This window comes from Lotus japonicus, chromosome 4 (assembly GCF_012489685.1).
Source record: "Lotus japonicus ecotype B-129 chromosome 4, LjGifu_v1.2".
Classification (NCBI taxonomy): Eukaryota; Viridiplantae; Streptophyta; class Magnoliopsida; order Fabales; family Fabaceae; genus Lotus; species Lotus japonicus.
This window is the reverse complement of record NC_080044.1, coordinates 49,730,401-49,861,139: the sequence shown is the minus strand read 5'-3', so window position 1 is coordinate 49,861,139 and position 130,739 is coordinate 49,730,401. Positions and strand designations below refer to the sequence as shown.

The 130,739-nt window shown below is 40.5% G+C and overlaps 1 protein-coding gene, 1 long non-coding RNA gene and 1 other non-coding gene across 3 annotated transcripts; all 3 read right to left on the bottom strand.

The window, feature by feature from the left end:
- Positions 1–52,789: 52,789 nt before the first annotated feature.
- Positions 52,790–65,835, bottom strand: LOC130711989 (uncharacterized). The gene is made up of 2 exons (XR_009010844.1): positions 65,285–65,835; positions 52,790–53,080 (listed from the first exon to the last, which is right to left on the bottom strand). It is a non-coding gene; the product is annotated as an uncharacterized LOC130711989 (long non-coding RNA).
- Positions 65,836–82,958: 17,123 nt separating this feature from the next.
- On the bottom strand, positions 82,959–83,065 carry LOC130716349 (small nucleolar RNA R71). Its single transcript, XR_009011966.1, has one exon. It is a non-coding gene; the product is annotated as a small nucleolar RNA R71 (small nucleolar RNA).
- A 31,719-nt stretch (positions 83,066–114,784) lies between these two features.
- On the bottom strand, positions 114,785–117,215 carry LOC130714013 (40S ribosomal protein S13). The gene is made up of 5 exons (XM_057563865.1): positions 117,065–117,215; positions 116,898–116,970; positions 116,675–116,813; positions 116,387–116,573; positions 114,785–115,052 (listed from the first exon to the last, which is right to left on the bottom strand). Exons 1-5 carry the CDS (start codon positions 117,085–117,087, stop codon positions 115,019–115,021), a joined length of 456 nt encoding a protein of 151 aa, XP_057419848.1. The 5' UTR covers positions 117,088–117,215; the 3' UTR covers positions 114,785–115,018.
- Between the last annotated feature and the right edge of the window lie 13,524 nt (positions 117,216–130,739).

Genomic DNA, 130,739 nt, shown 5'->3' with positions numbered 1-130,739 from the left:
GACTCAGAATCAGAAGGAGATCCTAACTCAGACGATGAAAATGAGGTATTCGCTTCTTTCTCTACCTCTGAACTGAAACATGCATTGTCTGATATCATGGATAATATAACTCCTTATTGTCTAAGCATAAGAAGCTGAAAAAGAACTTATCTGCTGTTTCCAAAACTCCTTCTGAACAATGAGAAAATTATTTCTGATTTGAAAAATGATAATCATGCTTTGATCAATTCTAACTCTGTGCTTAAGAACCAGATTGCTAAGTTAGAAGAAATTGTTGCCTGTGATGCCTCTGATTGTAGAAATGAATCTAAGTATGAAAAGTCTTTTCAAAGATTCCTAGCTAAAAGCGTAGATAGAAGCTTAATGCTTCAATGATCTATGGCGTAAGCAGAAATGGAATGCATGGCATTGGCTATTCTAAACCAAGTAGAAATGAGCCCTCTGTGTCTAAAGCCAAATCCTTGTATGAATGCTTTGTTCCCTCTGGTACCATATTGCCTGATCCTGTACCTGCTAAGTTGCTAAAAACCCTCTTAAAAAGGGATCCTTCTCTATGACTAATATCATGCAAATATTCCTTTAAAATATCATGTTGAGACACCCAAGGTGATCAAACCTCTGGGTAACTAACAAGAGAGACCCAGAAAGTGGGTACCTAAGGACAAATTATCTATGTTGCAGATATCCTTGTAGCTCCACTGAAACACCAATCATGGTATCTGACAGTGGATGCTCGCGTCACATGACGGGAGAAAGCGTATGTTCCGAGAGCTGAAACTTAAGCCTAGAGGCGAAGTTGGCTTTGGAGGAAATGAAAAGGGTAAAATTGTTGGTACTGGTACTATTTGTGTAGATAGTAGTCCATGCATTGATAATGTGTTATTGGTAGACGGCTTAACACATAACTTATTGTCTATAAGTCAATTAGCTGACAAGGGTTATGATGTTATATTCAATCAAAGTCCTGCCGGGCTGTAAGTCAGATCGATGGCTCTGTTCTGTTTAACAGCAAGAGGAAGAACAACATCTATAAGATCAGATTATCTGAGTTGGAGGCTCAGAATGTGAAGTGCCTTCTGTCTGTTAATGAAGAGCAGTGGGTATGGCATAGACGGTTAGGGCATGCCAGTATGAGAAAGATTTCTCAGCTGAGCAAGCTAAACCTTGTCAGGGGCTTACCCAATCTGAAGTTCGCTTCAGACGCTCTTTGTGAAGCATGTCAGAAAGGCAAATTCACAAAAGTCCCTTTCAAGGCAAAGAATGTTGTCTCAACCTCAAGGCCGTTGGAACTTCTGCATATCGACCTTTTTGGACCAGTGAAAACTGAGTCTATAGGTGGCAAGGATATGGGATGGTTATCGTGGATGACTATAGCCGCTGGACATAGGTAAAGTTTCTAACCCGCAAGGATGAGTCTCATGCTGTTTCTCTACCTTCATTGCTCAAGTGCAAAACGAGAAGGCTTGTAGGATTGTGCGTGTCAGAAGTGACCATGGTGGAGAGTTTGAGAATGACAAGTTTGAGAGTCTGTTTGATTCCTATGGAATTGCACATGATTTCTCTTGTCCCAGAACTCCTCAACAAAATGGTGTTGTTGAGAGGAAGAACAGAACTCTTCAGGAGATGGCTAGAACCATGCTCCAAGAAACTGGCATGGCTAAGCACTTTTGGGCAGAGGCAGTAAATACAGCATGTTACATTCAGAACAGAATCTCTGTGAGACCAATTCTGAATAAGACTCCTTATGAATTGTGGAAGAACATAAAACCCAACATTTCTTATTTTCATCCTTTTGGCTGTGTTTGTTATGTTCTCAATACTAAGGATAGATTGCATAAATTTGATGCTAAGTCTTCTAAGTGTCTATTACTCGGTTACTCTGAGAGATCTAAAGGTTTTAGATTTTATAATACTGATGCTAAGACTATTGAAGAATCTATTCATGTTAGATTTGACGATAAGCTTGACTCTGACCAGTCAAAGCTAGTTGAAAAGTTTGCAGATTTAAGCATTAATGTTTCTGACAAAGGCAAAGCTCCAGAGGAAGATGAGCCAGAGGAAGATGAACCAGAGGAAGAAGCTGGTCCCTCTAACTCACAAACTCTGAAGAAGAGCAGAATCACTGCAGCTCACCCTAAGGAATTGATTCTGGGCAACAAAGACGAACCAGTCAGAACCAGATCTGCCTTCAGACCCTCTGAAGAGACCTTGCTCAGTCTGAAAGGATTGGTGTCCTTAATTGAACCCAAGTCCATAGATGAAGCTCTTCAGGACAAGGATTGAATTCTGGCCATGGAAGAAGAACTGAATCAATTTTCCAAGAACGATGTTTGGAGCTTAGTGAAGAAGCCTGAGAGTGTCCATGTTATTGGAACGAAATGGGTATTCAGAAACAAGCTGAATGAGAAAGGAGATGTAGTCAGAAACAAGGCAAGGCTAGTTGCTCAAGGCTACAGCCAGCAGGAAGGAATAGACTACACTGAAACATTTGCTCCAGTAGCAAGACTGGAGGCAATCAGACTGTTGATCTCTTTCTCAGTAAATCACAACATAGTTCTACATCAGATGGACGTAAAGAGTGCCTTCCTAAATGGTTATATCTCAGAGGAAGTCTATGTTCATCAACCCCCAGGTTTTGAAGATGAGAAGAAACCAGACCATGTGTTCAAATTGAAGAAATCACTCTACGGTCTGAAGCAAGCTCCCAGAGCATGGTATGAGAGACTTAGCTCATTCCTTCTGGAGAATGAGTTTGTAAGGGGTAAAGTAGATACAACTCTTTTTTGCAAGACTTATAAAGATGATATCTTAATTGTGCAAATTTATGTTGATGATATTATATTTGGTTCTGCTAATCAATCTCTATGCAAAGAATTTTCTGAGATGATGCAGGCTGAATTTGAGATGAGTATGATGGGAGAATTAAAGTACTTTCTGGGAATACAAGTTGATCAAACACCAGAAGGAACATATATCCATCAGAGCAAGTACACTAAAGAACTTCTGAAGAAGTTCAATATGCTGGAATCTACAGAGGCCAAGACTCCAATGCATCCTACATGCATTCTGGAGAAAGAAGATAAAAGTGGTAAAGTATGTCAGAAGCTCTATCGTGGCATGATAGGTTCACTTCTATACTTAACTGCATCTAGGCCAGACATATTATTTAGTGTTCACTTATGTGCTCGTTTCCAATCAGATCCAAGGGAAACCCACTTAACTGCTGTTAAGAGGATCCTAAGGTATCTGAAAGGCACCACTAACCTTGGCTTGATGTATAAGAAAACATCAGAGTATAAGCTTTCAGGTTACTGTGATGCTGATTATGCTGGAGATAGAACAGAGAGAAAAAGTACTTCTGGAAATTGTCAATTTCTGGGAAGCAATCTAGTCTCATGGGCAAGCAAGAGGCAATCAACCATTGCACTATCAACTGCAGAGGCAGAATATATCTCAGCAGCAATATGCAGCACTCAGATGCTCTGGATGAAACATCAGCTGGAGGATTATCAGATCCTTGAGAGCAATATCCCAATCTATTGTGATAACACTGCTGCAATCTCATTGAGTAAGAATCCTATCTTGCATTCAAGGGCAAAGAACATTGAGGTAAAGTATCACTTTATTAGAGATTATGTACAGAAGGGCGTACTTCTTCTGAAGTTTGTTGATACTGACCATCAATGGGCAGATATCTTTACAAAGCCCTTAGCAGAGGATAGATTTAATTTTATTCTGAAAAATCTAAACATGGACTTTTGTCCAGAGTGAAGATGGATCAGAACCTCTGACTACGATACTTCTTGATCAGAAGATGTCTAGTCCAGAAGGTAACTCAATCAGAGTGTGTGTACCCACTGGTACTGACTCTGAAGCTGAGACAATAACACGTGTGTCAGTTTTTCTGATGCATAGTTCCTTGTGCCCGTGTGACAGTCTGTTATGATTGCGTGTAGATATGCTTCTCTTCTGTGTGTGATTGTGTATTTTACTGTTACTATCTATCTTTAATTTTCAACCGTTGATCTTAAAGTGCTTTTTGAATCAACAACGGTTATTTGATAAAACCCACTATACACACACGATCTCGTTCACTTCCGGTTTTTACTCTCGCTCTCTCTGCTTTTTCAAAAACCGCTTTTCTCGATTTCTCTCTCGATCTCTCTTCATCTTCCAACCTTCATCTTCTACCTCAAACCTTCAACCGCTTCAAAAATGGTGAGACAAACCAGAAGATCTACTGCAGATGCACCTCAGTTCCCTCACATGGTAGTTGGCCTAGCAACGGGTCAAAGGGGCCCTGAGAATCCGACACCAGATCAAGGTCAAGCTCAAGAGCAGATTCTTCCAATTGCAGAACGGGGCTGTGCCGTTCACTGCGTATATCCTCCTGAGGAACTCCAAGTCCTGGCAGAATGGAGATTCAACCTCGACAACCTGGCTACAAATGGGTATGACCTTCGTCCTGAAGTCCAAGCTCAAGGTTGGGGAAATTACTTCAACAGACTTCGAGGACCGGTGTATGATAGACTGGTAAAGGAATTCTGGAAGCACGCCGACTGCGATGATACTCAGGTGGTATCTCACATTCTTGGAAGAAAGATCATCATCACGGAGAAGTCCTTCGTGAACTTGCTGGGTGCAGACACTGCTTATGGGTATCGTTTCCAACTCACGGAATCGAAGCTGAAACCCAGCACCAAGGACACAATCAACCAGGCCCTGTACACCACTTTCAAACCGGGCAAGACGAGTTACAAGGTGATGGACCTTCACCCCAAACTCAGAATCTGGCACAAGATCCTGCTCCACTGCATAAACCAGAGACCGAAGGGCAGTTCTCCAGACTACATCAACTTCAACCAGAAGGTGATGTTGTTCTTCATCCAAGACCAGAAGAAGATCTGCCTTCCCTACTTCCTGTTCTCCTACTTGAAGGAATGCATCCGGAAGTCTCGCACCACTGCCTCCATCAAGTCAGCAATCAAATATATCCCCTTTGGGAGACTGCTCTCAGACTTTCTCATTGAAAGCAACCTGGTGCAAGATCTGGTCAATGCTGGATGTGTAGAGGATCTGAGCACAATTGTCAGTGATGTCTTCACTGCAAATTCTCTGAAGAAGATGGGTTTGGTCCAGAAGAAGATTGCTCCTGCTCGTGAAGACACATCTTCTGAGATCAGAAGCAGAAGGATGCCTCTCACTGACTACCCTCTGTGGACACAGGCAGACAATCCTGACGCCATCAGGTGCTATGTTGAAGACCTAAGGGCTCAAGGATTCGAAATTGATCTTGATGATTTCGTCAGCAGACTACCGCCTGCTCCAGAGTTTCCTTCTCCTCCCAAGAAGAAAGCTCAGAGGAAGATGGTTCTGGACGAATCCTCTGAGGAATCAGATGTCCCTCTGATCAAACCGAAGAAGAGAAAGCCTGATGATGGTGATGATAGTGACAATGAGGATGGTCCTCCTAAGAAGAAGAAGAAGAAGCAGGTCAGAATCGTGGTGAAGCCTACTCGGGTGGAACCAGCTGCTGAAGTGGTCAGAAGGACTGAACCTCCTGCCAGAGTGACTAGATCATCAGCACATTCAAGTAAGCCTGCACTTGCTTCTGATGATGATTTGAATTTATTTGATGCACTCCCTATTTCTGCCATGCTCAAACACTCCTCAAATCCCCTCACTCCTATTCCTGAATCCCAACCAGCCGCACAAACCACCTCTCCACCACATTCCCCAAGATCTTCTTTCTTTCAACCTTCCCCTACTGAAGCACCTCTCTGGAATTTGCTTCAGAACCAACCCTCTAGGTCAGAAGAACCAACCTCTCTCCTTACCATCCCGTACGACCCATTATCTTCTGAACCCATCATCCATGAACAACCAGAGCCCAACCAAACAGAACCACAACCCAGAACGTCTGATCACTCTGTTCCCAGAGCATCAGCACGTCCTGCTGCCAGAACCACGGATACAGATTCTTCCACAGCCTTTACACCTGTATCCTTCCCAACCAATGTTGCTGATTCTTCTCTGTAACGCCCCGATTTCTCGAGTGTTACACAGTAACTAATTAACCAATTTTCATAAAGATTTTTCGTCGATTCACTTATTAATCTTGAATTAATGATAAAAGTTCAATTTTACAAAATTCTCGAAATTTAACCATTTCAAACTTGCGGAAATAAACATCAACCTAAACCTCAAACTTTATTAATCATTGAAAAGAGTATGAAATAAATATCCGGAAGAAAACTTCAAAGTAAATTACATCAAGTTAAACTATCTCAACTAAAATAAAGTAATGGTTCAATACTTCCAAAACTCGGTACTCTCAACCCAAAAGAAAAATGGATGTCTCACAACCCAACCATATCCTTGGCCCCTTCCTCTTTATCTTCTTCCTCTTCATCAGAAGTGTAGTCGTCATCTGTAGTGGCTCGTCACGTAGCATCAACTCCCAAGAATGAGTCGTCGCCATTATCTTCACGACCATCTACCCCCCCCCCAAATAAACACATAGCAAACAAGCAGGGTCAGGTCCAACAAAAAGAATGATAATGACAAAATCAACAACAACATATATAATATAAGTACATTATATGTCTTTTATGGGAAAGAGTCAGTTACTAACGGAATCTCACTTCACACAACCCACCAAAACTTCCATGGCCATCTTCGTGCTTCCGCAGAGGCACGGTAATCACGGTGACCGCAGTCAACCAAACACGTGGAGCCGCAATGATCCACAAAAATCACGGTGACCGCAGTCAACCAAACACGTGGAGCCGCAATGATCCACAAAAATCACGGGTGACCGCAGTCGACCCAAAATCTCCCTCGCGTGCAAGCCCATCGTTCTCATGGACCATAGTCTACCCGACCTATGTCCGTAAATTAATTAATTTCACTTGCAAGCGAGTCACAACAATATTAGTTCTTTTTCTCTTTGTTCTTAAGGCTCTAAGTCAGTCACCCTAAGTCTTTAGCTTAACCGCACACATTAAATAGCACCATTCACGATAACAAGGGAATTACAGCTAGGTGAGCGACCCTTGTTACCAATAATCACAACTCATGCACCTTGAATCGTAGAAAGATCATCAAGTGATGTATCTTAAGACTTGTGCATCAAACGGTAGAAAAGAATTTACCGAACCCCCTAAAGTAGGGTTCGGCCGAACCTAAAGGAAGCCCTTAGGGTTTTCAAAAACATTTCTTTTCCTTCCCTTTGATCACATGTGTCCAAGTACAGCCCAAACAACACATTAGTCATACAAGATTTCAGCTTTCATCATCACACAAACATCAAGTTATGGCAAGTACTTCACTTAGCAAATTTTGCAAGCATGCATACAAATTTTCATGGCATCAAGACCTCAACAAGGATTTAAATCCACAATTTCATGCATCATAATTTACCATAAATTGTCCCAACGAGAACTCATACGATATGAACATGAAAACGGAAGAAAAAGTGGTCCAATACCCCTAAATTGGGTTCGGCCAAGCCAAGTTTTAGACCTTAGGGTTTTGCAAATTTTTTTCTTTCTTCCTTTTCATATTCACAAGCATAATATAGTCCCCAAACACCATCATATTCTCCCAGAAATTCCAGAACTCAAGTTTTCACATTGATCATGTTAGGAACACACATTCCATGAACCAAAATTAGCAAGTAAGCATGTGATCGTGTCATAGAAACATTGGACAGTAGAAACATGTCAAACAAGGCTTTGGAAGCATGAATTTCACTGCATAAAACGCAGAAACAAAAACACTCAGCCCTGACCTCATGAAATCGCATAGCAAGAATCACAATTTTTCAAGAAAGCTCATGTTATGACCTTATCCTACCCAAAAGATCCTAAGACCAGCCCTTACCTTGGGTTTTGGTTGGAAAAAGAGGAGAATAATGAAGGTTGAAATAGCTTTCCTTGCTGTCCAAGTCTCCCTCTCTCCCAAACAGCTCTCTCTCTCGCGCACGGTCCTCTCTCTCTCGCGCACGGTCCGACGGTGGTGGCAAGGCTAGGAGCGGCGGCGGTTCAAGGGTGCAAAGGAAGGCTCTCTCACTCTTTTCTCTCCTGAGTTTTTCACGTAAGAGGTATCCAACTTCTGTTTTCAGAACAGAATGAGAAAAGAATTCTTTTCCCCCCCCTCCAAACCCTAAGCAGCTCGCGCCCCACCCTCCATCACTTGGGCTAGGGTTTTGTTTTTCCACAAGCCCGTCCCAAGTCCAACCTTAACCCACCAGTATAATTACCTAATCAGACCTGAAACTTACTAAAACCTAAGCCCTCAAAGGTAAATTCATAATTAAATACGGACTTAGGAGAAAAACAATGCAATAATTCTGCTGGCACTGTACAGCCGGAACTGCGTTCACTAAAACGGGGATATCTGGAGCTACAGATATCGGATCGACGCGAAACCACTTGGAGAATTTTCTAGACTTGAAGGGCTACAACTCTCATAAAGGAAGTTTTCCCAAATGAAGTCGTTAAGACCCTCTAAAAATTCGCACAAGTTGACAGTTCTAATCTGCCAGTTATCAAACATTAGCTAAAACTTCAATTTTATTCAAACTTCCATAAAATTGTTCCAAATTGAACTTAGGGCCTTACATTCTCCCTCCAATAACTCTGAATCCATTAGAAAATTCATGGAGGTCAGAAAAGAAAAGGTGTCTACCTTAGAGGAATACTACCTCACTTGTCCAAGCCCTAGGAGATATCCTGGCCCTAGACCTGAACGTCTAGTTGACCCAGATGAACCTATCTTGGCCAATCCTTTACAAGAGGCAGACCCTTTGGCTCCACAAGCTCACCCTGCCCCTGACCAACAAGAGCCTATTCAACCAGAACCTGAACCCGAACAATCAGTGTCTAACCAATCCTCGGTTAGATCACCCCATCCTCTGGTTGAAACTTCAGAACCTCACCTTGGAACCTCTGAACCCAATACTCAAATGATTAACATTGGTTCTCCACAAGGTGCCTCTGAAGCTCATAGCAGCAACCACCCAGCCTCTCCTGAAACCAACCTCTCCATAATTCCCTATACTCACCTCCAACCCACATCTCTCTCTGAGTGCATCAATATTTTCTATCATGAAGCCTCTTTGAGGCTCCGCAATGTGCACGGTCAGACTGACCTCAGTGAGAATGCTGAACGTGTGGCTGATGAGTGGAACAATCTGGGCACTTGGCTGGTGGCTCAAGTTCCAATTATGATGCAGCTCCTGCATACAGAGGGAAGTCAGAGGATTGAGGCTGCCAAGCAAAGGTTTGCTCGAAGGGTGGCTCTTCATGAACAAGAACAGAGAAATAAGCTTCTTGAAGCTATTGAAGAAGCCAAGAGAAAGAAGGCTCAAGCAGAAGAAGCTGCACGTCTAGCAGCAGCTCAAGCTGAACAAGCCAGACTAGAGGCAGAGCGACTTGAAGCTGAGGCTGAAGCTCTTAGATGCCAAGCACTTGCACCAGTTGTGTTTACTCCTGCTGCTTCTGCTTCCATTCCAGATCCTCAAGCTGCTCAGAATGTTCCTTCCAGTTCTACTCAGACAAGCTCATCCAGACTCGACATCATGGAACAGCGTCTTGACATTCATGAATCCATGCTGATTGAGATGAAGCACATGATGATGGAACTTCTGCGACGTACTGACAAACCTTAGTTTTAGGATCTCTTCGTTTTTCTTTGTCTTTAACATTGTTTTATTTTTGTTAAACTCTGTTTCCTTTTATTTATTTATTCTACTTTATTCGTTTGTGATTCTATATGCATATCTATATATATTTGTGTCACATATGTTTGCAAAAATCCTTTTATTCATAATATTTTTCCGTTTACATCATAATTTCTTTATGTTTACATCATACATTCTTTCCCTAAAATCTAGAATGGAGGATCCCTCCTCATTCTTCTGCACTCCTGGCGCTGCTCTGACCTATCCTTCTCCAGACGCTCCAGTACATGCTGGATGTTGCTGAGCCTGTCCTTTAGCTCATCCCTCTCCAGAATCTCTTCTGAAGTCCTGAGCTTCTCTTCCAAACCTTCTTTTTCTTCCAGCAGCTTGAGTTCAAGCCGGCTAAGTTCTTGCACCTCCTCCACGAAGGCAAGAAATTCCTTCAGGTCTCTCTCCAACTCTTGACGCAGGTCCTCTTCCAGCAGTGTCCGTGTTAGCTTCGAGATGGTCGCTGTACCCTCTGGATGCCTGATGTTCAGGAACAAGTCCTCCTCAAAGGCCTTCTTCCTCAGCTCTTCTAGTGCTACGTTGTATGATGCCATTTTTTTTCTTACTGAAGATTGTTCGAGGTGTGAAGCTTACCTTTCTCTCCAACGCTTTATATAGGCTTCACTTTCTCTCTGAAAGTTAATGCTTCTACGGTTTCTCGAGGTTAAGTTCTTGGTAACTGACCCTTCTCTTTACTCACTTGACCGGTGGTAAACGTTCTTCTCTTGCATTAACTCTTCTATTTATTTCGCCTAACTCTGATTCTTGCATCGTTTTCATTTCCTTTAAACTTAGACCTTCTCTAAGGGGGAGTACCTTGTACTTCAAGCTAAGTTTTTCACACCCCGAGCTTTTTGCTTATGACAAAAAGGGGGAGTAAACCCAGTTTTTGATGTGTAAGATGTGTTAGTGTGATTTATTTTTCTTTTGGAGATTTTAAGAGTTCCACCTTCATGACCATAGATGTGTCACTGGGCAAATACAAGGAATACATTTCACTTCTTCTGAAGTGATTATAAGTTGACTCTGATACCCAAGACTCTGATACCTTGTCCATGACTCTGATTACTTATGCGCTCTGATTACTCGATTTTCATCTATGTCATAAGTTTTTTCACTCTGAACTCTTATATTATTTAGCTCAGAATCTAGACTTTACTAACGTTTTCATCAAGTATTAGATTCAGGGGGAGCTAAGCTCAGAATCAAGCAGTGACTTGAATTCATAATGAGCAAGATAAACTATTCACATCAGGATAAGTCTTATTCTATATCTCTAAACTCTGAGTGAATTCAGTTTAATGTTTAAGAATTGTTCATCAAAAATCTTAGTTTTGTCATCATCAAAAAGGGGGAGATTGTAAGATCAAGTTTTGATCTAGTAGTACAACTCTATGTTTTGATGATTACAAGTTAACCTTTTGATATGAACAATTGTGGTACTCTAACGTGTTTTTCTGAGTGTGCTATTTACAGGCTCTGACCTCAACTCAATCTCACACAAATCAGAAGCACTGTGTATAAAGAGTGACCCAAGCAACGCTTTCGCATTCACCATGTTCAGTATGAACAGTGGAAAAGCTTCAGAAGTTCTGATGTCATACAAACTCTGATGAGGACTCAGTCACTAGAAGCTCTGAAGATCCAGAAGTTCTGATAACCAAGAAACACTGAAGGTTCAGATGTTCTGATGGTGTAGAAGACTCTGAAGATCCAGAAGCTGAATAGTGGAAACTCTGAAGTCCAGAAGCAAGAAACTCTGAAGGCCATGTTCTTCCCTCTGAGTTCAGAATCAGAAGATACAATGGTCAGAGGATCTGTGCTTTCCCTCTGACTCTGATCAACCGGCTTCACAAGTTCCAATACGAAGCATTCCCCTGATCAGAAGTCTCCTAGGTTTGAAGGTCGCGTCGCTATCCAAGTACAAAAGCAACTGTACCTTCCTGACGACCTACCTAACGTTCTCAGCCACAGCAGAAGCTGGATTTTCCAGAACTGCCCTCCAACGGTAGCATTTCCCATGCATCGCTCAACCCTAATCCTTGGAGTATATAAAGAGGTTGAAGACTGAAAGAAACGGCTAGAAGAAGAAGCATTCATATACGCAAGACATATTCGAAAATCTTCTAAGTTTTCTTTCATCTGAAATTCATTGAGTTTACTATTAGCTTTTTAGAAGCAAATCTCTTGTAAACAATTCTTTGATAAACAGTTTGTTTAGTTCCTTTAGGAGATCAAGGTTGATCGGATCCTAGAGAAGACTAAGAGAGTGAATCTTAGTGTGAGCTAAGTCAGTGTAATTGTTAGTCACTTGTAGGTTTCAAGTGCAGTTGTAACTCTTACCTGATTAGTGGATTGCCTTCATTCTAAGAAGGAAGAAATCACCTTAACGGGTGGACTGGAGTAGCTTGAGTGATTTATCAAGTGAACCAGGATAAAATCCTTGTGTGCTTTTCTATCTCTTATCTTTAGCACTTAAGTTCTCAAAAGATTTGTCAAAATCTTTAAGGTGGAAGTTTTATACTGAAAACGTTATTCAAACCCCCCCCCCCCTTTCTACCGTTTTTCATACCTTCAGTTAAAACCTGGGGGTCATGTGGGCCGACCAATATTCATACACGCTCCATTTATAAATGATCAGTTGAAAGATCAAAGGTTGTAAATCTCTAGAGATTACCTAATCTCGTGGAGATAAGGTAATCTCGTAACTTAATCTCGCAAGAGATTACCTCATGCAAAAATAATATTTTTAAAGCCATAATATGGATGAAGTCACTCTAATGGTATTAAAAATTTTCTGAATTATCCAACAATGATAATTAAAACCATGCACCAAACATCCAAATCTAAGATACGCAAGACATAACAAATTAAAAAATATCAATACAAAGTATGATAAATTTAAAACAAGAACAAATACGTCACTAGTCATCATCTCCAAATTTAAAATCCTTCAACACCATCGAATTTGGTCCTTGACCCTAATCTTGGAGGGTCCATGTCTATCACATCTGAGAAAGAACTTGATGGTGATGGTGATGGTGATGATGAGATAGACATAGTGAAGGACCAAATTCTCAGGGTCTTCTATAACTAATTCAACGACATCCTTAGTAACATCATTCTCACCATCAATCTCATTCTCCTCTACACCTAGCTCTTTAGTTATCAATTAATCATCATATTTGTGGGTCAAAAGTTTGTAACACCCTCATACTAATCATTTTTTGACATTCTAGACCAAGTAATAATCTTGTAATCTCGTGGTAATCTCGAGATATTACAAGAGATTAAGAGATATATCTAGGGATCACGTGAGATTTGAAAAAACAGTTACTACCCCATGTTGATCTCGTTTTTGGTGCGTGCTATCGTAATCTCATAAGTGATTAAGAGATATCTCTAAAGATTGACAACAATGCACACACACACACACGGATATAGACACACACAGAAAATAACACACGCGGATATAGACACACACACACATATGCATGTATACATACTTCTTACTTCAGTATACTTCAACTGAGTTGTACGATGAGCATAATGTAAGTTCAAGATTTGATCTAGGAGTACAACTCTATGTTTTGATGATTACAAGTTAACTATTAAGTATGAACAATTATGGTACTCTAACGTTGTTTTCTGAGTTTTCAAATGACAAGCCAAGACTCTGGACCTATCTCACAAAAATCAGAAGCACAATGCTCAAAGAGTAACCTCTGCAACGCTTTCGCACGTACTATGTTCAATCTGAACAGTAGATCAAGCTTCAGAAGATCTGAAGATTACAAAGCTCTGATATGGATTCAACTCACTAGAAGTTTTGAAGGATCAGACGCTCTGAAGGATCAGAAACTCTGAAGCATCAGAAGCTGAGTAGTGAAGACTCTGAAGTCAAAGAGTAAGCTGGCTCTGAAGACCAAGTACTTCTCCTCTGAGTCCAGAAGCTGAAGGTACAAAGGTCAGAGGATCCAAACTTCCCTCTGACTTTGATCATCAAGCTTCACAAGTTCCAAGATGAAGCATCCTCTGATCAGAAGTCAACAAGGTTGAAGGTCATGTCGCTATCCAAAGTACAAAAGCATTGTACCATTCCTGACGACCTTACCTAACTGATTCAGCCATAGCAGAACTTGGAAATTCCAGATCTGCCCTCCAACGGTAGCATCTCCATGCAACGTTCAAACCCTAATCCTTGGAGTATATAAAGAGGCTGAAGATTGAAAGATGCCGCCTAAGAAACTTACTCACGCGCAAGAAATATTTCAAATCTTCTTAGCAATCTTTCTTCAAATAGAACTAAGTGTGTTTACTATCAGCTTTTGTAGAAGCACTTATTTGTAAACCCAATACTTTCAAACAGTTGTTTGTTTTACCTTTAGGAGATCAAGGTTGATCGGATCCTAGAGAAGACTAAGAGAGTGAATCTTAGTGTTAGCTAAGTCAGTGTATTGTTAGTCACTTTGCAGGTAGCAAGTGCAGTTGTAACAAAACTCTGATTAGTGGATTGCCTTCATTCTAAGAAGGAAGAAATTACCTTAACGGGTGGACTAGATTAGCTTGAGGGTTTTATCAAGTGAACCAGGATAAAATCATTTGTGTGTTTTCCTTATCTCTTATCTCTGCACTCTTATCTTTGGTGTTCGAAGAGATTTATTTAAATCTTGAGTGGGTTGAGTTTTTAGTTGTAAAACGCTATTCAAACCCCCCTTTCTATCGTTTTTCATACCTTCAATTGGTATCAGAGCGTAAGTTCTTATTACCACACCTAACAGTGTTCAATGATACGGGCCGGTGTGAAAAACTAAAATGGCTGCCACCATTGAAACGCAAAAAGATGTCTACAATGCAAAGCCTCCTATGTTTGATGGGCAAAGATTTGAATACTGGAAAGACAGGATTGAAAGCTTCTTTCTGGGCTTAGATGCAGATCTCTGGGATATTATAGTGGATGGCTACGAGCGTCCAGTTGATGTTGATGGCAAGAAGATCTCAAGATCAGAGATGTCTGCAGAACAAAAGAAGCTTTACTCACTGCATCATAAAGCTAGAACTATTCTTATAAGTGCTATCTCTTACGAAGAATATCAAAAGATCACAGATCGTGAGTATGCTAAGGGTATCTTTGATTCATTAAAGATGACCCATGAAGGAAACAAGAAGGTGAAGGAATCAAAGGCGTTGGCCTTAATCAGAAAGTATGAATCCTTCCAAATGGAATCCAGTGAGTCAATTGAGGACATGTTCTCCAGATTTCAGCTACTCATTGCTGGAATCAGAATTCTGAGAGGCCTTCCTGAAAGCTGGATGCCTCTGATAACTTCTTTGGAGCTCACAAGAGATGTTGATCAGATGATTCTGGAAGAACTCATAAGCATACTGAAGTGTCTGAACTGAAGCGTTCTGAACATCAGGATCAGAAGAAGAAGTCTATAGCCTTGAAATCCAAATCTGAAAAGGCTAAAGCTCTCCAAGCAGAAGAAGAAGAATCTGAAGGAGCCTCTGAAGATTCTGATGAGGATGAGCTGACTCTGATCTCCAGAAGGCTTAACCGCATCTGGAAGCATAGGCAGAGCAAGTACAAAGGCTCTGGAAAGCATAAAGGAAAGAATGAATCTTCTTTTGGTCAGAAGAAGTCTTCATCAAAGGAAGTCACATGCTTTGAATGCAAAGAATCAGGGCACTACAAGAGTGATTGTCCTAAGCTGAAAAGGGACAAGAAGCCTAAGAAGCATTTCAAAGCTAAGAAAGGCCTCATGGTGACTTTTGATGAATCAGAGTCAGAGGATGTTGACTCTGATGGAGAAGTTGTAGAATGACTCATGGCTATTGTCAAGAACAAAGAAGCAGAGTCAATAGAAGCAACTAATTCTGAACCAGCATCAGAGGAAGATCCAGACTCTGACGATGAAAATGAGGTATTCGCTTCCTTCTCAACCTCTGAACTTAAATGTGCTTTGTCTGATATCATGGATAAATATAATTCTCTCTTGACTAAGCATAAAAGGTTGAAAAAGGAATTTACTGCTGTTTCTAAAACTTCTACTGAACATGAGAAAATTATTTCTGAACTGAAAGAAAATAATCATGCTTTAGTTAACTCTAACTCTGTGCTTAAAAACCAAATTGTCAAGTTAGAAGAAGTTGTTGCATGTGATGCCTCTAATATAAAGAATGAATCTAAATATGAAAAATCCTTTCAAAGATTCCTAGCTAAAAGCGTAGATAGAAGCTTGATGGCTTCAATGATCTATGGCGTTAGCAGAAATGGGATGAGTGGCATTGGCTATTCTGGACCAAGTAGAAATGAGCCTCCTATGCCTAAGGCCAAACCTCTGCATGAACAGTTTGTACCCTCTGGTACCATTTTGCCTGCTAAAATTGCTAAACCCTCTCGTAAAAAGGGAACTCCTTCTGTGCTTAAATATCATGCTCAAATTCCTTTACATTATCATGTTGAGAAACCCAAGGTCATCAGAACCTCTGGGGTAACTAACAAGAAAGGACCCAGAAAATGGGTACCTAAGGACAAGATTATCTATGTTGCAGATATCCTTGATCGCTCCACTGAAACACCAATCATGGTATCTGGTCAGTGGATGCTCGCGCCACATGACGGGAGAAAGGCGTATGTTCCAAGAGCTAAAACTTAAGCCTGGAGGCGAAGTTGGCTTTGGAGGAAATGAGAAGGGTAAAATTGTTGGTTCTGGTACTATTGGTATTGATAATAGTCCATGCATTGATAATGTTCTGCTAGTAGATGGATTAAATCACAACTTATTGTCTATAAGTCAATTCGCTGACAAGGGTTATGATATTATCTTCAATCAAAAGTCCTGCAGGGCTGTAAGTCAGATCGATGGCTCTGTTCTGTTTAACAGCAAGAGGAGGAACAACACTTATAAGATCATATTATCTGAGTTGGAAACTCAAAAAGTAAAGTGTCTTCTTTCTGTTAATGAGGAGCAATGGGTATGGCATAGACGGTTAGGGCATGCCAGTATGAGAAAGATTTCTCAGCTGTGTAAGCTTGACCTTGTCAGGGGCTTACCCACTCTGAAGTTCTCTTCAGATGCTCTTTGTGAAGCATGTCAGAAAGGCAAATTTACCAAACTCTAGAGACAACATTCTTTACCTTGAAAGGGACTTTTGTGAATTTGCCTTTCTGACATGCTTCACAACGAGCATCAAAAGAGAACTTCAGAGTGGGTAAGCCCCTGACAAGGTTGAGCTTACTCAGCTGAGAAATCTTTCTCATACTGGCATGCCCTAACCGTCTATGCCATACCCATTGCTCCTCATTAACAGAAAAAAGGAACTTCACGTTCTGAGATTCCAACTCAGATAATCTGATCTTATAAATGTTGTTCTTCCTCTTGTTGTTAAACAGAACAGAGCCATCGATCTGACTTAAAGCCCTGCAAGACTTTTGATTGAAAATAACATCATAACTCTTGTCAGCTAATTGACTTATAGACAATAAGTTGTGAGTTAAACCGTCTACCAATAAAACATTATCAATGCATGGACTACTATCAACACAAATAGTACCAGTACCAACAATTTTACCCTTCTCATTGCCACCAAAGCCAACTTCGCCTCCAGGCTTAAGTTTTAGCTCTTGGAACATACGCCTTTCTCCCGTCATGTGACGCGAGCATCCACTGTCCAGATACCATGATTGGTGTTTCAGTGGAGCGATCAAGGATATCTGCAACATAGATAATCTTATCCTTAGGTACCCACTTTCTAGGTCCTCTCTTGTTAGTTACCTCAGAGGTTCTGATCACCTTGCGTTTCTCAACATGATAGTGTAACAGAATTTTGGCATGATATTTAGACATGGAGAAAGTTCCCTTTTTGAGAGGGGGGTTAGCAACTTTAACAGGTAATGGTTCAGGCAATATAGTACCAGAGGGTACAAAACATTCATACAAGGATTTAGCCTTAGGCATAGGAGACTCATTTCTATTGGGTCTAGAATAGCCAATGTCATGCATTCCATTTCTGCTTACGCCATAGATCATCGAAGCCATTAAGCTTCTGTCTACGCTTTTAGCCAGGAATCTTTGAAAGGATTTTTCATATTTAGATTCATTCTTACTATCAGAGGCATCACAAGCAACTACTTCTTCTAGCTTAGTAATTTGGTTCTTAAGCACAGAGTTGGAATTCACTAAAGCATGATTATTATTTTTCAATTCAGAAATAATTTTCTCATATTCAGAGGTTGAGAAAGAAGCGAATACCTCATTTTCATCGTCTGAGTTAGGATCTTCTTTTGATGCTGAGTCAGAGTTAGTTGCATCTTTTTACTCTGCTTCTTTGTCTTTGACAATAGCCATGAGTCCTTGAACTTCACTATCAGAGTCAACATCCTCTGACTCTGATTCATCAAAAGTCACCATCAGACTTTTCTTTGTTTTGAAGTGCTTCTTTGGCTTCTTATCCTTTTTCAGCTTTGGACAGTCACTCTTGTAGTGCCCTGATTCTTTGCACTCGAACCATGTGACTTCCTTGACTGAGGACTTCTTCTGGCCTGATGAGGATTCAAACTTTCCTTTGGCCTTTCCAGAGCCTCTGTACTTGCTCTGCTTGTGCTTCCAGATGCGGTTGAGCCTTTTGGAGATCAGAGTCAGCTCATCTTCATCAGAATCTTCTGATGCTTCTTCAGATTCTTCTGCTTCAGCTTGGAGAGCTTTTGACTTCTCAGATTTAGACTTCTCAGATTTGGATTTCAAAGCTATAGACTTCTTCCTCAGATCCTGCATCTCTGAGCGCTTCAGTTCATGACATTTCAGTATGCTGATGAGTTCTTCTAAACTTATACGCTCAACATCTCTTGTAAGCTCTATTGAAGTCACTAAAGGCATCCAGCTTTCAGGAAGACTTCTGATAACCCTTATGACATGATCTTTTGTAGTGTAGCTTATGTTGAGAGGTCTTATTCCAGCTACAAGCAACTGAAATCTGGAAAACATATCCTCAATGGACTCGTTAGGTTCCATGATGAAGGATTCTTACTTCTGGATCAAGGACAGCGCCTTTGATTCTTTCACTTTCTTGTTTCCTTCATGGGACATTTTCAAGGATTGAAAGATACCCTTGGCAAACTCACGATCTGTAATCTTCTGGTACTCTACATAGGAAATAGCACTAAGAAGAATAGCTCTAGCTTTGTGGTGCTGTGAGTAAAGCTTCTTTTGCTCGGCAGTCATCTCTGATCTGGAGATCTTCTTGCCATCAGCATCAACTGGACGCTCATAGCCATCCACAATGATATCCCAGAGATCTGCGTCGAAGCCCAGAAAGAAACTTTCAATTCTGTCTTTCCAATATTCGAACCTTTGACCATCGAACATGGGAGGCTTTGCATTGTAACCATCTTTTTGCATTTCACTGGTGGTAGCCATTTGTTTTTCACACCGGCCCGGATCACTGAACACTGTTAGGTGTGGTAATCAGAACTTGCGCTCTAATACCAATTGAAGGTATGAAAAACGATAGAAAGGGGGGGTTTGAATAGCGTTTTCAGAATAAAAAACCTCCCACTTAAGATTTTAACAAATCTTTCGAGACACAAGTAAGGTGCTTAAGATAAGAGATGAGAAAAGCACACAAGGATTTTATCCTGGTTCACTTGATGAATCACTCAAGCTAGTCCAGTCCACCCGTGAAGGTGATTTCTTCCTTCTTAGAATGAAGGCACTTCACTAATCAGAGATTTGTTACAACTGCACTTGAAACCTACAAGTGACTAACAATACACTAACTTAGCTCACACTAAGATTCACTCTCTTAGTCTTCTCTAGGATCCGATCAACCTTGATCTCCTAAAGGTAAACTAAACAACTGTTTAAAGAATATTGTTTACAAAGAATTTGCTTCTGAAAAGCTTGTAGTAAACACAATGAATTCGATGAAGAAAGATTGCTTAGAAGATTTGAATATTGCTTGCGCGTGTAAGTTTCTTCCCAACCGCATCTTTCAGTCTTCAGCCTTTATATATACTCCAAGGATTAGGGTTTTAACATTGCATGGGAATGCTACCGTTGGAGGGCAGATCTGGGATTTCCAGCTTCTGTTGTGGCTGAGAATGTTAGGTTAGGTCGTCAGGATAGTACACTTGCTTTTGTACTTTGGATAGTGACGTGACCTTTAACCTAGTTAACTTCTGATCAGAGGAATGCTTCGTGTTGGAACTTGTGAAGCTTGTTGATCAGAGTCAGAGTGAAGCATGGATCCTCCAACCGTTGTACCTTCTGATTCTGAACTCAGAGGAGAAGTACTTGGTCTTCAGAGCCAGTTTGCTTCTGGACTTCAGAGTCTCCACTTTTTTGCTACTGGATCTTCAGAGTCTTCTAAACCATCAGAGCTTCTGAACCTTCAGAGTGTCTGGGTTATCAGAACATCTGGATCTTCAGAACTTCAAGTGGGTTGAGTCCACATCAGAGCTTGATTAACTTCAGATCTTCTGAAGCTTTTCTACTGTTCAGTTTGAACATAGATATTGCGAAAGCGTTGCTAGGGTCACTCTTTAAGCAAAGTGCTTCTGATTTGTGTGAGATTATATTAAGGTCAGAGCCTGTTAATAGCACACTCAGAAAACACGTTAGAGTACCATAATTGTTCATACTAAAATGTTAACTTGTAATCATCAAAACATAGAGTTGTACTACATGATAAAAACTTGATCTTACATGGGAGGCTTGGAGACAATTTCTTGGTGGAGAGGAAGGCAAGGCCCTTGAGGGCCGGTGTCAGGGCCATGGAGGAGGTGACAGCTTCTCCGGATGTCCATGGCTCCGTTCTATTTTGGGTTTTACTTTTCTCTTTACCTGTTTTTGTGTTTTGACTCTCTTTTAGTATTTGAGATGATAGAACTTGATTTGTTTCTTATTCAATATACTTTTATGCAATTATAAGTATGAATTTTCATTATTTGGTGTTTCTCTCTATGTTTAATGCTTCAATTGGTTAATTGGTGATTTAAAGAGTTTATATTAATTCATAAATAGATTGATAAATTGATATGAGTTAATGTAGGCTTAGTTCATAGAAAGGGGAAAAATTCCTATGTCTTAGGTTATTAATTCTCTTTGCGCGTTCATGTATCTTTTACCAATTTGATGCTTTTTAGGATTTGCATGGCAATTGAGAAGTTTGTGTGAATTTAGTTAATGAGAGAAACCACCTTTGTATCAGTCATCTTAAGAAAGGCATGTCTTAGGTAGGGTTGAGGTTTCCTAGGTGACAATAGGATACATTAACTCTTAGGTATGAATATCATGAGTTGGAAAAGAGGTCTAAACCGAGTGACAAGTCGGGATACTCACCTCTCTAGGATAGGATTATCTAGTAGGAACTATTAGGATTTCTTGAGTGACAGTCAGAGATTCTATCCCTAGGACATGAACTTCTTGGGTTAGGAACAGAGCTTGGGAATGTCTTATCGAGTAGGTATGTGCTATAATGCTACTTTTTTTATCACTAGGGCTTAAGAGATTAAGGCTAGGTTCTTAATGGGTAGATTCGCTGAGCTAAGAAATTAGTGGGTGAATAGCTCTTATCGGCATCTTAAATGTTAATTTCATCTTATAAGAGTATATTGGTTGAGAATAAGTTGTAAATCAAATGAACTCATTTTCCAAATACATTTTCTTCTTTGTTTGCCTCCGTGAAACTTCTTTTATCGCTTTAATTACTATTTTTCTTTATTTAAATAAACTCATATTTCGCTTTCTAAACCACTCATCCAACATCTAGCTAGTGAGATTAATACGTAGCAACACAATCCCTGTGGAGACGACAAAACCCGATACGATTGAGTCCACTACACCAGAAAAAGGCTTTTACAGCGCCCTTATTACAACGGTTCACGTGGCAGCCGCTGTAAAAATAAAAACACGAAGCGGTTTAGTGGCTTTAATAGCGGTTTAATAAGGAACCGCTGTAAAGGCATTGCCTATTAACAGCGGTTTTCTCAGCAGGCGCTGTAAACACAAAAACACGGAGCGGTAATATGCTTTTATAGCGTTTTATATACTGAACCGCTGTAAAAAGTAGGTTCCACTATTTACAGCGTTTATCAAACTAACCGCTGTAAATATTAACGTAAATAATAAAAATCCTGAATTAATTCAGGTTCCGTATGGGAATCGAACCCAGGTTCCCTTAAAAAAAGTAAGAGTCTTCTTTTTATGATAATTTTCTACAATTTTTGGTATTAATATTAGTTTTAGTTGATTTCTTTAATAAGGGGTTCAAAAAATGTTCCCAGTGAGATTCGAACCCGGGGTACCACACAAAATAAAACAAGTCTTTTCCACTGGGCTGTAATACGCTTTTAGTCAGTTTATTCGATTTTTAAGTATAAGTATTGTTTTCCTTATTGATTTTGTAAAATTACATCTGTAACTGCAAACCCCTATTTTTTACCAGTTACACACTTTCACAACCTCTGCTACCTCTCACGACTCTCGACCTCGGCTACTTCTCTCAAAGCTTGCGTTACCTCCTGCCTCCGTCGTCCTTGCCGCCATCGCCTCCGTCCCTTCCGCCGCCGTCGGCGCCTCCGCCTCCGTCCCTGCCGCGCCGGTGCCGCTCTTGTTTTGGGTCGCTTCGTGCACGGTTGGTTGCCCTGTTCTCATTAACAACGTTCTATTGTTCCTCTCCTCAAGCAATTTTCCCCTTCCTCATAAGGTAATACTTTGATCTGATGCTATGATGTTCTTCATTTTTGTAACTGCAGCCTAGGGTCTGAGTTGGTTTTGCTGCTGTTAAATTTCCTGAACAGGCTTTGTGATAGCTAATATTTCAGATTGGATGACAAAGAAGTTGGGATTATAACATATGGTTTTCTAGATTAATTTGGTAAACACTATTCTTTCTTTGGTCGGTCATCTTTCCACTACTATGATTGAGTGCTATACCATGAATCAATATTCACTCGCCAATGGAGTGGGTGCATAGTTTGGGAAACGAAAAAAAGAGTTTAAAACTAAAACCAATGTGTTAATCCCAGTTTTTGTGATTTTTTAAGGGAAGCAACAAAAGGGTGTGCTTTTCAAGCTGTATTTGTTCATTGTATATGCTTACAGAGTGAGGCCTTTGTTGTAATTATGTGGAGGATGAGCTGCCAAAAAAAAAAAATTCCTGAAATTTTCTCCATAGTTTATGCTATTAATCTTTTGTTTGTTCTATTCACACTGTGTTTGGTTATGAATATCAATTAGGTAGCTTCAATTTTGGCTTTACAGCCAAGAGTATCAGTTCAAATATCAATTAGGTAGCTTCAATTTTGCCCTCTAATCATTCACTGAAATCTTCTATGTGGGGGGCATTTTTTTTTTTGAAAAGAGAAACATATCATAGATTAAAATAAAGGTCAAGGGAACAAAAACTCTCCCTTGTGAGTTTTAGATAGTTCATAACAGAAACAGAAAACAGAAAGCAAGATAATACATAAAACAAGTACATAAAGCAAAGCTTCAAGAAACTAGAAGTAGCTAGGCAAGAGACAAAAGACTAGGACAATGAAAAGCAATCAGCAGTGAACATGATTTTCTTAAGATTAGCGTCCAATAACCTTAGCAATCTTAGACAGAGGAAGCTTTGCATATCAAAGCTCACTTGGCATCAGTCAAGTAGGATAAGTCTACAACTCATAGCATCATAACTCCATTGAAAAACCGAGGCAGCTAGACAAGGATTAGATATAACATCAAAATCATCCTCTCATAACAGAACAGAACTTGCCTTGGACCATAAAGAGATCAACACATTGGCCATCATCATTTATAAGGAGAAAATATCAAAATTAGACCTGCTGCAAAATGAGATTAATTCCGAATGTCTCACTCTCACCAAAATCCATATAATCGCCTCAACGAATTTGGATCATGTTTGCTAGTTGCTTGTTGGTTTAGAGGGGGAAAAGGGTCTGGAATAGGGGCTGTACTTTTTTTTAGGTGAGCCAAATATATATAAGTATAGGTAGCACAAGAAGTGCCAATAAAATGTGTTGTACAGACCCAAAGGCCAAGTGAAAAAACAAGGTAACAGAACAGTAGGGAACGAGAGTAAAAAATCAAAAGGATGGAGGAAAACAAGCTCACATATAGACCAACAGCAAGCTCATGGGGGAAAGTTACACTAGCATAGGGGTAAATGGAAAAACCACGGACCGGATGGAGGAGGGAGTAGTTTATGCAGTAAAAAATTTCATTTCAGATGGAAGTGACAACCACATCCAGCATTAATATTGTTTCATGCTTTCGTCTAACTTTTTTTGATGCCTTATCTTTCATGCTTTCGTCTAACTTTTTTTGTTAATTGTTGTTCATAATTAGTTTGGTAGATTGGGATAATATGGATCGAAAATGGATGTTTGCGAACCGTTTGTCGAATGAGTACGAGGGTGGTATTGATGCTTTTTCAGTCTGAAGGTTCATCGGTCAACTTCTGGTATGAGTGTACCCAAAGCAAAGCAAAATTATATTCCGTGGGATATCATTGAGGTATAATATTAACTCGTTATTACCGTTTAGTACGTTTATATACAGTGGTATTGATGCTAAGTGCTAACAATTTGGAGAAATTTTATAGTATTTAGGATTGAATGCTACCTGTCCTAATTTGTCATAAGTTTGTAGTGCTTTTGTTGTAACAACAAGACATTGTTTGCAGAACTGTCGCACTAATCTGTAAGTACTGGTAATCTTTGTGATATAGTAGCTGCTAAGTATCCTTTGCCTCGTGATATAGTTGACAACCTATAACTTGTAGCTATGTTAATGTAAAATAGAGTAGCATCTGTTTATAAACTTGTCTATTTATTTACATGAAGTTTTCTATATAGAACAAAGATATCTGAGTTTGCAACATTCATTTAGTGTTTATTCTTTGGCTTTTGTAGTGCCTTCGTCAGACTAATAGTGTTGATTGCAGATATTATGTGATGAAGTTCATGAAAGATATCATCACTCACCAACAACTTGTGATCCCAACGAAAGTAAGAAACTTTGATATGCGTTCGCATTGGATCTTAAAAGCTCTAATTGTAACTTAACTCTATTTTTATACTGTTTTGTAGTATTTTGAAGATTGTCAGTTCGTTTCCTACAATGAAGAGCAATTGCGTGAAGTTAAAGATGAGTGGGCCGCTTATGTTTTTTACAATTGTTTTTAGTATTTAATCTATTGGATAATTATCTATGAGATGGTGGTAGATGAAGTTAAGGACGTGGTTGAGATACTATGCACTTTAGAAATTGCTTCGAATTTATGAAGCTTTTGATATTTAGATATATTGGCTTTGATATGCTGAAGTTCAGAAAATGTTTATTTTATGGCTGAGTTGATATCCTGTGTTTAGAAAATGTTGATCTTTTTTGTTTGGAAGACTCAAATGGGGAGAGGGTCCTTATGATTTGGAGACTCAAGGCACATTTCTATTGCAGAAACTCATATATGGGAGTTTTTTTTTTTGCTATCATGGAATTACTGTCCATATGCTTGCTATAAGAACAGAGGTTCTGTTTACATGAGATGTTATTGTGCTTATATGCTATACCTTGTTTTAGCTTATGTTACTGTGCTATACCTTGTTTTAGTTTGGTGATGTGTATTGATTTTGCAATCTTTCATAACTTTTGAAATGTGTACCCTTTCGGTTAAATTATGATCAATATATCTTCTTTTCAAAAAAAAAAACGAAATGTTGATTTTTTGGCTGAACAGGAGCGGTAATTAATTCAACCAAAAAAAAAAGACAAATTACAGCGGTTCCACCACGGAACCGCTGTAATATATTGCCAATTACAGCGGTCACGGGATGAAACCGCTGTAAAAGAAGACTCAAGTACAGCGGTTATTCTAGAGAACAGCTGTTGTAGGTCTGTATTTACAGCGGTTTTATTAAATCAACCGCTGTAAATAATGGACCTTTTACAGCGGTTTGAACCGCTGTTAAGGCTTTTACAGCGGCGAGATCTACAGCGGTTCTAGACTGCTGAAAACCGCTGTAAAAGGTCATTTTTAACCGTTGTAAAAGGCCATTTTTTGTGTAGATCTTGAAAGGGATTTGATAGTAGTTAGTGGAGGAAAACCTCTTCATTAAATATCCTTTCATCAATACTTTCTCGCATTCTCTCATCTCTACTCTACCCAAACCTTCTACCTTCAACAATGGCAAATTCTGAAAGAGCTGACTCCGGTGAACGATCTGATTCCGTCGACAGAAGAGTCTTTCCCAGAATGGTTGTGGGTCTTCCAACAGGGCAAGTGGGTCCTGCTCTGCGTCCCAGATCGAATGAGAATGCTCAAGCACAAGTCCAAGATACGGAGGATGTTGTTCCCCTTTCTCAAAGAAGATGTGCAGTTACCTGCGTCTTCCCTCCAGAAGATCTCCAAGTTCTTGTTGAATGGAGATTCGACCTCGACAATATTGCTGACAATGGAGTTGATCTTCGTCCTGAAGCTCAAGCTCAAGGCTGGGAAGGGTACTTCCAAAGACTCCACGGTCCCGTTTATGACAAACTTGTGAAGGAATTCTGGAAGCACGCTGATTGCAATGAGCATCAAGTAGTGTCATTTGTTCTGGGGAAGAGGATCATTATTACTAAGAAGTCATTTGCAAAACTTCTGGGTGCAGAAACAAGCAAAGGCTACATATTCCAGTTGCAGGAATCGAAAGTGAAACTTAAGACCAAAGAGGCAGTCAACATGGCTCTCTACTCTACATGGAAGCCAGGGAAAAATGACTGCAAGACCAAGGATCTTCATCCTCAACTGAGAATCTGGCACAAGATTCTGCTAAACTGCATAAATCAAAGGCCAAAGGGAAGCTCTCCAGACTACATCAACTTTACCCAGAAGGTGTTACTCTTCTTCATCAAGGAGCACCGTAAAGTCTGTCTGCCCTACTTTCTCTTCTCCTATCTGAAGGAGTGCATCAAGAAGTCAAGAACCACTGCTTCACCCAAGTCAAATACTTACCATTTGGCAGATTGCTTTCTGACTTCTTCATTGAGAGCAAACTGATAAAGGATCTGCGACAATTAGGATGCACTGAAGACTTGACAACAATTACTGGGGATGTCTTCACTCCTACTTCCATGAAGAGAATGGGCCTGATAGAGACAAAGGCTGAGGTCAAAGCTGCTGATGCAAGACCAAGAAGACGAACTCATTTGAAGGACTACCCCCTCTGGTCCAAGGCTGATGACCCAGAGGCAATCAGAATCTACCTTGATGATTTGAGACGGCAAGGCTTTGAAATTGATGTGGATGAATTCTTCAGGACTCTCCCAGATCCTCCTGATTTTGAATCTCCCAGGAAGAGGAAGAGCAAGAGAAAGCAAGTTGAAGCCTTTGAGGATAATGATCCCTCTGATGGTGATGCCCATGATGATGATGAACCACCGCCTCAGAAGAAGGCCAAGAAGGTCAGGATTGTGACTCAAGTCACTCATCTGCAACCAACTCAGGAGCCTGCTAGACCTGCACCCTCTACCAGAGTCACAAGATCTGCAGCTAGAGCTTCAAGTAAGTTTGTTGTTCTTTCAGATGATGATTTTAATTTGCTTGATGCAATTCATGATCAAACCAATCCTGAACCCACACCAATCAATCAATCAATCTCTCCTCCTTCACCCCCTAGGGCCTCATTCTTCCAACCTTCCATTGAGGAAGAACCCCTCTGGAAAATGCTCCAAGCCAACAAACCCTCTGCTTCCACCTCACCTATTATCCTTCCATACAATCCAGAAACCTCTGAACCACAAGTCATTGAAACACAAGCCTCTGATAAAACCACCTCTGAACCACATACACACACTCACTCTGAACGTGAAATTCTCTCTCCTGGTCCCTCTGTTTCTTTTCCAACCAATGTTCCTTTCTCTTCTCCCTCGAATGAATCTGAAGCCAATCGCAAATTCTTTCAGATTGCAAGAACTATGATTTCTGACATTCCTGCACATTTCAAAACTGTTCCTAGTCCAAACCGCTACCCTGAACCAAGGCCAGAACCTCTGGTTGCTCCGGATTTCCCACTCCAAGCAGTACCTCTGGCCTCAATGCCTCCTCCACCTCCTCCTTTTCAAACCACTTTTCCAGAAAATGCTGAATCAGTCTCAAACCATTCCTCAGACAAATCACCAAACCCTAAGACTGAAACCTCTCATTCAAACCCTGAGACCAACATATATGCACATCAGACTCTGCAGGTTGGCTCTCCCTCTGCGGTAGATCAACGGCGGGCGAGTGAATGCTACAACAACTGCCTGAGTTTGTATGGGAAGAAAGGAGCTAGAGATGGGCATAGATGTCACGAGATTGAGATCTTGGGAGGCGATCAAGGTCAGCAGGGTGTAAGGCCCTAAGTTCAATTTGGAACAATTTTATGGAAGTTTGAATAAAATTGAAGTTTTAGCTAATGTTTGATGACTGGCAGATTAGGACTGTCAACTTGTGTGAATTTTTAGAGGGTCTTACCGACTTCATTCGGGAAAACTTCCTTCATGAGAGTTGTAGCCCTTTAAGTTAAGAAAATTCTCGATGTGGTTTCGTGTAAATCCGATATCTGTAGCTCCAGATATCCCTGTTTTAATGAGCAAAGGTCTGGCTGTACAGTACCTACGAAATTTTATTAAAAGTTGGGTTGTGTTTTGGGCTTAAACCTTTTTAACTTGGGCTAAGTGGTGGATTAAACTCATAATCAGAAGGTTCTTAGGCTGAATGGAGCATTATGGGCCAAGGAAGGCTGATCCAAGGAAAGAAGCAAGGGTTTTGAAAACCCTAAGGCTTGGTGAGCCGCCGGCTGCCCATGGAAAAGGAAGGGGGCTGCAGCTGGTTTTTCCTCTGAATTATGAGCTTTAATGAGCCATTAATACTCTGTTCTTGGGCTGTATCAGATCTGAAACCAGAACCCTAGCCCACACAAGCCCTGGCCGCCACCCATGGGTAAGGATTAGAGTGAAATCCTTAATTTCTTACATGCAAAACAGCACCAGAAAATATTTCACGTAAACACCAACCAAACAAGCAAACCAGCACCCTTCCCCTTGCTCCTAAGAGGCCTCCACTCGTCACCCTTGCACCACCAGCAACCACCGCCCACCAAGGAGGAGGAGGAGACACGAGAAAGAGAGAAAAACCGCAAGGAAGGAGAGGAAACGCGTGAAGGAGAGGAAGCACGTGGAGGAAGGAGAATTTTGGACAGCAGAGGAAGCTCTTTCTATTCTTCACTTCTCTCCATCAAAATCCTACTTCTTTTCATCTAAATTCATTCAAAACCCAAGGTAAGGGCTGGTTCTAGGAATGGGTAGGTTCTTTAGGGAATATGCCATGAATTGCCATGAGAAACAACTTGAGTTTTGGACTGTTTTTGCATGATTTCCTGTACATGCTTGCTTGCTGGAATTTTTCTCTTGAAAAGCCATGAATATGATCCTCAAACGTTGTTTATGATCTGAATCTATGATTTTATGCGAGTTGCCATGGTATTTGTTAAGTTTTGTGCTATTTTGCACTTGTTATAACATGATACTTGCTAAATGTTTGGTTCTGAAATTTTGAGTGGATATTTGGGTTGTTGGGGCTGTACCAAGATTGCCATGATCAAAGGGGAAGGAAGGAAAATTATTTTTGAAAACCATAGAGCCATGGGAGTTTCGCTGCCAGTTTCCTGTACTGGACAGCGGACTTCAGAGCCCCTTTTTACCTGTTTATGTTCATCAAATGAAAAAGCGATTAAAATGAAAGTTGTAGATTTTCGAAATATCTTTCCAGACATATAAAAATCATAATTTTTGGTTTAGTAATGTGATCTGGGGGTCGTGTTTAGTAACTGTCACACCTGCTGTTTTTCCTGTTCCGGACAGTTAGCTTTAAGTCCTAATATCACCTAATTCTGGGACTCAAATGAACAAGTGTGTAACTAGAGAGTTGTAGATATTTAAAATAGCTTTCTAGAAAGGTATCATACGTGATTTTTGGTTGAAAGATGCATTCTGTGGCTCTATTTTTGTGAAAGTTGTTTCTTCTGTCAATATGTTGAAGTTGCGATGATATATTATGCATGAGTGAATGTTCTTGCGTTCCTTTACGTGGATTATATTTATTTTCTCAGTTAATGGTTCAAGGGTCGCTCACCTAGCCGTAATTCCCTTGTAACCCGTGAATGTTGTGTTGTGAAGGTTGTTGTATAAAGAGTATGATAAGACTCTAGGATTGACTTTAGAGACTTAACAAAGAGAAAAGTGTAATAAACTCGCTTGCAAGTAAATGTGAATAATTTGGACATAGGTCAGGTAGACTATGGTCCATGAGAACGATGGACTTGCACGCGAGGGAGATTTGTGGATCAGTGGATCCTCGTGATTTGGTTGACTGCGGTCACCGTGAGATTTTTGTGAAGTATTGCAGCTTCACGTGTTGTACATCTGCGGATGTATGTGATTGGCCAAGGAGTTTTGGTGGGTTGTGTGATGTGAGATTCCGTTAGTAACTGACTCTTTCCCATAAAAGACATATAATGTACTTATATTATGTTGTTGTTGATTTTGTCATTATCATTCTTTTTGTTGGACCTGACCCTGCTTGTTTGCTATGTGTTTATTTGGGGGGGGGGGGTAGATGGTCGTGAAGATAATGGCGACGACTCATTCTTAGGAGTTGATGCTACGTGACGAGCTACTACCGGATGACGACTACACTTCTGATGAAGAGGAAGAAGATAAAGAGGAAGGGGCCAAGGATATGGTTGGGTTGTGAGACATCCATTTTTCTTTTGGGTTGAGAGTACCGAGTTTTGGAAGTATTGAACCATTACGTTATTTTAGTTGAGATAGTTTAACTTGATGTAATTTACTTTGAAGTTTTCTTCTGGATATTTATTTCATACTCTTTTCAATGATTAATAAAGTTTGAGGTTTACGTTGATGATTATTTCCGCAAGTTTGAAATGGTTAAGTTTCGAGAATTTTGTAAAATTGAACTTTTATCATTAATTCAAGATTAATAAGTGAATCGACGAAAACTCTTTACGAAAATTAGTTAATTAGTTACTGTGTAACACTCGAGAAATCGGGGCGTTACTTTGTGGTATCAGAGCTCCGGTTGAGAAACCAGAGCACTAAGGGTTTTGGGCTTACGAGTTTCCGAACTTGTTGATGTTTTTGTTTTTGATAAAGATGTTTTCAAAGCTTCGCGGTGAGATTGGGTAGACTTGTGTGCTAAGATGTTTGCTTGACTGTGAGATTGTCTGAAATTAGTATCGTTGCCGTGATACTTGAGTCTTTAATGGTGTTATTTGATTCTGGTGCTACACACTCATTCATTGCTGAGGAGTGTGTGAAAAAGTTAGGATTGCTAACTGCTGATTTACCATTCGATTTGGTGGTGTCGACCCCTGCCGCCGATCGATTAGTTACACGCACGGCATGCTTACAATGTCCGTTGGTTTATGAGGATCGGAAGTTCTTTGCGAACCTCGTCGGTTTAGGGCTCAAAGAGCTGGATGTGATCTTGGGAAAGGATTGGTTAGCGCAATATCACGTGCTCTTAGATTGTGCTAACAAGGCGGTAGTATTCCCAGATCCCGGCGTTACGGATTACTTAAACTCGTACAACTTGGGAAAGGGTTCACCGGCGTATGTGAACTCTATTGTTGCCGAAGCGAAACATGATGGTGATGTGCGCAATATCTTGGTGGTACAGGAGTATGTCGATGTGTTCCCAGAAGATGTACCCGGCTTACCACCAGTCAGAGAGACGGAGTTCTCTATTGACATTGTGCCCGGTACTGGACCAATATCAATGGCACCTTATCGTATGGCCCCAGCGGAGTTGGCAGAATTGGCAAAGCAGTTGGATGATCTATCCTCAAAGGGATTCATTCGACCTAGCGTATCGCCATGGGGTGCACCTGTGCTATTGGTAAAGAAGAAGGATGGGAAGTCCAGATTGTGTGTGGATTACCGGCAGCTGAATAAGGTGACAGTGAAGAACCGTTATCCGATGCCTCAGATAGACGACTTAATGGATCAACTTAGAGGAGCGGTGATTTTCTCGAAGATAGATCTTAAGTCAGGATACCATCAGGTCCGAGTTAAGGAATCTGACATTCAGAAAACCGTATTCAGGACTCGATACGGGCATTACGAATATCTTGTGATGCCGTTTGGAGTTACTAATGCACCTGCAATGTTCATGGACTACATGAATAGAGTGTTCAGACCATTCCTGGACAAGTTCGTGGTATGACATCCTAATCTACTCGAAGAGTAGAGAGGAACATGAGGAGCATCTGCGCCAGGTGTTGGGCGTGTTGCGAGGGAAACAGCTGTATGCGAACGGCTCAAAGTGTGAGTTTTGGATGGATGAGGTGAAATTTTCTGAGCATGTCATATCAAATCAGGGTGTGGCAGTGGATCCTAGCAAGATCGAGACGATTCTGTCATGGGAGCAACCAAAGACAGCAAGCGACATCAGAAGCTTTCTTGGGCTTGCTGGCTACTATAGACGATTCGTCAAAGATTACGCAAAGTTGACTTCGCCGTTGACCCCGTTGACAAAGAAGAATCAACCGTTTGCGTGGACGGAGAAGTGTGAGACTAGTTTCCAGAAGTTGAAGAAGCGGCTGACCACCGCACCCATACTAGCTTTACCTAAGGAAGGAGAACCTTATGACGTGTATCGTGATGCGTCGCACAATGGTTTGGGGTGTGTAATGATGCAAGATAAGAAAGCAATTGCCTATGCTTCAAGGCAGTTGAAGACTCATGAGAAGAACTACCCCACACATGACTTGGAGTTGGCTGCCATAGTTTATGCTCTCAAGATTTGGAGACACTACCTCTATGGTAGTACGTTCACGATCTACAGCGATCATAAGAGCTTAAAGTACTTATTTGATCAGAAGGATCTGAACATGAGGTAGCGGAGGTGGATGGAATTCCTGCAGGACTATGAGTTCACTCTACAGTACCATCCGGGGAAAAGCAATGTCGTAGCCGACGCTCTCAGCCGGAAGGCTATACATGTGTCCTCAATGATGGTCAAGGAGTTAGAACTGTTGGAGGCTTTCCGAGATCTGAGCTTGGACGTTAAGCTCGCACCAGGAAAACTGAGTTTCGGAATGGTGACGGTGTCAAGTGGACTCTTGGAAGAGATCAAGTCTAGACAAGAGACTGATGAAGGGATAGCTGAGTGGCGAAACCGTGTGACTCAGGGAAAGGCACCAGAGTTCTCTATTGGAAATGACAATATTTTGCGATGCAAGGGACGGATATGTGTGCCTAACGATGCAGAAATGAGAAGATTGATCCTGGATGAAGGGCACAAGAGTAGGTTGAGTATCCATCCCGGAATGAACAAGATGTATCAGGACTTGAAACTTCACTTCTGGTGGCCTGGGATGAAGAAGCAGGTTGCTGAGTATGTTTCTACTTGCTTGACATGTCAGAAAGCGAAGGTAGAGCATCAGAAGCCCGCAGGGAAGCTGCAACCACTAGATGTCCAGAGTGGAAGTGGGACAGTCTTTCTATGGACTTCGTGACGACTTTACCTTTAACTCGGAGAAAATTCGATGCAATTTGGGTTGTTGTTGATCGTTTGACAAAGACCGCTCATTTTATCCCGATCAACCTGAAGTACAAGGTGGAGAAATTGGCGGAGATTTATGTGGCTGAGATTGTGCGTCTGCATGGTGTGCCGACCAGCATCGTGTCAGACAGAGATCCGAGGTTTACCTCTCACTTTTGGGGAGCCTTGCAGCAGGCCCTCGGAACTAAGTTGAGATTGAGCTCTGCCTATCATCCGCAAACCGATGGGCAGACAAAGAGGACAATCCAGTCGCTGGAAGATTTGCTACGGGCCTGTGTGTTGGATCACAAGGGCAGTTGGGATGAGATGCTGCCATTGATCGAATTCACTTACAACAATAGTTTCCATGCGAGCATCGGCATGGCACCTTACGAAGCTTTGTACGGTCGGAGGTGTCGTACGCCCTTATGCTGGCATCAAGATGGAGAAAATTTGGTGATTGGCCCGGGATTGGTGCAACAGACCACCGAGGAAGTCAGGAGAATTCAGGAAAAGATGAGAACCGCGCAGAGTCGCCAAAAGAGTTACGCCGACAACCGACGAAAGGAGTTGGAATTTCAGGCCGGAGACCATGTCTTCTTGCGGGTTATCCCGATGACAGGAGTCGGTAGGACAATCAAGTCCAAGAAGCTTACTCCGAAGTTTATTGGGCCGTACCAGATCACGGAGCGAGTTAGACCGGTGGCGTACAGGATCGCCCTACCACCGTTACTATCCAACATCCATGACGTTCTTCATGTGTCGCAGTTGCGGAAGTACATGGCAGATGATTCGCATGTGATTACGCCAGACGATATACAGCTGAGAGATGATCTGACAATGGAGGTGCCACCCATCAAGATCGTCGACCCAAGCATAAAGCGCTTAAGAAACAAGGGGGTACCTTTAGTGAAGGTCGTGTGGAACCAAGAAACCGGTGATGCGACCTGGGAGTTAGAGGATAAGATGCGGGAGTCACATCCCGATTTATTTGTAAACCCTTAAGTTTCGAGGGCGAAACTATTTTAAGGGGGGTGGTATTGTAAGGCCCTAAGTTCAATTTGGAACAATTTTATGGAAGTTTGAATAAAATTGAAGTTTTAGCTAATGTTTGATGACTGGCAGATTAGGACTGTCAACTTGTGTTAATTTCTAGAGGGTCTTAACGACTTCATTCGGGAAAACTTCCTTCATGAGAGTTGTAGCCCTTTAAGTTAAGAAAATTCTTGATGTGGTTTCGTGTAAATCCGATATCTGTAGCTCCAGATATCCCTGTTTTAATGAGCAAAGGTCTGGCTGTACAGTACCTACGAAATTTTATTAAAAGTTGGGTTGTGTTTTGGGCTTAAACCTTTTTAACTTGGGCTAAGTGGTGGATTAAACTCATAATCAGAAGGTTCTTAGGCTGAATGGAGCATTATGGGCCAAGGAAGGCTGATCCAAGGAAAGAAGCAAGGGTTTTGAAAACCCTAAGGCTTGGTGAGCCGCCGGCTGCCCATGGAAAAGGAAGGGGGCTGCAGCTGGTTTTTCCTCTAAATTATGAGCTTTAATGAGCCATTAATACTCTGTTCTTGGGCTGTATCAGATCTGAAACCAGAACCCTAGTCCACACAAGCCCTGGCCGCCACCCATGGGTAAGGATTAGAGTGAAATCCTTATTTTCTTACATGCAAAACAGCACCAGAAAATATTTCACGTAAACACCAACCAAACAAGCAAACCAGCACCCTTCCCCTTGCTCCTAAGAGGCCTCCACTCGTCACCCTTGCACCACCAGCAACCACCGCCCACCAAGGAGGAGGAGGAGACACGAGAAAGAGAGAAAAACCGCAAGGAAGGAGAGGAAACGCGTGAAGGAGAGGAAGCACGTGGAGGAAGGAGAATTTTGGACAGCAGAGGAAGCTCTTTCTATTCTTCACTTCTCTCCATCAAAATCCTACTTCTTTTCATCTAAATTCATTCAAAACCCAAGGTAAGGGCTGGTTCTAGGAATGGGTAGGTTCTTTAGGGAATATGCCATGAATTGCCATGAGAAACAACTTGAGTTTTGGACTGTTTTTGCATGATTTCCTGTACATGCTTGCTTGCTGGAATTTTTCTCTTGAAAAGCCATGAATATGATCCTCAAACGTTGTTTATGATCTGAATCTATGATTTTATGCGAGTTGCCATGGTATTTGTTAAGTTTTGTGCTATTTTGCACTTGTTATAACATAATCCTTGCTAAATGTTTGGTTCTGAAATTTTGAGTGGATATTTGGGTTGTTGGGGCTGTACCAAGATTGCCATGATCAAAGGGGAAGGAAGGAAAATTATTTTTGAAAACCATAGAGCCATGGGAGTTTCGCTGCCAGTTTCCTGTACTGGACAGCGGACTTCAGAGCCCCTTTTTACCTGTTTATGTTCATCAAATGAAAAAGCGATTAAAATGAAAGTTGTAGATTTTCGAAATATCTTTCCAGACATATAAAAATCATAATTTTTGGTTTAGTAATGTGATCTGGGGGTCGTGTTTAGTAACTGTCACACCTGCTGTTTTTCCTGTTCCGGACAGTTAGCTTTAAGTCCTAATATCACCTGATTCTGGGACTCAAATGAACAAGTGTGTAACTAGAGAGTTGTAGATATTTAAAATAGCTTTCTAGAAAGGTATCATACGTGATTTTTGGTTGAAAGATGCATTCTGTGGCTCTATTTTTGTGAAAGTTGTTTCTGCTGTCAATATGTTGAAGTTGCGATGATATATTATGCATGAGTGAATGTTCTTGCGTTCCTTTACGTGGATTATATTTATTTTCTCAGTTAATGGTTCAAGGGTCGCTCACCTAGCCGTAATTCCCTTGTAACCCATGAATGTTGTGTTGTGAAGGTTGTTGTATAAAGAGTATGATAAGACTCTAGGATTGACTTTAGAGACTTAACAAAGAGAAAAGTGTAATAAACTCGCTTGCAAGTAAATGTGAATAATTTGGACATAGGTCAGGTAGACTATGGTCCATGAGAACGATGGACTTGCACGCGAGGGAGATTTGTGGATCAGTGGATCCTCGTGATTTGGTTGATTGCGGTCACCGTGAGATTTTTGTGAAGTATTGCAGCTTCACGTATTGTACATCTGCGGATGTATGTGATTGGCCAAGGAGTTTTGGTGGGTTGTGTGATGTGAGATTCCGTTAGTAACTGACTCTTTCCCATAAAAGACATATAATGTACTTATATTATGTTGTTGTTGATTTTGTCATTATCATTCTTTTTGTTGGACCTAACCCTGCTTGTTTGCTATGTGTTTATTTGGGGGGGGGGTAGATGGTCGTGAAGATAATGGCGACGACTCATTCTTGGGAGTTGATGCTACGTGACGAGCCACTACCGGATGACGACTACACTTCTGATGAAGAGGAAGAAGATAAAGAGGAAGGGGCCAAGGATATGGTTGGGTTGTGAGACATCCATTTTTCTTTTGGGTTGAGAGTACCGAGTTTTGGATGTATTGATCCATTACTTTATTTTAGTTGAGATAGTTTAACTTGATGTAATTTACTTTGAAGTTTTCTTCTGGATATTTATTTCATACTCTTTTCAATGATTAATAAAGTTTGAGGTTTACGTTGATGATTATTTCCGCAAGTTTGAAATGGTTAAGTTTCGAGAATTTTGTAAAATTGAACTTTTATCATTAATTCAAGATTAATAAGTGAATCGACGAAAACTCTTTACGAAAATTGGTTAATTAGTTACTGTGTAACACTCGAGAAATCGGGGCGTTACACAGGGCATACAGGGCTAGGGTCATAGAGGCGCGAGAAGACAGGGACGATGGATTAGTGAAAGGTATGGGGGGAGGGGCTGAGAAGTGACTGGAATCAGAAAATGCCATATGGTAGGACATGGAAAGATGGGCAATTCACTGATGTCAGGCGAAGGAGCGTTGGGAAAACGTAATTGCGGACTTGGAAATGTACAAATTTAGTAGGGGAGTACTGGCGATTGAGCCCAGGCTCACAGTTAGTTAGGAAAGGCGCCTGGAGAAGTTGGTGGAGGACAATTTTGCCCTCTTCAATTGGAGTCACAAGGACGCAGCATTCTGGGGGTTGCCCAGGTTCAGAAAGCCAACTCTTTGGGGCATGCGACAGGAGTTGTTTTATTTTCCTGTATTATGTTTTTCTTTTTCACGTCTATTTGTTTTGAACCTTGTTTCTTTATCTTTTCTCGTGTTATACTATTATCATATTCATTATGTGTTGCATAATACTTGTTTATCATAAAATTTATTTCATGCATACTCATTAACCACCAACCAAACTCTTTTTTATTAATAAGAAATTGCATACAAGCATTGCTACATTAAAAGGGAGGATTTTTCCTCATTTCTCTACACTGCCTACGCATCGTTACTTTCTCAAGCTCCAGACGATGCTGTCTATACTCTAAGAGGACTAAGCTCTGGCGCAGCTCCTGCCTCTGAGGACCCGCCACCACTGTCTCCAAAGCCGCCTCTATTGCTCTGATTTCCTCATACAGCTCCAGCTCCTTCTGAAAGCAGACTTGCATTTCCTCCACAAATCTGAGGAAGCTCCTAAGGATGTTGTCCATTTCTGGACTTAGGCTCATGCCTATCAGCTGGTTTGTAAGGGTATAAACATTCGGTTCCTCTGGATGGCGTACGTTGATGAAGAGATCTTCATCAAAGGCTTTCCTTCTCAACTGCTCGATACTTGCAATGAAGGATGCCATTGTATTTTTAAGCTTAAGAGAATATGAGATGTGAAGACTGATATGGTTTAATAGCTATTTATAAGCTCAGTTCAGTCTCCAGAAGTTAATGTTGAAGTAGTTTCTCGAGGATTATTTATTGGTAACAGAAGTTTACCTTAACTCCTTGGCCGGTGGTAAACGTTCAACCTCTTCATTTAAATTTCTGCATATGCATTAATTAAATTCGTTTTCATTAAATTTTTTTTTATTTCTCCATCTTTTTAAACTTAGACCTTCTCTACGGGGGAGTACCTTGTACTTCAAGCTAAGTTTTTCACACCCCATGCTTTTGCTTATGACAAAAACGGGGAGTATAACCCAGTTTTTGATGTGTAAGCTGTGTTAGTGTGATTTCTTTTTCTTTTGGAGAATTTAAGAGTTCCACCTTTATGACCATAGATATGTCACTGGGAAAATACAAGGAATACATTTTCACTTCCTCTGAAGTGATCCTAGTTGACTCTGATACCTTTACTCTGCTCTTGATACTTATGCGCTTTGTTTATCTCACTTTGTCTATGTCATAAATTATCACTCTGAACTCTTATGATTTAGCTCAGAATCTAGATATTACTAATATTTTCATTAAGTCTTAGATTCAGGGGGAGCTAAGCTCATAATCAAGCTGTGACTTGGATTCAGAATGAGCAACATAAACCATTCACCTCAGGTTAAGGTTTTCTCTATTCTCTAAACTCTGAGTGAATTCAGTTTATTGTTTAAGAATTGTTCATCAAAATACTTGGTTTTGTCATCATCAAAAAGGGGGAGATTGTAAGATCAAGTTTTGATCTAGTAGTACAACTCTATGTTTTGATGATTACAAGTTAACTATTAAGTATGAACAATTATGGTACTCTAACGTTGTTTTTTGAGTGTTCAAATGACAGGCCAAGACTCTGGACCTATCTCACAAAAATTAGAAGCACAATGCTCAAAGAGTAACCTCTGCAACGCTTTCGCACGTACTATGTTCAATCTGAACAGTAGATCAAGCTTCAGAAGATCTGAAGATTACAAAGCTCTGATATGGATTCAGCTCACTAGAAGTTCTGAAGAATCAGACGCTCTGAAGAATCAGACGCTCTGAAGGATCAGACGCTCTGAAGGATCAGACGCTCTGAAGGATAAGAAGCTCTGAAGCATCAGAAGCTGAGTAGTGAAGATTCTGAAGTCCAAGAGTAAGCTGGCTCTGAAGACCAAGTACTTCTCCTCTGAGTCCAGAAGCAGAAGGTACAAAGGTCAGAGGATCCAAGCTTCCCTCTGACTCTGATCATCAAGCTTCACAAGTTCCAAGATGAAGCATCCTCTGATCAGAAGTCAACAAGGTTAAAGGTCATGTCGCTATCCAAAGTACAAAAGCATTGTACCATTCCTGACGACCTTACCTAACTGATTCAGCCATAGCAGAACTTGGAAATTCCAGATCTGCCCTCCAACGGTAGCATCTCCATGCAACGTTCAAACCCTAATCCTTGGAGTATATAAAGAGGCTGAAGATTGAAAGATGCCGCCTAAGAAACTTACTCACGCGCAAGAAATATTTCAAATCTTCTTAGCAATCTTTCTTCAAATAGAACTAAGTGTGTTTACTATCAGCTTTTGTAGAAGCACTTATTTGTAAACCCAATACTTTCAAACAGTTGTTTGTTTTACCTTTAGGAGATCAAGGTTGATCTGATCCTAGAGAAGACTAAGAGAGTGAATCTTAGTGTTAGCTAAGTCAGTGTATTGTTAGTCACTTTGCAGGTAGCAAGTGCAGTTGTAACAAAACTCTGATTAGTGGATTGCCTTCATTCTAAGAAGGAAGAAATCACCTTAACGGGTGGACTGGATTAGCTTGAGGGTTTTATCAAATGAACCAGGATAAAATCATTTGTGTGCTTTCCTTATCTCTTATCTCTGCACTCTTATCTTTGGTGTTCGAAGAGATTTATTTAAATCTTAAGTGGGTTGAGTTTTTAGTTGTAAAACGCTATTCAAACCCCCCTTTCTATCGGTTTTCATGCCTTCACATAAAAGGATATTGTCTAAGCTTCCAATTAGAAAACCATAACAACAAACAAAGACTGTCACAAGAAGCACATAACTCTATTCTGGTCAGGGAAAATGTCGAAGAAGTTAAAGACATTATGAAATTGAAACAATAATCATACATTTGTTGACAAACCCCTAACAATAAGGCAACGCGTTATATAAGTAAACTCAGCAAGTTTCTCAATCATACTATGAACTTGGACCTTCAACTTACTGGTTGGAGTAAGAATAAGGACCCTCATGCACTTGCTTTCGACTGAACAACAATACGACAAACTGCTATTGCAAATATAGATTTCTTGAACCGATAATTAAAACAAAAATAAATAAATAATTATTTAAATAATTTGATATAATTATCCTAAAATAAATATTTAATGAATATAATAGTAGAGCTGAAATTTAAATAATAAAATCAGTTAAATTTCAATGATAATTAAACTACTCAACATAAAAACGAAATATACAAAATAAAGAATATATTAGAATCCATGAAGAAAAAATAAGATAAAAAAATGCATATATATAAATAAAATTTGAATATATAATAAATGAAAATGAAAATAAATATTTAAATAATTTGATATAATCATAAAATTTTCACAATGAATAATTTTTATCAAGGTGATTGCATCTTATAAGTAATAAGTTAGAATAAAAAATAAAGAATAGATCTTGAATTAAAATTAAATTAATATTCTTTTCTTCCACATTATATAACAAATATTGATAGAGCTTTCAGTAATAAGGAAAAAGATTACAAATAATAACTAGTGATTTTTTATGAGGGAATACATTTGAACATTTAAAAATTCAAGTTTAATTAATATAAACTCAATAAGATGGATAATTGTCATTCCACGAAACTCATTCATTCAAAGTGAATTGACTTTTACGTCATAAATTGACGGATATAGTGGATGCCTATTTCGATTGATTGTATCATCATGAACCAATGATTTAATTTGTCATCCCTACTATGCATGTGTTTATTCTCATGCTAAAAAAATACAATAAGTATAAAAATGTTAAAGGTAAAATGAAATTTAATATAACCAGCAATTTTCACTTAATCATGTAATTAAAGATAATTATTACATCTATAACATGTCATTCTCAACCCCAAATTTATTATGGTGATAATGCTAGAATTGGTACATTGTTTTTATCTATTGTACTTTAACAACCGGGCGGGCACGGACACCAGTGCCATTTCCTACATTCGCAGCAAGGAATCTGAATTCCTGGACCAGTAGAACCTTTCCAATCTCCTATCACCTGTGTCATACTCACCTCTTGTGTGTTTTCTTTGACATCAACATTAGTAGTCTCTTGGGGTCGTTCTATGCCTTGTGCAGTTACCACTAGATCAGCGCACAGAAGAGCAAAAAGAAATACCACCAACTTCAAAGAAGACATTATATCTTGATTAGTTTTGTAGATAAAAATAAAAAATCTCAACTTTCATCTACAAAATGAATACACACCTATTTATATGCACATAGAGAGTTCTATGCATTTCCAAATGTTTAGAACACGTGGTACGAAGCGATTGGTTCAATAAAATAAGATTTTAATATTAAATCATATTTTTTATTATATATTAATTATTGTATTATGAATGCAACATTTTTTAATAAAAAGGTAAAGTTTCAATGTATAATAATATTATAGTAATATAATACATATACATAATTAGGTAAAATTGACTTGACTTTTGTATATATAATAAAATTGATTTTAACAAATATTACATATGAAACTAATACCTTATTATTTTGTAAAATAATAAAATTGACTTTTGAATATACAATAAAATTGACTTAACAAACTTATACATAAATATTGTAAAGAAAGTTTCAATGTATAATAATATTATAGTAATATAATACATATACATAATTAGGTAAAATTGACTTGACTTTTGTATATATAATAAAATTGATTTTAACAAATATTACAAATGAAACTAATAACTTATTATTTTGTAAAATAATAAAATTGGACTGGGTGAGACCTCTGAGGCCCTCGCCCAGGGACGCTCGCCGCTGACGACGCACAAGCCGGGGAACTTGGCCTCCTCCGAGAGGCCCAACCGACCCACTAAGGACAGTTAGACACACCATTCCCAACCCCGAGCCTATAAATAGGGTCGGTTATCAATTGTAAGGGACTCTTTGCTCATTTGATAAATAACAAACTTGAAATTCAGTTACAGTATCTCTCTAAGCGGTTACACGCTCTCTCTGTAGATTCTCTCGTTGCAATCCTCTCACTCTAGGTACTATACCTTCTTTCTATGTTCTTGGCTGGAACATTTGGCACCGTCTGTGGGGAACGGTAGATTTCGATTCCCAGACTACGTGGATTGCTATTTTAATTGAGAGAAGTTCGAAATTCCGTGCAATTTCCTCTGATTTTTGTGTTTTTTTTTTGTTGAATTTCTGGTTCGCGGTTGAAGTTCGATGGAAACTCGTCGTCGTCGACGCAGTGGCGCCCACCGTGGGGCAGAGGCGCAGTCCACCACCGCGTCGCGTGAGGGGAAGGTTGCACCGTGAGGAGGTTCGTCGCGAGCAACCTGAGCAACCGACTCCTCCTCCGCCTCCTCCACCTTCTTCTTCGATGCCTCCATTACCTTCTCCACCGTCCTCACCTTCGCAATTGTAAGACCCAAGTTTTTAAGCTTAGAATAAGTGGAAGAGATTTCCATTTACGATTAGGCTTGACGTATCGTGAAGGAAAAACCTGAACAAGAGTTTATCGAATGGAATAAACATATGAAGGAGAAAGTTCAGGAAAAGTCTAAGGATTGTATCAAAATCGATAAAAGGTATAGCACGATCGATATACGCTTAAACCTAGGGCAGAAACCCTAGTAAATAGCTAGTTTTCACTTAAAGTCACGATGGAAATTAATTCCAAAAATCTTCAGAGAAATGTTAGAACTTCTCTTATTCCTCATATGACAACCGTTTCGAGGCGAAACCCTAGAATCTACGAACGTCCGATTCCAATCATCGGAAGTTTGCCGAAACTGAAACCCTGGTATTTCAAAACCCTAAAATCAACCGACGATGAAGACTTTTTCTGTTCGGAGCTTCAAATAAAGATTTCATCCGCGATTGCCCACTCTAATCGACGTTCCAAACCTTTCTTCAGAAGGAAGTTTTCTATTCCGACATTCGATGCAAAAAGTAACTTATCGGGTAAAATAGTTTTTACACCGACTTTGCATTAGCCACCTAAAATACAAGGAAACCTCTGTTGAGTTTTGGTATTATGTCGCCAAAACCTATCTTAGAATTCATGGAGAATGAAGCCGGAAAAATCAGATTCGCGAAACTTTCATTTTCCCGCGTTTTGTCAACCTCTATAAATAGCATTAAAAACAAGCCTCGAAAACCAAAAATCATACCGATATTTCTTTGAAAAATTAGAAGATTCAGCGGGAAGAATATCGTGTCTAAAATACGTTGGATTCAATAGGAAGAATCGGAAATCACTCTCATATTTTTATCTTAACTCTATGAGCTAAATCCTCCGATATCTAAACAAATCTGTACCGGTTTACAAAATATCTATTCATCCTTATCCGATCTTTTATATATATCTACTCACTTCTTGGTTAATGGATCATTTTAATTTGCTCAAAGTGATCATAATTTATATTTTACTATTTCATAAAGTTCCTCATAATTTTTAGTATAGTTATATATCCATTATATATTTTTCTCTTAACTTTGTGAGCTAAATTCTTCAGTGTCTAAATTAATTTATACCAGTTTACAAATATCTTTTCAAAATATCAATCCAACCTTATCACTCCACGTCCCTCCAGCTTTGCCCCACCACATGTTGATATATTTTCCAAGCCCCTGAACACCATCAGACAAGGCAATGTACAAAGCCACAAACATATATATAAGGAAACTCAATTCCTTTCCTTTTCACGCACAAGCATCTGATCTTTCTTTCTTGTTTTCTTTTTTTTTCTTTCTTTCTTTTTCTTCTTCTTGCTGCAGCAACAACACGCACACCATGCCTTCTAATTCTTCTCATCACCAATTTCTTCTTCATTTTTCCTTGTTGCAACAAACGACCCACGCACCATAGTCATTCATCACCATGCCAATTTTCTCATCACCCTTCAAGCACCAAACCCGCGAGCACAAAGGGAGAGAGGGAGAAGAAGTTTTTTCGCCATTTCTTGCTTGATCGTTGATCCAACAGTTGCTACTTCAAGGTTTCGAGGTATAGTCGCTAATCCTTACCTCTGATCGCTTTTTCCATAGCTTTTCTCTAGACTTTTCTGAGCTCATAGTTTTGAGGTTTTTGCAAAACTATCCTGAATATTTCATTTTTGATTCTAAACATCTTCCTTACATGCCCAAGAGCACTTCTGTCGGATTAGTTTTTCCGTTATGTCGCCGGATTTCCGCCGGAATCAATTTCTGCTTAAAATGACCATTTTTAAGCAAAGTCTCAACCTTTGGGCTGAAAACTATCGCCTTAGCTTAGTGCTAGTAGGATTAGTTGTCTTAAACGTCGTTGGTGACGTCCCCATCCAATTTGCATTTTGAGATTTCAGTTTTGAAATTCTGAGCTAAAAATATTGACCAAAATACCCCTGCGACAGTTTTTGATCCGATAATTTTTCTGAGTTCAGAATACCCTTAGTTACGGCTTATGAAAGCATAGGAACCAAGTTTGATCGAAGAAAAATCGAGCCCCATAATTGCACAAAGTGGCCGAGCCCTATTAGGGGGGAGGAGGAAAATTTCCTTTTCCGAAAACTTGTCTTTCGCGCTAGTTTATCGTACCTTAGGGTATAGATTACTTCGAGTAACCTTAGTAAGTATCGATAGCTTAGTTTCCGATAGATTCTGATAGTATTCTGTGATTTTATTGTAAAGGTGCTTTTGAGGATTTCCCCGAGGACCAACACTTTGAGAGCGAGGAAGCACTAGTTGATCATTCTGGAGAACTTTCAGGTGAGGGCTTCTCACTGAATCTCTAGTTAATGCCTAGGGTCGATGTTTCGACATTGTTTACTGTTTATGCACTGGATTGTGTGTGATTGGAAAATGTTTTCTGAGGCTTCGGCTGACAATGTAGATGATTCATCTACTGAATGTTTTTGAGATTGACTTACATGCTATGTGCTAAGTGGGTAATCTAGGATGTGTGGTGCATGCTTTATATGCTAAGTGCTAAGTGTTTATGATGAGATTCTTCGATATATGACATGTTGTTGATTGTGATGATTTAAATATGCTCTGCACTGGAATCTGAGATTCTGAATGGTGAGAATAGCGGGCAGGTCATGCCGATTTTATTTTGAGAGTTTTGAGAAAGTTTGATAGGACGAACGAGGTTCGGGCCTTAATTTTGTTTAGTGGATCGAGACATCCTCTGGAAGCGACTTGGGATTGGGAGATCCTGAAAATGTATAAGACTTGCGATAAGACAAAATGGAATCTATTTTATAAAGAAAACTCATAAGACCTTAAATAACCTCTAAATCTTTAAGTAATGGTATAAATCTCGAAAGGAGGCTTTCGATGCAAATCATAGTTTTGGAAAAACGAGGAGTGTCGTCGGATCCAAGTGTTGAGTTTGTCGTGGTTGTGCTGTTGGAGCAGCGTTTGTTGTCGTGCTGTTGGAGCAGCGTTTGTTGTTGTGCTGTTGGAGCAGCGTTTGTTTGTTGTGCTGTTGGAGCAGCGTTTGTTGTTGTGCTGTTGGAGCAGCTATGTGTTGTTGTGAAGTGTGTCTTTTGTCGCAGAATCGACTTTACCTTAGGGTAAGCTTTTAGAGACATTAATTTAGCTAGAACACGTGGCGACGTGTCGAGTGAGATCGGAGACGTTGATTGACTAATCATCTTGCATTCATGCAACATTAATGAGGTATTAACACAGGACGTACTCTGGACCTCGTCGGTTTCCAAAATGGTCATAAGACCCGGAATGCCGTGGAAGAGCGTTTGTAGACGTCTCTTGTAGCAGACCGAAATGGCAGACCTACGGGTTTACTGCTGATCTGGCTACCTTTGTGTGGTGTAAGAGGCACGCGGGCCGAAATGGTTCCACCGTGGCTGGTGTTAGGGCTGATCCGTTTGATGTCCATCCCTTTCCGGAATGCATGTGGTTAACTGGGTTAACCTGCATATCATTTCATGCAACATGCATACTGACTTAGTGATGAGTGTGTTTGATACTTGTTAATTCTATTTGAGGCATGTTAACTGTGATTTATCGTCGTTTATATTCATCATGAGATATGCAACCCTAGGATGTTATCCCTAGCTAAAAGCCTAAGTGGCTATCCTATTATCTGTATCTATCCTTGTTATTATTTACATAATTCTTTGGAGTTGACCCTCGCGTCTTCTGTGTGTGCTTTGGCGAACAAACGCCCTTTGTCAGATGTCTTTGGCGGACTAGTTCACGACGGTTCACCCTTCGGGGGAAACTAGAGTTGGGATGCTGGAACAGGAGCGCATCGCGATAGCGAGCGGAGGACGGAGGATGTACCTAGACTTAGTCGTTCTGGATTCAGATTCGGACGACGATCACGCTAGCATGTAGGATTGAGTGTTAGTGTGAGCTCCTCGAGATGGGATTAGTGTAGGAGTAGAGTCTTAGCTCTGAACATCATTTGTTTCATTCGGGACAGGGTAGTTTCCCACCTATAGCTTTTTGTGTGGTTTCGTTACGGGAATCACAGAGAGTTGGTTGGACTTAGGAAGTCTTGTTTCAGGCCGATGGGCCAGCTTATTCTCATTTTGAGGGATAGTGTTGCGGACACTTAACCTTTTCTTTTGGTTTGTACTTTTGCCTACGGGCGCTACTCTTCTATTACCCGTCACTGGAGGTTCACAAGTGACGAGGTTGCTACTTACAGCGGGGGCTGTTTATATATTGTATATTAGTTTTATTACTTTTCGCACTTGGGTTTTATTTATTTCAGTCTTGTCTTAGTTATAATCGAAAAAAAAAATATATTCACGTTTTTCCGCATTAAGTTTACTTTTGGTTACTAAAGTGACGCCACCGAAATCGGGGTGTTACAGCAATAAGGATCTCCGGCACGCTCGCCAGAGGTCTCAGGAGGTGGATCACCGTTGCCTCAAGCTCCGATCACTCACAAAGATTGGAGACGTTTAATCCGCAACGTTGACAACATACGGCAACAGAATGATTACTTGCAGGAGAAGTTAGATTACTATCGCCTTGAGCAACAGGACGAAGGAGAACGGGAGGCAGAGGCTGTAGCGGAGTTTGAGCCTTTCTCGGCGGCGGTAAGGGAGGTAGCCATACCTGACAACATGAAGAATCTTGTTCTTGAGACGTATAGTGGAAAGACTGATCCGAAGGATCATCTGCTTTATTTCAACACAAAGATGGTGATAAGTGTAGCTTCTGATGCGGTGAAGTGCAGGATGTTCCCGTCAACGTTCAAAGGCACGGCGATGGCTTGGTTCACGACTTTGCCTCGTGGATCCATTACGAACTTTCGTGATTTCTCGTCGAAGTTCCTTGTTCAGTTCTCCGTGTAAGACCTGGATTTTCAGAACAAGTTAAGTTTCCGACTCACACGTAGAATCAGTGTAAGCGTGACAGGAGTTTGACATTTGAGAAAGATTAATGAAGAAGAAAGCTCAGGAATTGCTTGAGGAATGTTGCGTAGTTGTTTTCGGAGTTAGTGCGAGTCGTCTGCACACCTGCCTTATGGCGAGCGTGTCCAGAATAGGCTATTTCGCTCTTAAAGCAACGTTTTGAGTGAGATTTCGAACTCTCGGAAAATTTAAAGATTCTCTTTATTTTTCCATCGACCAGCGTTTCATTTCGGAACTCTGGACTGTACGCACGATAGGTTTCACTTTCCGGAAGCTCGACGACTCTAATTTCTTTGCTTCGAAACCCTAGTTTTGAGCAAAGGATGAAGACTTTTTCTATTCGGGACTTCTAACGAAGATTCCGTCCGCGTTGCCAGACTTGTTTCGACATTTCCAATCTTTCTTCTGTTGGAAGTTTTGTCGTCTGAGCATCACAGCAAAAAGTAGTTTTTCGGGACAGACTAACTTACACCGCTTTTGGCGTTTTGGATATCGTTTTTCCCAAATCTTAGATAATTGTTTTGAGTTCTGGAATTCCGACGCCAGAATGTCTCTTAGAATTCCTCGGTGATCGTGCTGCAAAAATCAGAATCGCGAAATTTTCATTTTCCCGCGATTTCGCCTGCCTATAAATAGCTCAAAAAGCAAAAATTCCTTCATTTTCTTCCTATTGTGGCCGAATTTCGTGGAGAGCAAGGGGGGAGGAGATTTTCGCGAAACCTTGACCAATCTTCGTGCAGTTCGTCCCTACTTCTAGGTATCGAGGTAACTAACACGATTCCTACCTCTGATTGTTGTTTCTGTTGCGTTTCTGAAGTCGTTTCTATGCTCACAATTTTGAGCTTTTTCTAAAATTGTCCGTTTTCTTCGATTTCTTGCTTGGGTTATGTTCTCTAGGTTCCCATGAGCCTAAAACCTCTGTCAGTAAACTGTGATTGTGATCCATTTGACAGGGATCTGAAAAACTGTTTCAAAACCCTTTTTGCTCACATTTCGAAACTTTATTGTCGAAAAGACTTAATCTGACTTCGTGCCTTTAGGATTTGTTGTCACGGATGTCATGAGGATCGTTGCTGTCAAATTTGTTTTCAGAACTGATAACTTTGAAGTTTTGAGCCTTTATTTTGGACCAAAATGCCCCTGGATAGTCATATTTCGACCCGATTGTCCGAAAATTGTTCCGACAGTTTCTTTGCCTTAGTTTTATCCTAAAACTACCTTGTGAATTGATTTGATCAAAGAAAAAGAGCCGAAGCCCTTTTTCCTTTGAGGCCGTGGACTATTTCCTTTAGGGGGGAGTTTTTCGGTTTCGAAAACTTGTCTTTTCGTACCTGATTGTCCTATTCTGAAGCTTTAATGCTTTGTCTATCGTTTATGTATTGTTTTGCGATCGAACTAATCGATTTTGTTTGGATTCTGCTTTGTTTTTCTCCGAGGTTCAGTTGAGGGAACTTTGGAAGACTCAGAGCAATTGTTTGAGGAGAACTTTGTTTGCGAAGCTGGAACAGCTCGAGGTTAGGGCAACTTACATATATATTAGCTATGATTGCATGATAGGCATCGATAAATTCAACTTATGCTTTGCTATGATATTGATTATGATGATGGTTTATTGTTATGAATGTTTTCATAACTTATGATGTGATGTTGTGTTGAATTGAGCGTTTTGACGCGACTTCGGAGTGGAGATTCATTGATCTGGTGATCTTTGATATTTTGGGTTGGATGAGCAACCCTAGGCAAGTCCAAATGAGGGGTTTGAGACCTAGCCTGGTTGGTATTTGTTGGTTTACTTAGACTTTCCCCGGGAAACTTCTTTTGGGTGGTTGGTTTTCGGAAAACGTAGAAGGATTAGAATTTCGAAAACTAAAGACTTGGGAAACCTAGATTTTGAGAAATAAACTCATAACCTGACTAATCTGAATTGAAATCATTTTTATTAACGTTTAAGTATAGGAAAACTGAAGGGGAAAATATTTACGAAAGACGGGGAAAAGTCGACCTTTGTTGTGAGTTATTGGAATTGGGGAAAGCCACTAAGGTGAGCTATGGTGATGATTGAAAGTCACCGAGTACTTTACGTACTCTTGTTGATGGGGTTGTGTTGTATTGACCGACACTAATCCCTTGGGTTCTCTTGTTGTTGGAGCGGTGTTGTATTGACCGACACTTAGCGCTCTTGTTGTTTGGGCTGTGTTGTATTGACCGACACTAGACCCTTGTGTATTCTTGTTGGTGGAGCTGTGTTGTATTGACCGACACTTACTCCGAGTTGTGTTGTATTGACCGACACTAACTCATGGGTTTGTTGAGATTGGGTTGTGAGCTAAACACTTTCGTGGTAAGGGCGATTCGTTGTTTGGCTAACCACGTTGCATTCAATCGGGTGAATAACGGGAATGGTTCACCTGTGCATATCATGGTGAATAACGGGAATGGTTCACCTTGCATAAATGATGAATAACGGGAATGGTTCATCATATGGTGAATAACGGGAATGGTTCACCAAGGATGAATAACGGGAATGGTTCATCCAGGATGGATTTCATCCAGGATGGATAACGGGAATGGTCCATCCATAGTGAAGAACGGGAATGCTTCACTTGTGGCGAACGGGAACGCGTCACAAATCCGGATTCATATTGTGCATTTCACGCATACATTCATGCTGACTGAGACTGTGTGATGTTTGTTTATTGAAGCAATGTTAGAGCCATAACATGCTAGGATTACTTATATGCTTATATAACAACTTATATGTATACCCTGTCACATGTTGAGTGTATATGTACTTATTGCTGTGAGTTGACCCTAGCGCCTTGGCTTTGTTTGTATGTTTGTGTTTGGGCGGTCGGCCTGCTGCCAGATGTCGATGGCCGACTGGTTCTCGGTGGTCTCTCCCTCGGGGGGGGGGGGGATCAGATATGAGCTGCAGGATCGGGATGCCCCACCGCTTGGGTGATCGATGTTGCTGGTCACCGGGCGACGTATCGGGGAAGGGTCATGGAGGACCGGACTGACGAGCGTGGATGTCTGACGAAAGGAGTTCTATGGCGCATGGAGTTGAGCTTCAACTTGCCGACTTCAGATCGTTGTGGGTTTGGCACAGGGAGGTTAGGTTTGGGCAGGCGTCATGCTTTGAGTAGAGCTCTGATTCATTTTGCTTTTGGGATCGGGTAGGTTTCCGACGCATGACTTTTCGTGTGGTTCTCTTACTGAGGGATCACAGTGAGTCAGTTGGACCATAGGGGTCTTTGCTTAGGCCATATTGAGGCCGACTTTCTCCTAGTGGTTTGTAATTATAATTTTCTCACTTACACTTCTGGGTCTGTATATATTTGCCTACGGGCACACTGCTTTGGAGTCACTGCGAGTGCGCGTGACATGGAGTGCAGCTGAGGCTGTACATGTATATATGTTGTATATCGGTTAGTTTAGTAGTTGGGTTTTGTCTTTACTTCCTTATCGTTTTGATTTAAAGGAAAGAAAACGAAAAAAATTATTACCTGTTTTCCGCGTAAAGTTTATTTTTGGTTACTAAAGTGACACCTGGAATTCGGGGTGTTACATTGTGGTATCAGAGCTTAGTCGAGTCTTTTGGGAGCCTTTGGGGAATAGGTCTTCTGTGCTAGGTTGTGTGACTCTGCAAAGAGTGAAAATTGATTGTCTGCAGAGCGATTTTCGCTCTAATTGTTTGCGTTACTACTTAATCGGATTGAGTGGTTTGTCTAGTGCTACCGTATGGCAAGTACTAATCGGACGTTTGATGAGATATAGGATGGTGGACCTTAACCGGATGGCGGGGGCAATAGCTACACTGATCGAGGCAATGATGAACCAGGCTGCGGAAGACGCTTATATGCGCGCTGAAGAGGCTGCACGTGAGCATCACCAACGATTGATGGCGACGGCGATGTATCAACAAAGAGGAATGAACCGAACAGGAGTTGGGGGACCAATAAGGTCAGGATCTCAAGGCTACAACAGAAGGGAGAGCTACCATCAGTGGGGACCGTATCAGCGTTTCAAGGGAAGAGATCTTATCTCAAGAGTCTACAAACCAACGACTGCTGATACTGGAGGGGAGCCAGTTGGTGACAAAGGTGTGACATGTACTCGTTGTGGAAAGTTTGGGCATTTTGCTAACAAGTGCTCAGTGACTGGATGGAGATGCTTCAAGTGTAACCGAGAGGGGCATCTAGCTGTGAACTGCAAGACACCCCAGGAGGAAACGTCTGATAGTAAGATGAAAGGGAATGATGCTACCGAAGGGACAGGAAACAAGACTTCGGGAAGAGCAGTGACGTGTTACAGGTGCAGGGAAGTAGGGCACTATGCTAGTAAGTGCAAGATCAAGGGAAAACTATGCTTTAATTGCAACCAACCGGGACATTTCTCCAGAGATTGTAAGGCACTCAAGGGCGAATCATCAAGGAATGTTGGGAAAGGGAAACAACTTGCTACAGAGGAAAGGATTCATATCAAGGAAGGAGCAAGAGTTGAGGAGTCGAACGAGGAAGAACGTGGGAACGATGGTAATATTTTAACTGTTCTCGTATTCTAGAATAACTTACTCTTTTATATTCAAGCGAGTGTGACGTGCCTAACTTGTATTTACTACTTAGACTATGATCCTATGATTATTATCCCTAGTAGGACCTTATTTGAAGTTGCTCGTGATTTAACTATAGAGGTTACACGAGATCTAGAATAGCAAGCGGAGCTAGGGAGTTGTTTTACCGAGGCGTCGATAAGGAAGCTAGGATCTCAGGGGAATTCCTTATGGGTACGATACGTAGGATTTTAGGGCGTTTAGTTTTGAAGCGGATTCGATGGAGGATCTTTCGGCAAAAGGATTCATTCGACCAAGTGTATCACCGTGGGGAGCGCCAATGTTGTAACGCCCCGATTTCTCGAGTGTTACACAGTAACTAATTAACCAATTTTCGTAAAGAGTTTTCGTCGATTCACTTATTAATCTTCAATTAATGACAAACCTTTCATTTTACAAAAACTCTTGAAACATAACCTTTCCAAAAAACACGCGGAAGTAACCAACTTCGTAAAACTTTTTAAATAACCAACTGTAAAGAGTACGAAACAAAGGCCTGAATGAAAATAAAGATTACATCAAAACTTGTTCATTCGAATTTAAGCAATAAAATTGTTCGATACCAACACTTCGGAAACTCTCAACCCCAACAGAAAACAAAAGACTCTCAACCCAAACCCTATTCCTTAGCCTCTTCCTCTTCCTCTAAAGTGTAGTCGTCCTCCAGTATTGGCACGTCACGTAGCATCAACTCCCAAGAATGAGTCATCGCCATTATCTTCACGACCATCTACCCCCCCCCCAAACAAACACATAGCAAACAAGCAGGGTCAGGTCCAACAAAAGAATGATAATGACAAAATCAACAACAACATATATAATATAAGTACATTATATGTCTTTTATGGGAAAGAGTCAGTTACTAACGGAATCTCACTTCACACAACCCACCAAAACTTCCATGGCCATAATCACGATCATCCGCAGATGAACAAATCTCGGAGGGGACTCACCGTACAACCCTCAATCATGTGGGGGGACTCACCGTCCGCCAGACTCACCGTCCGTCCACAGAATCACAAGGCGACCGCAGTCAGCCAATCACGTGGGGACTCACCGTACAACCCACAAAACACCCTCGCGTGCAAGGTACCATCGTTCTCATGGTCCATAGTCCTCACCAGACCTATGTCCAATTATTCACATTTACTTGCAAGCGAGTTTATTACACTTTTCTCTTTGTTAAGTCTCTAAAATCAATCCTAGAGTCTTATCATACTCTTTATACAACAACCTTCACAACACAACATTCACGGGTTACAAGGGAATTACGGCTAGGTGAGCGACCCTTGAACCATTAACTCAGAAAATAAATATAATCCACGTAAAGGAACGCAAGAATGTAACACCCCGATTTCCAGGTGTCACTTTAGTAACCAAAAATAATCTTTACGCGGAAAACAGGTAATTTTTTTTTTCCCTTTCCTCTGTAGCAAGTTGTTTTCCTTTCCCAACATTCCCTGATGATTCGCCCCTGAGTGCCTTGCAATCTTGGGAGAAATGTCCCGGTTGGTTGCAATTGAAGCATAGACTTTCTTTGGTCTTGCAGTTCACAGCTAGATGCCCCTCTCGGTTACACTTGAAGCATCTCCGTCCAATCACTGAGCATTTGTTAGCAAAATGCCCAAACTTTCTGCAACGAGTACATGTCACTCCTTTGTCACCAACTGGCTTCCCCCCCAGTATCAGCAGTCGTCGGTTTGTACTCTCTTGAGATAAGATTTCTTCCCTCGGAACGCTGATATGGTCCCCACTTATGGTAACTCTTCCTTCCGTTGTAGCCTTGGGAACCTGACCTCATTGGTCCCCCAGCTCCAATTCGGTTCATTCCTCTTTATTGATACATTGCTGTCGCCATCAGTCGTTGATGATGCTCACGTGTAGCCTCCGCCATCCGGTTAAGATCCACCATCCTATATCCCATCGAACGTCCGATTAGTACTAACCATACGGTAGCACTAGACAAACCACTCAATCCGATTGAGTAGTAACGCAAGCAATTAGAGCAAAAATCGCTCTGCAGACAATCAATTTTCACTCTTTGCAGAGTCACACAACCTAGCACAGAAGACCTATTCCCCAAAGACTCCCAAAAGACTCGACTAAGCTCTGATACCACAATGTAACACCCCGATTTCCAGGTGTCACTTTAGTAACCAAAAATAATCTTTACGCGGAAAACAGGTAATTTTTTTTTTCCGTTTTCTTTCCTTTAAATCAAAACGATAAGGAAGTAAAGACAAAACCCAACTACTAAACTAACCAACATACATCAAATATAAACATGTACAGCCTCAGCTGCACTCCCACGTCACGCGCACTCGCAGTGACTCCAAAGCAGTGTGCCCGTAGGCAAATAGTTACAGATCCAGATGTGTGAGTGAGAAAATCATAATTACAAACCACTAGGAGGAAGTCGGCCTCAAAATGGCCTAAGCAAAGACCCCTATGGTCCGACTGACTCACTGTGATCCCTCAGTAAGAGAACCACACAAAAGCCATGCGTCGGGAACCTACCCTGTCCCAAAATATGAATGACGAATCAGAGCTATTACAGTAACAACTAACTCAAAAGGCTCTAACCACCCATAACCCACACTACTATCATCGACCCTCCCTCGAACAGTCATGAAGTCCGGGTCCTCGTCGAAAGCTTCAGTAATAGTCGTTCCGCTCCGGGTCTTTCCCGCACAACGAATCATCACGAACCGGCTGACGGACGCCTGGCAGCAGGCCGACCGCCCAAGCACAAACATACAAACAAAGCCAAGGCGCTAGGGTCAACTTACAGAATACAATAGATATACAATCAACATGCGATAAAAGGGGTATATATATATATGTTGTATATATACATATAAGTTATGCACTGCTTACCCTAAGGTTTATACATAGCATGTTATCAAATCTCTTACACAATTCAGCCATAATAAGATGCATTGTGTGCCAGTGCAGAATATGCTGACACAAATCCGAATAACGTCACTCTGCTTGGCGACGGGACAGAACAACAACGTCACTCTGCTTGGCGACGGAACAAATCAACAACGTCACTCTGCTTGGCGACGGAACAAATCAACGACGTCACTCTGCTTGGCGACGGGACAAACCAACGGTATTGCCACTTATAGGCTGGGCACCTCGAGACGGTCGTAACACTGGCCTCGTGTTTAACCATTTCTGCTCGGGCGTCGCTTATCACCTTTGGCTATAGTCAAGACGGTACAAACTCTACATGGTTTGACCATTTCTGCTTGCTATGCCGAACATCAACAGGCACGATGCAACTCTACATGGATGATCGTTACCTCCTGTTGTGCCAGATATAGTCAGGACCGATTCAACTCTGCATGGCTGATCGTTACTTCCTGTTATACCGAAGTACTCTGCTTGGCACTTCATCGCGTATATGCACGTGTGCAATATGATTATCAAAACCAGAGTCAGTGTCGGTCAATACAACACGACTTGGAGTTAGTGTCGGTCAATACAACACAACTCCCACCACAAAACCCACAAACAAAACCCAGAGTCTGTGCCGGTCAATACAACACGACTCGAACAACACTACCAGGAATACTAGAGTACTCGGTGACTTTCAATCATCACCATAGCTCACCTCAGTGGCTTTCCCCAATTCCAAACTCTCCAAACCCACAACATAAGTCGACTTTTCCCCGCCTTTCGTAAATATTTTCCCCTTCAGTTCTCCTATGCTTAAACGTTAATAAAAATTGTTTCAATTCGATTTAGCCAAGTTATGAGTTTATTTCTCAAAGTCTAAGTTTCCCAAGTCTTTATTTTTCGAAAGCTCTATCATTCTAAGTTTCCAAAAATCAACCACCCAAAATACACTTCCCGGGGAAAGTCTAGGAATTCCAACGAATCCCAACAAATGGCTAAGTCTCAAACCCCATATTTGGACTTGCCTAGGGTTGTTCATCCAACCCGAGATATCAAAGATCACCAGATCAATGAACCTCCACTCCGAAGTTGCGTCGAAACGCTCAATTCAACACATCATCAATATCATAAGTTATGAAAAACAATCATAACAATAAATCATCATCATAAACAACATCAGATAAAGCATAAGTCGAATTTATCGACGCCTATCATGCAATCATAGCTAATATATATATAAGTTGCCCTAACCTCGAGCTGATCCAGCTTCGCAAATCAAATCTCCTTCACAGGAATGCCTTGAAACTTCCAAAGTTCCTTCAACTTGATACCTAGAAGTAGGGACGAACTGCACGGAGATTGGTCAAGTTTTCGCGAAAATCTCTCCTCCCCCAAGCTCCCCCAAACTCGCGGCCTTGTGTGGTGTTTTTGGAGATATTTTTGCTTTTTCGCCTATTTATAGGCGGGTGAAATCGCGGGAAAATGAAAATTTCGCGATTCCGATTTTTGCAGCACGATCACCGTGGAATTCTAAGAGAGATTCTAGCGTCAGAATTCCAGAACTCAAAACAAATATCTAGGATTTGGGAAATACGATATCGAAAAACTCAAAAGCGGTGTCGGTTAATCTGCCCCGAAAAACTACTTTTTGCTGTGATGCTCAGACGACAAAACTTCCAACAGAAGAAAGATTGGAAATGTCGAAACAAGTCTGACAACGCGGACGGAATCTTTGTTAGAAGTCCCGAATAGAAAAAGTCTTCATCCATTGCTCGAAAATAGGGTTTCGAAGCAAAGAAATTAGCGTCGGCGGACATCCGAAAAGTGAAACCTATCGTGCGTACAGTCCAGAGTTCCGAAATGAAACGCTGGTCGATGGAAAAATAAAAAGAATCTTTAAATTTTCCGAGAGTTCGAAATCTCACTCAAAACGTTGCTTTAAGAGCGAAATAGCCTATTCTGGACACGCTTGCCATAAGGCAGGTGTGCAGACGACTCGCACTAACTCCGAAAACAGCTACGCAACATTCCTCAAGCAATTCCTGAACTTTCTTCTTCATTAATCTTTCTCAAATGTCAAACTCCTGTCACGCTTACACTATTTCTACGTGTGAGTCGGAAACTTAACTTGTTCTGAAAATCCAGGTCTTACAATACTCCCCTCCAAAAAGAAAGTTTCGTCCTCGAAACTCAGAGCTCTGCAAAAAGTTCGGAATACAGTTCCTTGATCTTATCTTCCAATTCCCATGTAGTAGTGCCTGTGTCATTGTTCCTCAAAATCTTTACTTAAGCAATCTGCCTTCCCCTTAACTGTTTCACTCTTCTATCCCCACTGCTAACTATCGGCGTCTCAAAAGACAAAACATCATTCAACCTCATGTCGTCTGACTCGATTACTTGCGTCGGACCTCTGCTTGAAATGATACCGGTTGGCATTCCGTGCAGTCGCACAACCTTAGCCACTTACTTCTTTACTTTCGGTCGTCCGGAATTCTTCTTAAACTCAGTGCCTCTCTGTCATCTCAAAGTAGATACTCAACTTGTCCTCGTGATCTTCATCTACAGTCCATCACTTGTTCGTTCGATAACTCTTAGACGAAACATTGCGTTGGAATCTAATAGTCCATTAACGTCACATCCAACTTCGTAACTATCATCACTCGCACAATGAAATCAATCTCCTACTTAGTCACCATTCGAATTAAAAATCGACTTATGTCCTTATTTCTTGTCCTTCACTAATCTTATCCCCTTCAACATCACGTTACCAACAACTTATAAGATAATCCTCTTCTTAATATCTAACAATCCATTATTATCGTCTTCTTCCTTAGAACTTCCCTCACTCAAACCTATTTACACTTACTGAAATCCCTAACACTTCGCATAAATCGAGACTTATCCTCTAGTAGATTACATCATAACTATACCTCAAGGGACTTAACTAGCCATCTTATCATCCGATCCTTCAACATTCTGAGATTTAACTCTATCGTAACCGCTAACACCACTAAATCTCGTATGTGTACATGAATCTCAGCTCACTAGGTCAACCTTAGCCCTAGGATTCTCATTCAACCTTAGTAAAATTCACTTGTTAACCGTAATATGCATCATCAAAATCCATAACAAAGTTTCATCCACTCTTAAGCTCTAAGAAACTTGTCCAAACATAACAACTTCAAGTATTCATCTTAACACCAACACCCTCCTTTTGGGACTCAACCACCATCTCGTCAATCAACTTCTTAATCTCCCAATCAAATTCTGACAAACTTTGAGTCCTTCACACCTTAGACAGACATTCATAGATTTAAAACCTAAACCTTCTCCAAGTTTGGTCCTCTAATGTCCTTTAATCCTTCAATACTTCTTAAATGAATATCCGTTTCTTAAAAACTATAACTCCTTCACTTACCCAAACGACCTGACCAGTGTCGTCATGCTTTCACATCCACAACTTATTATGCTAACATCATTCAAATCATATCACATGGCTCATTATGTCTGCAACCTCATGATCAACATCAATCGATCACCAACTTATAACCAACCTTATGACCCTACACAACCCAAGATTCATTTACTTCAAGATCACTCTTATATTATACCTCAATGGTCTTAACCCGAAACCCACCTTCAGGTCTTCAATCTTCTAAGATTCAACTCCTATTGTCACACCTACAACCATAAGATCTCCTATTCGTACGCGATTCTCGGCTCTCAAGATTCAATCTTAACCCTAAGATTTCAATCCAACTTAGTATATCTCACTTAGTAATCTCAGCATATTTCTTTGGAATCCATATCAACAACCTCAAGTATTCAACTTATGCTAAAACTTTCTTTCTCCAACTTAATCATTAATTCAACACTTTTCAAGCGAAAATTCATCTCTTAAGACTATAATGTCTCCACATATTAATCCAACGCTTAGCAAAACTTATTCCTCGAACTCGACTATAACAATCTAGTTCAGAGTTAATTCTTCTCAATCTCGCTACCATCAAGGTATCATCTAAAACATGATTAAATCCAACTTATTTAGTCTCTAACAACTCCCCTCAGCAATCACATAACCTATGACTTCATAACTTCCGAGAAACTACTTAATACTTTTCCGGCATTAAACCTCTTGACTTAGTCTACCTCTACTTGGAGTAATCACACGAACTAACCAATCAATGTCTATACGACACTCATCGACTTCCACAACTTAATCTTTTACAATCAAATGCTTAACACGAACTTTCCTCCCAAATCCGACTAATCCTCATTCAATTCAAATTCATCTTACCCGTCCTTCTATCAAAGTCCATAACCAGTTGTGATTCCGAATATCACCCCCTCAATAGTAGGTTGATCAGGCCTAATACATCGAAGGTGGAAATTTAGAAAAACCCACTGGAACAGTCAATGAGTTCCTATCCTCCAGTAGTCACAAATATCCTGATATCAAGTTCCTAACGATTCTGCTACGGAACCACACACCCTCAATCCATGTAAAAGATTAATCCTTCCTCGTCAATTGAGTCAAAGGTCCAACAATCTTGGCAAATCCCTCAATGAAGCGTCTATAATATCCAGCTAAATCCACAGAACTTCTGATCTCTGTCACCATCTTCGGTTGCTCCCAAGCCAAAACAGTCTCCACTTTCGCCGGATCCACAGCTATGCCCTCCTTCGAGATAGCATGGCCTAAGAAATTGACTTCCTCCAGCCAGAATTCACACTTGGAAGGGTTCTCATACAGCTTTTTCTCTCTCAACAATTGTAAAACTTGGCGCAAATGTCCTTCATGTTTATTCGCGTCCTTCGAATAGACCAATATGTCCTCAATAAACACCACCACACGCCGATCTAAGAACTCCTGAAAGATGCGGTTCATGTAATCCATGAAAACAGCAGGTACATTCGTCACTCCAAACGGCATCACTAGGTACTCGTAGTGTCCTTAACGTGTCCTGAAAGCAGTCTTCGGTATATCCTCAATCTTCACTCTGATCCGACGATAGCCTGACCTCAAATCTATCTTGGAAAATACGGTAGCCCCTCGTAGTTGGTCCATCAAATCATCTATCCTCGGCAACGGGTATCTGTTCTTGATCGTCGCCTTGTTCAATTGTCGATAATCCACCCACGATCTCGACCTTCCGTCCTTCTTCTTGACTAACAACACTGGCGCTCCCCACGGTGAAACACTCGGTCGAATGAATCCCTTTTGCCGAAAGATCCTCTAACGACTCCGCTTCAAAACTAAACGCCCTAAAATCCTACGATTCGTACCCATAAGGAATTTCCCTGAGATCCTAGCTTCCTTATCAACGCCTCGGTAAAACAACTCCCTAGCTCCGCGTGCTATTCTAGATCTCGTGTAACCTCTATAGTTAAATCACGAGCAACTTCGAATAAGGTCCTACTAGGGATAATAATCATAGGATCATAGTCTAAGTAGTAAATACAAGTTAGGCGCGTCACACTCGCTTGAATATAAAAGAGTAAGTTATTCTAGAATACGAGAACAGTTAAAATATTACCATCGTTCCCACGTTCTTCCTCGTTCGACTCCTCAACTCTTGCTCCTCCCTTGATATGAATCCTTTCCTCTGTAGCAAGTTGTTTTCCTTTCCCAACATTCCCTGATGATTCGCCCCTGAGTGCCTTGCAATCTTGGGAGAAATGTCCCGGTTGGTTGCAATTGAAGCATAGACTTTCTTTGGTCTTGCAGTTCACAGCTAGATGCCCCTCTCGGTTACACTTGAAGCATCTCCGTCCAATCACTGAGCATTTGTTAGCAAAATGCCCAAACTTTCTGCAACGAGTACATGTCACTCCTTTGTCACCAACTGGCTTCCCCCCCAGTATCAGCAGTCGTCGGTTTGTACTCTCTTGAGATAAGATTTCTTCCCTCGGAACGCTGATATGGTCCCCACTTATGGTAACTCTTCCTTCCGTTGTAGCCTTGGGAACCTGACCTCATTGGTCCCCCAGCTCCAATTCGGTTCATTCCTCTTTATTGATACATTGCTGTCGCCATCAGTCGTTGATGATGCTCACGTGTAGCCTCCGCCATCCGGTTAAGATCCACCATCCTATATCCCATCGAACGTCCGATTAGTACTAACCATACGGTAGCACTAGACAAACCACTCAATCCGATTGAGTAGTAACGCAAGCAATTAGAGCGAAAATCGCTCTGCAGACAATCAATTTTCACTCTTTGCAGAGTCACACAACCTAGCACAGAAGACCTATTCCCCAAAGACTCCCAAAAGACTCGACTAAGCTCTGATACCACAATGTAACACCCCGATTTCCAGGTGTCACTTTAGTAACCAAAAATAATCTTTACGCGGAAAACAGGTAATTTTTTTTTTCCGTTTTCTTTCCTTTAAATCAAAACGATAAGGAAGTAAAGACAAAACCCAACTACTAAACTAACCAACATACATCAAATATAAACATGTACAGCCTCAGCTGCACTCCCACGTCACGCGCACTCGCAGTGACTCCAAAGCAGTGTGCCCGTAGGCAAATAGTTACAGATCCAGATGTGTGAGTGAGAAAATCATAATTACAAACCACTAGGAGGAAGTCGGCCTCAAAATGGCCTAAGCAAAGACCCCTATGGTCCGACTGACTCACTGTGATCCCTCAGTAAGAGAACCACACAAAAGCCATGCGTCGGGAACCTACCCTGTCCCAAAATATGAATGACGAATCAGAGCTATTACAGTAACAACTAACTCAAAAGGCTCTAACCACCCATAACCCACACTACTATCATCGACCCTCCCTCGAACAGTCATGAAGTCCGGGTCCTCGTCGAAAGCTTCAGTAATAGTCGTTCCGCTCCGGGTCTTTCCCGCACAACGAATCATCACGAACCGGCTGACGGACGCCTGGCAGCAGGCCGACCGCCCAAGCACAAACATACAAACAAAGCCAAGGCGCTAGGGTCAACTTACAGAATACAATAGATATACAATCAACATGCGATAAAAGGGGTATATATATATATGTTGTATATATACATATAAGTTATGCACTGCTTACCCTAAGGTTTATACATAGCATGTTATCAAATCTCTTACACAATTCAGCCATAATAAGATGCATTGTGTGCCAGTGCAGAATATGCTGACACAAATCCGAATAACGTCACTCTGCTTGGCGACGGGACAGAACAACAACGTCACTCTGCTTGGCGACGGAACAAATCAACAACGTCACTCTGCTTGGCGACGGAACAAATCAACGACGTCACTCTGCTTGGCGACGGGACAAACCAACGGTATTGCCACTTATAGGCTGGGCACCTCGAGACGGTCGTAACACTGGCCTCGTGTTTAACCATTTCTGCTCGGGCGTCGCTTATCACCTTTGGCTATAGTCAAGACGGTACAAACTCTACATGGTTTGACCATTTCTGCTTGCTATGCCGAACATCAACAGGCACGATGCAACTCTACATGGATGATCGTTACCTCCTGTTGTGCCAGATATAGTCAGGACCGATTCAACTCTGCATGGCTGATCGTTACTTCCTGTTATACCGAAGTACTCTGCTTGGCACTTCATCGCGTATATGCACGTGTGCAATATGATTATCAAAACCAGAGTCAGTGTCGGTCAATACAACACGACTTGGAGTTAGTGTCGGTCAATACAACACAACTCCCACCACAAAACCCACAAACAAAACCCAGAGTCTGTGCCGGTCAATACAACACGACTCGAACAACACTACCAGGAATACTAGAGTACTCGGTGACTTTCAATCATCACCATAGCTCACCTCAGTGGCTTTCCCCAATTCCAAACTCTCCAAACCCACAACATAAGTCGACTTTTCCCCGCCTTTCGTAAATATTTTCCCCTTCAGTTCTCCTATGCTTAAACGTTAATAAAAATTGTTTCAATTCGATTTAGCCAAGTTATGAGTTTATTTCTCAAAGTCTAAGTTTCCCAAGTCTTTATTTTTCGAAAGCTCTATCATTCTAAGTTTCCAAAAATCAACCACCCAAAATACACTTCCCGGGGAAAGTCTAGGAATTCCAACGAATCCCAACAAATGGCTAAGTCTCAAACCCCATATTTGGACTTGCCTAGGGTTGTTCATCCAACCCGAGATATCAAAGATCACCAGATCAATGAACCTCCACTCCGAAGTTGCGTCGAAACGCTCAATTCAACACATCATCAATATCATAAGTTATGAAAAACAATCATAACAATAAATCATCATCATAAACAACATCAGATAAAGCATAAGTCGAATTTATCGACGCCTATCATGCAATCATAGCTAATATATATATAAGTTGCCCTAACCTCGAGCTGATCCAGCTTCGCAAATCAAATCTCCTTCACAGGAATGCCTTGAAACTTCCAAAGTTCCTTCAACTTGATACCTAGAAGTAGGGACGAACTGCACGGAGATTGGTCAAGTTTTCGCGAAAATCTCTCCTCCCCCAAGCTCCCCCAAACTCGCGGCCTTGTGTGGTGTTTTTGGAGATATTTTTGCTTTTTCGCCTATTTATAGGCGGGTGAAATCGCGGGAAAATGAAAATTTCGCGATTCCGATTTTTGCAGCACGATCACCGTGGAATTCTAAGAGAGATTCTAGCGTCAGAATTCCAGAACTCAAAACAAATATCTAGGATTTGGGAAATACGATATCGAAAAACTCAAAAGCGGTGTCGGTTAATCTGCCCCGAAAAACTACTTTTTGCTGTGATGCTCAGACGACAAAACTTCCAACAGAAGAAAGATTGGAAATGTCGAAACAAGTCTGACAACGCGGACGGAATCTTTGTTAGAAGTCCCGAATAGAAAAAGTCTTCATCCATTGCTCGAAAATAGGGTTTCGAAGCAAAGAAATTAGCGTCGGCGGACATCCGAAAAGTGAAACCTATCGTGCGTACAGTCCAGAGTTCCGAAATGAAACGCTGGTCGATGGAAAAATAAAAAGAATCTTTAAATTTTCCGAGAGTTCGAAATCTCACTCAAAACGTTGCTTTAAGAGCGAAATAGCCTATTCTGGACACGCTTGCCATAAGGCAGGTGTGCAGACGACTCGCACTAACTCCGAAAACAGCTACGCAACATTCCTCAAGCAATTCCTGAACTTTCTTCTTCATTAATCTTTCTCAAATGTCAAACTCCTGTCACGCTTACACTATTTCTACGTGTGAGTCGGAAACTTAACTTGTTCTGAAAATCCAGGTCTTACAAAGAACATTCACTCATGCATAATATATCATCGCAACTTCAACATATTGACAGCAGAAACAACTTTCACAAAAATAGAGCCACAGAATGCATCTTTCAACCAAAAATCACGTATGATACCTTTCTAGAAAGCTATTTTAAATATCTACAACTCTCTAGTTACACACTTGTTCATTTGAGTCCCAGAATTAGGTGATATTAGGCCTTAAAGCTAACTGTCCGGAACAGGAAGACAGCAGGTGTGACAGTTACTAAACACGACCCCCAGATCACATTACTAAACCAAAAATTATGATTTTTATATGTCTGGAAAGATATTTCGAAAATCTACAACTTTCATTTTAATCACTTTTTCATTTGATGACCATAAACAGGTAAAAAGGGGCTCTGAAGTCCGCTGTCCAGTACAGGAAACTGGCAGCGAAACTCCCATGGCTCTATGGTTTTCAAAAATAATTTTCCTTCCTTCCCCTTTGATCATGGCAATCTTGGTACAGCCCCAACAACCCAAATATCTACTCAAAATTTCAGAACCAAACATTTAGCAAGGATCATGTTATAACAAGTGTAAAATAGCACAAAACTTAACAAATACCATGGCAACTCGCATAAAATCATAGATTCAGATCATAAACAACGTTTGAGGATCATATTCATGGCTTTTCAAGAGAAAAATTCCAGCAAGCAAGCATGTACAGGAAATCATGCAAAAACAGTCCAAAACTCAAGTTGTTTCTCAAGGCAATTCATGGCATATTCCCTAAAGAACCTACCCATTCCTAGAACCAGCCCTTACCTTGGGTTCTTGGTCTGAAAAAGAGAAAAGATGTAGGTTCAGAACTCAGTTGCTTGCTGTCCACGTCCCTCTTCTCCTCCTCCACGCGAATCCTCTCCCTCTCGCAAGGCTCTCTCACTCGCGCGGCGTCACGGGTTGCGGTGGTGGTTTGGTCGGCGGCGGCTAAGGGTTCAAGGGGTGGTTCTCTCACTCTTTTCTCTTCTGTTTTCTTTACGTAAGGAGTGCAAGGGTTTCTGTTTCAGAACTGAAAGGAAAAGAAATTTTTCCCCCCTTCAGAACCCTAATACAACCGCGGGCTCCCCCTCATCATGGGTTTGGGTTTCTTTTCTTTTCTCTTGAGCCCGCTCCAAGTCAAACCCTTGACCCAATAACTTAATCAGACCTGAATCTAATTAAAAACTTAAGCCCTCTTAAGTAATTTCATAATCCAATTCGGAATTAGAAGGAAACAAACTAATTTACTCGCTGGTACTGTACAGCCTTAACGACAGTCACTAAAACGCAAATATCTTAAGCTACAGAGGTCGGATTGACGCGAAATCACTTGGAGAATTTTCCAGACTTAAAGGGCTACAACTCTCATGAAGGAAGTTTTCCCAAATGAAGTCGTTAAGACCCTCTAAAAATTCGCACAAGTTGACAGTTCTAATCTGCCAGTTATCAAACATTAGCTAAAACCTCAATTTTATTCAAACTTTCATAAAATTGTTCCAAATTGAACTTAGGGCCTTACAAATGTTGTTAGTCAAGAAGAAGGACGGAAGGTCGAGATCGTGGGTGGATTATCGACAATTGAACAAGGCGACGATCAAGAACAGATACCCGTTGTCGAGGATAGATGATTTGATGGACCAACTACGAGGGGCTACCGTATTTTCCAAGATAGATTTGAGGTCAGGCTATCGTCGGATCAGAGTGAAGATTGAGGATATACCGAAGACTGCTTTCAGGACACGTTAAGGACACTACGAGTACCTAGTGATGCCGTTTGGAGTGACAAATGCACCTGCTGTTTTCATGGATTACATGAACCGCATCTTTCATGAGTTCTTAGATCGGTTTGTGGTGGTGTTTATTGATGACATATTGATCTATTCGAAGGACGCAAAGGAACATGAAGGACATTTGCGACAAGTTTTACAAGTATTGAGAGAGAAGAAGCTGTATGCGAACCCTTCCAAGTGTGAATTCTGGCTGGAGGAAGTCAATTTCTTAGGCCATGCTATCTCGAAGGAAGGCATAGCTGTGGATCCGGCGAAAGTGGAGACTGTTTTGGCTTGGGAGCAACCGAAGATGGTGACAGAGATCAGAAGTTTTGTGGATTTAGCTGGATATTATAGACGCTTCATTGAGGGATTTGCCAAGATTGTTGGACCTTTGGCTCAACTGACGAGGAAAGATTAACCTTTTACATGGATTGAGGGTGTGTGGTTCCGTAGCAGAATCGTTAGGAACTTGATATCAGGATATTTGTGGTTACTGGATGTTAGGAACTCATTGTCTGTTCCAGTGGGTTTTTCTAAATTTCCACCTTCGATGTATTAGGCCTGATCAACCTAATATTGAGGGGGTGATATTCGGAATCACAGCTGGTTATGGACTTTGATAGAAGGACGGGTAAGATGAATTTGAATTGATTGAGGATTAGTCGGATTTGGGAGGAAAGTTCGTGTTAAGCATTTGATTGTAAAAGATTAAGATTTGAATCTGTGGAAGTCGATGAGTGTCGTATAGACATTGATTGGTTAGTTCGTGTGATTACTCCAAGTAGAGGTAGACCAAGTCAAGAGATTTAGTGCTGGAAAAGTATTAAGTAGTTTCTCGGAAGTTATGAAGTCATAGGTTATGTGATTGCTGAGGGGAGTTGTTAGAGACTAAATAAGTTGGATTTAATCAGGTTTTAGATGATAGCTTGATGGTAGCGAGATTGAGAAGAATTAGCTCTGAACTAGATTGTTATAGTCGAGTTCGAGGAATAAGTTTTGCTAAGCGTTTGATTAATATGTGGAGACATTATAGTCTTAAGAGATGAATTTTCGCTTGAAAAGTGTTGAATTAATGATTAAGTTGGAGAAAGAAAGTTTTAGCATAAGTTGAATACTTGAGGTTGTTGATATGGATTCCAAAGAAATATGCTGAGATTACTAAGTGAGATATACTAAGTTGGATTGAAATCTTAGGGTTAAGATTGAATCTTGAGAGCCGAGAATCACGTACGAGTAGGAGATCTTATGGTTGTAGGTGTGACAATAGGAGTTGAATCTTAGAAGATTGAAGACCTGAAGGTGAGTTTCGGGTTAAGACCATTGAGGTGTAGTATAAGAGAGATCTTGAAGTAAAGGAATTCTGGGTTGTGTGGAGTGTTAAGGTCGGTGATCGATTGATGTTGATTATGAGATTGCGGACATAATGACCATGTGATAAGATTTGAATGATGTTAGCATAATAGGTTATGATTATGGATAGCAGGACCAAGTGGTGAGTGTGGAAGCATGACGACACTTATCAGGTCGTTTGGGTAAGTGAAGGAGTTATAGTTTTTAAGAAACGGATATTCATTTAAGAAGTATTGAAGGATTAAAGGTCATTAGAGGACCAAACTTGGTGAAGGTTTAGGTTTTAAATCTATGAATGGTTGTCTAAGGTGTGTAAGACTCGAAGTTTGTAAGAATTTGATTGAGAGATTAAGAAGTTGATTGATGAGATGGTGATTGAGTCACAAAAAGGAAGGTGTTAGTATTAAGATGAATACCTGAGGTTGTCATATTTTGACAAGTTTCTTAGAGCCTAAGAGTGAATGAAACTTTGTTATGGATTTTGATGGTGCATATTACGGGTAACAAGTGAATTTTACTAAAGTTGAATGAGAATCCTAGGGCTAAGGTTGACCTAGTGAGCTGAGATTCCTGTACACATAAGAGATTTGGTGGTGTTAGCGGTTACGATAACAGTTAAATCTCAGAATGTTGAAGGATCGGATGATGAAATGGCTAGTTAAGTCCCTTGAGGTATAGTTATGATTTAATCTCCTAGAGGATAAGTCTCGATTTGCGCGAAGTGTTAGGGATTTCAGTAAATGTAAATAGGTTTGAGTGAGGGAAGTTTTGAGGAAGAAGACGGTAATAATGGATTGTTGGATATTAAGAGGAGGATTATCTTATAAGTTGTTGATAAATTGATGTTGAAGGGGATAAGATTAGTGAAGGACAAGAAATAAGGACATAAGTTGAGTTTTAATTCGAATAGTGACTAAGTAGAAGTTTGATTTCTTGGTGTGTGTAAAGATAGTTACGAAGTTGGAGGAGTTTTAATGGACTAGCGGTTTCCACGGGGGAGGATTCGTCTAGGAGTTATCGAACGAACAAGTGGGGTTTTGGACTGTAGATGAAGATCACGAGGACGAGTTGAGTATTTACCTTAAGATGACAGAGAGGCACCGAGTTTAAGAAGAATTCCGGATGACCGAAAGTAAAGAAGTAAGTGGCTAAGGTTGTGCGACTGCACGGAGTGCCAACCGGTATCATTTCAAGCAGAGGTCCGACGCAAGTAATCGAGTCTGACGACATGAGGTTGAATGATGTTTTGTCTTTTGAGACGCCGACAGTTAGCAGTGGGGATAGAAGAGTGAAACAGTTAAGGGGAAAGCAGATTGCTTAAGTAAAGATTATGAGGAACAATGACACAGGCACTACTACATGAGAATTGGAAGATAAGATCGAGGAACTGTATTCCGGACTTTTCGCAGAACTCTGAGTTTCGAGGACGAAACTTTCTTTTTGGAGGGGAGTATTGTAAGACCTGGATTTTCAGAACAAGTTAAGTTTCCGACTCACACGTAGAATCAGTGTAAGCGTGACAGGAGTTTGACATTTGAGAAAGATTAATGAAGAAGAAAGCTCAGGAATTGCTTGAGGAATGTTGCGTAGTTGTTTTCGGAGTTAGTGCGAGTCGTCTGCACACCTGCCTTATGGCGAGCGTGTCCAGAATAGGCTATTTCGCTCTTAAAGCAACGTTTTGAGTGAGATTTAGAACTCTCGGAATATTTAAAGATTCTCTTTATTTTTCCATCGACCAGCGTTTCATTTCGGAACTCTGGACTGTACGCACGATAGGTTTCACTTTCCGGAAGCTCGACGACTCTAATTTCTTTGCTTCGAAACCCTAGTTTTGAGCGAAGGATGAAGACTTTTTCTATTCGGGACTTCTAACGAAGATTCCGTCCGCATTGCCAGACTTGTTTCGACATTTCCAATCTTTCTTCTGTTGGAAGTTTTGTCGTCTGAGCATCACAGCAAAAAGTAGTTTTTCGGGACAGACTAACTTACACCGCTTTTGGCGTTTTGGATATCGTTTTTCCCAAATCTTAGATAATTGTTTTGAGTTCTGGAATTCCGACGCCAGAATCTCTCTTAGAATTCCTCGGTGATCGTGCTGCAAAAATCAGAATCGCGAAATTTTCATTTTCCCGCGATTTCGCCTGCCTATAAATAGCTCAAAAAGCAAAAATTCCTTCATTTTCTTCCTATTGTGGCCGAATTTCGTGGAGAGCAAGGGGGGAGGAGATTTTCGCGAAACCTTGACCAATCTTCGTGCAGTTCGTCCCTACTTCTAGGTATCGAGGTAACTAACACGATTCCTACCTCTGATTGTTGTTTCTGTTGCGTTTCTGAAGTCGTTTCTGTGCTCACAATTTTGAGCTTTTTCTAAAATTGTCCGTTTTCTTCGATTTCTTGCTTGGGTTATGTTCTCTAGGTTCCCATGAGCCTAAAACCTCTGTCAGTAAACTGTGATTGTGATCCATTTGACAGGGATCTGAAAAACTGTTTCAAAACCCTTTTTGCTCACATTTCGAAACTTTATTGTCGAAAAGACTTAATCTGACTTCGTGCCTTTAGGATTTGTTGTCACGGATGTCATGAGGATCGTTGCTGTCAAATTTTTTTTCAGAATTGATAACTTTGAAGTTTTGAGCCTTTATTTTGGACCAAAATGCCCCTGGATAGTCATATTTCGACCCGATTGTCCGAAAATTGTTCCGACAGTTTCTTTGCCTTAGTTTTATCCTAAAACTACCTTGTGAATTGATTTGATCAAAGAAAATGAGCCGAAGCCCTTTTTCCTTTGAGGCCGTGGACTATTTCCTTTAGGGGGGAGTTTTTCGGTTTCGAAAACTTGTCTTTTCGTACCTTATTGTCCTATTCTGAAGCTTTAATGCTTTGTCTATCGTTTATGTATTGTTTTGCGATCGAACTAATCGATTTTGTTTGGATTCTGCTTTGTTTTTCTCCGAGGTTCAGTTGAGGGAACTTTGGAAGACTCAGAGCAATTGTTTGAGGAGAACTTTGTTTGCGAAGCTGGAACAGCTCGAGGTTAGGGCAACTTACATATATATTAGCTATGATTGCATGATAGGCATCGATAAATTCGACTTATGCTTTGCTATGATATTGATTATGATGATGGTTTATTGTTATGAATGTTTTCATAACTTATGATGTGATGTTGTGTTGAATTGAGCGTTTTGACGCGACTTCGGAGTGGAGATTCATTGATCTGGTGATCTTTGATATTTTGGGTTGGATGAGCAACCCTAGGCAAGTCCAAATGAGGGGTTTGAGACCTAGCCTGGTTGGTATTTGTTGGTTTACTTAGACTTTCCCCGGGAAACTTCTTTTGGGTGGTTGGTTTTCGGAAAACGTAGAAGGATTAGAATTTCGAAAACTAAAGACTTGGGAAACCTAGATTTTGAGAAATAAACTCATAACCTGACTAATCTGAATTGAAATCATTTTTATTAACGTTTAAGTATAGGAAAACTGAAGGGGAAAATATTTACGAAAGACGGGGAAAAGTCGACCTTTGTTGTGAGTTATTGGAATTGGGGAAAGCCACTAAGGTGAGCTATGGTGATGATTGAAAGTCACCGAGTACTTTACGTACTCTTGTTGATGGGGTTGTGTTGTATTGACCGACACTAATCCCTTGGGTTCTCTTGTTGTTGGAGCGGTGTTGTATTGACCGACACTTAGCGCTCTTGTTGTTTGGGCTGTGTTGTATTGACCGACACTAGACCCTTGTGTATTCTTGTTGGTGGAGCTGTGTTGTATTGACCGACACTTACTCCGAGTTGTGTTGTATTGACCGACACTAACTCATGGGTTGGTTGAGATTGGGTTGTGAGCTAAACACTTTCGTGGTAAGGGCGATTCGTTGTTTGGCTAACCACGTTGCATTCAATCGGGTGAATAACGGGAATGGTTCACCTGTGCATATCATGGTGAATAACGGGAATGGTTCACCTTGCATAAATGATGAATAACGGGAATGGTTCATCATATGGTGAATAACGGGAATGGTTCACCAAGGATGAATAACGGGAATGGTTCATCCAGGATGGATTTCATCCAGGATGGATAACGGGAATGGTCCATCCATAGTGAAGAACGGGAATGCTTCACTTGTGGCGAACGGGAACGCGTCACAAATCCGGATTCATATTGTGCATTTCACGCATACATTCATGCTGACTGAGACTGTGTGCTGTTTGTTTATTGAAGCAATGTTAGAGCCATAACATGCTAGGATTACTTATATGCTTATATAACAACTTATATGTATACCCTGTCACATGTTGAGTGTATATGTACTTATTGCTGTGAGTTGACCCTAGCGCCTTGGCTTTGTTTGTATGTTTGTGTTTGGGCGGTCGGCCTGCTGCCAGATGTCGATGGCCGACTGGTTCTCGGTGGTCTCTCCCTCGGGGGGGGGGGATCAGATATGAGCTGCAGGATCGGGATGCCCCACCGCTTGGGTGATCGATGTTGCTGGTCACCGGGCGACGTATCGGGGAAGGGTCATGGAGGACCGGACTGACGAGCGTGGACGTCTGACGAAAGGAGTTCTATGGCGCATGGAGTTGAGCTTCAACTTGCCGGCTTCAGATCGTTGTGGGTTTGGCACTGGGAGGTTAGGTTTGGGCAGGCGTCATGCTTTGTGTAGAGCTCTGATTCATTTTGCTTTTGGGATCGGGTAGGTTTCCGACGCATGACTTTTCGTGTGGTTCTCTTACTGAGGGATCACAGTGAGTCAGTTGGACCATAGGGGTCTTTGCTTAGGCCATATTGAGGCCGACTTTCTCCTAGTGGTTTGTAATTATAATTTTCTCACTTACACTTCTGGGTCTGTATATATTTGCCTACGGGCACACTGCTTTGGAGTCACTGCGAGTGCGCGTGACATGGAGTGCAGCTGAGGCTGTACATGTATATATGTTGTATATCGGTTAGTTTAGTAGTTGGGTTTTGTCTTTACTTCCTTATCGTTTTGATTTAAAGGAAAGAAAACGAAAAAAATTATTACCTGTTTTCCGCGTAAAGTTTATTTTTGGTTACTAAAGTGACACCTGGAATTAGGGGTGTTACACTCCGCAAGCAAGATCAAGCAGGTTACGATTGACGATCTGTACAACGTTCGCCAGTCAGAAGGTGAAACCCTGAAGCAGTATGTGAGGCGGTACAGCGCGGCATCTGTTAAGAACGAGGAGTCGGAACCGCAAGCCTATCCGCGCGCATTCAACAATGGCCTACAACCGGGGAAGCTGAACAGCAAGTTAAGCCGGAAGCCAGCTCGTTCGATGGCGGAAGTTCATGCTCGGGCGAACACATACATCATGGACGAGGAAGACGACGCATTCAAAAGGAGGCGTGCAAAGGCAGAGAAAGATGGCAGTCAAAAGGACATATCGTCGGCAAACAGGCAAGGTCGGGAGAAGGGAGAAAGCAGCAAGCGAAGGGATAAGAAAACAAAGCCATTGGAGAAGCTTGCGAAGAAGAAACTCTATCCAAATAAGGAAAGTTTTGAACGTCGGCGCCCGTGGCATCAAGCCGACTCTCGCCAGCGAGAGGGGTCAATCAAAAGTCTAAACGCACATTTGACAGAACTACTCCGGGAAGTAAAGGCAACGCACGCCGTCGAAGGAGGCGAGAAAGAAGTTAACCCGCCGCGGGTGGCAGTAGACAAAACCAAGTGGTGCGAGTATCATCGCTCGGCGGGCCATGACACCGGAGACTACTTTACGTTGGAAAATGAGATTGAGAGGCTGATCAGGGTGGGACGCTCACAATTGAATGACCGCGGCGATCGCTGGCAGGGCGACCACCAACAGGGGAATCACTACAAGGGAAACAGCCAGCAAGATTATCGCAGGCGGGATGGCCGTCGCTAGACACCAACAGCGGACAAGAAGAAGACATTGGCGACAAGGAAGAAAGGAGTTGAAGAAACCTTCAACAAGGATCTCGAATCGCCGGTTGAGACGATCAATACAATTGCAGGGGTCTTCGGCAGAGGCGGAGACACGCCAGCAGCGGGACGCATGCATGTGAGGGCGGTGAGTTCAGTACACGAGTTTTCAACTCCATTTGCTTTTCAGCACCCTGACATAGTGATATCGTCGGCAGACTTTGAAGGGGTTAAGACACATAAGGACGATCCCGTGGTGGTAATGGTGAGGATCAATAGTTTCAATGTGCGAAGAGTGCTCTTAGACCAGGGTAGCTCTGCGGATATCAATCTAGGGCGACGCATTTGACCAATTGGGGTTCACAGATAAAGACCTGATGTCATACTCCGGAACTTTGGTAGGCTTTTCGGGGGAACGGGTCTTGGTGCGCGGCTACTTGGATTTGGACACAATTTTTGGTATTGATGAGAACGCAAAGCTCTTGCGGGTCAGGTATTTGGTTTTGCAGGTAGTGGCATCGTACAATGTCATCATTGGTCGGAACACGTTGAATCGCCTCTCCGTAGTGATATCAACAGCTCACCTGGCGGTGAAGTACCCGCTGATCTGCAGCAATGTAGAAAAGATCGCGGTAGATCAACGGCGGGCGAGTGAATGCTACAACAACTGCCTGAGTTTGTATGGGAAGAAAGGAGCTAGAGATGGGCCTAGATGTCACGAGATTGAGATCTTGGGAGGCGATCAAGGTCAGCAGGGCATACAGGGCTAGGGTCAAAGAGGAGCGAGAAGACAGGGACGGTGGATTAGTGAAAGGTATTGGGGGGGCTGAGAAGTAACTGGAATCAGAAAAGGCCATATGGTAGGACATGGAAAGATGGGCAATTCACTGATGTCAGGCGAAGGAGCGTTGGGCAAACGTAATTGCGGACTTGGAAATGTACAAATTTAGTAGGGGAGTACTGGCGATTGAGCCCAGGCTCACAGTTAGTTAGGAAAGGCGCCTGGAGAAGTTGGTGGAGGACAATTTTGCCCTCTTCAATTGGAGTCACAAGGACGCAGCATTCTGGGGGTTGCCCAGGTTCAGAAAGCCAACTCTTTGGGGCATTCGACAGGAAAGAAGTGGAGAAAAGGAGGCAGTGCTACAAGGAGCGGTTCAGTTAAAGCTACAGCGAGGCAGCGGCGAGCAAAGCGAATGGGAAAAAGTTGAGCAACCCCGGGGCGAGCCGAAGAAAGAAGAGGAACGGAGCCGAGCGCGTCGCCGCATGAACAAAGGAAAAGGAAAGGTGGAGTGTTGGAAACCAGTGGGGGGTGCGAATTTTAAACCTTCAAGGGCGGCCCGGTATGCCAAGCGAGGAAACAAGTTAGGAACAAGCTCATTCTCCCATAGGGCAGCCGGGCGGGAAAACCGGCCTCACAGGGGTGAAGAGTGGGCGGCGAGCACGTCGGGTTTGAAAGATGAGGTTCTTGGCATGGTGCTCTAGTCGGAAGGGATCACTACAGGGAAGGCGGAGCAGGAGAGGAGCAGGAGCGATGGCATGGCGGGAAGGAACAGAATAAAGTACAAAAATAAAGATGTACTCTTTTTCTCCATCGCGGGAGTTTTTTAATGAGGCATCCCTCAAAAAAATGTAAAAATCTCTTTTTAAGATCAAATACAGGCAAAAGGATATTCTCAGCAATACTCATAACTCGCAACTGAATTGTAACGGTCGCTCGGTGGGAAAAATTCCCTGAAGGTGGCGATACCAACATGACCTTGATGTCTGGGGATCGCTCCGGAAAGTCCGGCGCGACCGTTGCCACACGTTGGCGACGTGTGTGGATAAGCTCCTTATCCCAAAAAGCCTCCCCGAAATATGGGCAAGCATCTCTAACTAGGCTAAGCCTCGGGAAACCCACATGGCCATTGCGACCCCAGCCACCGTAAGTCCTCGCCAGGAAAAACTGGCAAGGCCACACCTGATCTTACGGGAAAAGCGTGTGAACAAAGCCTCAGTTCAAAACTGAGCAGAAGTCCTAGTTAAACCCGGCACACACTCAAAGTCGTCAAACGTAATTCAGACTTAAATCGAAAAACAAACGCAAAACATGGCAAAACGATAAGCAGAAGAAGACAGAAAGAGTCGCAACGAATTTTCATTAACAGCTAGCCTCGCCAGGCAGTCATAAATACAAAAAAGTGGTAAGGGAAAATAAATACAAGTAGTCAACCTGAATTAATATCTTCTTTTTCTCTTTCATTGTCAGCAGCCAAGAAGTACTCCGCGTTAAAACCTGGGGGATCATTTGGGCCGACCAATATTCATACACGCTCCATTTATAAATGATCAGTTGAACGATCCAAGGTTGTAAATCTCTAGAGATTACCTAATCTCGTGGAGATGAGGTAATCTTGTCTTGCAAAAATAATATTTTTTAAGCCATAATATGGATGAAGTCACTCTAATGGTATTAAAAATTATCTGAATTATCCAACAATGATAATTAAAACCATGCACCAAACATCCAAATCTAAGATACGCAAGACATAACAAATTAAAAAATATCAATACAAAGTATGATAAATTTAAAACAAGAACAAATACGTCACTAGTCATCATCTCCAAATTTAAAATCCTTCAACACCATCGAATTTGGTCCTTGACCCTAATCTTGGGGGGTCCATGTCTATCACATCTGAGAAAGAACTTGATGGTGATGGTGATGGTGATGATGAGGTAGACATAGTGAAGGACCAAATTCTCTGGGTCTTCTATAACTTATTCAACGACATCCTTAGTAACATCATTCTCACCATCATTCTCATTCTCCTCTACACCTAACTCTTTAGTTATCAATTCATCATCATATTTGTGGGTCAAAAGTTTGAAATACCCTCATACTAATCATTTTTTGACATTCTAGACCAAGTAATAATCTTGTAATCTCGTGGTAATCTCGAGATATTACAAGAGATTAAGAGATATATCTAGGGATCACGTGAGATTTGAAAAAATAGTTACTACCCCATGCTACCTCCGGGCTCTAAATTACTCCCGTGATTAGGTCGCTTTTTACACTTTTTCCTTCACGTCTCCCCTTGACTTTCCCACTGCTAACAACTTTTCCTTTTGTTTTTCAGGGAATATGAAGTTCTCCATGTGAGACCCAAAGTTTTAAGTTTGGAATAAATCGAATAAAATTCCTTTTCACGATTAATTTGATGTAACGTGAAGGAAAACCTGAACAAGTGTTTGTTGAATGGAATAAATTTGTGAAGGAGAAAGTTCAGGAAAAAGCGAAGGAATGTATCAAAGTCGATAAAAGTTATAGCACGATTAGTATTCGCTTAAACCTAGGTCAAAAACGCTAGAAAATAGCTAATTTATATTTTAAGACACGATGGAAACTAATTCCAAAAATATTCAGAGAAATGTTAGAACTTCTCTTATTCGCCTATAAACAAGCGTTTCGATACGAAACCCTGGAATGTACGAACGTCAAATTCCAATACTCGGAAGTTTGCCGAAACCGAAACCGAAAATCTGATAGTTCAGAAACCCTAAAATCAACGGACGATGAAGACTTTTTCTATTCGGAGCTTCAAACGAAGATTCCACACGCGTACGCCTATTTCTCTCGATATTTCTAATCTTTCTTCAGAACGAAGTTTTCTAATCCGACATCAACTGCAAAAAGTAGTTTTTCAGGTAAAATCGATTTACACCGACTTTTGATCGTTTGATTTAATTTCAAGAAACCTGTTTTGAGTTCTGGAATTCTGTCGCCAGAACCTATCTTAGAATTCTCCGAGGAATACGCAGGAAAAATCGGATTCGCGAAATTTTCATTTTTCCAAATTTTCCAAAACCTATAAATAGCAAGAAAATGAAAAAAAAATCAAAAACCCCACCATTGCCATTGGAGAGGCCGCGAGCTTGAGAGGAGAGGGAGGAGAAAAGATTTTCGCCGTTTCTTGCCTGATCGTTGCACCGTTCGTTGCTACGCGTAGACCTCGAGGTATAGATGCTATTCCTTACTTCTGATCGTCAATTCTGTCGCTTTTCTCTATGTCTTTCTGTGCTCAAAGTTTTGAGCTTTTTGTAAAACTGTCCAAATAAGCTGATTTTAGTGTCTAAACATATTCCCTGCATGCCCCTGAGCGTGTTTAGCGAATTACATTTTGCCGAATGTCGCCGAAATGCCGCCGGAATTCATTCCTGTTGGAAAAACCCATTTCTGAACAAAGTTCCGTTCTTTAAGCTGAAAACTCACGACTTAGCTTAGCGCTAGTAGGATTAGTCGTCATAAACGTCGTTGGTAACGTCCCCATCCAATTTGTTTTTCGAAATTCCAATTTTGAAATTCTGAGCTGAAAATAATGACCAAAATACCCCTGCGACAGTTTTCGATCCGATAATTTTTCTGAGAGTTTCCCTGGCCTAGATATCGCCTAAGAATACCTAGGAATTAAATTAGATCGAAGAAAAAGTTCGGGAAGCCCTATTTTGATAGTGGCCGAAACTTATATGCCATGGTACCGTGTCCAAAAATAATTTTTGGGTCTATATGACCTGAGTTATAGCGTAGCTCTCTCCGTTGTCGAAATTTTGGCTTTGGTTTCGGTCATTCTGAGTTCTGTAGCTCGAGTTATGCACGTTTTAGCGAATAAAGTGTTTTTGTACAAAACTTGAATCGAGTCAAAACTCATCCATTCGGGAAAAGCCTTTCCATTCGTGCCTAAATGTGGTACTCTGAAGCTCCTTGAGCTTTGTCTAACGTGAGTTAGTATTGTTCCGAGTGTATCGACTTATTTTGATTGATTTTGGTTTGTTCGCTCTAAGGTTCGTTTGTGGAAACTTTGGGGTTGACTAAACAAGCTTGTGAGGGAGACCTGCACCGCGAGACTGGAACAACTCGAGGTTAGGGCAACTTACTTACTAGCTATTTGTATTGTAGGCGTCGATAACTTCGACTTGAATATTGCTTGATATTGAAGATTGCATTGAATGTTGTTTATCGCTTTGAACTGGAAAATGTTTTCTGGAGGCTTCAGCCGAGTGAACTTATATGAGACGTGTGTCTCCGTTTTCTGAGAGGTTTCGGCCGTTTACTGGTTTCCGTCTTATGATTTCCGCACTGAATTATTGTTATATTGATATTGTTATTGAACTGAGCTATATGCCATTATTTTTGTTGAGTTTATGATGTTTTGCATATGCTCTATTGAATTGTACTGATTTGAGATAGTACTTGATTATATGATTTCGGAGTGTGGGGAAAACGTGATGTTATGCCATGCTAATGACGAGGTTTGAGAAATGTTAGGCAGGCTCTGACCGGAGGTCTAAGCCATAGCCATTTTAGGATCGAGACCTTCCCGGGGAATTACTTGGGTTTATTGGGATCTTTTTACTTAAAGAGTTTTCGAACAAAAGAGAAACGAAACTTGACTTCATAAATGAAATTCATAATGCATTAACCAAAGATAGAACATCTTCAAATAGTAATAACAATTTCTTGGAAAAGACTTAGGATCTGAAATAAGTTTGAAAACGGGAAGTGTCGGCGATCCTAGCGTTGTGACTGGGACAGTCACTGAGTGCGGATGACACTCCTTGCTCCTTGAGCATTTGTTTCAGTCTTCAAGAGGATGAGCTGTTGTGACGAGAAGTCACAGAATGCGAGCAGCATTCTCTCTAATTGTTGATGAGTTGTTTGGCCATCGAGATGGTGAGCCAGGGTAACTTGAAAGGTCACTGAGTGCGAGATGCATTCTTTTGCTCGTTGAGCAGTTGGGTTGGCCATCGAGACGGTGAGCCAAAGTGACTAGGAAAGTTACCAAGTGCGTCTAGCACTTCCTTGTTTACCTTAGGGTATTGTAGAGACAATGTACTCTAGCTAGACACGCGTACCTTGGTGAGGAAGATTCGTTGTTTAGCTAACCATATTGCATTCATGCATACATTTCTTGGAAAGTGTGCTGCTTTCCGAAGGACGATCTCAGATCGGACTTCATCAGAGCGAGATGCTTCATTGGAGCAAAATGCTTCACAGGAGCGTGCTGCTTCACAGGAGCGAGATGCTTCATAAAAGCGAGATGCTTTAGCGGAGCGAGATGCTTGGCTTGTCCCATCCATCGAGATGGTGACATTTTATCCGGATCATCTTTTGAGCATGACATTGCATTGGCACGCCATGCACCTAACTATATTTGTTGATGTGTTGAACATCGTTATGTTATTTGTTGATTTGCTGAGATGCTAAATATTGTGTTGTTATTACAGATTCGTTAACATGCCATGTATATACCTTAGGGTAGGCAATACAGAACATATAAGTATATATACAACATATATATATACCCCTTATTCTTCACTTGTTGCTTGTATTATTTATCATATTCTGTAAGTTGACCCTCGCGCCTTGGCTTTGTGTTCATGTTTGTGTTTGGGCGGTCGGCCTGCTGCCAGACGTTCAACAGTTGATTCGTGATGGTTCGTCGTTCGGGGAGGACCCGGAGCGAAATGACTATTACTGAGCCTTCGACGTGGACCCGGACTTCTTGCAGAATTGGATGAGGGTCGATGTTAGGGGTGTAGTATATCGGGTGTCGTTGTCATAGCTCTGATTGTCATTTCTTATTTTGGGGCAGGGTAGGTCCCCGACTATTAGCTTTTTGTGTGGTTCTCTTCCATGAGGATCACAGGGAGTTTGTCGGACGTAGGAGGTCTTTTGAAAGCCGTTCTGGGCTGACTTACTTACTTGGATGACTGTATTTATAAGACTTATGACTCTGACTATGGGTCACACTTATTTGCCTGCGGGCACTACTTTCAGTTACTTGATGTTACTTTCCGTCACTTGAGGGAACTTGTGACGATGTTTCTAGTTGCAGCGAGGGTTGTACTTATATCGTATGTTAGTCGCTGTTAATCGCGATTGGGTTGAGCCTTTATTTCGACAAGTCTTTTTATTTAAAAAGAAAACGAAAAAAAATACCTGCTTTTCCGCTTTATTTGATTTTTGGTTACTAAAGTGACGCCACCGAAATCGGGGTGTTACACTCCACCGCCGAGATCCTGAAAGCCTTTACTTCTGGGAATGCCAAGGTGCCTTCCTTAGCCAATGTTGGGGAAAAAAGGAAATGCTCGCCGATGAGTGCCTCCGGCGACTGCTCGCCCAAAAGAAGAAACTTGGGTGAGCCAATCTCCCAAGCTATCCCCCCAATCAGCACAGATGGAGGACCCGTCGTGCTTGAGTCTGCCGCCGTGAGCCCCCCCCCCCCCTCCGAATGGTGCCCGCGACCCACTGGTGCCTACTCGTCATGGCGAGACGGGCATCTCTTCACCTCCAAATGCCCCTCCCATCGTCACCCCATCGGAAGGGCAAAAATCATCTTCCTTCATCCACCTGCCGTCTCCTTCGCCCCTCGCCAACCAGACTACCTGATGACCCTTGTTTAGTGGTGTTTTTAGGGTCATTTCTTTCTTTGTTTTGAGTCTTTTTGTTGAGTCTCATGTAGTGTTTCATGCATTTTTATCTTTCTTTGAGTCTTTACTTCGTTTTGGTAATTTTGTAGTTTTATAGGGAGTTTTCTTGCATTTTAAGTAAGTTTAGGACTTGCATGGTTTTATTGTGTTAATTGAAGGATCTCTTGTGCTAATAAGCTCTTTGAGCTTCTGGAATTTTCCTTGGCTTGTTGGTTAAGTTTGCAGATCAGGAACTGAAGGTGAAAGAAGGCCAAGAAGCTTGGAATTGAAGGAGGACTTAAAGAGGCTTGGAAGAGGAGTTACAAGAAGCTAAAAAGTCTTTTCCAGCGAGCTTAAGCGCCTAGGCGCTGGGAATTGGCGCCTAGGCGCTAGTTATGTTTTGTCAGGCTGCTGGAATTGGCGCCTAGGCGCTGGGAATTGGCGCCTAGGCGCCAATTACCTTCCAGAGAGCATGTTTTTGGCTGGAATTGGCGCTCAAGCGCTCTGAATTGGCGCCTGAGCGCCCAGACTCGACTGTTTTGCCTATAAATTGGTTTTTAGACATTTCTCTTGGAACCTTTTGTCATTGTATCATTTTTTCATAAGTTAGAAGAGAGGGTTTGAGTTCTGGAGCTTGAGGAGCTTTCCCTAAGCCCTATGTTTCAGGTTTCATCTTTATCTTCATGTATGGATTCCATAGCCATGCTTGGCTAAAACCCCTTTTGTTTTGGGTTCTTTGTAAGACTTTGGATGTTTTAGCTTTCATTCCTTTTCTATTCATGTTGTTCTGAGTAAACCCTTGAATCTCACTCCTATGGTTTATCTCTCAAGCTTGAATGCATGCTAGCTTTTTACTTTTCTATAATCATAACGATAGTTTGTTATAGAATTGGGACTTGTTGTGAGATTACCTCTTCTATACTTGCTGCTAGGAATAGAGGAAGGGTTGAGGTTTGTTGGCCTGAATTGCATGCTTAGTGCTTCTAACAAATGTTTAGGTTATCAAGGAATTGAATCTATCTTTTGATTAGAAAGGGTTTTCTTTACGAGGCATCGATAGATGACTATCTAGGCTAGAACATCAAGGATAGACTCAGGATTAATTGAATAGGAAGGTTTGCTAAAACTGAATTTGTTGAGCAAGAACCCAAGGCAATCTCATCTCTGAATTTCAATCACTTTATTACTTGATCACTTGTCTTTTTACAAACTCAAGAAACAGCCAATCATTAAAACTGAATTTTACTCGCTTTTCAACCTTGAACTTGAATCTTAAACTGGATTTGCAATCTAATTCCCTGTGGTTCGATAATTTAAAACCGGGTAGATTCTGTACACTTGCAGAAGAACCAACAAGTTTTTGGCGCCGTTGCCGGGGAATTGTTTTGCGATTTTTGGTTTAAGTTTTTAGTTTGTGGTTTTATTTTTGTTTTGAACTTGTCTAGAATTGGTGCTACTAATCTTTCTCTGTTTAGTATCAAACTTTCAGGCTACTCTCACAAGAGACACCGTCATGGGTGGCCATATGACGGAGGAGGAGATGCAAGCCCATATTGAGGCAAGAATCCAGGAGGGTATCACCCTCCGTTTGCGTGAAAAAGAAGTTGAGAATGCCAACCGAACTCTTCGGGAACTAACTTCGGGGTCCATGAGCTTTGACTATCCCGGAAGTATTGTCATTCCCGAAGGAGTGGGGAACTTTGAGTTGAGACCGGCATTCATCAACATGGTGAGCCAAAGCCAATATGGTGGAGGTTCCTCGGAAGATCCTCATGCTCATATGGAAAGGTTCATCCGTAATTGCAACACTTATCGGGTGATGAATGTTCCTTCGGAAGCAATTCGGTTGAGCCTATTTCCATTCTCTTTGAAGGACGCAGCAGAGGATTGGCTAAATTCACAACCTCAAGGGAGTCTCACTACTTGGGAAGACCTTGTAGAAAAATTCACAACGAGGTTCTTCCCAAGGTCCCTCTTGAGGAAATTGAAGAATGACATCATGACTTTCACACAATCCTCAGATGAAAATCTTTATGAGGCTTGGGAGCATTTCAAGAAGCTTTTGAGGAAATGTCCTCAACACAATCTCACCCAAGTTGAATGTGTGGCGAAGTTCTATGATGGGTTACTATACTCATCACGGTTTGGCTTGGATGCGGCTTCAAGTGGGGAGTTCGATGCTCTTCCCCCACAAGCAGGGTATGATTTGATAGAGAAAATGGCTATGAGAGCCATGAACTCCGAGAATGAACGCCAAATCCGAAGAAGTTCTTTTGAAGTGGAAACTTATGACAAGCTCATAGCCTCCAACAAGCAACTCTCCGAGGAAGTAGCGGAAATCCGGAAACATATACAGGATACCAAGTCAATTGGAGCAAGAGTAACTTGTTTGGAGTGCGAATTGTGTGGTGAAGCTCATGCTAGTAACCAGTGTACTGTCAATGATGATGATTGCGAGACCAGAGCATTAACTCCTGGAAGAGGAGCTCCAACTGCAGAACAAGGGCCTCTTGTCCAGCCGCAAATTGTTGAAAGGACGGTTGGCAAGAGGAGTCTAGAGGAGCTGTTTGAGAGATTCATTGATCATACATCGAGCAATTAGAAGAGCCATGATATGGCTATAAAGAGCTTGGAGAGTCAATTGGGACAGCTAGCAAAGCAAATGTCCGAGAATCACCAAGGTAAGTTCTCTTCCGAAACTTTAACTTTGACTGAGCAAGAAAATACTGTTGTTGTTTCTACTAGGAGTGGAAGAGTGTTACATGAGCCAGAGGAGAAAGTTGAGGGAGAGAAAAATGAGGAAGCTGAGGTAGAAAGAGATGAGGGTGTTATGGAGGAAAGAGCTAGAGAGCCCACTAGGACTAGAGTTGTTAATGCCCATACTCCTGAACTCCGCAAGATTCCATTTCCCAAGGCTTTGGTGAAGGAAAATTTGGATAAACAATTTTCTAAGTTCTTGGAAGTTTTTAAGAAACTCCATATTAATATTCCTTTCTCCGAAGCCTTGGAGAAAATGCCAATCTATGCTAAGTTCATGAAAGATATCCTCAGTAAGAGAAGGAAGTTGAGTAAGGTCGATGAAACTATCTTGATGACCGAAGAGTGTAGTGCCATTTTGCAAAGGAAGATGTCTAAAAAGAGGAGAGATCCCGGGAGTTTTACTATTCCGGTGGAGATAGAGGGGTTAACTGTGGTAGAAGCCTTGGGTGATTTAGGAGCGAGTATCAACTTGATGTCGCTTAGTATGTTTAAAAGGTTGAACTTAGGTGAGGTTACCCCAACTATGATTTCTTTGCAAATGGCGGATAGGTCCTTAAAAACCCCTTACGAGATCATTGAAGATGTTGTGGTTAAAATGGATAAGTTTGTCTTCCCAGTGGATTTTGTCATTTTAGACATGGAAGAGGACTCTAAAGTTCCTCTCATACTAGGGAGACCATTCTTAGCCACAGGTGAGGTTGAGATTAAAGTGGCTAAGGGAACTCTAACATTGAAAGTGGGTGAAGAGGAGGTCCTCTTCAATATCTTCGACTCTTTGAAACACCGAGCAGATGAGGAAGTTTTCCGGGGTGAAGTAGTGGATGAGCTCGTGTGTGAAGAGTTTGTTAGGATATCTATTAAGGACCCCTTGGAAACAACAATCATGGAGGGGCTAGAAATGGAGGACCAAAATCTTGAGAGTGAACTTGATTCTTTGTACCATGAGGTGAATGCTACTCTATCTCAATTAGAATCTGTCTCATCCCTTTCCACCGAAAGCATGTGGAGAGAAGAGTTAATTAGGGATGAGGAGATTCCGATTGAGGAGAAGAGTGAGCTCAAGCCACTCCCTTCCTCTCTCAAGTATGCTTATCTTGAGGAAGGTGAGAATAAACCTGTTATTTTGAATAGTGCTCTCACTCCCTTGGAAGAGGAGAAACTCCTCAGAGTTTTGAGGGATCACAAGTCAGCTTTGGGTTGGACTATTGAAGATATCAAAGGTATTAGTCCTGCGATATGCATGCATAAAATTTTGTTGGAAGAAAATTACAAACCTATAGTCCAACCTCAAAGAAGACTTAACCCTTCCATGAAGGATGTGGTGAGGAAAGAGATAATTAAATTGCTTGATGCAAGTGTGATTTATCCAATTTCGGATAGTGAATGGGTAAGTCTCGTTCAAGTGGTTCCCAAGAAAGGAGGCATCACTGTGGTTGCCAATGAGAACAATGAGTTGATTCCCACTCGTCAAGTGACGAAGTGGAGGGTTTGTATTGACTATCAAAGGCTGAATTCGGTAACTAGAAAGGATCACTTTCCTTTGCCCTTCATAGATCAAATGCTGGATAAGTTGGCTGGGCATCAATACTACTGTTTTCTTGATGGCTATTCCGGGTACAACCAAATTTGTGTTGCACCGGAAGACCAAGAGAAGACGGCATTCACTTGCCCTTACGGCGTGTTTGCTTATAAGAGAATGCCATTTGGGCTTTGCAATGCCCCAGCTACTTTCCAAAGGTGTATGTTTGCTATTTTCTCTGACTTGATAGAGACTTGCATCGAGATCTTTATGGACGACTTCTCTGTTTTTGGTCCAAATTTTGATGCTTGTCTAGGGAATTTAGCCTTGGTTCTGAAAAGATGTCAAGAGACCAACTTGGTCTTGAATTGGGAGAAATGCCATTTCATGGTTAGGGATGGCATAGTTCTTGGACACAAGGTGTCTGAAAAGGGGATTGAGGTTGATAGAGCTAAGATTGAAGTCATTGAAAAGCTCCCTCCCCCGACTAACATCAAGGGTATTAGGAGTTTCCTCGGGCATGCTGGATTTTATAGGCGGTTTATTAAAGACTTTTCCAAATTAGCTAAGCCTATGACCAACTTGCTTGAGAAGGAGGCACCTTTTACTTTTGATGAGAAGTGTTTGGAAGCTTTTGAGTCGATTAAAGAGAGTTTGGTGACAGCCCCAGTAATTGTTGCTCCGGATTGGTCTCTACCATTTGAAATCATGTGTGATGCTAGTGATCTGGCTTTAGGGGCTGTCTTGTGTCAAAAGAAAGAAAGAGTGTTGTATGTGATATACTATGCAAGTAGAGTGTTGAATGAGGCCCAAAGGAACTACACTACAACTGAAAAAGAGTTTTTGGGTGTAGTCTTTGCTTGTGAAAAGTTTAGGCCTTACATCTTGGGTTTTAAAGTAATTGTTCATACTGACCATTCTGCTTTGAGGCATTTGTTTGCTAAACAGGACTCTAAGCCAAGGTTGATTCGATGGGTCTTACTCCTTCAAGAGTTTGACCTTGAGATCATTGACCGGAGAGGCAAGGACAATAGCGTGGCAGACCATTTGTCAAGATTGGAAGGTGGGGCGTGCAGCCTAATACCTATTCAAGAGGAGTTCCTGAATGAGAAACTCCTAGTTGTTTCCACCGAGGAACCCCAACCCTGGTATGTACATTTTGCTAATTTCCGTGTTGCTGGACTTATTCCCCATGACTTGAAATGGCAGCAAAAGAAAAAAATTCTGCATGATGCAAAATCTTACCTTTGGGATGACCCTTTCCTTTTCAAAATTTGTTCTGATGGAGTCATTAGAAGGTGTATCCCAGAAGTTGATTTTGAGAAAATTCTTTGGCATTGCCATGGATCAAGTTATGGTGGACATTTTAGTGGGGAGAGGACCGCTGCTAAGGTTCTCCAAAGTGGTTTCTATTGGCCTACGCTGCATAGGGATAGTAGAGCTTTTGTTGAGAGTTGTGATAGATGTCAACGAACTGGTAACATCTCAAGGAGAAATGAGATGCCCCTAAAAAATATTTTGGAAATTGAGTTGTTTGATGTCTGGGGCATCGATTTCATGGGACCTTTCCCACCTTCTTTTGGTTGCCAGTATATTTTAGTGGCTGTTGATTATGTTTCCAAGTGGGTTGAAGCCGCTGCACTCTCAACAAATGACTCTAAGGTGGTGGTTGCTTTTCTAAAAAAGAACATTTTTACTAGGTTTGGTGTTCCTAGGGCAATTATAAGTGATGGGGGTACCCACTTTTGCAACAGAGCTTTCGAGTCTCTCTTGGAAAAATATGGTGTAAAGCACAAAGTGTCTACCCCCTATCACCCCCAAACTAGTGGGCAAGTTGAGATTTCTAATCGAGAATTAAAACGTATTCTTGAAAAGGTGGTAGATTCTTCCAGAAAGGATTGGTCAAGGAAACTTGACGATGCTTTATGGGCCTACCGAACCGCTTTTAAAACTCCGATTGGTACCTCTCCTTTCCACTTAGTTTTTGGGAAAGCGTGTCACTTACCTGTGGAATTAGAACACAAGGCCTATTGGGCCATAAGGAAATTGAATTTTGATTGGAAAGTTGCTAGCGAGAAGAGACTCTTGCAATTGAATGAGCTTGATGAGTTTCGACTCCGAGCTTATGAGAGTGCTAGCATCTACAAGGAAAAAACAAAGAAGTGGCATGATAGAAAAATTTTGAATAGGGAATTTGTCTCAGGGCAATTGGTGCTGCTCTTCAATTCTAGATTGAGACTCTTCCCTGGAAAACTTAAGTCTAGATGGTCTGTACCCTTTGTGGTCAAGAGGGTGTTTCCTCATGGTGCTGTTGAGGTTGAAAACCCAGTGACCAAGAATACTTTCACTGTGAATGGGCAGAGGTTGAAAGTGTACCAAGGTGGTGAGGTTCTGAAGTTGGAAACCATCTTTTTCAAACCTCCTTGACAAGGGGGATAGTCTACCTAAGACTATAACAATGGGCTGCTTGGGAGACAACCCAAGTTTTGTTTTATTTTGCTTGTGTGGTTGTTGCATTTTGCAGGGATTGAGAGCCTAAATTCTGGAGTAGGAGGTGGCTCTAAGGCCTCCATGGTAATTAGTAAAGAAGGTCAACTCTTCCCTTTAGTTTAGCTCATGCATTTTTACATATTTTTTCTTTTATAGCTTTTATTTTTCTTTTTATCATGCATTGTTATTTAAGTTTTTGTTTTTGGGTCTTTTACTTCCCTATACTCACATGCTTTTAGCTATAGTGTTGTTTCCTTACAGGTGCTGTTTTTTGAAAATGCTTTTGTGAATACTTGCTGCTGTTTTTGGGGATGAGTGATTGCGTGTTTGGGGAAGAGAGGAGGAGACTTCGGTCTTCCGAGTGTTTCTTGAGAAAGGAGTCGAGGTGAGTCCATTAAGGGTCTATCTTTGACCCTTCACCATAAAATTTCCCTGGAGGATCCTGACTCACTTGCAATTCTTGGCCCTGCATTAATTCCACTCATAGCATGCTTTGTGATTCTTGTTTTATTCTTGAGACTTGTAGGATTTCTTGAGATTCTGAATTAGTGATTGAACATGGTCTTTAGTTGCCCCACTTGAGCCTTTTTGGAGATTTTTTTTTTGTAGCCAAGTGATTGGGGTGGATGTTTGGTTGGAATATTGGGGAGTGATGGTCCTTGATTATATTTGTATGGAGCTGAAAAATTGTGAAATAGTCTCTTGCCCCGAAAAGAAAAAAATCATTGAAAAAAAAAAAGAAGAAGAACTCCTGAATAAAAGCTGGAGTTGTAAAAGGAAAAAAAAAAGTTGAAAAGAAAGGGGGTGCAAGAAACTTGTGCTAAAAAGTTTATTGTGAAAAGCTCCGGGGGGTTTTAGATTTGGACCACACTCAATGTGCTTGAAGCCTAGGATTTCCTTAGGGACCAACCACCATCATGTCTACCTAGCCAATGTTTCAACCCTTTTTAAAGTCTCTTTGAATATTTGCATGTTTGATCGTGGTTGCTATTGAGTGAATGACATTCAAGACCTATGAACTTACTTGTGTGCTCAGTGCACTAAATCAATATCTCGTCCTAGGATTTTAGTTCTATATGCTTCTCATGAATGGACTCTACACTCTTCTCTCTTCAAAAGATGCATGAAGTAGGTTGTCGGGTCTTTCTCTTGGAACTAGCTGTGATTCCTTTGTCCCCCTGTTTTTTGTGAAGTATTCCTTGTTGAGAGCACTTGTTTGGGGGCATTTCTTGCGCTTGAGGGCAAGCGAGTGTTATTTACGCTCGAGGGCGAGCTGTCGTTGAGTATAGTGGTGTGATGACCCTTGTTTAGTGGTGTTTTTAGGGTCATTTCTTTCTTTGTTTTGAGTCTTTTTGTTGAGTCTCATGTAGTGTTTCATGCATTCTCATGCATTTTTATCTTTCTTTGAGTCTTTACTTCGTTTTGGTAATTTTGTAGTTTTATAGGGAGTTTTCTTGCATTTTAAGTTTAGGACTTGCATGGTTTTATTGTGTTAATTGAAGGATCTCTTGTGCTAATAAGTTCTTTGAGCTTCTGGAATTTTCCTTGGCTTGTTGGTTAAGTTTGCAGATCAGGAACTGAAGGTGAAAGAAGGCCAAGAAGCTTGGAATTGAAGGAGGACATAAAAGAGGCTTGGAAGAGGATTTACAAGAAGCTAAAAAGTCTTTTCCAGCGAGCTTAAGCGCCTAGGCGCTGGGAATTGGCGCCTAGGCGCTAGTTATGTTTTGTCAGGCAGCTGGAATTGGCGCCTAGGCGCTGGGAATTGGCGCCTAGGCGCCAATTACCTTCCAGATAGCATGTTTTTGGCTGGAATTGGCGCTCAAGCGCTCTGAATTGGCGCCTGAGCGCCCAGACTCGACTGTTTTGCCAATAAATTGGTTTTTAGACATTTCTCTTGGAACCTTTTGTCATTGTATCATTTTTTCATAAGTTAGAAGAGAGGGTTTGAGTTCTGGAGCTTGAGAAGCTTTCCCTAAGCCATATGTTTCAGGTTTCATCTTTATCTTCATGTATGGATTCCATAGCCATGCTTGGCTAAAACCCCTTTTGTTTTGGGTTCTTTGTAAGACTTTGGATGTTTTAGCTTTCATTCCTTTTCTATTCATGTTGTTCTGAGTAAACCCTTGAATCTCACTCCTATGATTTATCTCTCAAGCTTGAATGCATGCTAGCTTTTTACTTTTCTATAATCATAACGATAGTTTGTTATAGAATTGGGACTTGTTGTGAGATTACCTCTTCTATACTTGCTGCTAGGAATAGAGGAAGGGTTGAGGTTTGTTGGCCTGAATTGCATGCTTAGTGCTTCTAACAAATGTTTAGGTTATCAAGGAATTGAATCTATCTTTTGATTAGAAAGGGTTTTCTTTACGAGGCATCGATAGATGACTATCTAGGCTAGAACATCAAGGATAGACTCAGGATTAATTGAATAGGAAGGTTTGCTAAAACTGAATTTGTTGAGCAAGAACCCAAGGCAATCTCATCTCTGAATTTCAATCACTTTATTACTTGATCACTTGTCTTTTTACAAACTCAAGAAACAACCAATCATTAAAACTGAATTTTACTCGCTTTTCAACCTTGAACTTGAATCTTAAACTGGATTTGCAATCTAATTCCCTGTGGTTCGATAATTTAAAACCGGGTAGATTCTGTACACTTGCAAAAGAACCAACCAACACTACACTTGACCCGTCAACCCCCAACTTTCCCGGGGCTGGCGACAAAGAAGGAAATCTCCCCGCGGACCGCCCGAAGAACCCTTCTGTCAGCTCCTTCCAGGATCCTTTTGGTTTCCTCCTTTCTCACCCCTATCTCGAGAAACTGAGGGAGGATTCCAGCCAAGACTCACAGGATGTTGCCCAGGAAGCCGTGTCAAACCTCCTCCGCACCAGGTGCTTGTTCGCCCAAGTGGCCCGGCGCGCTCGGCCTCTTACTGGAGTTGCTGAGCTCCGCCAAGAGGTGGAGAAGCTCCGCTCCGACAACCTCCGGGCCAACGACACTTGCTCCAACCTGTCCAATCAACTAGTAGTGGAGGAGGGCAAGATTAAAAAGATACTGGAACAGCTCACGAAGGCGAAACTGGCACTGGTAAAGGCAAATTGAAGAGAGGAAGAACTCGAGATCCGGATCGAGGAACTTCAGCGGGACCTCGATGCCAAATGGAGCATCTCTGCCTTACAAGAGGAAGCCCTGGTCGCCAGAGACAAAGAAATTACCGCCCTACGTGAAGAATTGGCGAAAAAGGGTAAGGCACTTGTTGAGGCCAAGTTAGATCTGGCATCCAAATGTAAGCTTGCGGCTGAGGGAGATGCCCGAGCTGAGGCTCTTGAGAAGAAAATAAGGGAGGAAGCTGCTCAAGTGGCGGCCAAAGAACGTGTACGCGGCTTCCTTATCGCCAAAGCCCAAGTCAAGCATCTCCATCCTTCCGTCAACCTTGACTCCATGGGAATTTTCAAAAAGGTTAATCCAACCGGGCTGGAGGGTCCAGAGGATCCACCAGACGCTGCCAACGTTGACCTGGGAGATGCTGTGGAACGAGGACAAGGAATACAATGTTAACCATTCTTGATAATTGTAATGCAAGTACTGCTTTTTCCTTCTAGGCATGAATTTATTTTAATTGTATCTCTTAATCCTAAGTTAATTAGTTCAGCTTCATTTTCTATATTTATTTTAACGCTCCCTCCGAAATTTTCCATGCTCCCTTCTTAGTCCTCTTAGATCCGAATTACGTTTGACGACATTGATAGTGCGCCAGGTTTAACTAGGACTTTTGCTCAGTTTTGAACTGAGGCTTTGTTCACACGCTTTTCCCGTAAGATCAGGTGTGGCCTCGCCAGTTCTGCTTGGCGAGGATTTACGGTGGCTCGGGTCCCAATGGCCATGTGGGTTGCCCGAGGCTTAGCCTAGTTAGGATCGCTCGCCCATATTTCGGGGAGGCTGTTGGGATAAGAAGTTTATCCGCGCACGTCGCCAACGAGTGACGGCGAGCAGCGTCGGTTTTTCCGGAGCGATCCCCAGACATCAAGGTCGTGTTGGGATCGCCACCTTCAGGGAATTTTTCCCACCTAGCACTTGCCGCAATTCAGTGTGATTGAAATCGCTTGATACAATTTTTGTATTTTCAATCAGACGTTAAAGTCAACAAACTCCCGAGATGGAGAACAAGAACGTGTCTTTCTTTTTACAATTTAGGTGTTTTAGCCAACAAACTCCTGAGATGGAGAACAAAATCGTGTCTTTGTTTTTAATCTCGCGGCTTCCATGAGTCTTGCTTAGTTGATTGTCGCTGCACCAAGCCGATCTTTTCCTTAATCTTCAGCTGTAGTAATACCTCAGGCTTGACGCGTTCCAAGATCGTGGCACTCGCCTCCCATCCAAACTCTCGAGGTGGTAGGCCCCCTTTCCCAATGCTTTCAAGATTCTGTAAGGGCTTTCCCAGATCGAGCTCAACTTGTTCCCCACATTCCCAGTCCGTTTCTTAAGAACCAGATCTCCATCTTGCATCGCCCTTGGGCGGACTTTCGTGTCATACCTCGTCGTAGCCCGCTGCTTCATCGCCGCCTCTTTGATACGAGCCTCCTCTCATGTTTCAGATAACAAGTTCAGCTCCACCGCCATGTTGGAAGAGTTCTCGCCCTCGAACTGTGGTGCTGTCTACCAAGAGCTGTTGTCTATCTCCACTGGCAGCATGGCGTCCGCCCCGTAGGTCATCCTGAAAGGGGTTTCCTTTGTGGTTGAATGTGGCGTCGTGTTGTAGGACCAAATCACAACCGGGAGCTCGTCCAGCCATGCTCCTTTTGCCTCAGAGAGTCGACGTTTCAAACCCCACAAGATCACTTTATTCGCTAACTCCGCTTGTCCATTGGTCTGAGGGTGTTCTAGTGAAGAGAATCTCCTCTGTATACCCATTTCCTCACAGAACTCCCTTGCCTGATTACTTGCAAACTGTGTTCCATTGTCTGGGACGATCGCCCTTGGGACCCCAAACCGGCACACGATTCTTTTCCAGTAAAAGCTTACGATCTTACCTGCAGTGATACTTGCAAGGGGCTCGGCTTCTACCCATTTTGTGAAGTAATCCACTGCTACAAGGATGAATTTCATCTGTGATTTGGTGGTTGGGAAAGGTCCGACCAGTTTGACTCCCCACATGGCGAAGGGCCATGGCGCGTTGATCGAAGCCAACTGTTCTGGCGGGGCTTTGGGCAAGTCCGCAAACATTTAGCATTTTTCGCATTTGTGAAGTAATTCCTGGCTCGCGCGCCGCCCTAAGGCAAGCGTCCCTGGGCGAGGGCCTCAGGGGTCTCGCCCAATCCATTACTCTTTGTGACACATCTCAAAGAAACACTTAAGAAACATGCTTCTCCAAACAAAATTGACATGATTGGAAAATAGTGGATAGAATCTTAAACACTCAAAACATTCTAGGAATAGATAATGTTCCCGTGGCCCAAACCCTCACTTTGCCTCCACTCCATTTTGTTCAAGTAAAAAGGCTTCCCATCATATCAACACATTATAAATGGCAATATAAGAACCAATTCAAGGAAATATTGGATGCACATGAAGTCATGAACTAATTCCGAGAGAAATTAATTCCAATATTGTTTTCTATTCATAGCAAGTTTGTACGCATGGTTAAAGCTCTCAAAATCACTACTCGCAAGCACCCCCAAAGCTACCTCCAATAGTTTCCCACATAATCCTTATGCCCCTCATGTGGAGTGCACTTAGCTTCCAACGCGCACTCATTTAAGAGTGATAGGAAGGGGTGAAAGAGAAAAGTGTGATAACATGGATGCTTAGAAGGAGTGAAAAACGAGTTGTATATATAAAAACAGTTGTGGACTTATAGGAATTAATTGTAGATAAAACTACTAATGTTGCAATGTGTATTCCCCAACCAACCCTTGAATCATACCATACAAACAGAATATTGAGACATCCCTCGCAATTGCACACAAAAAGGCCCTTAAAGGGATCCACAATACAAAAACTCAAAGACATCAGTAACAATTAACAGGTGAGTAAAGCCAAGTTCCAAGCATTGCCAGAAGCAACAAAACCATCATTGTAAAGCTCAATGGCAAAAGACATATGGGTGGTAAGGGGTGATAGGGTACTTACTACTTCCAGACCGGTGGGAGCTTCTTAGTCTTCTTGTAGTAGCGAGCAAGCCTGTGGATCCTGCTCTCCACAATAATCAACTTGAACTTGGAGTCCTTGTCCTTCCTGTTCCTCTCCAAATGCTTACGGATAGAGACAGCCTTCTTGATCAAATGGTACAGATCCTCAGGAATCTCAGGTGCAAGCCCTGAAAATCAACCCCTCAAATCATCAATATTCCAACCATAAAATCCAATATAAAGCAACACTCCTTCCACTACCACCATTCCCCACTAAGTCTTGAAACCAAAACCAAAAAGAGGGCACAAACCAGTATAAAGCAACTAAAGAACAAAACCAAAACCGAAAAAGATTTCTCGTGGTCGAGAAAGGTTCTGCCATGAAGAAGATAGGAACAATTTAGCTTCATTAAGGAAAGCAAAGCAAAATTAAGAGGAGAAAGCACGAACACAAGGTTGAATCAGAGGCTAGGGTTTTGTTTCTTGCTTCCGGTGCGGGAAGAGTAAAAGGATTTTGAAAGAGAAACTAATCGAGAAATTGAATGTGAAGAGAGAGGGGGAGAGAGAGAGGGTTCGAAATCAAGGTGCGGGAAATGGGTTGGATCGAAATCTGATTGAATTTCAAAAACAATTGTAACATCATCAATGTTTGCAATATGTGAAGTGAAAGGCAGGTTTGTCTACGGTACACAACTTTTTTGTTGTGTAAAGTTGCACAAGGGACATATAACTCCCTACCACCGGTCACTAATCATATAATTAAATTAATTTAAATTCATTAGATTCTAATTAAACTTGAAATGATTGTTTTACCCTCCAAACAATATCTAATTTTGAAATCTTGGCCTCCTCTCTTTCTTTCTTCCCGTGGGTTTCTGCAACCTGTACCCGCATCACCATCTGCAGTCTCCCCTGTCCTCCGTTTACACACGGCTTTCCGTTTGTGGTTACAAAGAGCAGAGGCCAAAGCTTTCAAACCGAACCATGTAACACCCTCTAAACCCCCGCGTAAATATTATAACATAAATCAGAGTAAAATGCATAACAAATAGGGTATCACATTTAATCTCCAAAACCATAAATCAAAACACATGTCATGCTCATAATAAATATATAAATTTCCAAACTTAGTGTCATAACGTCATATGCATAGCACAGCGGATTTATTTTTCAACTCCAAACTAAAACATAATTCCAAAAATAAATAAAGAGAGTTCACAAAATAACTCCTAACATCAAGGTTCAAACTAAGCGTTTCCCCGGTGTTACATAATAGAGCATGACTCCCATCACTAAAAGCATATCTAAAAGACTAGCTCCTCTGACTAACCCTCGCGAGAAGCTCCACTGTCCTCCGTACCTGAGCGATGTCGCATAGAACATCATTCCAACAGAAGGGTGAGAACTCATATCATATGGATAAGCATAATAATAAGTAATGCGAAAGCTTATAAAAATTATCCATAAATTTCTCATACATAATTAAGAAAATATATCATAAAATTTAATATAATCAATTAATTTTCAAAGTATGCCAATACTCCATAATCATAGCTCAGACAAAGCAAATATAAATATTGTCAATTACCACAACAACAAAATTCTCCAAAGATATTGCAGTTAACTTTAATTAACATCAATAACTCCCTACAATAACTTATATGACTCAAGTGTGACTCCGTGCAATTGTCTTTGGTACCAAAGTTGTTATCCTTAGCGGTATCACCGCGTCCACTCCAGACAGATAACCACCAATAAAGCCCTCGCTCTAGGCTTCAAAACCACTCCAGTTTTGGGACAAGTCACTAGCCTCCACGAGAACTAGCAAACATTGCCTCTTGACAACTATGCAGTGTATTGTGCAAAACTCAACTAACATATGCATATTTAGACCATCTTCAAGTCTTAATTATTTTAGCATATTCATCACCAGCTCAACAATACAAATTATCCCCAATTTCACAAAACATACAGTAATTGTCACCAATGCAGAATTGAGTTCTCCAAAAACCAAATTCAATCAATATATAATATATACGTATTGGAACAAAACTGAATCAAGAAACTTATAATCCAAAAACATATATATTACGTGAAACCAAAAACAGCAAATATACAATTTTGGTTGAAACCGAAAACACAAATTCTCAAAGTATTGATAAGCACGCATGTTACATGAATCCAATTTCTAGTTCTACACGTTTGGCGGCACTACCAGACATTAGACAATTTGATGTATGGTCAAATAAAGCACTTTTTGTTTTCTATTTTTCCTTTACAAAACAGGTTGCAGTGGTACTAAAATCAACCGAAATCAAAACATGGCATGTTCGTAAGGGTTAGTATCCGCACAAGAGTTTTATACTCCAATAAGGTTGAGGGTTAAACGTATTCCTTTGGTATCCGGGATGGAATAATTAAATTTTCTAAATTTTCACAATATACATGCTCCATCACCACACTCTCTCAACCCCACAAATCCACAATTCATACCCTAAATTCAAACCTTTAGAAAATTTTGCATCTTAGGGTTCCTAAATCATGCTTTCCACCATTACTAACTATTATGCCAAACCAGAAAATAAGAATTCAAACCCTTACCTCTTGAAGATCAAAGCCTAGGTTTTCTTCTCTTTTCTCCTCTCCTTCTTGCTTTCACGCTTTCTCCCTTTTCTGTTTGCTCTTCTAATTCTGATTTCTCTTTCTTTCTTTTCTCTTTCTATTTAACTCCTAATTACTCACTCTAAACCCTAAAACCCCTTTTAATTAAATCTTATGTAATTAAATAATATAATTTAAATATTATTATACTCCCTCCATATATCACTTAAACACCTTATTATATTATAAAATCACCTATTTATTCAAGCTACTATATAACCCAATAATAATTAAAATAAATTAATAAATATTCTACTAATCGGAAAACGGGGTGTTACAACTCTCCCCCACTTAAGGATTTTCGCCCTCGAAAATTACCTTAACCGAACAACTCGGGGTAGGACTCCTTCATCTGACTCTCAAGCTCCCAAGTAACATTTCCCCCTGCTGGTCCTCCCCAAGCAACCTTCACCAATGCAATCTCCTTGCCACGAAGTTGCTTCAATCTTTTATCCTCTATTCGCATAGGTGATGTCTCCACGGTTAAGTTATCTCTTACTTGCACATCATCTACTTGGATCACATGAGACGGATCAGCAATGTATTTCCTCAACTGCGACACATGGAACACGTCATGGAGATTAGCAAGTGACAGTGGCAAGGCAATCCGATAAGCCACTGCACCTACTCTCTCTCTGAAATTTGATAAGGACCAATGAAACGCGGCGTCAACTTACGCGACTTCAATGCTCGTCCAACACCCGTTACCGGAGTGACTCTAAGAAATACATGGTCTCCCTTCTCGAATTCGAGTGCTTTCCTCCTCTTATCGTGGTAACTTTTCTGACGACTCTGAGAAGCCTTCATCTTCTCCCGAATCATCTTGATCTTGTCAGTGGTCTGTTGAACTATCTCTGGTCCTACAACCACACTCTCACCAGATTCATACCAACATATTGGCGTCCTACATCTCCTTCCATACAAAGCTTCAAATGGTGCCATCCCAATACTAGCATGGAAACTATTGTTATAAGTAAACTCAATCATAGGCAGGAAACTATCCCAAGCACCTCCTTGTTCCAACACACAAGCTCTCAAAATATCTTCCAGTGACTGAATTGTCCTCTCCGTCTGACCATCTGTTTGAGGATGGTAAGCAGAACTCAAACGCAACTTCGTACCCAAAGCACTTTGCAATCCTTCCCAAAATCTAGAGGTAAACCTCGGATCTCGATCCGACACAATACTAGACGGAATACCATGCAAACTGACAATCTTCTCAATGTACAACTTCGCCAATTTCTCCATGGGATAATCCATCCTTATAGGAATAAAGTGGGCAGATTTCGTCAACCTGTCTACAACCACCCAAACAGCATCACAGTGACTCGATGTCCTAGGAAATCCAGACACAAAATCCATGGAAACACTATCCCATTTCCATTCAGGAATGGATAAAGGTTGCATCAAACCAGATGGCTTCTGATGCTCAATTTTTGACTTCTGACAAGTCAAACAAGAATACACAAACTCCGCAATTTCTTTCTTCATTCGCGGCCACCAAAATAATTTTCTCAAATCTTGATACATTTTCGTAGCTCCAGGATGAATACTCAGTCCACTACGATGCCCCTCCTCAAGAATCCTCTTCCTCAAATCAGATACAGCCGGAACACAAACCCTGTCATGACATCTCATGATACCATTCTCATCGATCCTAAAATCACCACCTCGCCCTTGATTGATCAAAGTCAACCGATCCACCAAACTCAAATCAGATTGTTGACCCTCTCGAATCTCATCAAGAATGCCACTAGTAAGCTTCAACATACCAAGCTTCACCCCATTAGAAGTCTCTTCACAAACTAAACTCAAATCTCTAAATTGCTCGAGTAACTCCATCTCTCGTACCATCAACATGGACATATGTAAAGACTTTCTACTTAAAGCATCAGCTACCACATTCGCTTTACCCGGATTGTAATTCAAACTAAAATCATAATCCTTCAAGAACTCTAGCCATCTTCTCTGCCTCATGTTCAACTCTTTTTGATCAAACAGATACTTCAAACTCTTGTGATCACTAAACACCTCAAATCTTGATCCAAACAGATAATGCCTCCATAGTTTTAAAACAAATACAACAGCAGCTAATTCCATATCGTGAGTCGGATAATTTCTCTCGTGCACTTTAAGTTGCCTTGAAGCATAAGCCACAACTTGTTGATTCTGCATTAACACACCACCCAAACCCATCAAAGAAGCATCACAATACACTTCGAACGGTTCCACCGGATTAGGCAAAATCAAAACAGGATCGGTTGTCAACCTTCTCTTCAACTCTCGGAAACTAGTTTCACACTCCGCGGTCCAAACAAAAGCTTGACCCTTCCTAGTCAACTGCGTCATTGGCAAAGCTAACTTGGAAAAGCCTTCAATAAATTTCCGGTAATAGCCTGCTAAGCCCAGAAATCTTCGGATCTCAGAGACAGACTTCGGAGCTTCCCACTGCGACACGGCCTCAACCTTCGATGGATCAACAGCAATACCTTCACTCGATATCACATGGCCAAGGAAACTTACTTCTTTCAACCAAAACTCACACTTAGAAAGTTTAGCATACAACTGTTTCTCCTTCAACACAGACAACACAATTCGCAGATGCTCAGCATGATCTTCTTCACTCTTGGAATAAATCAAAATATCATCAATGAAAACAACAACGAACTTATCCAAGTACTGATGGAAAATTATGTTCATGTATTCCATAAATACACCAGGGGCATTAGTCACTCCGAATGGCATTACAGAATACTCATAGTGACCATATCTGGTTCTAAAAGCAGTTTTCTGAATATCTTCAGGCTTCACACGAATTTGATGATACCCAGACCTCAAATCTATCTTACTGAACACACTTGCACCAACCAACTGATCCATCAAATCGTCGATTCTTGGAAGTGGATACTTATTCTTGATAGTTACTTTATTCAGCTGTCTATAATCTACACATAATCTCATAGTACCCTCCTTCTTCTTAACCAGCAAAATCGGTGCGCCCCACGGTGACACACTAGGGCGAATAAACTTCTTCTCGAGCAAATCCTCCAATTGACTCTTCAATTCTTTCAATTCAAGTGCTGACATCCGATATGGGGCCATCGATACCGGCCTAGTTCCAGGAACTAAGTCGATCGCAAACTCAACTTCACGTTCTGGCGGCAAATCACTTATCTCCGCGGGAAAGACCTCCGGAAAATCACAAACGATCGCTAACTCACCAGTTGTTTCTTTCTCAGTAAGACTCAAGGTTGCCAATAGCATAAACACCTCAGCGCCCTCCCGCAGTGACTCATTCACTTGCTTAGTGGACATAAACATATCCGCGTTCTTTTCAGGTTCAAGAAAAAGAATTGCCTTAGCAAAGCAATTGATATAGACACGGTTGGATCTCAACCAATCATACCAAGAATAACATCTAGTTGATCTAAAGAAAGGCACACTAAATCGACTTCAAAGTCTTTATCACAAATACTTAACGGGCAACGCAAACATGCATGAGAAGTAGTCACTGACCCCATAGCTGGAGTATCAATAACCATATTTCTATCCATAACAGTTAACTGAAGATTCAACTCCTTGACACAATTCAAAGAAATGAAAGAATGTGTTGCACCAGTATCAATAATAGCAATCAAAGGTGTACTTTTAATAAAGCACGTACCTCGGATCAGTCTATCCTCAGCAGTAGTCTCAGCACCAGATAAGGCAAACACCTTTCCTCTCGCCTGATCCTTCTTCGGCTTGTCACACTTGGTACTAATGTGACCTTGCTCACCACAGTTGTAGCAAGTCACCATCGGGCCATCTTTACAATCATAAGACCTGTGACCTAGCTTGCCACACCTGAAACATTTCACCTCAGAATTGGGACACTCTGGAGAACGATGTCCTTCAACACCACACTTGTAGCACCTAACCGGATTAGGAGCTCCTCCCCCACTTGGCTTCTTGTCATGACCAACTTTCTGTTTACTCATATCAGCAGGTTTCCCATACGGTTTTCCTCTGAATTGCCCCTTTTCTTTCTTCTCTTTCAAAGACTTGTAGTGAGCAGCACTCTCCCTGCTATCTTCATCATAGATCCTACTCCTGTTAACCAGATCAGAGAATCGGACAATCTGTTGATAGCCCACAGCCTTCTTGATCTCAGGTCTCAAACCATTCACAAACTTGTTACACTTAGATCTCTCAGCTTCAGCAGTATTGTAGTGGGGACAAAACTTAATCAATTCCTCAAACTTTGCAGCATACTCCGCCACAGTTCCATTACCCTGCTTCAGTTCAAGAAACTCAATTTCCTTCTTTCCACGCACGTCTTCTGGATAGTACTTCTCAAGAAATGCACCCTTGAAAAGATCCCAAGTAATCTCCATCCCATCACCTTCAAACCTCTGAACAGTGTTGTCCCACCAATCTTCAGCTTCTTTCTCAAGCATATGGGTGCCAAACTGCACCTTCTGCGCATCAGTACAATTCATGACTCGAAAGATCTTCTCAATTGCTTTCAGCCATGCCTGTGCTTTGTCAAGGTTGTATGCTCCTTCAAAGGTTGGTGGATTGTTCCTCTGAAACTTCCCCAAAGCACGAAATTCATCCTGATTCTAGTTTCCAACATTCGCCTGCTAACCTTGCCCAATGGCGCCAGCCAACAATGCCAATGCCTCAGCGATAGCTTCATCATTCCTTCCTGCAACCATTGTCCTGAGAATTCCAAAACAGTATCAATTGCGTCAAAAACACATATCGAATACAAAAAAGGATTTAAACATGCTAATAGACATGCTAATAAACCTAGCCTACTGACCAACCAGGCTCTGATACCACTAATGTAACACCCTCTAAACCCCCGCGTAAATATTATAACATAAATCAGAGTAAAATGCATAACTAAGAGGGTATCACATTTAATCTCCAAAACCATAAATCAAAACACCTGTCATGCTCATAATAAATATATAAATTTCCAAACTTAGTGTCATAACGTCATATGCATAGCACAGCGGATTTATTTTTCAACTCCAAACTAAAACATAATTCCAAAAATAAATAGAGTTCACAAAATAACTCCTAACATCAAGGTTCAAACTAAGCGTTTCCCCGGTGTTACATAATAGAGCATGACTCCCATCACTAAAAGCATATCTAAAAGACTAGCTCCTCTGACTAACCCTCGCGAGAAGCTCCACTGTCCTCCGTACCTGAGCGATGTCGCATAGAACATCATTCCAACAGAAGGGTGAGAACTCATATCATATGGATAAGCATAATAATAAGTAATGCGAAAGCTTATAAAAATTATCCATAAATTTCTCATACATAATTAAGAAAATATATCATAAAATTTAATATAATCAATTAATTTTTAAAGTATGCCAATACTCCATAATCATAGCTCAGACAAAGCAAATATAAATATTGTCAATTACCACAACAACAAAATTCTCCAAAGATATTGCAGTTAACTTTAATTAACATCAATAACTCCCTACAATAACTTATATGACTCAAGTGTGACTCCGTGCAATTGTCTTTGGTACCAAAGTTGTTATCCTTAGCGGTATCACCGCGTCCACTCCAGACAGATAACCACCAATAAAGCCCTCGCTCTAGGCTTCAAAACCACTCCAGTTTTGGGACAAGTCACTAGCCTCCACGAGAACTAGCAAACATTGCCTCTTGACAACTATGCAGTGTATTGTGCAAAACTCAACTAACATATGCATATTTAGACCATCTCCAAGTCTTAATTATTTTAGCATATTCATCACCAGCTCAACAATACAAATTATCCCCAATTTCACAAAACATGCAGTAATTGTCACCAATGCAGAATTGAGTTCTCCAAAAACCAAATTCAATCAATATATAATATATACGTATTGGAACAAAACTGAATCAAGAAACTTATAATCCAAAAACATATATATTACGTGAAACCAAAACAGCAAATATACAATTTTGGTTGAAACCGAAAACACAAATTCTCAAAGTATTGATAAGCACGCATGTTACATGAATCCAATTTCTAGTTCTACACGTTTGGCGGCACTACCAGACATTAGACAATTTGATGTATGGTCAAATAAAGCACTTTTTGTTTTCTATTTTTCCTTTACAAAACAGGTTGCAGTGGTACTAAAATCAACCGAAATCAAAACATGGCATGTTCGTAAGGGTTAGTATCCGCACAAGAGTTTTATACTCCAATAAGGTTGAGGGTTAAACGTATTCCTTTGGTATCCGGGATGGAATAATTAAATTTTCTAAATTTTCACAATATACATGCTCCATCACCACACTCTCTCAACCCCACAAATCCACAATTCATACCCTAAATTCAAACCTTTAGAAAATTTTGCATCTTAGGGTTCCTAAATCATGCTTTCCACCATTACTAACTATTATGCCAAACCAGAAAATAAGAATTCAAACCCTTACCTCTTGAAGATCAAAGCCTAGGTTTTCTTCTCTTTTCTCATCTCCTTCTTGCTTTCACGCTTTCTCCCTTTTCTGTTTGCTCTTCTAATTCTGATTTCTCTTTCTTTCTTTTCTCTTTCTATTTAACTCATAATTACTCACTCTAAACCCTAAAACCCCTTTTAATTAAATCTTATGTAATTAAATAATATAATTTAAATATTATTATACTCCCTCCATATATCACTTAAACACCTTATTATGTTATAAAATCACCTATTTATTCAAGCTACTATATAACCCAATAATAATTAAAATAAATTAATAAATATTCTACTAATCGGAAAACGGGGTGTTACAAACCGTGCCGCATTTGGTTTCCATATCTATCTATATATATTAGAAAAGAACAACTTCTAGCATGACGTGTCGCTCTCACAGGCCAAGTTAGTGACGTGTCGCTCCCAGATTAATTCTCACTTAATTATTTACACGTCAGCTTTTCCACCTATTAATTCTCATTTAATAATTTACACATCAGCTTTTCCACCTTGGCCCTATTTGCCACATTAAATTTTAGATTTGATTAGGATTTAGGTTGTTTATTTCTTGATTTAATCTTAATTTATTTTTAATTTATTTTTAGAGCATTAATTAATTTTTAAAGTATTTTTATTGAATTTTCGGATTTTTAATTAATTCAGAATTTTATGAGTTTTTATTGTGATTTGCTAAATTTTGATAGTTTTTATCTATATTTATTTAGTACCTTTTTAAATTTTAGATTTGATTAGGATTTAGGTTGTTTGTTTTTATGTATCTTTGTTAGATAGTTTCTGTTAAAAAATCTTCCTAAAAAATATTATTTTTTATATAGAGTATCAATATCAATCTATATTAGAAAATAAAAAGGGTTAGTAGAGCAAAAAAACCTTCATACGTTCTCTATCTCTAAATACTCACACAATTTTCTCTATTTCTCCCTTCTTCATCTCAACCATGGCAAACCTCAAATCATATATGCTTCAAAAACAACATGGACCTTCACTCACTTCAATTAAATTTTTCATTATAAATTTATCCCCATCACAATTGAGATTTTTTTTTTATGGTTACCAAGGGAAATCACCATTGAGATTTGAGAGTGCATGTTCTTCAAACTCAAAAACGAGTTTCTCACTTCTTATTTCAGCCTCTTTGTTCCAGGTATGTAAAAAACAATGCTTTGTGGCTTTGTAGACTAAGAATTGTTATCACTCAAAAGTCAAAGGCATATCATTTTCCTCATATCTCTGGTAGTCCTTCTTCTTCAATTTTAATGATTCTTTCATGTAGTTCTAGAAGTGTCTTTTGTTCTCACTGGTCATGAAAGGTGAATTGTTTTCCATCTGTTCTCACTTTTTAAGGTGGGATTAAAAGTTTCTTTGATGTTGTAAGCTTATGAATTAGGCTAACCAGATCTTACTGCAGTGTGTTATCCAAATCTTAAGGTTAATGGCCATAAGTACGTACTTTAATTTGAGGCATGTACTACTAACAAAGATTGAGATATAGGTGCATTTGAATGTATGTGAACATTTATACAAACATAGTCTTAGTGACTAACATAAGCGAGGTGAGATCAATAAAAAAAATATTGTGCATATAAAATAAAAATCAGAAAAATTCACTAAAAATACCATAAAATTTAATTAATACTCTAGAAATAAATCAAAAATAAATTAAGATAAAATCAAGAAATAAACAATCTAAATCCTAATCAAATCTAAAATTTAAAAAGGTATTTTTTATGAGAATATAATTAACTTGAGATCAATAAAAAAAATATTGTGCATATAAAACAATAGAAAATATATATTTTTTAATTAATTGAGGTATGTGGAAAAGTAGTGTGATTCATTTCACCTTGCAATTTAGATTTTTTCATAGTTTGGGTGGGATTCTTCTACAACTGAATACCTATAGGTTAGTGTTAATTTGGAATTGCCAAATCCTATTGCTATCAGGCTGATTTAGTGATGTGTCGTTCTCACGTTAATTCTTAATGACGTGTCATTCCCACGTTAATTCTCATAAAAAAAATTCCACGTGTCATTCTCAGGTTATTTCTCATAAAAAAAATATATTTTTAAATTTTAGATTTGATTAGGATTTAGGTTGTGTATTCCTTGATTTTATCTTAATTTATTTTTTATTTATTTATAGAGTATTAATTAATTTTTATGGTATTTTTATTGAATTTTCGGATTTTTAATTAATTTAGGATTTTATGAGTTTTTATTGTGATTTGCAAGATTTTGATAGTTTTTATCTATATTTATTTAGTACATTTTTAAATTTTAGATTTGATTAGGATTTAGGTTGTTTATTTCATTATTTTATCTTAATTTATCTTATTATTGATTTAAGTTGTTTATTTCTTGATTTTATCTGTTGGTCTTTTATTTTATTTTTGATTTATTTTTAGAGTATTAATTAATTTTTATGGTATTTTATTGAATTTTCAGATTTTTATTTAATTCATGATTTTATGAGTTTTTATTGTGATTTGCTAGATTTTGGTAGTTTTTATCTATCTTTAGTTAGTATCTTTTTTAATTTTAGATTTCATTAGGATTAAGGTGATTTATTTCTTGATTTTTTGTTGGTGTTTTCAAGTATCCTTAGACTTTAATTACGATAAAAAATATTTTTAAGAAAAATACAATGAGAAATAAATTCTATGATTCTGTCTACTAAGTTAAGACACAACCCCAAGTCCTAATTCTAAAAGAAGGAATTATCTATCATTCTAATATAATCCTCATGAAACAGGAATGGTCAGTCAGCCAATTATACATATTCCTTCATTACCAAGATAACTGCACTAGATACTTATGTTTTATCTATGTCAGCCTGCTACATGATGACACCATTGTAAACATGAGGGAGCATGGTTTTCTAATAACAGGATGTTTGCTTGAAAGGCTTCTCCTGATTGCTTGATATGCATTATCAGTTTGAAATACAATCAAAAGTTAAAAACTTTATTTTCCTAGATCTCAAAAGTTATCTGAACAGATATTTTTCTCTTCAAAGTCCAATTACTATTTAAGTTGATGTGGTCATTGCTGGATTTTGTTGGGGTGCAACCTTAAGAATTAAGTTAGATTTCCTTCCTAGGTCTTTTGTTTTAAGTAATTTTAACTGTCCATTACCACCTATGAAGAAGTAAAGGGCTATAGAACAGTGCTAAATCTAAATTAGGGCTATGAAAATAAACTACAAATATTACACTGATTAAGGCCATGAGATGGTATGAGAAAAATGATAATTTGATTTAAACGGGTAAAGTACAATTTTTACTCATTTAACTTACGATTAAGAAAAAGTAACCAAAACATAATGCAATAAGGGGAAGACAAGTATGGTAACATATATAGAGAAGAAAAAGAAATAAGTAGACAATCACAAGATCTCTATGGCGCAAGCGACAGGGACGCATACCACACTTCAAGTCTTCAACCCCGCCCCCAAAAGCCTCCTCAAGGACATGCCCTCCGCCCCTGAAACCAACGCCGATTTGGGTTTTCGCAAGTTGCATAGGATCATCGACAGGGAAGATGATTACCGCCAGAGGAGGCTCAACAGCATAATCTCCTTCTCTGAAGAAGGACCTCTACCTCTCGCTTTCCCACAATCCTCCTCAACGACAATGGAAAAGAGGTAACTTAATTGTTTTCCCCTTTATTTTTTGTGTCTGATGAAATGCTTAGTAGAAGGGAAACTGAAATTTTATTTTGGTGATGGTTTTCAAAAGATGAATGATATATCAATTCCAATCTGTTTCTCTGGCTTAACAAAATAAAATAGCAAGAGTAGTAAAGCATTTCAGCAAGAACCTGTGTTTTGGTTATCAACCTTGACATGTCTTTGAGCCATAAAAAAAAAATTGAAAATAAGAAGAGAAAATGATATCACTTTCCATAACCATAAATCTAAAAAAAAGGGAAAAAGTAATAAATGATGAGAATACATACATCAAATTTTCCATCATAGATCGTAGCACCAACCTGAGCCATATCGTGAGTCTCAAAGGTAATCACACCGCTCTGCCATGGGATTAACACTGTCATTACAAATACTTTCTTCAACCTACAAATCAAGGAGAAAAAATCACACATGTTATTTAACCCCTGAAAATGCATAGAAGCCAAAGATATATAAGGACTCTGTTGAATATCTGTTAAGATTTAGTTTATTATTAATCTAACAAAGAGATAAAAAGAAACTAAATATATCTAAACCTATCTCTATTTAAATAGATATTATCTCTATTTAAAAAAAATCAATAAAAATACCATAAAATTAATGAATACTCTAAAAATAAATCAAAAATAAATTAAGATAAAATCAAGAAAAAAGCAACCTAAATCCTAATCAAATCTAAAATTTAAAAATGTATTTTTTTATGAGAATTAACCTGAGAATGACACGTTGAATTTTTTTATGAGAATTAACGTAAGAATGACACGTCACTAAGAATTAATGTCCCTAACTTTTTTTTAAAAGAGTGAGTTTGAAAGCTATAGCTTAAGTTAATTTGTTAATATATTACCAAATAATAATAATAATAATAATAACATATGTGTGCGGGTATGAGCCGGTTGGGTACTATAATGCTCATACCCGCACTCATACCCACTACTTTTTGCGGGTAATTACCTATACCCAACCTCATACCCATTTAGCGGTTTTTTACCCTACCCATAGTTGGTATTTTTTGCGGGTACCATATGGGCCGGAAACCCTATGGGTCCGAGACCCACTGCCATCCCTACATTTAGATTTTGGCAAAGATGAAAAGCTTCCTGTAATGACATTGAATTGTCTAAAGGTGGAGAGCATCGAGTTGCTACCCACGCGAGTATGGGGACGGGAACAGGTAATTTTTTAAAACGCAGGTATGAGGATGGTTCTATAGTACCCTACCCATTGTCATCCCTACTTAGTTGGAATAAACACAATAATGTCATACTTTATGATTTATCTTACACAATCCTAATTTGTGCTACTATCACATTCATTTTTTTTAAGATTAATTTGTTGCTAATTTCTTATATCTATGATTTGTGTTATTGTCTTCATATTCACGAAGAATGTAAAACGAGTTCCTGTTGATCTCAACCAGGCTTATAACAGAAGTCTTTATGTCAACTTTGCTTAGCATTTCTGAGTCTTCTATTTCATCCATTGTTTAATATATTTTTAATAATCAAGGTATTAATTGACGTATCAAATACAATAGACGTATTCCCCGTGCAACGCGCGGGTAAAAAAACACTAGTATCAAAGAACTAAACAACATGCATAGCATATACATTAATTTGGTGGGTTTTTTGGTTCGTGGGTCCAGTACAGACAGAGGAAAAAGAAACGGCAACAACACCCCCAAAACTTGTCACTAAATCTACTCCACAAATTCAATATTCTCCAAAGATTTGGAACAAAATTCGCACACCAGATCTGGAAAATACCAACAGAGTTTTGGCCCATCCTCTTCTGACCCGGTTCCAGCATACATTCTCCCTCAAAAGGACTTTTTCCTTGTGCACCATAAGGCTTTTATTAATTGGTTGTTGGAGAGTTGGAAGGTAAGAAGCTCTTCGGAGAAGTCATGTAGCCAAGATCGTGCAATGGCCACTTTGGATGGCACCTAAGCAAATTGGTTATTTGAGAAACTTCTTATAGATATGTCGTTTCATCCTTTGCTGCAAGGTGTTGTATATTAAACAAGAAACACTTTTTTAATTTAATTCCATTTTACTTGGGTATGATGACTTTTTTTTTTGTACATAGATGCTTAAAAAAAAACGCAAAAACAGACTAGTGCCTCAAAAAATAAGTGCCACGGTAGTCTTCCGCCAACAAAGGGATGGCAGCCAACGGGGGATTCTCCAAGACGCTTAGGCGGTCATCACTAGTAGCTCCTTGCTTCGCCAGCAAATCAGCCACAGAATTCCCTTCCCGGAGAATATGATTAAACCGAACATTCCAATCTCTACCAAGAAGCTCGCGGAGCATGTCAAACACTGCTGCATAAGCGTGATACCGCCCACAACCGCGCTGGAGAAGGGTGATGGCCAGCTGAGAGTCCGAGAACACAACCACCTGCCGCACACCACGCTCCCAACACACACGCAACCCAAAGAGAATAGCTAAAAGCTCAGCCTTGAGAATTTCAGAGACACCAACGAAAGCTGAAAAACCAAATAGCCAAGTACCAGTAGCGTCGCGCACCACGCCCCCCGCTCCGGCCCTCCCCGGGTTACCAAGAGAGGATCCATCAGTATTCAAAGCCACCCACCCATCCGGCGGCGCACACCACTTGACCCAGCGAGGCTCACGAAGAGGGTGCACCGCAACCAAGCTCCCGCACAAAACACGGTCAATCGCAGCAGCATGATGGAGAACAAGCTGCCAAGGCTCAAGGATGGCGTCGAACACAAACTTACAGCGCCTGCGCCAAATGAACCACGCATGAAGCAGTAAGGAGGCAGCGGAGGCTCGCGGAACCGAGGCCACCCACTCAGCCATCGAACCCGCTGAATAAAACTCAGAAGCTATCGACATGGCCAGGTTACTCCACACATGACGAGCTGCACCACAATCTCGCAAACAATGGAGTTGCGACTCCGGTTCAGCATTGCAGAGGCGACAAAGGACCGGAATATTCACCCCACGGTGGCGAAGAGTCTCTGCGGTAGGGAGAGAGTTGTGAAGCGCCTGCCACGAAAACACTCTCACCTTCTCCGGAACGTCCGCTTTCCAAATCCAATTCCACGGAACAGGATGTAAGGGACCAAACCGGCGTGATAACAGCCAGGTATAACAACTCGAAACAGTGAAAGTGCCATCAATGGACTCCGACCAGACCATCAAATCCTCATGATCAGAGTGAGTATAAACAAATTGAGAACATAATAACTGGGAAACAGGAACCGAGAGCGGAGTAGCAAGGCAGCGAGTATCACAAGCACCATCGCGAAACACATCTCTAACACGCAAACTTGTGTCAGAAATGTGAACATAGGGAACCATGGAACAAAGCGGCCCCGAACCGCTCCAATCATCATACCAGAAGGAGAGGTTACCCGCACCGATCCGCCAACCAAAGCCCTCTCGAAGCTGCTCCCGAGTGCGCAACAGAGCATTCCAAAGAGAAGACCCACGGTTGTCAGGAGCATGCAGAAAACTAGTCTGAGGGGAGTAAACATCAAGCAAGAGGCGAACCCAAAGCTTATCAGAAGAATTGATAAGATCCCAAACCAATTTCCCTAGCATCGCCACATTAGATAGACGAGCTTGTCGAATTCCTAACCCCCCGTTCCTCTTATGCATTGACATCTTGCGCCAGGATACCATATGCATACCTCGCCGGTCACCACGAGCCCAAATGAACTCACGGGCCATCCCATCTAGTCGATCACAAACAGATTGAGGGAACCAAAGGAGTTGCATAGGGTACACAGGGATGCTATTCAGAACAGACTTGACAAGAGTAACTTTTCCGGCTTTGTTCAAAAGTTTACCCTTCCACGAAGCTAACTTCCGGGCCACCCTGTCCACCACAAAGTCAAAATCCGCTGCTTTCTGTCGCCCCCTCAGGATAGGGAATCCCAAATACTTCTCAAAGTGTGAAGTAAAAGGGATAGAAGTCACGCTAAGAATCCTTGCCTTCCTAGCACGCTCCACCCCAACTCCCGCAAACGCTCTAGACTTTGCAACATTAACCCGTAGACCAGAAGCCAAGCAAAAGTCACTGAGAATGTTGTGGATCAGCTGCATTTGGGAAACCTTTGCCTTGGCAAACAGGAGAACATCATCAGCAAAAAACAGATGGGATATAGAGGGACCATTACCGGAAATAGAGACCGGAAGCCACCGCCCCTGATCAACAGCATCCTGAATCACAATAGCCAAACGCTCCATACATAACACAAAAAGGTAGGGAGAGAGTGGGTCGCCTTGCCTCAACCCTCTGGACGAAGCAAAGGGATCTAACTTCATCCCATTCCACAATAAAGTCAGAGAGGATGATGAGACACAGAACATAATAAGATCCACCGACGCAGCAGGAAAACCAAAGAACTGAAGGGTGTCTCTCAAGAAATCCCAGCTAACCCTGTCATAAGCCTTCTCGAGATCCAATTTGAAGACGATGTTGTGGTTCCTCCTTCGGTTCATATGATGGACGATCTCCTGCAAAACAATAGCATTATCAACCGTCCCCCTACTCGGAATAAAACTATTCTGCAGGGGGCCAATAATCTCATGAAGATAAGGCCGCATCCTATTGACCATGACCTTAGTAATGAGCTTATAGAGCACATTACAGAGGCTGATTGGTCTAAACTCCCTGAATGACGTAGGCACATCAATCTTCGGAATCAAGACAATCAGAATCTGGGCTATCACAGGGTCAAAGGAACCATGCAAAAAAGCATCCCTGACAATATGCCACACATCATCCCCCACAATATGCCAATACTGCTTAAAGAAAATCGCCTGAAAACCGTCTGGCCCAGGAGCTTTCAAGGAGCCCATGTGAGAAAGCGCTGTCCACACCTCATCCTTAGTAACTTCGGCGCAAAGAGCCTGTTGTGCAACATCAGGAAGGCCAGCAGCTGCGGAGGAAGTGATGGCACTCACCCGAGTGCTCTCAGAGGAGCAAAAGAAAGACTGAAAGAAGGATCGAGCTTCCCTCTTTAGGACCTCCTCATCCTCACATCACTCCCCACAAGGCAAAGTAAGCGCATACACCTTGCTTCTCTTCCGGCGGACAACTGTCTGAGTATGAAAGAAGCGAGTATTGCGGTCACCATACTTTATCACCTGCTCCCTAGATTTCTGGTACCAAAATAGCTCCTCTTGCTTCAAAGTGGTTTCCAACTCTTGCTGAATTTGCACCATGGACCGCAACAAAGAAGCTGAGTCGACACGCTCAAGCTCCCGCTGCACTCCTCTCTTGGGAGCTGGTGTGGGAGACGCAATGACGATGCCGGCGTTGCCACGTCTACGTTTCAATGGTGTAAGGATGGGTGAAGTTGCTCCCACGGAAAAGGAATGAGGAGAAAAAGAAGCCAAAGTATTATCATCTGCCAAAATAGTAGCACGTGATTTTGGTGGGTTCTCCTTAATTTTCTCCTTATGATTAGCTCCAACGTTTTTTACTTGCTGTTTTGTTCCACCATTTTTACTATGCTGAGGTGGCATTTTCAAATTCAAATTTGCTTTGCCCTTGCGTTTCGTAACCTCTGTCCAGCCGTCACCTTGCTTCTCTTGGTGGACCATCTTCTCCTTGGCAGCGTTAGCGTTAGGGATAGAAGGCTCCGGCGCCGCAGTCGCCGACGAACGCCGCTGCGCCGTAGGCTCAGCCACTTGCTTAACCGTGCAGTTACGGCTTAGATGTCCATAGCATCCACAATGATCGCAGATCATGCGTAAGCCTTCGAACTCGACACGAATCCATTGGTCCCTGAACCATATACGTTTTGCAACAGGTTGGCTTAAATCAACCTCCACACACACACACGCATAACGACCACGGTGCATCGCCTTCGTATTCACGTCGACTCTGCTCGGTTTTCCCACCGACGAAGCAAGAGCAAACAGGAAGCTCTCATCATAATACGCCAGATTGAGACCTGGGAACCGTATCCAGACCATGGTCTTCAAAGCTAGCGACTCCGACGTGATAAAATCTGGGCTCCAAAGCGACACCGCCACACACCGATCAAAGATCATCCATGGGCCACCGTTCAGGACCGTATCCCTATCACCTGCAAGATCAAACTTCACCATGTACACCCCATGATCGACGTCAATGATCTCGAAGCCACCCTTCGGTTTCCAAAGGGCTTTCAGCTTCTGTTTCATTAAGCTATATCCCAGATTCTTGCCAAGAACTTTGACAACCAGAGAATCTTTCCAAGCCGTGCTCAAGTTATCGATCACTGAATCCGCCACGAACACCCTTGGAAGATGCTTCTTGCCCTCCTCAAACTCCACCCGAACCAGTTTATTAGCAATGAGGTCAACCCTCTCCCTTGCCAAGCCAGCTGCTTCGTCCACTCGTCCAAGCACCATCTCCCTGAACGTGGGCCGGCGTGCGTGCGATTCCCCGCCCCCCTCCGGAGGCTTCTCCGGCGCCGCCATAACGGAAAAGACTCTCTATTCTCACTCTCTCTCTATCTCGCTCTCTCACTCTCCTAACCTAGATAGAGGCTTTCCGCTCTCTCTAGCTCACTTTATGTCTTAATCAATTTTTATTTGATTAATATTATGATGACTAATATTATTGTACGAAAATTGTATATTGGTAGTTTATGAAATTTATGAAATTTTCAAAAACTTCAAATAAATTTATGAAAATAATGTAATATGCATGGTTGTAAAAACCGGACCGGACCGGCCGGTTCGACCGGTTGAACCGGGAACCGGACCCCTTGCCGGTCCAAAGCACCCACAGAACCGCCTATGTTGAAAACCGTTGGTGAACCGTCCAAACCGGCATTGAACCGTGCGAACCGGTGAAAACCGGCAGATTGGCGGTTGTTGCCGGTTTTTTGTTTCTTTATATTTTGGGTTAATCCTCTAATTGGTCCCTGTGGTTGTGTGGCCGTCTGAAATTAGTCCCTCCCGTAAAATCTAAGTCCTCGTGTTTGGAAAGTGTGTGGAAATTAGTCCCTCCGGCGAGGACCTGCTACACACACTTTTTCAAACACGAGGACTTAGATTTTACGGGAGGGACTAATTTCAGACGGTCACACAACCACAGGGACCAATTAGAGGATTAACCCTTATATTTTTTTTGGATTTTGGAATAATGGGCTCGGCCCATACCCAAATTTGGATTCAAAAAAAAAGATGAAAACAGAAGGTTTTGAAAGAAAATAGAATTTTCGACCAAAAAAAAAGAAAGAAAATAGAATTAGAAACGTTTCATGACTTCATCACGTATCTATCACAGAAACGCCTCTGTGCTTCACGCCTTCACGTAAAAGCTCCACAACATCAACCCTAGTCACCCATCTCCGCCACGCTCCGCCCGCCGCCGTGCTTCGCCCGCCGCTACCACTGCTGTTCCTGGTGAGTATCCACTCTAATCTCCTGACAGAGAAAGCAAGATGATGATGAAGGACGAAGGAGGCGCTCCTTTCTTCTTTCTATGCGTATGAGGAAAACAAGAAGAGTAAAAGGAATTAGGTTTTCTTTTTTAAACTAATTCAAAGTTGCACACAGTGCTAATTTTACGTGGCCAATGCTGAATTGGTTGTACAATCATTGGGCTGAATTGGTGACACAATGTTGGGCTGAATTGGTGGCACACAATGCATGATTCCTTTTTACATTGAATGGATATTAATGGTATTGAATTTCATTCAATTTCCTTTTAAATGTCTTACGAATAATCATTGGGAGTAATTGTTTTGAACTTCCTTTATTTATTTATTCGATAATTGTTTTAAATATTACCTTATATGTTACATATATATTCTTAAATAATATTAATGCGGTAATACCGGTTGAACCACGGTTTGATTACGGTTGAACCAAAGAACCGTGAAACGGTACCCTCACCGGTTTACTCACCGGTCCGGTTTTAATAACCTTGGTAATATGACTAACAAAATATAATAATTTACTTCATTTTATCCAAAATCCAATTATCAAGAGCCATTGGGCACTTCTGCAGTTGTGCATAACACAAGCACAAACAAAATAGAGTCGTCTTAATTCTGAAAATTCAGAAACGGAATGATGCAAAAATGCAGTCAAATGTGATCCTTCAAAACTTCTCAATATAACTTCAAATTAAAACACAACTGAAGTCAGCAAAGTCTTAAAATGACAGCAGCCTGTTGTCCAACAACTAAGAAAAAGAACACAACATTGACAAATTTTAAGAGCTGGTTCATAGCAAACTAAGGTACAACCACCTATCCAGGCTGAAAAGAAACCTCAAATTGCTAATCCAGAAGCAACTACAAAAGCAAATGAAATCTGACACATTCTCTAAGCAACCAAAGTGCTGGCAGTGGTTGATTCGCTGCAAATGAAACAAAACATTAATAGGATGAGAGATAGAGGTATCACAGCAAATAAAGGAGGGGAGGTTGGCGTGAAAAATTACAAACATAAAGGATTGGAGAACATCATGCTGGCTATGCACAACTAAACTAAGAATGCATAACAAAGAAAGCTTTAATAGCATTTAAATTACCCCTGATAACAATGCAACCTCATTATCATATGCATTGCCTATTGAACTGGACTCTAAAAAACCGTGTCTGTGATAATGACTTTCAATTATGACATAAGACCATTTTCAGGTAACAAATAGACTATGTAATATAAAGACTTTAGTAGCATTTGATAGCCAGATCATAACACAACATAACAGGCATATTGGTTCTGTTCTTTAGAAGTAGAATAGAACATGTTATAAGACACATAAGCAATACATTTTGGTTAAATGGGTGAAACAAAAGAGAAAGAAATAGACATGTGCCCTGACACTACCTAATGGTGAGCTGCATGAGGTTACTTTTGGTCACTCATCTCAAAGAAACACTTGAGCAACATGCTTCTCCAAACAAAATAAACGTGTTCAGAAAATAGTAGATAGAAGCTAAAACAATCAGACGTTAGGGGAAAAAAGTGGCCCTAACCCTCACTTAGCCTCCACTCAATTTCGTTTAAGTAAGAAAGATTCCCACCATATCAACACATTATAAATAGTAATATAAAAACTAATTTAAGGAAGTATATAGAATGCACATCAAGTCATGAACTGATCCAAAGAGAAATTAATACCAAAAATTATTTTCTATTCATAGCATGTTTGAATTCGTGGTAAAATCTCTCAAAATCACTACTATAAACACCCCCAAAGCTACTTCCAATAGTTTCCCACATAATCCTTATGCCCCTCACGTGGAAAAGCACTTAGCTTCCGACGCGCACTCAATTAAGAGTGATAGAAAGGGGTGAAAGAGAAAAGTGTGATAACATGGATGCTAAGATGGAGAGAGAAAAAGAGACTTGAAAAAATAGTTGTGGTCTTGTAGAAATCAATTGTAAATAAAACAACTCATGTTGCAATGTGTATTCCTTAACTCTTGAATCATACCATACAGACAGGAGAAATTAATTTTAGATAAAACAACTCATGTCATAATGTGTATTCCTTAACCCTTGAATCATACCATACAGATAGGATATAGACACACCCTAACAATTGCACAGCACACAAAAAAGACCTTAAATGGATCCACAATACTCCAAGCACAACACCGAAACTGAGTAAAACTCTAACAAACCATCAGTAATCTTCTTCCAAAAGAGGGAAGTACTTAAGGGTAGGGGTGCTAGGGTACTTACTACTTCCAGACTGGTGGGAGCTTCTTGGTCTTCTTGTAGTAGCGAGCAAGCCTGTGGATCCTGCTCTCCACAAGAATCAACCTGAACTTGGAGTCCTTATCCTTCCTGTTCCTCTCCAAATGCTTACGGATAGAGACAGCTTTCTTGATCAAATGGTACAGATCCTCAGGAATCTCAGGTGCAAGCCCTGAAAAAACAACCCCAAAAATCATCATTATTTAAACCATAAAATCCAAAACAACAAACTTACCAAAAGATATTCTGAGACATCAAAAGAAAGGGACAAACCATGAGCTTTCAGGATACGAAGGATCTTGCTTCCAGTGACACTCCTAACCTGAGCAATACCATGAGAATCCCTAAGAATGACACCGATCTGAGATGGGGTCAAACCCTTCTTCGCAAACTTGCAGATATTCTCCTCAACCTACAAATCAAGCAGAAAAAAAACATGATATTAAATGAGTAAGCAAATCAGAAGATAAAATGGTGGGTGTAGAGAGAAATTTACATCTTGGGAAGCGATTTTGAGCCAGCTTGGTGGAGTTCTCTTGTATGGCAAAGCAGAAGAGGAAATACCCTTACTGAAATCAAGTAAGAAATGAACGTTAGAGAACACAGATTTGAAGGTAGAAGAAGATTGAGATTGAGATTGAGATTGGAAGTATCGATACGAACCCACGACTGTGCATACGACCCATGGTTGCTGTTGGAGCTGCGCGCTGTTCTGATTAGGGTTGTGCACAGGTGACGATTTCTGAAACCCTAGAGATTTAGGTTATATATATAGAGAAGACAAGGCATCTGACCTGATACTACGTCGTTTTATAATTACATTTGGTCCATATATTGTAGGTAATGTAAGGTTTTGATCCCTCTATAAAAACAATTATCATTTGTAGTACTCATATTTTTTTGGATCAAAGGGACAAAGCCCAAGTGTTACAATGGGATTCTACTTCTTATACAAGCCCAATAAGAAATACAAATAAACCCAAGCTTGACGATCATTAGATTTGACACCCCACTCATTAGAAATGTCACCCCACTTACCGAAACTTAGTTTCCGAAATATTTCGGAAATAACGTTTCCGAAGCATTTTTTCACTCAAAAGTGGGGTGTTACATGTATTTTGCACTACAAATCACGAAATAATTTCGGAATCTAAGATTCCGAAATAATTCGGAACTTGAAAATCCGAAAATGAGGGGTGTGAAATCTAATGGTTGGGTGGCAAATCCAGCTCTCAAGCTTGACAGTAGATACCAACATCACATTTTAAACAAAACTCACCGACCAAAGTACTAAATTCATTGTAAAATTAAAAAATGATCTCAAAACTTTCCATTTAAAACCCATTACTTCATATCCTATAAAAATAAAACCCTTCAAAATTCAGTAATTTAAAAAAAAAATTAACTTTTAAAATTATACTATATTTTTAATTTATCTAAGCCCCAAAGTATTAGAATAGGATATAAAATTTTAAGGATACTTTTGTACGTAAAATTTGACAAAGGGCCAAATTTAGTTAGTTTTCAAAGTGACTTAATTTTTTTTCTAAGGTACCCCACGGCGGTAGGTGTAAGATCAATCTCTCACTTCTTGGTCATGTAGAAGAGTAGAGGGTTTGGGTAAATATTATTGTTGAACCTTCCCCTTCATACATCACAAAGAAAACACAGATCGTGTGCTTTTAACTTTGTCAGTTTTCTCATCCAGCCACATCAGAGCATTGCAGTAACAACATGTGGATGTAGGGTCGAGTGGTCGACAAAACGATTATAAAGCAGATTGGATTAATATCAACCAATCAGATTATAAAAGTGTTACATTGTTCATAATTTAATTTTTTTGTTTAACCATACCTGTATTTTCCGCAATTCGAAGCAATGCAACAATGTTTGCGGATAATTCTGGAACAATTTCTGAATCTGTTTCATCCTCTTCATTTTCGGAATCTTCTTTATCTACATTTTTTTCCCCCGAAATAAATCAGAAATAGCTAAGGATTCGATAATAAAAAAAAGTCTAGAAAATTAAAATTCCATATAAAACCAATTGCATAAGATTACAGAACTTCTGAATAAATTGAAGAAACAAAAGCGAATAACACCAACCTGAATTAGAAAGACTCTCATCACTGCTGAGCGAGTCATCTTCACATAAAGATAAACTTAATGTTCTTGATGGCGGTAAGTTTTCTTTGTTTCTCATCATTTGCTCTCTCTTGAGAAGCAAAAGTATTTTTCTATCAGCTCTAGCATCTGAACACTCATCTTGAGTAAATTTTGGGAGAATTGGAACTCTACAGTTTTGAGTATTCTGCTTCGAATAAGCTCTTGCCCTATTTTTCATAGATAACAGGGATTTTCTATTTAACTTTGATTTCTTTAAAGATATTGGATTACTAATATTGATAGTAATATTAGATAAATGACTATATATTGTTGGGGAGCCAGAATTTAAATTAAGATGACGTGATTGAGTGCGGTTCCTGCTATTTGATCCTGTAATAACAAAAATTTAACTATCAAGATTGACAGTAGAAGCCATATATTAAACTTCAAACATAAATGAAGACTATAAAAAAAAATCAGAATTATAAAGTTAGGAAAAACCAATAAGATACATACATCACCATTTATAACAGCCTTGTCTGGGGAACTTTGGTTTACAACATCCATTTGAATCTTTGCCTCTTCAAGAGAAAAACACCTCAATGAACCTAAATATTTAAGATTTTCGGATCTCTTTTTCCCCAACAAAAAAGATTTCCTCTCCATCCATGCATGTTTCGAGCTACTCATATTTCCAAGAGTGTTTGTTCCATTAGGTTAGGGAGTTATAATTGATGGGGAAACATTAATTGCAATAGGAGACAAAAATAAGGACAAGTTCAATACAGAAGATCATGTATAATTCCATATTTAGTAAGAGAAAATAATATAAAAATAAGGCTTAAAAGCATTTCATGCCCCTGATGTATTAAGTTTGTGTAAAAGTCGCCCCTACATTTTTTTTGTATGCGCCTGTACCCTCCATGTTTCTAAAAAGTGCAACGAATGCCCCTCGACCACTCTGACGTTAAAAAATGGGCGATGTGGCCGTTAAATTTCACGTCAGCGTCCTACATGGCGTGACACGACATTAAATAAAAATCAGAACTTAGAAAAATGGGGTGGGAGGATTCGAACCCAAGACCTTATGGTGGCAAAACACACACATTACTAGTTGAGCTACACAATCAATTCATAAAACTATGAACAAAAGTTTATTTATATCATGCTTATTTATCATACTTCTTTAAAAACATCAGTTCTTCATTCCCACATAGACCTGATGAGCAAACCATAAGCAATATAAACTGACAAGAAAAGAATCGTGAATTTTTATAATTAGCTAAAAGCTTAATACATCAGAAGACCTTTGAAATTGCAAAGGGAATCAGTTTCAGGGCCTGAAAAAATTTCACATCAAATTGGGTTCCTAAGATTTTTTTTTTAATTCAATTAAGGTCAAATACTGTCAGACCCCAATTTTGTATTAGTCATCAATTACACGTGGCTTTTGTAATTTTTTTAATTAAAAAATAATAAAACTTCATTTTTTAATTCCAACTCATATTAAAGCATAAATAAAAAATAAAAAATCTAATCTAAATAAAAACCTAATCTAAATAAAACCTAATCTAATAAGGCTGAACCATAAAATCCCTAATTGAAACAAGCGAGAGCGTGGTGGTGGCGTCCTGGAACTAGAGAGCGTGGACGAGGACGACGCTCGGAGATGGCGATGTTGGTGACACGATCCGAAAACGCTCTGCTTCGAACGTTCTGCTAGGGTTTGAGACTTCCGATTTCTTCACGGAGCCAGTGGCTGGCCACGGCGGCGGCGGCTCGCCCTCAGTCCAGGCTTCCACCACGCACCAGTTCGTGATCCTCTTCTCTTCCTCTTCTCCAACCTTCTACCTCAGTCACGGATCTTGCTGTCATCTTTTCTTCACCACAGGGCCGAGATCTTGCCCTATTCTCTCTCTGCTACGCACGCTTCTGAAGGATGTTCGTTTCTTTATGATTGATGGGGTTCTTATAAATTGTGGTGGGACTTTACCAAATCTCATGAAATTAAACTCTTTGGTTTTTGATTTCTCATTTTAAATTTTCAAAGCTAATGGATTTCTTCCTCCTTAATCTCCATCTTCTACCTCTGAAGTCTGAAGCGAAATGTTACTGTTCATTATTTTATAAAAAAAAACATTGATTTGTGGTGTTAGCCGTAGGTGATGAGAACGAAGATTTGGGGTTTAATTTGTTTTTGTAAAAGGAATGATATTGTGGGGGTGAGAGAAGAGGAGGAGGGACCAAGAAGTTGAGAGGAGCTGTAGATTGAGATTGATTTGTGAAGAGGTTAATATATGTGGGTTTCGTTTTCTTCAGGTTAGGGGTTTTTATTTAGGTTAGGGGTTTTATTAAGTTTTATTCATTTATTTATGCTTTAATATATAAGTTGGAATTAAAAAATAAAGTTTTATAAATTTTCCATTTATAAAAAATAAAAAATGTCACGTGGAATTAATGACTGGGATAAAATTGAAGGCTGGCATACTTTAGCTTTAATTGAATTAAAAAAAAAAATTCTTAGGGACTCAATTTGATGCAAAAAAATTTCAGACCCTGGAACTGATTCCCTTTACAATTACAGGGGCCGTCTGATGTATTAAGCATTAGCTAAATGCATAAATCAACACTAACAAGCAAATAAACAAAACCCACTCTTTCCATCCTATGTCACTAGTATGATCGATGAAATCAATGACAAATAAAACCAAAGAAACATAGAAAGTGCTGCTCTTATTCAGATTTCTCATACCTCGGTGTTGTTGTCGGATTTGAAATCAGCTTAGAGGGAGGAGCGAGCCATTTGGCGAGTCAAATCAGCGACGAGTTGCGGCTCCTCCTCGTCGCTCTCGGTCACGCTGGAGCCACCTCTAGGGGACGCAACAGGGGAACCTTAGAGGAACTCAGACGAAAACAAAATAGAATCGCCACCGTTGTTGAAGCAGCGCAAAAGTAGGCTGTAAGACCCAGATTTCTGACTTGGATTAAATATTTATTTTTTCCAACTCACGCATAGGATCGGTGTAAGCGTGAAAGGACCCTGCACAAGAGAATGTCTTTTTGGATAACTTAATGAAGAAGAAAGTTCAGGAAATAATTGAGGATAGTACTATAGTCAATGTAAGAGTTAGCACGAGCCATTTGCACACCCGCCTTATGCGATTGTGTCCGAAAAACGTTATTTCCGCTCTTAGAGCACTGTTTAAGCGAAATTCAAAATCTTTAGAAAAATAAGAACCTCTCTTTATTTTCTCATGACTAGCGTTTTGATACGGAACTCTAGACTGTACGCACGATAGGTTTTGCTTCCCGGAAGTTCGGCGAAGCTAAATTCTATCTTCTCAATGACTTTAATTTAAGCTCTGGATGAAGACTTTTTCTATTCGGAGCTTCTAACAAAGTTTCTATTCGTGATGTCTTATTTCTTTCGACGATTGCAATCTTTCTTCAGAAGGAAGTTTCTTCATCCGACGTCAACTGCAAAAATTAGTTTTCCGGTGTATTTTGATCCATACAACGTTTATATCATTTTATTCAATTCAGAGAACCTGATTTTGAGTTTTGGCATTCTGTCGCCAAATATTCACTTCTTATCAGCAGATGAAAGTACCAGGAAGACCGGATCCGAGAAACCTCGGAGTTTACTTTTTCAACCTTCGCTATAAAAGGGTGGGAAATGAGAAATTCAAGAGAGAGAGGTCGCGGGTTAGAGAGAGAGGGAGGAGAGATCGTCGCGAGTTCTTGCCCGATTGACCCGATTTCAGTTTCTTTGGATCGACAGCGAGGTAATCTTGCTATTCCATACCTTCGTTTCTACTTTCTGTTGCTTTAAACTATGTCTTTCGGTGCTCAAAGTTTTGAGCATTTTCCAAAAACATCTTTTTAATTCGATTTTTTCTTCCAATCCTCTACTATGCCTTTCTTGCGTTCCATATTCACCGTCGGTGCGCTCGGATTTTCTCTAAGTCGTCGTAGATCTGAAAAACTGTGGAAATACCCATTTTCACCAAAGTTTTGCTTTTTGAACCAACAATTAACGACTTAACCTAGTGCTTTTGGAATTAGTTGCTATAAACATTATTCTCTAAGACCCTATTAAATTCTTTTTCAAAAATTCCAACTTTGAGTTTTTGAGCCTAAAGTCTGGACCCAAATACCTCTATTTGCATTTCAATTCCTAAAATTTTTCCGAGCATTGTTTTACCCTAGTTACGACCTAAGATTACCTAGGAATTAAATTAGATCGAAGAAAAAGCGCTGAAACGCTAAAATTGGGTAGTGGCCGAGACTTACATGTATTAGGATTGGGGGAACTCAAATCTGGGCAAGTTTGGCCTTCAGCTTACTGTAGCCCTTTAAGTCGCCGAAATTTTGGCTTTGGTTTCGTGTCATTCTGAGTTCTGTAGCTCGAGTTATGCGCGTTTTAGTGAACAAAGGTAAACATTAGAATTTTCTGGATTGGTTTCACGTGTCAAACTCACCCATTCGGGGAAACTCTTCCATTCGTGCTAGAATGTCGTACTCTGAAGCTTCTTAAGCTTTGTCTAATGTTAGTTAGTACCGTTTGAATTGTATCGACTTGTTTTGATTGATTATTGCTATGTTTGCTCAAAGGTTCGGTTGTGGAAACTTTGGGATTAACTGAGCAAGCTAGTGAGGAGAACCTGAACTGTGAAGCTGGAAGAACTTGAGGTGAGGGCAACTTACTTGCTAACTAATGTTTTATAGGCGTCGATCAATTCGACTTGTTTTATTGGTTTGCTTACGAGTATTGTATTGAACTGAGAAAATGTTTATCTGAGGCTTCAGCCGTGTGAACTTATTGAGACGTGCGTCTCCGTTTTTTGAGAGGCTTCGGCCGTTTATTGGTTTCTGTCTTATTGCTTTCTAGGGGATATGACATGGTTATGTTTTACCGTATTGCATTAATTTTTCATCGCTCTATAAAGCTCGACGTATTTGTGTTCATGATTAAATTGTGCTGACTGAATTATGTATGTTTACGCTATCGCGGAGTGTGGAAAATATTGGGTTACGTCATGGTAATGAAACTTCTAAAAGTATTTTGGGCAGGCCTGACCTGAGGTCTGAGCCTTTGCCTTGTTTAGGGATCGAGACCTTCTCAGGGAATTATTGGGGTCTTTTGATTTATAGATGTTTCGAAACAAAAAAAATAAGGCTTGATTTTGATATATGAAATTCATAATACATTAACTAAAGATGGAACACTTTCAAATTATAAGGATAATCTTTTTGGAAAAGGCTTAGGGTCTGAAAATGAGTTTGGAAAATGAGAAGTGTCGACAATCCGAGTATTAGGAAAATTTGTTATGTTAAAGTTCTGGTCAATAGCCACCGTATACCTTAGGGTACCGTAGAACCAATATACTCTAATCCTTTTGCTGATAAAGCCAGTTCTGGTCAATAGCCACTGTATACCTTAGGGTACAATAGAGCCATTATAACACTTTTGCTGATTAAGCAAACTTTTGGTCCATGACCACAGTATACCTTCAGGTACAATAGAGACCTTGTACTTAGCTAGACACGCGTATTATAGTGAGGACGATCGTTGTTTGGCTAACCATATTGCACTCATGCATTCATTCATGAAAGGTGCCTTCGGGTATCTCGGGCATACGACGAGGGACGTGATCGACTGCACAGTTAGGATTGACTCGACCGTGCCCAGCCTACTTCTTAGAGATTATGTGTATACCTTAGAGTAGGCAATGGAGAACCTATATAAGTATATACCCCTTATTTATCACATGTTCCTTGTATTATCTATTATATTCTGCGAGTTGACCCTCGCGCCTTGGCTTTGTGTGTATGTTTGTGTTTGGGTGGTTGGCCTGCTGTCAGATGTCCAACAACTGATTCGAGATGATTCATCACTTGGGGAGGACCCTGAGTGAAACAACTACTACTGAGCTTTCGACGAGGACCCAGACTTCATGCATGATCAGAAGAGGGTCGATGATAGTGGTGTACGGTATGGGTGGCTAGAGTACAATGATTTTGGGTGTTGTTGTTTTGGCTCTGATTCGTTATTGTATTTTGGGGTAGGGTATGTCCCCGACACATTACTTTTTGTGCGGTTCTCTGTCATGGGGATCACAGGGAGTAGTCGGACGTAGGAAGTCTGGAGGAGGCCATTTTTGGGCTGACTCTCCTACTCTTGAGGACATGTATTTATAACTTTGTCACTCTGATCTCTGGATCCGTACGTATAGCCTCCGAGCTTACTTTATGTCTTTTTTCTGCTACTTATGGTTACATCGGAGTTGTATATCTATATTGTACCTTAGTTATGCTGTACAATCTTGGGTTGAGTCTTTAGTTTGAAAAGTCTTTTACTTCAAAAAGGAAACGAAAAAAATTACCTACATTTTCCGCTTTATTTTATTTTGAGTTACTTAGTGACACCCGAAAATCGGGATGTTACATGAGCGGCGATTCAGGGCAAAGGTGGGCGATGGAGGAGGAAGGTGTTGGTGGGTATGAGTTTGTGGGTCCTGGAACAGTGGTTTTGGCTGGGGTTTTTGGTTCTGATGAGATTGGGTTTTTGTTTATTGTCGACTTGTCGTTTGAGGTTTCTAAGGAGAGCTAGAAGATGGTATGGTGGCTTGGTTCTAATTTTGGGTTCAATTGGCTATGATGAAGAAAAAGAAGAGAAAGAAAAAGGTGAAATATGGGTTTAGTTACAATTTTCTTTAATGCATTTTTTTCTTTGATTTTGGAGATGGCAAAATCTGAGTTTTAATGTGGGTGGGGATGAAAATGATGAAGAAAATGATGAATGCACTAAATGTAAGATGTTATATACATAAATTTATAACATAACCAGTGGCGGAGGCAGTGTGGTGGCTAACAGTGGCCATGGCCCCACCCTCAATTGTACAATTTCTATACAATACTTGCAATATTTATCATGTGGCACCTGTATTCACTTTTCACAGCACCTTAGTTAGACTCGCTTATCTCCTAAAGGCAAGAAAAGAAATTTAATTTTGTATCCAGATCCCAGTCTAAGCTTAGTCCGAACACCACTATCCCAAAAATTGTGTTTTACAACGTATTTCCCCTGTTTAATAGCTGATTGTGGCCTTTTCTTTTTTGGCGTGAGTGAGCTTTTTAGAAAAATATTCACTTCACATCCATTCCACTTCCACAATTTAGAGAAAGAATTGGTGATATAATGAGTAATGTGATGGAAACAAAGTGAAAGATAAGAAAAGTGAGAAAAAATAATATGAAAGATAAAAAGAAGTGTGAATATATCAAAGTTAGACTTTTTAAAATTGGTATTGCACGTGATTTTCTTATTGTCCCTTCCCTTGCTTATCCAATTGGTTTATATGTTATTTAAAAAAAAACTCGTATGTAAGAATTCTCTAGTCTTGGTCTCTCTCTATTTGAATTTCAGCCTCCGCCAATGCATTTACCCTAGCTAATTCAGAATTCACATTCAACCCTCACCCAACAACCCAAATTTTCAAAAGAAAAGCGAAACTCCATCAAAACATGAATAAAGATTCATAAAGATTCCAGATACAAGCATCAACTGACGACCAAAGTACAACAGCATGGAGATTCCAAACAACAAATTGACAAATTCAAGAGATTATAATCCACACAACAAAAAATACAATGATCAACTTTCTGGAGGGAAAAATTCAAATAAGAAAAGAACAAGAAACTAACCATAGTTTTGTTGTTTGAAGCAGCGGCGTTGTAATTAGCATAAATGAGGATTGCAAGAAAACTGAATGTTGAAAACGTGCAGAAATTTCTATGAGAAGTGATAGAAAACTGAGTGAGTGATGTAACAAAGACTGGGTGGAAATAAGAGGAAAGAATGATGGGTGGTGGTCTCACCCAAACTAGTGCCTCATGGCTGCATGAACAAAGGTTGCCTGAACAAGTGAGTGAAAAACTGAGTGAGTGGAGGAACAAAGGTTGGGTGGAAATAAGAGGAAAGAAGGATGTTTTGCGTCTCCCCTGTTTCCTCGTCTTTGTTCTTTGTTTTCTGTTTGTTCCTCTTTGGCTCTGTTATTGTACTATTGGCAAGTTATTTGTAACGTTGTCTAGTTATACCTATATGAACACTAGTAGTGGCAGAGACAGTGTGGTGGCTAACAGTGGCCATGGACCCAGCCTCAATTGTACAATTTCTATACAATACTTGCAATATATATCATGTGACACCTGTCTTGACTTTTTACAACACCTTAGTTAGACTCGCTTATCTCCTAAAGGCAAGAAAAGAAATTTAATTTTGTATTCAGATCCTAGTCTAAGCTTGGTACGAACACCACTACCCCAAAAATTGTATTTTACAACGTATTTCTTCTGTTTAATGGTTGATTGTGGCCTTTTCTTTTATCGGGTGAGTGGGTTTTTTAGAAAAATATTCACTTCACATCCATTCCACTTCCATAATTTAGAGAAAGCATTGGTGATATGATGAGTAATGTGATGGAATAAAAGTGAAAGATAAGAAAAGTGAGAGAAAATAATATGAAAGATAAAAAGAAGTGTGAATTTATCAAAGTTAGACTTTTTAAACATGATACTCCACATGGTTTTCTTAATGTCCCTTCCCTTTCTTATCCAATTGGTTTATATGTTATTTGAAAAAAAAATAGTTCGTATGTTAGAACTCTCTAGTCTTGGTCCCTCTATTTGAATTTCTGTCTCCGCCACTGAACGTAATCATTTGTAGATAGGTTGGCTTGATTAGCAATTTGGATATTGTTGTCAGCAAGAGAAAATCATCTTTCTGAACTCTCATTTAGATTTATGTTATTAGTTTGAACACTTATTCTAAGGGACTTTGTCTTCTGCAAAGCTTCATTAGAAGTGAGAATAGATAAAGGACTTCTAGCTAATGGGGAACCAAGAGCAGAACTAACGACGGATGATTGCGACATATTAATTTTTTTTTTGAAATTTAATGGAACATGAAGTATAAAGAGAAAAAAAAGGGAATTAATAGGAGAACAATCTTTTGGGGCAAAAAATTATCGTTAAACGAATAAGAATCTAAATAAATTTGATAATAAGAACGAATGGTTATGAGAAATTCACCAATGTTTTGACAATATTCTTGATTCTCATGAGTACATCCTTTGTTCCCAACCATAGTTTTTATTATCTTTTGAATGTTTCCCGGTGTTAATGTTGGAGGAAAACAAGCATTAGGAGTAGAAGCTGACAGTGGGAACAATAATAATTACATTGCAAACATTCTAATTTCCAACAAAAGACTCGTAAATTAAAAGGGAGTGTTTTTTTTATGATGAAATTCATATTATTAATAAAAGCCTGAGCTTGAAATAACTCAAGGCTCGAACAAAGTACAATCTGATCTAACCATGAAAAAGTGACCAAAATACACCTAGAGCTGGGCTTAAAACCCACCACCAACCCACAGAATGACTAATAACGTGATCCCAAGAAAGAGTCTCATTAAAACCTTGCTAGAAAAAACCCAGTGAGATAAGAACCTAACAAGGAAAAAGAGTACCATAATCTTGGGATAGTCATTCTGCAACTGACCAAATAACCTCTTTTATCTAAAACATTCAAGTAGAGGTCTCAAACACACCATAAATATTTCAATTCAATGTCACGACCCAAAATTCTAAGTTGTGACCGACGCACAAACTACCACCCTAACCTGGCAAGCCTCTTCCTCATAACATCATTTTCCAAAACAATTTGGTCCAAATAAACATAAACACATAATTTTATAACATTTCAACATAATCTCATATGTACTTTGAACAATTCCAAAATAACAGCATATACTAGTCAACTTTTCATAGCCAGAATTCCAAGAAAAGATATAAAATCAAACTCTAGCACTCAGTGCCAACTCTAAAAGTAAATCAATAGATAACAATCCCAAATTAAATCCACCTAGGAATCCTTATAGTTGTAGATAACCAGAATTAAATAAAAGACAGCAATATGACAACCTGCCAAAGGAGGTCTATAAACGAAACAAGCTGAACGATATGAATCTAAGAACAGTCTCATACTCAGTTGCATGAAAATCTGTGGATGGAAATAATGAATGAGGTAAGTCACAAAGACTTAGTGAGGATTTAACAACCACCGTGAACAGCAAGGAGAAACATAATTGATACTCATCTATCTTAATTTTTTTGGCAAAAATAGCAATCAATTTATTACTTGATACAATTAAAGAAGAACAAGATTGCATTCTAATATGAATACAAGCGGTGATTTCCTTCTTCACCAAGATCTAGTCTAATGCACTTCAGATTCAAGCACATTTCAACACAAAATGCAGGTATTAACATTCCGAGCACACGTAAACCACGAGTAAAATAGCAAGTGAGTTAAGTAGCAGTGAGAAATCAACAGACCAATGTATGAGAAGGTACACAGTGATCAAAGAAAAAGAACAGAGATGCTCACTAAGGGGGTCGTCGACGAGCTGCTTCGCCGGAATTTGAGCCATGCTAAATTTTTTACGAAGAAACCTCAGCAGCTAGAGGGAAGAAGCAATGTTTTCCTTTTGGGTGGTGCACAAAACAAAGCAAAGCAATCAGAGAACTTTGAAGACCTGTATGTAATCTACTCATCTATCTTAATAGAACAGAATCGTTAAACCAATAAAAGTGAGAATGAAATTCTGCATATCTTTGCAGAACATTGTAATTCGTCCTGCTGCACGTTTATGCAAAGAGCCTTGTCAACATTCCTGAATAGAAACATTAATTCAACCCTTCTCAATTTTCACCTATCTTTGCAAGTTTCATGCTAGAGTGACTTGATGCGCGTTTTGCAGAATTCAGTTCTTGATTCTCGTTTTGTCACAGCCAAAGGTGTTGTATTTTGGCTGGCTAACACGACCTCTGGGTATATGTATGTTTGTGATCTCCAACATGTCGTTTCATTTGACTTTGGGCTGCAAGTGTTTACCGTGTTTGAAGCTCCTTCATCACCACCACCAGAGATGGTTTCTCCTATGAAAGCACACATGCGGTATATCGCAAAGAACTTGCTATGTTTCGCAAATTAGTTGGTGGACGTCCTGGTGAAGACATTGTTTCTGGTCCCATTCATGTTTGGGTGTTGGAAGATGCTAATTCTTGGGCAATGAGGTATATTGTTGTACTCTCTTACGGGTTAAGTTCATTGCTTTTCTAGAGAGATTATATTTTCTGCGAGGAGAACCATGGTTTGGGGAAACTAATATGTACTTATCCAACCATTTTGCTCATGAGTTTATCAATCTACAAACCAATGGAGATCATCGTTGTCATGTTTATGCGGAGAGCCTTGTAAACATTCTTGAATAGAAACAATAATTCAACCCTTCTCCATTTTTACTTGTCTTTGAAAATTTCATGCTAGAGTGATTTGATGCGCGTTTTACAGAATTGGGTTCTTGATTCACGTTATGTCACAGCCAATGGTGTTGTATTTAGGCTGGCTAACACGACCTCTGGGTACAGGTATATCTCTGATCCCCAACATGTCGTTTCATTTGATATTGGGTTGTAAATGTTTACCGTGTTCCTCCTTCTTCACCACCACCAGAGGATGGTTTCTTCTATGAAAGCACACTTGCGGATATCGCAACGAACTTTCTATGTTTTGCAATCAAGGCAGGTAGGGCTGAGCAGGATTATCCAGCCCGACCCAAACCCGAAAAAATCGACAAAAAAGAAGCAATAGGTCGAGTCGGGTGGACATGTGAGGCGAAATGGAAAGACAATTTCGTACGGGTGATAACGGTCGGGTACGAGTTGGGAATTTAAAATCCAATTGTACCCGAACCCGACCGCATATAAGCATCATGTGTATTTAAAAAATCGATTTTTTAACCTTGAGCAGTGTGCAGTGTTCAATGTAAAAAAAAAGCAGTCTTGCAGCACTTACGTGACTCATGACAGCAAGCTAGCTGTAAAAAAAAACTCTCTCATCAAGTCTAAAAGCTTCATTGCTTCAAAGCCTTCAACCTCTCTCTCCTTGTCCCTTTCTCATTTCAATCAACGAGAACGCACACAACTCCTTCTTTCCTTGCAAGACCCTTCCTTTACAACTCTTTCATCTTTCTTTGCAAGCCCCACACCAACTGAGCATAGGAATGCTTTGTCAAATAGGCCTCGAGCTGAGAAAATAGGCGTTTTCGAGCTACAGTAAAGGGGCTTACTGGTGAACCGAGGAAAGGCTGGAGAGATGAATCTTT

Coding starts and splice junctions, on each gene's coding strand:
- LOC130714013 (XM_057563865.1), bottom strand. CDS start 117,087: ATGGGTCGTATGCACAGTCGTGG. Junction 116,971..117,064: donor GGTCGTATGCACAGTCGTGG/GTTCGTATCGAT, acceptor ACTTGATTTCAG/TAAGGGTATTTCCTCTTCTG. Junction 116,814..116,897: donor TCAAAATCGCTTCCCAAGAT/GTAAATTTCTCT, acceptor CTTGATTTGTAG/GTTGAGGAGAATATCTGCAA.